Source organism: Lepus europaeus, chromosome 10 (assembly GCF_033115175.1).
Source record: "Lepus europaeus isolate LE1 chromosome 10, mLepTim1.pri, whole genome shotgun sequence".
NCBI lineage: Eukaryota > Metazoa > Chordata > Mammalia > Lagomorpha > Leporidae > Lepus > Lepus europaeus.
The window spans coordinates 66,301,045-66,408,419 of NC_084836.1; the positions used below are offsets into that span (position 1 = coordinate 66,301,045).

The window sequence follows — 107,375 nt, forward strand, 5'->3', positions numbered from 1 at the left end:
CTACTGCACAGGTGTGGGTCTGTCCGTGGCCTGCAGGCCAGGCATTCTGACTGGCACACTGGAGGGCCTCTCTCTTGCCTTCCAGCCCCACTGAACCCCAAGCTGTTTCCTTGGGCTTCCTTGGGTCTCGGGCTCAGCCACTCCCCGAGAGCAGGAGGTGTTGGAGATGGAGGGGGAGAACAGGGTCGCTAGGCCTCAGCCCTGCGCTCCAGGAGACTTGGTGACAACCTCTTCATCCAGAGGGAGAGGCTGCCCGAGGCACTCTGAGTCAGGCCCTGAGCCGGAACTCCTGGGTCCTGGTCCTGGCTCTTGGGCCACAGCTGCCGTGGCCTCTGCTCCAGCTTAGTGGTGGCCTTTTCCACCTTCCAGGGCCTGAAGGCGGCAGCCAGGCTCTCCCGGGCCTGCCCCCCTGCCAAGAGAAGGGTCCCCCCCTCTCCTTACCCAGCTCTGGACAATGCAGCCTCCCCACTGGACTTGGTCCTTGTGCCAGCCCCCACCCCCACCCCCTAGCTAGATGTAAAGCCTGAGTGAGAGGGGTGGGGCCCACCGGGTAGTGGGAGACAAACGGAGAAGTGAGAGGTTGGCAACAGACAGGAAGCCACAGGCAGTAAACATTTCCTGTCCCCAGGATAACGGAGGCTGGCACCTCCCCTCCCCGCCCCTCCCCACCCCCTGTAACTTCAGGAACTTCTCTCCCCTGCCTGCTCCCCTGTCTCCCCCAGCCTCATCTTGTGGCCCTCACAGACCCCTCCTCATACTCCCACTTCATCGCTCTCAGGTGCTCCCATCCCCAAGCCCCCCCCTCGGTTCACCCGGTCCTACTGAGGGACTGAGGAGATGTCCACGCATCGCAGATCGTGGGTATCGGGGTTCTGAAAACCGAGCCAGGACAGAAGCCCATGGAGATGGGGAAGCCTAGAGCCTGACAGCAAGAGAGAAAGAGGACCCACAAAGCAAAGCCAAGCGAGCGAGCCATCTCCGGGGAGGGTGCGTGGAAAACGGGTTCAGCGGCCCAGGCGGAGACCCTGCCAGGCCCCGGGGCGAGGGCAGGCCGGGGCCCAGGGGAGCCGTCTGTTTGCACTGTCCTCCGGCTCCTCCAGCCTGACTTCCAAGTCTCACATTTTCCTTCTCCACACCCCAGGGCTGGGCAGCCCAGCTGCCGGACGCCAGGGAAGGGCTTTCTTTGGCTGGAGACAGAGGGTACAGGCTGGGTGAGAGGAGAGGACCCTGCTCATCCCATTCGGGGAGGCGGAGAGCTGGGGGTGCCCCTGTCTTTGGTGACAGGCAAAGGTAGGGGAGGAGAGGCAGCCGTGGGAGGGAGGAGGGGAAGGTTGTGTTAGTGACAGCGGCACATGGGGACCGCCTGGCTCCAGACTGTGCCTCTGGCATCTGTGGCATCTTCGGAGTTATAAATACAACCCAGGGGGCATCTCCCCCACCCCCAGGCAGCCCTGGCCCAGAGGCCTTAGGTCCTTCCCCCCCTGATCTGCCGCCCCTTCTCCCGCACAGGGTCAGTGTGCTGGTGGGAGCGCCCAAAGCCAACACCAGCCAGCCGGGAGTGCTGCAGGGTGGTGCTGTCTACTTCTGTCCCTGGGCCGCCAACTCCACGCAGTGCACACCCATCGAATTTGACAGCAAAGGTAGGCGGGGAAAGCACAGGGAGTGCCTGGGGGTGGGGCTGCGGCTGGGGGGCGTGGCCTGGGTGGGGCCTGCCCAGCTCCCCGCCGCCACGTGCTCGCCCCAGGCTCTGGTGCAGTGGCTTCCCCGTGGCGCTTACTCCACGTTCCCAGTCCGGCCCAGCCCAGAGAGGGCGGGCATGATTCAGAAACATGTGGCTCTCATTTCCCCTGAATCACCCGCAACCCAGGGAGGCCAGGGGCCGGAACACAAAGACAGCGAGAGTGGTGCAGACTCGCAGTCCCTTCCGCGGAGCGCCCACCGAGGGCCCCAGGGCGGGGACTGAGCCACTGTCCCCAGGGAGCTCGGGGTCAGCTGGGCGGCGGGAGACAGGCACTATCAGCTAGCACTTGAAGAGCCCTTGCCCGGGCCAGGCGCTGCTGGGAGCACTTTACATCGTGAGCTCTCTTAATCCTCTCAACAACTGTTTTATATGTGAGGAAACAGAGGTTAAGTCACTCGTCCAAGGTCACACAGCTTCTGAACAGTGGGGCATGGATGTGCACTGGAGCCTGCTGGCTCCTGGGACAGAGACCAGGATGAGGGGACAGCAAGAGAAAAGCGTGAGAAGATGGAGTGCAGGAGCCATGGTTTGGGGAGGAGAATGATGGAACTGATTTTTAAAAAGCCTGGGGGCCCCCAAGTTGTGGCATAGCAGGCTAATAAGCCTCTGCTTGCCATGCCAACATCCCAGTTCAAATCCTGGCTGTTCCACTTCCCATCCAGTTCTGTGCTAACACCTGGGAAAAGCAGCGGGAGATGGCCCAAGTGTTGGGGCCCCTGCACCCATGTGGGAAACCCAGATGAAGCGCCTGGCTCAGCCTGGCTCAGCCTGGGCTGTTGCAGTCATCTGGGGAGTGAACCAGTGGATGGAACATCTCTCTCTCTCTCTCTAACTCTTTCAAAATAAATAAATCTTAAAAAAAAAAAAAAAGCCTGAAAAATGGATAAGAATCAGAGGAATAAAAAAGGCTGACAGAGAGAGGGGTTGTTCTAGATTGGACGTGGAGGGAGGGGAGAGAGAGACCAAGAAAGAAGCAGGGAGGGGCTGATGTTGCGGTGAGCTGTGAAACCTCCGCTTGCACACCTGCATCCTGTACAGACTGCGTGGATTCGGGTTCCAGCTGTGCTCATCTTTCCAGCTGCACACCTTGGGGCCAGTCGTGAGAGGTCAAGCAGTTGGGTCTCTGCCCCCCTCAGGGGAGACCCGGATTGAGTTCCAGCCTCCTGGCTTCAACCTAGCCCAGCATTTGGAGGGTGAACCAAGAGATGAGAGATCTCTCTTTGCTTGCTCGCTCTCTTTCTTTCTCTCTCTGCCTTTCAGATATGTGGCATAGTGGATAAGGCTTCTGCCTGCAACACTGGCATCCCATATGGGTGCTGCTTCCTGCCCCAGCTGCTCCACTTCCAATCTAGCTCCCTACTAATGGCCGGGAAAAAGCAGCGGAAGATGGCTCAAGTGCTTGGACTTCTGCCACCCATGTGGGAGACCCGGAAGAAGCTCTTGGCTCCTGGCTTTGGTCTGGCCCAGCCCTGGCCATTGCAGCCATGTGGGGAGTGAGCCAGCAGATGGAAGATCTCTCTGTCTCTCCCCCTCTCTGTAACTCTTTCAAATAAATTAAAAAAAAATTTTTTTAAGAAACATAGAGCAAGATATTTTTAGAGAGGCAGGCTGGGACGGAGCCAGCCACAGAACGTGCACCAGTAAGCGTGGGTTCTAATGTGCACTGTGGACCCTGGGTGACAGTGATGAACCCCAACTCATCAGTTGTAACCAATGCATCATGCTAATGTGAGACTTTTTTTTAAAGTTTTATTTATGCATTTGAAAGGCAGAGTTAGAGAGAGAGAGGAGAGACAGAGAGAAAGGTCTTCCATCTGCTGGTTCACTCTCCAAATGGCCACAATGGTCGGTGCTGGGCCAACCTGAAGCCAGAAGTCTCCTCGGAGTCTACCAAGCAGGTGCAGGGACCCAAGCACTTGCGCCATCTTCCACTGCTTTCCCAGGTGCATTAGCAGGGAGCTGGATTAGAGGTGGCGCAGCCAGGACTCAAAACCTGCATCTGTATGGGACGCCGGCACTGCAGATGGCCGCTTAACTCGCTGCACCACAGCGCCAGCCCTCCCAGTTCCCGCCACTGAGGGCATTTGAAAAGTGAACTGGCACGCGGGACCTCCTCTTCACTGTCTCCGGCTCACTGGCTCTTAAATGATTTTCACAAGAAGTGTGGTCAGGGGGTCTTGCTCTTGGGAAACAGCTCTGTTCCCCACCTCCGCCCTCCACGGCACTGCAGGCCTGCTGTCCCAGCTGGAGGAGGAGGCTTAGGGAGAGGGGAGACCTGCCGAAACCCAGGGCGGGGGTGTGTGGGGCGGTGGGGTAGGCAAGGGTTAGCCTGCAGCGCCCAGCAGTGAGGAGTGGGCTGAGGGAGGGCCCACTGCAGCGTGTCCCGGCGTGACTGCCCCCTCTGACTGCCCCCAGGCCCCCGCCTCCTGGAATCGTCCCTGTCCGGTGAGGAGGGAGAGGAGCCTGTGGAGTACAAGTCCCTGCAGTGGTTCGGGGCGACCGTACGGGCCCACGGCTCCTCCATCTTGGTGAGTGGCCTGCTGGTGGGGTGGGGGGAGTGGGGGATGGGATGGGATGGGCAGGGCCTGGAAGGAGGGAGGCGGGGCCTTACCGAACCAAACCTGAAGCCCCTCCCCTGGGCCCTCCCAGGCGTGCGCGCCCCTGTACAGCTGGCGCACGGAAAAGGAGCCCCTCAGCGACCCCGTGGGCACCTGCTACCTCTCGACAGACAACTTCACCCGGATTCTGGAGTACGCACCTTGCCGCTCAGGTAGGGGCGTGTGCAGCCCTGTCTGCCTTCTCGGCGAGCGTGGCCCTGGTGCCCAGGCTGACTCCCCATGGCTCCGGGCACCGCGGGCCTTGATGCTCGCCTGCCCAGCAGCCCCAGGAGGCCCCTTCTGCCCTTGCCTCCCGCTGCTGTCTCCTTGCTGCTGAGCCCCAAGTGCAGAGCCCCTCTCCCCACAGATTTCAGCTGGGCAGCCGGACAGGGATACTGCCAGGGGGGCTTCAGCGCCGAGTTCACCAAGGTGAGGGGCTGGCCTGGGAGGGAAGGGGCTGTGGGTGGGGGTTGGACCCAGTGGGATCAGGGCCACATGCTGGACTCACCTGTTTTGCTGCCCACAGACCGGCCGTGTGGTCCTAGGGGGACCGGGGAGCTATTTCTGGCAAGGTAAGAGTTCTGCCCCCGGCACCATGGCCTCCTAGGAGAGCAAGAGGCCTTCCTCTATCTGCCTCCTGTCCCCCTCCTGATTCTCCTCTCCCTCTCCCCAGCCACTGCCCACGCCAGGCTGCCCTAACTGCTGCCCGGTCAGCCCCGGGACCCCCTTCCACCTCCCCCTCCACCCATGCCCTCCTCATGCCTCTCCCCAGGCCAGATCCTGTCTGCCACTCAGGAACAGATTGCAAAATCCTACTACCCCGAGTACCTCATCAACCTGGTGCAGGGGCAGCTGCAAACGCGCCAGGCCAGCTCCACCTACGACGACAGCTACCTGGGTGAGCCAGCAGGGTGTGCGTGTGTGCGTGCCAGGGGAGCGCCCGGGGGCTGTGGGCCTGCCGGCGCCCCACCTTCCCTTCTGCCACTCAGGCCTGCCAGCCCCTCTGCTGTCATTGTCAGCTGCAGGTTGACTATGAAAGCCCAGCAAGGCTGGAAAAGGGTGTGGGCCTGGGCCAGGGCCGAAATGCTAACATTCACCCGCCCTGTCCCCCAGGATACTCCGTGGCCGTGGGTGAATTCAGCAGGGACGACACAGAAGGTAAGTGTGCCCCCAGGCTGGGCCGAGGGAGGGGGCGGGTGGATATCCAGGCCCAGGGGCCCCCAGGTACTGAGACGGTCACCTGTCTCTCTCCTCTCCGCAGACTTCATCGCTGGTGTGCCCAAAGGGAATCTCACCTACGGCTACGTGAGTCCCAGCCACTCTCCCCCAACTGGTCCCAAAGAACCACCCCCAGTGGCTTGCGAGCGCTCAGCCTGGGGAGTCAGACCCGGGTTCGAGTTCTGGCACCGACTCTGAGTGACACGTGTTGTTCTCTGTTGGTGCCCTGCTTCCTGTGTGGCCTCTCTGAGCCTCATGCTTCTCTGTAGAATGGGATAATAATAGTTCTGAGCTCACGTGGCTCCTGTGGCGACGCGATGAGATCATGCCAGCGAAAACACTCACGAGGGGCTCAGCAGTGCACAGCTGGGGGCTGCTATTATTAGGCCCTGACAGGTGCTTTGAAAAGAATACAGATAAGAGTGCCCTGGGAGCTGGTCACATTCGCACCGCGTGCAAAGCCCAGGCAAGAGATAAGCAGAGGAGCAGGACCTCACACCCTGTGTCATAAGGTGCTTCCTTATGACACAGTCTTCTGGGTGGGAGACAAGACGCACGCAGTTCTCACCAAAGGGGGGCCCCCAGTGCACCCGGCACTGCCGTCCGTGACTTCCGATTTTCACAGTGAGCCCGCTGGGTCAATAGCACCATGCTTCTTTCACACATGAGAAAGCCCAGAGTGTAAGAGACCAAGCAGGTTATTTAACTTAGTAACTGGCTGGGCAAAGGTTTTTGTTTTATTTTGTTTTTTAAGATTTATTTATTTGGAAGGCAGAGAAAGAAAAAGAGACACAAAAAAGAGAGATCTTCCATCGGCGGGTTCACTCCCTAAATGGTAGCAAACTTTGGGGCTGGGCCAGGCTGAAGCCAGGAGCCAGGAGCTTCTTCCAGGTCTCCCATGTGGATGCAGGGGCCCAAGCCATTGGGCCATGCTCCACTGCTTTCCCAGGCACATTAGCAGGGAGCAGGATGGGAAGTGGAGCAGCTGGGACTTGAACCAGTGCTCATAAGGGGATGCTGGTGTCACAGGCGGCGGGTGGATGCACCACGCCACAACACTGGCCCCATGGGTAAAGATTTAAAACCAGGGCCGGCGCCGCGGCTCACTAGGCTAATCCTCCGCCTTGCGGCGCCGGCACACCGGGTTCTAGTCCCGGTCGGGGCACCGATCCTGTCCCGGTTGCCCCTCTTCCAGGCCAGCTCTCTGCTGTGGCCAGGGAGTGCAGTGGAGGATGGCCCAAGTCCTTGGGCCCTGCACCCCATGGGAGACCAGGATAAGCACCTGGCTCCTGCCATCGGATCAGCGCGGTGCGCCGGCCGCAGCGCGCTACCGCGGCGGCCATTGGAGGGTGAACCAACGGCAAAGGAAGACCTTTCTCTCTGTCTCTCTCTCTCTCTCACTGTCCACTCTGCCTGTCAAAAAAAAAAAAAAAAAAGATTTAAAACCAGGTCTGCTTTGTTCCAAAGCCAGTACTCTTTCTGCGCTGTGATGGGCTTGAGGACAATAAGTGAGATTAGCAGTGTCAACAAAAGAAAATCTTTCTCAAGACCGGTCAGAGAAACTTCAATGCGGGCTCAGCAGAGAGGAGGGCAGGGAGCCCCGAGGCAGCTTCCTGGAAGGGGTGGAAAAGAAAGAGCAAGGTCTCGGGTGATGCTACGGCATAGCGGGTGAAGCCGCCGCCTGCAACCCCCACCAGCATCCCATGTGGGCGCTGGTTCAAGTCCTGGCTGCTCCACTTCTGATCCAGCTCCCTGCTAATGCACCTGGGAAAGCAGTAGAAGATGGCCCAAGTCCTTGAGCCCTTGCACCAGCGTGGGAGATCCGGAGGAAGCTCTTGGCTTCAGATCGGTGCAGCTCCGGCTGTTGTGTGGCCATTTGGGAAGTGAACCAGCAGATGGGAGACCTCTCTTTTCTGCCTTTCAAATAAAATAAATACATTTGAAAAAAAAACAAACAAGAAACAAACCACCTAAAAAAAAAAAAAAGGAAAAAAGGGACAAACAAGGTCTCTGGCCAGAGGAGCAGACTCCTGGCAGGAGGTGAGAGGAAGGAAAGATTGAATAAAACAGGTCAGGGCCAGCCCAGCTGGAGCCTTGGAGGACCGGCCCGGAAGGTGAGCTCCGGGCCATGGTTGCCATGGGTTCCAGGCAGGTGAGGGGGGGCATTGCTCCTCTGTCCCCTGAGGGCAGTGAGCCTGGCTGCAGGGGCTGGGAAAGGCAGCAAGGCACTCCAGGAGGTCTGCCGGCCACACAGGTCCCCACAGGAAGGAGACATGGGGCTGGGCTGGGGGCTGGCGGCCAAGGGAGACGCGGGTGGTGAGTCTTTGGGCGCCGTTGTTGGGGTTGTGCTGCGCAGGGAGCTCCCCCTGATTGTGTGCAGAAATCTGAGAACTTGGAGCTTCCACTCTCAGGGGTGGAGCTGGGTGAGAAAGAGATAAACATATAAATGCTGTCCATAGCCCGCAGGGGAGCGGGAGCAGAGCAGGGAGGCAGCCCAGGGTGGAGCCAGCAGCCTGGAGAACAGGGGCCCAGCTCGGGGTGGGGGGGAGGAATTAGGGACCTGCCTCTGGGATCCTGCCCATGTTCGTCCTCCAACCAGTCCAAGACCAATGAGCCTGTTTCCTCGTCCCCCAGGTCACCATCCTGAATGGCTCGGATATCCGGTCCCTCTACAACTTTTCAGGGGAACAGGTGAGGACCCCCACACACACACCGCCATCGCAGCTGGGCCATCGGACAGCTGGCCTCAGCCCTGACGTAGTGATGTCCTCCCAGCCCTCCCCCCAGCCCCTACTGACACCTCCCCTCCCCCAGTTCTGACCTGGTGCTGCCGCTCTGTCCCCCTCCCCAGATGGCCTCCTACTTTGGCTACGCAGTGGCTGCCACAGACCTCAACGGAGACGGGTGAGTGGCCAGAGGCGGGCATGTCACGTGCCCTCACCACACCCAGAAGGAAGAAGGGTGATGGGACGAGGTGCAAAGGTGCAAGGAAATGCTTTCTCCCGGGCTTATTTTTAAAGATTGATTCATTTGAGAGGCAGAATTACGTAAGGAGAGAGAGAGAGAGAGAGAGAGATCCTTCATCTGATGTTTCACTCCCTAAATGGCCTCATTGGCCAGGGTTGGGCCAGGTTGAAGCCAAGAGCGAGGAGCTTCTTCTGGGTCCCCCACGTGGGTGCAGAGGCCCAAGCATTTGGGCCATCTTCTGCTGCTTTCCCAGGCCATAGCAGAGAGTTGGATGGGAAATGGAACAGCCGGGACTCGAACCGATGCCCATATGGGATGCTGGTGTCGTAGGCGGTGGTTTCACCTGCTGTGCCACAGCGCGGGCCCTCTCCTAGGCTTTGCTTTGCAGTCTCATCCTCTTATCCTCAGAGACAAGGAGAGCTGAGGACCAAGGACCAGAGACCTCGGCTCTCTTGACTTGGGTGGCGGGAGCCTGGTATCCAGGACTAGGATTGGGGCAACAGGATGCCTGGGTCTGCCCCACCCCTAGGCTGGATGACCTGCTGGTGGGGGCACCCCTGCTCATGGAGCGGACAGCCGACGGGCGGCCCCAGGAGGTGGGCAGGGTCTACGTGTACCTGCAGCAGCGAGCAGGCATGGACACCGCGCCCACCCTGACCCTCACTGGCCGTGATGAGTTTGGCCGGTTCGGCAGCTCCTTGACCCCCCTGGGGGACCTGGACCAGGATGGCTACAATGGTGAGCACCATGGGCTCGGGGGCCTGTGCCAGAAGGGGTTGGGTAAGCTACACAGGCACTGGCTCTGGAGGCTTGGAGATTAATCAGAGTATGGGGACTGACAGAGGGTCTTGGGGTCTGGTGGGAGAGATTGGGAGCCCTGAACTCCTGGCCTGCTGACTGCATGTGCTGTGTGTGTCTTGCAGATGTGGCCATTGGGGCTCCCTTTGGAGGGGAGACCCGGCAGGGGGTCGTTTTTGTGTTCCCTGGGGGCCCAGGGGGCCTGGGCTCTAAGCCTTCCCAGGTTCTGCGGCCCCTGTGGCCAGCTGCCCACAGCCTGGACTTCTTTGGCTCTGCCCTCCGAGGAGGCCGAGACCTGGATGGCAACGGATACCCTGGTGAGTTGCGCCTGATATCCTTTCCACCTTAGAATTCTCCTGCTCCCCAACCCTGACCCAGCTTGTGTGCCTTTCCTACCGCCCTGGGTGTGGTTCTAGGATCATGCCACCAGAGGGCGCTGTCTCCTGACTCCAGCTTTGCTGAGCGATGAAGTTGCAATGGAGTCAGGAAGAAGGGCTGTTGATTTGGGGTCTCTTGGCTTCCTGCAGATCTGATCGTGGGGTCCTTCGGTGTGGACAAGGCTGTGGTATACAGGTATGAACTCCAAGGGGCACCTGAGACTTTCCTCCACGGAGCCAAGGTTGGGAAGGTGGAAGCAGAGGTCAGCTGGGGCCTGGGGCCTGTTCACCCCATGTGTGCTGTCACCTGGCAGGGGCCGCCCCATCGTGTCTGCCAGCGCCTCCCTCACCATCTTCCCCGCCATGTTCAACCCCGAGGAGCGCAGCTGCAGCTTGGAGGGGAACCCAGTGGCCTGGTGGGTGCAGGGGCCTGCACTGGGGCTGCCCTGGGGAGTGGACGGGGCAGGGGAGTCTGCTGGGAGGCAGCAGAGGGCGGGGGCTCTGCTGCAGCTGGAGTCACCAGATGTCAACTTGGTGTTTCCCCAGCATCAACCTGAGCTTCTGCCTCAATGCTTCTGGAAAGCACGTCCCCGACACCATCGGTAAGGGAGACGGCCTGCACGTCGGGGGCACTGGGAGGGAGGGACGGGCTGGGGACCTCACGGCGCCCGTGCACATCCCGCGGCTGCAGGCTTCACAGTGGAGCTCCAGCTGGACTGGCAGAAGCAGAAGGGCGGTGTCCGGCGAGCGCTGTTCCTGGCTTCCAGACAGCCCACTCTGACGCAGACCCTGCGCATCCGTAACGGGGCTCGGGAGGAATGCCGAGAGATGAAGATCTACCTCAGGGTACGGCCCGGCAGGCTGCGCAGTGGCCCCTGGGACTGAGGGCCTCTCCCGAAAGGAGAGAGAGGCAGAGGGCTTCGATCTGCTGGTTCACTCCCCCAACGGCTGCGGCAGCCAGTGCTGGGCCAGGCCAGAGCCAGGAGCCTGGAGCTCCATCCTGGTCTCCCATGAGGGTGCAGGGGCCCTAGCACCTGGGCCACCTTCTGCTGCTTTCCCAGGTGCATTAGCAGGGAGCTGGATCGGAAGCAAAGCAGTGAGGACTCGAACCGGCGCTCTGATATGGGGTGCAGGTGCCGAGGCGGTGGCTTAACCCAGTGCACCCCAGCGTCGGCTCCTGGGAGATTCCTTGAAGGGCTTGGGACTCCAGGGGACAGAGGAAGGAGCCCCTTTTTGGGCATGGTCAGGATTGCTTCCTGGCGGGCAAGGGGGGACATGAGAGAGACAGTGCAGCAGGGCTGCTGGCGCCCCAGGCCCTCTGACCCCGGCTACTTTCTCCACTGACCTCAGAACGAGTCGGAATTCCGAGACAAGCTCTCCCCCATCCACATCGCACTCAACTTCTCCTTGGACCCTCAAGCCCCCGTGGACAGCCATGGCCTCCAGCCGGTCCTGCATTACCAGAGCAAGAGCTGGATGGAGGACAAGGTGGGGTTGGTGGCCGGCAGGCGGCAGGCAGGGCCCCGGGGAGGGGGCACCGTCAGGACAGCCCCCGTCTCAACACCACCCTGCTCCCCAGGCTCAGATCCTGCTGGACTGTGGAGAGGACAACATCTGTGTGCCCGACCTGCAGCTGGAGGTGTTTGGGTAGGTGGGGTCCTGCCCCGGGGGTGCCACGGGGACCAGACCATGTTCCTCGGGGAGCATTCAGTGGCCGGTCTACAGAAGCAGCTGCCTGTAGACCTGTGGGAGCGGCCTCCGTTCCTAGCACGGGGGTCCTTCCTGGGTGGCCCTCGGCCCCGGGACTGGGGACTGAGTCCCTGGTGCCCCCCCCCCCCCCGCCCCGTGTGCCCCTGCAGCGAGCAGAACCACGTCTACCTGGGTGACAAGAACGCCCTCAACCTGACTTTCCACGCCCAGAACGTGGGCGAGGGCGGCGCCTATGAGGCTGAGCTTTGGGTCACCGCCCCTCCGGAAGCCGAGTACTCGGGGCTCGTCCGACACCCAGGGGTGAGCGCGGACGCCGGAGGGGGAGGCGCTGGGAAGGTGGCCCCTCCAGAGGGCGCGCTGTGCCTGACCTGCCCCTCGCCCCCGCGCCACCCCCAGAATTTCTCCAGCCTAAGCTGTGACTACTTTGCCGTGAACCAAAGCCGCATGCTGGTGTGCGATCTAGGCAACCCCATGAAGGCGGGCGCCAGTGTAAGTCCCCGGGGGCCGGGCGGGCGGGGCGGGCTCCCCAGGCAGTGACCAGCCATCGGAGCGCCACCGCTGGCTGGGCCCGGGAGGAGGCAGACCCTCAGTCCTCGCTCCATCCTGCAGCTCTGGGGGGGCCTGCGGTTCACAGTCCCCCATCTTCGGGACACGAAGAAAACCATCCAGTTTGACTTCCAGATCCTCAGGTAGGCGGGGTGTGTGAGTGGGGGAGGGGCTTGGCGGGGGCGGGGCCTGGGGCCGGTGGATCGCTCAGTCCGCCCCTCCCCCACAGCAAGAACCTCAACAACTCCCAGAGCGACGTGGTCTCCTTCCGGCTGTCCGTGGAGGCTCAGGCCCAGGTCTCCCTCAACGGGTCGGTGCCCGGGCAGAGCGGGGTGGGGGTGGACTTCTAGGGCAGGGTGCATGGGGTCGCTGGCACCCTCATCTAAACCACGCCCTCCATAGTGTCTCCAAGCCCGAGGCGGTGCTGTTCCCAATAAGCGACTGGCACCCTCGAGATCAGCCCCAAGAGGAGGGGGACGTGGGCCCAGCTGTGCACCACGTGTATGAGGTGAGCGGGGGCGGGGCCGGCCTGAGTGACAGCTATAGGAGCCAGTGGCAGATGGGAGGGGGGAGTGATGGCCAGGGTGGCTGAGTGACCCGGAGAGGATGTCACTGGGCAGCAGGCACTGTGGGACCAGGGTGACCAGGCCCCTGCCTTCCTTCTCATGCCCAGTGTGCTCTCCCCCACCCCGCCCTACCCCGCAGCTCATCAACCTGGGCCCCAGCTCCATCAGCCGGGGCGTGCTGGAGCTCAGCTGTCCCCAGGCTCTGGAGGGCCAGCCGCTCCTCTACGTGACCCGGGTGACAGGACTCAGCAACTGCACCAGCAACTACTCCCCCAACCTACATGGCCTGCAGGTGAGGGGCCTGGACCCCGGGGTGGGGGTGGGAGGCGGCCGATGCACCTGTAGCAAGAGCTGAGCCCGGGAGGGGTAGCCACAGACACCTCAGAGCCTCTGTTCTGCATGCCATATCCCTGATTCCCCCAGCCAAGCCCTGTGCCCCCTCCCCCAGGAAGTCCTCCTCACACTTGCCCGCTTTATTGTCTGTTTACTCATTAACAACATGTAGTGAAAGGCATGCCTGTCCCGGCGCTGCTGGGCTCTGGGAAAAGCAGCAAACAAAACCCACCAAGTCTGCATGATAGAGAAAAAGTCAAAGAGAAAGGCGAGCAGGTTGAAAACTGATGAAAGCCCAGGGTAGGGGTGGGGGTGAGGGTGGGGGTAGGGTGGGGTCTCTGATAGAGGTGAGGACTGAACAGACAAGGAGACAGCCACCTGTGGCAACTCTGCTCTCCAAGCACTGGGAACAGCAGTGCCAAGGCCCTGAGGCAGGAACAAGGCCCCCATTATTTATTTGCCCATCTCCTCCTGGTAAACTCCGAGAGCCAAGTCCAATCTGTTCCCCTGTGCCAGCGCTGGGGGCCTCGTACCCAGGAGGGGAAGCGCGGGGAGGCAGAGGGCAGCAGAGGCGCAGGCTGACCGGGGCGGCCACTCAGGGCCTCTTTGCTCTTCCAGCTGGATCCCGAGGGCCCCCCACACCATCTGCAAAGGCGCGAAGCCCCCGGCCGGAGCCAGGCCTCCCCGGGGCCTCAGGTGCTGGTAAGTGGTCCTGGGAAGATGGCCCCAGCGCGGGGTGCCCATGCGGAGGCCGGACGCAGGCTCAGACCACCTCCTCCTCCCTCCCAGAAATGCCCGGAGGCCGAGTGCTTCAGGCTACGCTGTGAGCTGGGCGCCCTGCACCGGCAGGAGAGCCGGAGTGTGCAGCTGCATTTCCGAGTCTGGGCCAAGACCTTCCTGCAGGTGAGGGAACCGCACCTCAGCGCTGGCCCTGACCTCTCGACCCGCCGGGATGGGCCCTCCCCAAGCCCCCACAGTCCTCTCCACTTCTCCTTAGGGGGAAGGGATGCCTCAAACACCCGGGCTTTCTCCCTCGCCAGCGTCTAGGCCAGGCTGTGGGTCATTGGCGCCGCCTAGTGGCTATACTGGGAGCTACAGCTTCCTTTTCCCAGCCCGGGAAGAGGCCTGGAGTGAAGCCAGCTTACTAAAGAATGATTTAAAAAAAAAAAAAAAAAAAAAGCTGTGCAGGTGAATCCTTAGCGGGCAGGCAAGGACAGGTAGGGATCGGAAAGGCCAGCCACTTAATCAGGCACACACTGTGGGCCAGCCATTGTCCTGGCTGTTAACCTGCAGTCCTGATTCAGAACCATGTTTTTTGGTTGAACATGTGGTCCTCTAATTATACACAGTTTAGTTGTGATTACTCAACCTCACATTTATTACACCTCACCTAAGGAACCTCAGGAGACACTCAGAATTAGTAGAATTAGCGTGGTCCCAGTCTGAGCCAGATGGGGGCGCCTGTGCCCCCCCCCCCCCCCCCCGGCTGGCAGCCCCCTGACCCCCCTGTCCCCACCTGCAGAAGCAGCAGCAGCCGTTCAGCCTGCAGTGCGAGGCTGTGTACGAGGCACTGAGGATGCCCTACCGGATCCTGCCTCAGCATCTGCCCCAGCGGGAGCTCCAGGTGGGTCCAGGGCGGAGCGGCGGGTGGGGGGGGGGAGGGTGGGGCTAGGGCCTGGTTTGACGTGGCCACCACTGTTGGTGGAGTCTCTGCTTTGTGCCAGGGCTGTGGTGCAAGCAAGCTCGGCAGTCTTCTCCCGAGCCCGCGGGCCAGCGGGTGATGGCGGCAGTGTGCCAAGGGCCAGGCTGTTGATGGAAGCACATCACAAGAACTCCTGCACCTAGTCCTGCAGGATCCAGGAAGGCTTCCTGGAAGAAGTGATGTCCAAGCTGAGGCCTGAGGAGCTTACTAGGATAACCATTCAGTTACAGAGAATGTTCTGGGGCCGTGAAGGCCCAGAAGTGAGAGATGAGATACACATCTTGGAGACTCACGTTTTTTTAAAAGCCAAAAGATTTATTTATTTATTTGAGAGGCAGACAGGGAGACAGAGAATCTTCCAAATGCTGGTTCACTCCCCAAATGTCTGCAGTGGTTGCAGTGGCTGGGGCTGGGCCAGGCCAGAGCCAGGAGCCAGGAGCTTCTTCTGGGTCTCCCACGTGGGTGCAGGGGCCCAAGCACTTGGGCCATCTTCCACTGCTTTCCCAGGCCACAGCAGGGAGCTGGATTGGAAGTGGAGCAGCCAGGACTCAAACCGGTCTCAGAGGAGATGTCGGCACCGCAGGTGGAGGATTAACCCACTGCACTACAACGCCAGCCCCGAGAATTTATATTTTTGTAAAGAATTTTATTTTATTTATTTCAAAGGCAGAGTGAAAGAGACAGCAATCAATCTTCCATCTGCTGGCTCACTCCCCAAGTGGCCACAATGGTCAGAGCTGGGCCAGACTGAAGTCAGTCCGGGTCTCCCATGTGGGAGGCAGGGCTCCAGGCACTTGGGCTGTCTTCCACTGCTTTCCCAGGTGCATTAGCAGGGAGCTGGACTGAAGCTGAGCAGCTGGGACTCAGATCCGTGTCCCTGATACAGGATGCTGGCATCACAAGCCGCACCTTAACCTCCGGTGCCACAGTGCCGGCCACAGGAACTCGCATTTTTGAGTTCAGATTGCCGTTGTGGCGGCTTGTAAACGCAGTGCGGGAGGTGGGTCTGGCTCTGGTGGCGAGTGGAGGCCAAACGCAGAGAAGGAAGGACTTGGGGGTTCTCAGTGATCTCGCCCAATCTGCCCCCATAGGTGGCCACCGCCGTGCAGTGGACCAAGGCCGAAGGCAGCCAGGGCGTCCCACTGTGGATCATCATCCTGGCCATCCTCTTCGGGCTCCTCCTGCTCGGCCTGCTCATCTACATCCTCTACAAGGTCAGCCCACCGTGTTCCGAGTTCTGCCCTTGACCCAGCACAGTCCTAAGATCAGCTCTCCAGCCAGCTCCCCCAACTGCCTGCACCTCTCATGCTCACCCTCCGTTATGCAGCCCCCACCTTCGAACGGGTCCTCTGGCGTCCACTGGCCTCTTCTTGCAAACTCAACAGCACCCTCTATGGCAGATGCAGGCCTTTGCGCTGTCCGCCCCTCCCCACTTCCATGCATCATTCCCTAGGGGTGGGCTCGCAGTGCTGCTCAAGGTGGGGTCAGACTTGGCACCTGAGCACGAACCGGCCTCCCCTCCCCGGCTTCCCTGGGGAATTCAGCAGGATGGGGAGGCGGGAGGCACCGGAGTCCTCCTTGTTCCCTCTTGGCACGGGAGCTGGGCAGAGACCATGCCCAGGGTCTCTGAGCGCTCCCCCTTCTCCTTCCTCAGCTGGGGTTCTTCAAACGCTCCCTCCCGTACGGCACCGCCATGGAAAAAGCTCAGCTCAAGCCTCCAGCCACCTCCGATGCCTGAGTCCTCCCGACCCCAGACTCCGATCCCGAAGACCCAGCCCCCCGCCTGCTGTCTGCTGACAAGGAGGGGTCTGGGCACTTCCTGAAGGTGCTGAGGGCCAGGGAGAAGCCCCTCTCCCACGCCCAGAGACATACTTGAAGGGCCAGAGCCGGGGCAGGGGGAGAAGCTGGGCCCCCACGCCCTGCACTGTGAAGGACCCGCGTTGACACATGCCCCCTTCATGGACGGGGGACCTCAGACCCAGGGACCCACGCCCCGGCCTCCCTGCAGCCTTGCGTTCTGGAGGGAGAATCTGCAAGCAACTCGGAAACACAGCGGGACCATCTGGTCCGGTTCTCCAGGCCGGACTGGTCACCGGGACTTCCTGTCTGGCTCCAACCTGCAAAGAGCCATCTGGGGCCTTGCCAGAGATCCAGGACCCTGGAGGCTGGGGGATGAGACCCCGCAGTCCCCGCCCCGGAGGTCGACAGGGAACACTAACGATGGGCGGCGCCCCAGGACCAGCTCAGGACCCAACCCAGACAAGGATCACTGCTGGCCTCGAACCCAGCTACAGGGGCACGCAGCACTCAAGTGGGCCCAGATTCAGCCCGGGGCTTGGGGTTGATCTGGATCCCAGACTCGGTCATTGATAACCTACAGCAGGCGGATCTGGGACCGCATTGCAGCCTGCTGCAGAGCTGGGCGTCAGGGCCCAGTCCAGCCCGGACTTGAGGGAAGTAAGGGCCTGCCCAGGACTCTGAAAAGGCCATGATGGCAACCGTTCGGGCACCTCAGCCTGGCCAGCCGCAGGCCCTCCCGGTCCCCCCAAGCCCGGAGAGCTGCGGGCCTGCAGGGTGTGGGCTCTGCCCGCCAGCTGCACTGACTGCCCTTCCTCGCCCTGCCCAACCTTCCCTTCCCCCCGACTCCCACACCCACCCGGGACTTATTTAAACTCTGTTGCAAGTGCAATAAACCCGCCCCAGTGCCCCCACTGACCAAAGCCAGAATCCACAGCCTCCTTGCAAACTGCCCCGCATCCAATGGCTTGCTGGGAAGAGGTGCCTGTGTCTCTCCTGCCTTCTTAGCACTGGGAGCCGGGAGGAACCCCACAAACCATGAGCCTTGTCTCTGGGCTCCCTTCTCTCAGGTGAAGAGATGATGGCCAGGGCTGGCGCTGTGGCGCAGTGAGTTAAAGCTGTGGCCTGCAATGCCTGCGTCCTGTATGGGCGCCAGTTCCAGTCTTGGCTCTTCCACTTCTTTTTTTTTTTTAATACAAATTATTATTATTTTAAAGATGTATTTATTTATTTGAAAGTCAGAGTTACACAGAAGGAGAGGCAGAGAGAGAAGTCTTCCTTCTGATGGTTCACTCCCCAGTTGGACGCAGCAGCCGGAGCTGTGCCGATCTGAAGCCAGGAGCCAGGAGCTTCTTCCAGGTCTCTTATGCAGATGCAAGGGCTCAAGGATTTGGGCCATCTTCTGTTGCTTTCCCAGGCCATAGCAGAGAGCTGGATCGGAAGTGGAGCAGCCAGGACTTGAACCAGTGCCCATACGGAATGTCGGCACTGCAGGCGGCAGTTTTACCTGCTCTGCCACAGCACAGGCCCCCAGCTCTTCCACTTCCAATCCAGCTCCCTGCTAATGTGCCTGGGAAAGCAGTGGAAGGTGGCCCAAGTACTTGGGCCCCTGCACCCATGTGGGAGACCCAGATGAAGCTCCTGGTTCCTGGCTTCAGCCTGGCCCAGACCTGGCTGTTGCAGGCATTTGGGAAGTGAACCAGAGGGTGGAAGACTTCTCTCTGCCTCTCCTTCTCTCTAACTCTGCCTTTCAAATAAATATTTAAAAAGAAGAGGAAGACAAAGAAAGAAAGAGCTGATGACCGGGAGAAAGGCAGGCTTGACTCCTGCCTCACTCTGTCCCTACCAGCACCGGTCCCCAGCACTTCCAAGGGCAGAGGGAAGGGCTCCCTTCTCTTGGGGTTTGGGAGGTCCAAGTTGAGGGTGGGGGAGATGGCCCAGAAGATTCTCCTGACTTTCCCTAAATCAGAGCAATGAGATGAAAAAAGACATTAGAACTCGATCAAAGGAGGCCAATTTAGGTCTTTGTGGTGGTGGTTTTTAAAAATGCTTGCTTCTCCCTCTCTCTCTCTCTCTCTCTCTCTCTCTCTCTCTCTCTGCCTCTCCTTCTCTCTGTGTGTAACTGACTTTCAAATAAATAAATTATATTAAAAAACAAAGGGCCAGCGCTGTGGCGTAGTGGGTTAAGTCACCGCCTGCTGTGCCGGCATCCCATATGGATGCTGGTTCAAGTTCTGGCTGCTCCACTTCTGATCCAGCTCTCTGCTATGGCCTGAGAAGGCAGTAGAAGATGGCCGAACTCCTTGGGCCCCTACATCTGCGTGGGAGACTCAGAGGAAGCTCCTGGCTCCTGGCTTCAAATCAGCACAGCTCTGGCTGTTGTGGCAAATTGGAGAGTGAACCATCAGATGGAAGACCTCTCTCTCTCTGCCTCTCCTCTTTGTGTGTAACTCTGACTTTCAAATAAAATAAATTATATATATATATAAAGTTTGCTGATCCTCTGTCTGCTGGTTCACTCCCCAAAGGCCCTCAACAGCCAAAGCCAGGAGCCTGGAATTGCATCTGGCTCCCCCACATGGTTGGCAGGGGCCCAAGCACTCAGGCCATTGTCTTTTGCCTCCCAGGAGGTTAGCTCAGAAGCAGAGGTGCCAGTACTCAAGCCAACACTCCAGATGGCACACAGGCATCCCAAGCAGCAGCTTAACCCACTTTGCTTGGTGGTATTTTGATAGCTATTATGTGTGGGATGGGAGCATGTTAAATAGTTGATATAGCCAGTGGTTCACTCCCCAAATGCCTGCAACACCAGGGCCAGGCCAGACTGAAGCCTCAATCTGGGTCTCCCACATGGGTGGCAGGAGCCCAAGTACCTAAGCCATCACCTGCTGCCGCCCAAGGTGCACGTTAGAGTGGAGCTGGGACTGGAACCCAGGCACTCCGATGGCAGGGGGGGAGGGGCAGCTTAACTGCTGCACCAGATGCCTGCCCGGAAGTAAGTACTGTGAAATCCTTGTACACAAGGACACACTGACACCCAGAGAGGTTATATAACTTGCCCAAGAGCACACAGCGAGTGACATCATGTCTGTGAAAGCCCATCTTCTGAACCGGGAGACTCCGGGGTTCGGGTCTTTGAAAAGCAATCATGCAAAACGAGCCTGTCCTCCAAGGTCCTTTTGTCTCCTGGGAGCCAGTGCCGCAAGGGGGAGGAGAGGAAAGGGGTTGTGGGAGACGGGTACCCAGGGCAGGCTAGACCAGAACTCAGCCACGAGAGGGCAGCATAGCCACAAATTCCTGGGAATTTGGGGCAGGGAAGGTCTGAGGTCCTCCTCTCCATCACCCCGGCTCTTCATTGACTGGGACTCTGGCCTCGCAGCGACTGCATCGCTTCAAAATAGCTCTCCTGGGAGACCACACTTGGACAACGCTCCAGTCTGTAATTTCTTGACATTCCATATCTCTGGACTGTCTTTCCAGAATCCATAAACGAAGAGAGGGAGGGACCTGCCAAGGCCAAGAATCACCCAGGGTCTCCAAGGGTGGCGGCTGGGGCCTAAGAAGTCCCCAGAAATCAAGACGAGTCCCCCGACCGGGGTAGGGGGTGGTGGTAACTGCCCAGGGCCAGGAGCCAGCTCTGCAACTTCTCCCACCCACCCACCCACTGTTGCAGGGAGGAAATGAGAAGGGGCCCGTGAGCCTGGGTGTGTCTCTGCGCTAGACCTGCAATTCTGAGAGTGACAAGGTCTCTCCCATGAGTGCACAACACAAGGAAGGAATTCCTTGAGTTCAGAAACTGCAGGTGTAACCGAGTACCAGCCTCCGCCTGAGCTGCGATTCTCAGACGCTTCTCTGAGTGCCCTCTTGCAGATCACCCAAGCCTCCGGGGCAAGAGTGCTTCCCCCCTGGAGACTGGACTGACCCAGAGGAACATGGCGGGGAGGAGTGGGGGAGGCCTGAGCCCCATCCATGGCTGCCTTGATGGAGACAGGGCAAGGAGGAGGGAGGAGGAAGTGAACGCAGCAGCTGGGGGGTGCAGGGAGGGGGAGGGGGCTTTGGAGAGGCAGCTGGCAGGCGGGAAGCTGATCTGGGGGTCTCAAGTTTCTTGACATCAATTAGAGCAGCCGGTCTAGGCTCATTAGTAGCCCGGGGTGCAGGGCTCATCAATAATGAATTTGCCTCTCCCCCCACCCCCAGCTGCCTGCAAGGTCACCCCGCCCTGCAGCCAGCTGCCTCCCCTTCCAAAGGAAAGTAGCCCCTCTTCTGAGACGTCTGTCCTGTCCGTGCCACACAGCGCCTGGAGCAGTGTGGGAGGGCGGGCAAGGGGGCTCCATCACTAGCAGCCATGCCTGATACTGAACCGTTTTTTATTTAGTCTTGGCATGCACCCTGGAGGAAGAGGTCGGGGAGAGCAAAGACGAGCAGGGTCTAAAGAGCAAGAGGCTTTACGATGCTGGGACTGAACAGGAGGCCACATCCACAGCTAGAGGGCCCCCTGTGCAGGATGCAGAGACCCCGGCCCCCACCCCAAGGCCAGACTTGAGAGCAAGGCCGGATGTCTGAGCACTCTGGGCCCCAGGATCGGGACCAGACCAGGGCCTTAGCTCCCCCGGCATTGCCCTTGAGCTGGAGTGAGACAGATGTTTTGTTCAAACCAGACAGTGGGTTTGGGCAAGAGACTGGGGGGAGTGCCAGGCCCTTTCCCCTCCCTACACTGCCCCCCAAGACTCCAGGCTTCCTCTCTGCCTCCACCTCCCGGAACCCCAAGCGTCTGGCTCCCAGTCACACCTCCTTTTCTGTCTGGCTGGAGCTGGCCTGACGCTGGCTGCTTGGCATTGTGGGAGAGCTGCCCGCGGTCCTCCCTCCCGGGCAGGTACAAACAGGTCCAGGCTACAGCAGCTGCACCTTCCCCAGGTGCCACCGCAGACTCCCAGACTCCAGCCTGTGCCAGGCCCCCAGCTGCCCACGTCCAGCACACTGGCCCCTAGAATCCATCTCAGAGTCCTATGGCTCCCTGTGCTCCCCCGTTCTCCCCCTGCCCGCCCCACCCCCTCCCCGGCACCCCCCACCAGTCCTCTGCAGCTGCAGCTCACCTCGGTGGAGGAACCGGAACATTAGGGAAGGTAGGGACGCCTCTCGGATTTAAGCCTTGGAAGGAAGCTCCCCCTCTCACCCCCAGAGCCCCTCTCCACTCCACCCCTGGCCGGGTCATCTCTGTCCGATTGGCTCTCAGGTCTGGATCTCCCACTTGCCCTTAGGGTCCTTGTCGGAGCTTCTCTTCCCACTTCCACCGTCCCTGGACTGCAATCTCCTCACTCAGACCCTCTCTAAAGAATTAGCCAGAGGCCAACCTGGGACCCATTTCCAACCCAGCGTTTCACCCCAGACCCAGGACCTGGCACACCCCTGAGACCCAGCCCTTGGGACACCCAGCTCCAAAGACAAACTAGGACCGGAACAGCCCCTTCCCTGCCCAGTCTCTCACTCTGGAAGGGACCCACGTGTCCCCTCCAACCGGGGCTCCTTCCCTCCCCGGAGTCCTTAGACAACCCCCGCCCAGACGAGCTTGGAACCGGTTCCCGCCCTCACATGCAGCCCTTCCCTGGAACCCAGGCATCAGCTGCCAGCTGCCTCCATCGCCTCCCTCGGTCTCGTGGACGTCCAGTGCCCCCAGCGCCGGCCGCGGGGACGCCGCCAGCCCCGAAGGTGAGGGGCAGCCGGCGGCTGGGCGGGACGACGCGGGAGGGGGCCCGGACGCCCCCTCGCGGAGCCCCGGGTGCCGGGTGCCCTCCTCCCGGCTTCACCTGCTGCGGGCCCCGCCCCCGCTCCGCCTCGGCCGGCCTCTGCTCCTCCCCGACTCCGCCCCCCGTACCCCCAGCCCGGCCAGAGCGGCCCCCGGGACAGAGCGACGCGGAACCCCGGGCGCCCGGGTCCCCAGCATGATCCTCGGTGAGTGGGCGCTGCGGCTCCAGGCTCCAGGCTCCCGGGCCCCTCGCAATGGGTCACCCCCGCCCCCCAGCCTCCCGGCACCGCGGTGACTGCGGCCGCCCGTCAGCGACCGGCTCCCCCTCCCCCTCCATCTGGGGCCACCTCGGGGGTCCCCTCGTCTCCTCTTCTCCGAGCTGCCGCCTCTCCCGGCAACCCAGGGAGCGGCAGAGGGGGGGAGGCAGAGCCGAGCGAGACCCCCGCCCCATAATGAGGGTATTGCGTATTCATGAGGCTCATGAATATTATAAGACCGTCTACGAGCGGTTGGGGGAGGGGGCTGCTCCCGGCCTGGTGGAGTTGGGGGAGGTTTCGAGCTGTCCCCCAGCTCCAGTCCCCAGCCTTCGCTCAGCCTCAGACACTCCGACATCCTTCTGGGCCCAGAATGAGAGGGGAAGGAGGAAGTGGGGGGCGGGGAAGAGGGGAGGGGGTGAGCTTGAGGTGAGTGTGGCGGAAGGTGGGGACCTGCGGGCTGGAGGTAAGGGGCCGGGAACGGCGCAGGCGGGTGGGAAGGTGTCCACCCTGGCGCCCCTGCGGCTCAGAGCCTGTCTCCGCAGCCATCCTGCCCCAACACGCCGGGACCTGCCCCTCGCCCAAGTCTGGCTGCCTGGGCCCTTCCTTCTTCCCCTGCGTCCCTGCCCTGGGCTGGGGGCACCAGGAGAGGGAGGGGCGCCCAGAGAGGCAGGCTGGGGGGAGGGGAACTCCCACTGGGCTCTGACAGCCGCCAGCCACAGCCACCCCATCCTCATGACCTACATCGGGAAGGGAGCCCCGGGGATGGGGGAGGAGAGGGCCTAGCGGAGCCCTGGCCTCGGAAGCAGTCCTGGCTCCAGGTCCCTGCCCTGCTCTGCCTCACAACAGGCCAGGGCCATGCTTGACCTCTGCCCTCAGCCCTGGCTGGGCCGGTTCCTGGGCCCTGTTTATGGGGGGGAGCCCCCCTAGCAGGCCCAGACACCTGTGGTCTCCCTGCCCCCCACCGGGGACACCTGGCTCCCTGCTGATGTCCTGAGGGCTTGACTGGCCCCTGCCACCTCTCTCTCTCCAGAGACCTTGTCTCACTTGTTTTTCTCCTGTCCCCTGTCGCCTTCCTGCCCTTCTTCCATCTCTTGTTCGTCCTCCCGAGTGTCCTCAGTCTCTCGCCTCTTGGATCTCGCCCCCTCCACCCAGCACTGCAGCCTATCTACTTAGTGAATGAATGGACAGAGGCATGAATGACCGGTCACCTGTCTCCCTCCCAAGGACTCTCCATCAGGGCAGGAGACCCCCGCCCTAGGCTGGCCCCCTCCAACACCTGGCAGACTCAGGGCCCTGGAACACAGCCCCACCTTCCTCAGTCCCCTGCGATGCTGTCTCCCAAGCTCCACCCTGGGCCTGGGCCCCAGAGGCAGCATCACACGTGCCCGCGAGGGGCCGGGGTGAGCCAGGTTCGGCCTCAGCGGCTAGGCTGGAAAATGCATCCTTACAGGGGAGGAGGCCTGGCTCCAAAGACTCTGAAATTGGCCCTCAGCCCCCAGTGGGAACCCCACCCCCTCCCCCTGGAGGACATTGCCATTAACTCCCTCCTCGTGCCAAGCCAACAGTGGGGTGGGAAGTCGGGGTGGGGGGCACACCTGAGCCCTGTTTGAGGGAAGAGGGAGAGGGGCAGCTGTGGGGGAAGGCGTTCAGGGCAGGTGCAGTTTTTCTGTCCTCAGGGCTCGGGGTCCCTGGCTCCAGGAGCAGGGAGGCCCAGGAGCAGCTCTGAAACCCCTCTGCCCAGCAGGTGAGGCCTACCTGTGAACTCAGGCCCCAGAGGCCGGGCCTGCTTCAAGGTGGCGGCTGCTCTGGGCTGCACTCCGGGCTTTTCTGTGCTGTCCTTTCTCAGAGCCCCCCCGCGCGGAGAGGGTGGGGGCCATCCAAGGAGTCCCTTTCGGTCAGGTTGGGAAAGATTTCCCAGAGGTCTCTCTGCTCGTCCCCTCCCTTTGTGCCCTGCACCCCCCCCCTGCCCACATCCCCCGGGGCTATTAGGGATGATGTTTTGAGTAGTTCATAATCATCCCCTTGTCTCTTTCATCTCCGACTTCAAAGCCTGCAGCCCTCAGCCTGCCTCCTGCCTGGTTGGAGGAGTCGAGGCAGAAGGGGACAGAAACAGACAGGGGACGGGGCAAGATCAGACCCCAAGGGTTCAAGGCCTTCCCTCGGCTGCCCACACACTTCTGGGGAGGGAGGAGAAGTCAGAAAGCCCGAAGGGAAGAAAGCTGGATTCCAGATCAGATCGCAGAGCCGAGCACCAAACCCGAGCTTTTCACCACCTTGGGCCCTAGGTCCTGATCCAACCTCCTCCTGGCCCAGTCTGCAGACCAACGCCAGCCCCAGAGCCCTACCCCAACACTTCACCTGCTTCCTGTCTCTCCCTGAGCCAACTCCCAGCAGACACTCCCGCCAGGCCCCACCTGAGACGGCCAAGGGGCTGGGGCTCCACACCCCACCCAAATGTCTGGGGAGAAAGAAAGAGCAGCCCCCAGTGGGCTGAAGGGAGGGCGCCACGTGCAGCGTGGTGGTGGCTTCATGCTTGATGCTGGCGGGGACACCGGAGCAGGCTCCCCAGGCCCAGGGCCAAGCGGGGCGTGGAAATGGACACATGGACATCCACCCGAGGGTCTGTGGGCTCAGTCCCTCTGCAGGGTGCTGGGAGCTGCCTTGAACAGAGCACGTAGCAATTCCCGGTGGAGCTGGGTGCGGCCCTGCCTGCTGGAGGTAATTACTCTAATAAGCTTCCCCGTGGAGTGGCCTGCCCCGGCCAGGCCCCAGCTCCTCCCTGCCCTGCCTGACTTGGGTGCTACACGCGCGCGCGCACACACACACACACACACTCCAATCTGCTGTCTGTCTCTTCCTCCAACCTGAGCTGAAGCCCTCACCTTCAGCCAGATGTCAAAAGCCCTGGTATTTGCTACTTGGCTTCCTGCTTCCCCAACGCTTCCTGTATCCCCGTCTTTTTTCCCTCCCTCCCTCCCTCGCTTCCTCAAGCTACCCAGAAAAGTGCAGTGCTGCAGAGCCCTGTCTCTGGAGCCAGACAAACAGGTTCAGGTCCCTCACTATGCTGTATGACCTTGACCGGGGAACTCCCCCTCTCTGACCCGGCGTCCTCACCAGGACAGTGCGGGCCCATACATTCAGCAAACCTTTCCTGTGCTCTCTCCCTGTGGCCGGCCCGGCTCTCTGCGTGGATCTGTTCAGTCCCCCCATCAACTCCACGACGCCTGTTCTCATCGGCAGATGAGAATGAGAGAGCCAGAGAAACTTGCTGATCACCCAGCCAGTGGGCGCTGGGCCCATCCCCTGGGAGCCGGTGCCTATAAAATGCCTGACACATATAGTGCGCTCTCAGAAGGTGGCCAGTCTTGTTATTCCCCGGAGAAGAGGGGAGGCGCCTGAGGCCTGGCCATGTGAAGCCAGGCCCCTCTCAGATCTCAGCCAACGGTGAACGCGTGTCCGGTGGCCTTGTTTCCTGCCCTCATCCACCCCTCCACTTCCACTACCCCTCACACCTGCCAGGGCTCGCACCCATGAGTTGCTGGCCATAGGGCGCACAGTGGCTCCCACCTGGGGGAAAATGAAGACGCCCGGCCCAGGAAGTGCCTGGAACTGGCTCCCACCCCCTTCCCTTGAGCCTGTGCTCAGATCTCTGCTTCAGAGTTAAATCAGAGCCCTCTGGGAGTGGTGCAGCGGAGAAAGAATTTGCTACACTAAGTGACAGCTCCTGCTACGGAGATGCTGTGTGACAGCCGCCAGGTTGTTTCACATCTCTGAGACTCCGTTTCCTCTCTGTCGACTTGGAAAAAAAAAGATCTGAGCTACTTCCTAAAATCATGGCGACCTCATGGCTCGAGGTACCCCCGAGATGAAAGGTAGTCTATGCAGTCATACGCGACATTCGCTGCCTGGCACAGAGTGGCACCTCCATACATTTTGTATGGCTTTTTCCTGCAGCCGGTGCTCCCCCTGTAACATGGGCTTGGGGGATGGCCACCTTGAGAGGCTATGGCCAGGGAAAGGGTCAAGGAAGCCAGCTGCAGTCTCTGGACAAGGGCAAGCGCCAGCCCAAACCCAGCTGCTGGGGGTGGGTGCTGGGTGCTGGGGCCTCTGGGAGCACTCAGGTTTCTCGCACCATTCCTGATGCTGCCTGGGGCTCGTTAAGGCTGTCCTGGCTGCGTGTGCCAGGCGGCCAGGGGAGGCGGGGCTCGGAGGGGACAGACCAGGAAGAGGAAATGGCCATGTGCCCGGCACTCTGCCTGGCCCCCTTTCCCCTCTCCCCTCTCCTCTCTCCCCCACTCCCTCTGTCCTCTGTCTTTGGCCTTTCCGTGCTGGTCCCTAGCTCCATGTCCAGCTTGCCAGCAGGGCCTCTCGGCTTTTTGCCTCTCGTCTCACCGCTGTTCTGCGCCTTTGCCCTCTCGGAGCCTTTATCTCCTCCTCCAGCCGCCTGTCCCTGTCCCTGCCTCTGCGTCTCCACACTCTCTTGCTCACCTCTGTGCGTGCGTGAGTGTGTGCATATGCCTCCTTTCCCCCACCCTGTCCCAGCCCTGAAGGTCACATGGGAGGGAATGGACACAGGCACATGGACCCCCAGCTGCTCCAAAGCCAAAGCCAAGCATCCCACCCTCCCCTTCAGCTCTGGAAATTCTGAAGCTCATGCCCCACCCCCATCCCCCGCAGCCTTGACCCCTGTCGGCCTCGGGCATCCTGGCCTGTCCAGTCTTGGCACTGGGTGGCACACACAGACCCCTCCAGACCTCCCTGGACCAGCTCCCTGCCCCCAGCTGTGCCTGGGCCCTCCCCGCCCCCTCCCTCTCTCCTCAGATTCCCCTAATCCCTGATCCCCCGCCCTCCCCTCTGCCCCACTTTTCCAGGACTCTGATTGGCTGATTCTACTGACTGGACTGGGGGGGAGGGGGCTGGCAAGGGAGGGGGCAGAGGGCAGAACCGAGGGAAGGGGACTCTGTCAGGCCCAGGCCCCTGGGGGGCCAGGGCCAGGCCACTGCCTGGGGGCAGCAGGCTTCGGAAACTGAAGGTAGGAAAAGGGGCAGCTCTCTGGAGGGGACAGGAAAGGACCCTGGGCACCCTCGGCCCTGGAGAGGTCAAAGGAGGTCGGGGCCAGGCACGCAGACTCCTGGGCTCGCCTTTGTTCCTGGGAACCCCAGTTGCTGGCCAGGGGTTGCTGGAGCCGCCCAGGGCAGCCAGCGCTCCCCACTGCTGGACAGCAGGCCGTCAGAAGCCCAGGGGGACCTGGTGCCTTTTTGGGCTGCCCTTTGGAGGCTGGTGGAGTTCCTCCCAGGACTCTGGCGGGGGAGGAGAAATAGGTTTCAGAGAGCAGGGTGGCCCGACTCTCATTTCCCCTTGGGGTCAGACCCAGGCATTCCCCTCCCAGAGGCTGAGCGGTGGTTCCTCCTGCAGAGAGCCCCTGGCTGAGCCCTGCCTGTGAGATCAGGGGTGTGGGGAGACTGAGGAAGCTAGGGAGAAGGGGGTCTGGGGACGCGCAGGTGGGCAACCCTCGGAGCCAATGCCACCCACTCTCTGAGGTCAAGAAGCATGGCTGGGACAAAATCCGAACTGCAGGGCGCCAGCAGGACTCAGCAGCCCCCTTTGGAGTCCAGGCCTCGGTGTCCTGCTGCGGGCAGTGGCATGGAGCACCCTCCGGACTCCGTTATTCCCCAGGGGAAAGCCAACCGGAAGTGCGGAGCGGCCAGGGGCTCAGGCCTGGACTTGCTGGCCCGGCAGGCAGCCTGCAGTGGTCTAGACCCTTCCTGGGTGTATAAAGCGCCTAAAGGCCTTGGGGGAGGGAGGTTGGAGAAGGGGGAAGTGAAAGCCAGCCAGAAGGAAGGCCTGGGCTGCAGGGCACTGAGCTACATACGCTGCTGCTGAGACAGTGGGGGACGCGGACGTGTATGTGCCCGCACGGGGGGCCCCTCTTCTGAGTGTGGGGATCCCGGCTGGGGAGTGGGACCACTACTTCCGGGGCGCGCGCGGGGGGGGGTGTTCCCTAGCTTCAGTCTCCCCGCTGCTCACAGAATGTCTTCTCTGCCTTCCAGGCAGCCTGAGCCGGGCAGGGCCCCTCCCTCTGCTGCGGCAGCCTCCCATCATGCAGCCCCCGCTGGACCTCAAGCAGATTCTGCCCTTCCCGCTGGAGCCCGCCCCTACCCTGGGCCTGTTCAGCAACTACAGCACCGTGAGTAGCAGGTGGCTCGCCCCGGGGGGACTCCTCCTTCTCCACCCCCCCACCCCCCCACCCCCGTGCACCCACTCCTGCTGCTGCATCCAATTCCTGGCGTCCTCTTAGTCTTCCTCACTTCTGGGTAATTTCTGGTCATGTTTGCTACCTGGTGCGCGGTGACAGCAGCTATGTTGGTGCTGAGCGTTCCTTAGGAGGTACTTGTGCTGGCTGCCCTGCGCCACCCAGCAAACCGCCATGCACCACCCGGGGCTGGCGTCGGCAGGGAGGTGGGAGAGGTATAGGTGCAGAACCCTGAGCCAGACGAGCGCAGGCAGATCAGCCTGACTGTAGATCCCACGTCCCTGAGGCCCGCTGTGGCTGAGGAGGACCCGAGGGCTAGGGCAGACACGGCATGGCGTAGACTGAACAATTGAACATGGCGTGACAGAGGGAGCCACTGCCCACTCTGGAGCAGGAGAGTGGCCTGGTGGGGACGGGCACGGGGAGGGCTGAGCGGAGTGGCAGAGGAGGCCGGAGGAGGGTGGCTGCCTACGGGACACTGCGGGGGAAGCCAGACTGGGCCATGGCCGTGTGCGTATGACAGGAGGGGAAGGGAGGATGGAGGCCGTGTCTCCAAGGAAATATTGACAGGCCCTAGTGACCAGCTGGTGTGTGGGGGTGGGGCAGGAGGGAGGGGATGGGGCAAGGGTGAGGCCTCTGAGACTGGGAGGAAGAAGTCACCGTTGACAGAGGTGGGGCAGGCTGATCTGGCCGGAGGTGCTGAACACTTTAGCACATGTGACTTGGTGTACCAGTAGGCCAAGGGTCTGCAAGTGGCCAGCAGCCTGATGGACTGAGAGGCCTGGACAGTGGGCGCGAGCTACAGGTCTGGGGGAAAGCGGCTCTTTATTCAAACAACCCAGCCACAGACACAGACACAGGCTGAGGCTCCCGCATGGTGGGCAGTGGGCGTTTCTCTGCGTCAGATCCGCCCAATGAGACCCACACGATTATCCCTGTTCAGCCAATGAGAGGCAGAACCACGGCTCCCAGGGGCTCAGTCGTTTATGGAAAGGGACTTAGCACGTGCCTGAGGTGTGATGCGACCCCACGGCACCTGACCCCAGAGAGCAGACTGCTGCTCCCTGCAAACCGCCCGAGCCCACATTTGCATCGCCCTCAGAAGTTTACAAGGTGTTTTTCATATCTCACCTCTTATAGCAACTCTACAGGGCGGCTGTTGCTATTATGTTCATTTTACAGGTGAGAAAACTGAGTACTTCCTAATAAACAAGGCACTGTGCTAGATAAGGAGCCATGAGTAGCAGGGACAGGTGTACAGCAAAACCGAGGCCGGAACGAACACACTGTGGAAGAGACACAAAGATTCAAGTTAACCGAAAGACATTGCTTTTGAGCATCAACTATGTACTAGGCACTGTGCCTTGCTGTCAGGGACACGGGGCCCAGTTCCTGCCCTTAGAGAGCTCACGGTCTAGTAGGAAAGACAGCAAGTCAACAGTCACCCTATCTCGTGAGAAAAGCTGTGTCACTACACAAGCCAGGGAGCCTGAGGGGTGTCGAGGAAGATGGTGCCTGGGAGACCGACCAGAGTAGAGCAGGGAGAAGAGAAGAGAGGGAGCGACATTAGGCATTAAATAGTAGAGGCGGGTGTTGTGGTGTAGTGGGTTAAGTCTCCTTTTGGGACGCCTGCACCCCATACCGGAGTGCCTGGGATTCAATCTCACCTCTGCTTCCAGTCCAGCTTGCTGCGGATGCGCCTGGGAGGTGGCAGAGGATGGCCCAAGTCCTTGGCTTCCTGCCACCCATGTGGGAAACCCAGATGGAGCTCCTGGCTCTGGACTGGACTCCCCCCCACCCCGGCTGTTGTGGGCATTTGCTGAAATGAATCAGAGAATAGAAGATTCTCTCTCTCTCTCTCTCTCTCTCTCTCTCTCTCTCTCTCTCCTCCCCCTCCACTCCACACCCCTCATCACTTTGCCTTTCAAGTAAATAAATAAATATTTTCATCCGCTGGTTCACTGCCCAGATGGCCGCAATGGCCAGAGCTGCACCAATCCGAAGCCAGGAGCCAGGAGCTTCCTCCAGGTCTCCCACATGGGTGCAGGGGCCCAAGGACTTGGGTCATCTGCTGCTTTCCCAGGCCATAGCAGGGAGCTGGATCGGAAGTGGAGCAGCCGGGACTAGAACCTGTGCTGCAGGCGGAGGCTTAGCCCACTACGCCATAGTGCCGGCCCAATAAATAAATCTTATAAAAAGGAAAATTTTATTTATTTGGTGAGACCAGCATAGTGGCACAGCAGGTTAAGCCACCACTTGCAATGCTAGCATCCATATCAGAGTACCAGGTCAAGTCCCAGCTGCTCCATTTCTTTTTCTTTTCTTTTTTTTTTTTTAAGGTTGACTTATTTATTTGAAAGGCAGAGTTACAGAGAGAGGGAAAGGCAGAGAATGAGAGATGTTCCATCTGCGGGTTCACTCCCCAGATGGCTGCAATGGCCAGGACTGGGCCAGGCCGAAGCCAGGAGCCAGAAGCTTCCTCTGGGTCTGCCACGTGGGTGGCAGGAAGCCAAGGACTTGGATCATCTTCCACTGTTTTTCCAGGCACACTGGCAGGGTGCTCCACTTTTGCTGATCCAGCTCCCTGCTAATACACCTAGCAAGGCAGCAGAAAAAGGCCCAAGGATGTGGGTCCCTGCCACCCACATAGGAGACCCACATGGAGTTCCAGGCTCCTGGCTTCCCTCTGGCCCAGCCCTGACTCTGTGGCCATGTGGGGAGTGAGCCAGCAAGGGAGGCTATCTCTCTATCTCTCTTCCTCCCTCTCCCTCTCTCACTCTCCTTATCAATCTGCCTTTCAAATCAATAAACAAATCATTTAAAATTTTTTGTTTATTTGAGAGACACACGGAGAGAGAGAGCTTCCATCCACTAATTCACTCCCCAAATGCCCACAAAGACCAGGGCTGGGCGGGGCCCAAAGCCACCTGGGAGAACTCACTCTAGGCCTCCCACGTTGGGGGGCAGGGACCAGTGCCTTGGGTCTTAATCACTGCCTCCCAGGGTTTGCATTAACAGGAAGCTGGGGTCAGGAGCAAGAGCTTTGCATCAAACTCAGATACTCCAATGTGGGAGGTGAGCGTCTTGGGCTAAATGCCCACTCCTGGCATTAGGGAACATTCCAGACTGACCTGACGCGAATGGCATGGATAAGGCCTAGAAAGGGGTATCTGAGAAAGTGCAATTGATGGCGTGCCTGGAACATGAACCCCAGGGAGCACCTCCCCCCTCAATCCACCCACATATGGGACTTGGAAGTCCCCTCAGGTGTCAGCAATCCCACCACTGCCTGCTGCATCTTATAGATGAGGAAATGCAGGTCCAGGGGTTAAGGGACCTGTCCGAGGTCACAAAGCTCCTTAGCTGCTGCGTGCGAACAGCCCAGGGCTGCTGATGCTGGAGGGGCCCATGGCTGGCCCAGCTCGTGGAGAGGGGACCAGCAGGCAGTGGGACAGCCCCAGCTTGGGCTTCTGATGGTGCCAAGTGCTGGCTGTGTCATTACTATGAACCTCGATGTTACCGGATGCGCAATGGGATCGCGACAGAACCCACTCACAAGGCTGAGGGAGTCAGTGATGCAATCCTCACATCCCGCGCCGTTGTGAGGCTCTTGGTTAAGGAAAGAGCGGGGAGGGGGGAGGAAAGTGAGCTGGTGGAGACCTCAGCCTTGGAAAGGAGGGAACAGGAGACGGCTGGGGCAGAGGAAAGGCAGGAGCCGCTGGGGGTGGGGGAGGGAGGCCCGGCTCCGGTGGAGTTGGAGAGTGTGCCGCTGTGTGGAGAGTGTCAGATTCTGCAGGGGAGTGAGGACTGCAGGAAAGCCGGCCTTCGGAAGAGCTGTGCAGCAGTTAAGTACGCGGCTTTGGAGCCAGGCTGCCCAGGTTTAAAATCAAATCCTTCGCTCACCAGCTCATGACCTTGGGCAAATGATTTAACCCCTCTAAGCCTCAGTTCCCTCGTCTATGAAATGACGATAATAATAGCACTTACTTGAGATAGTGGTTTGATGATTAAATTAGATAATCCGTGCCAAGGGCTCAGTACGGAAGCTGGCGCGTCCCAAGGGCTCCTTCGACGCTAGGCGGCGGTGGCCACGGCGGTGGTCACCCGCGCGGGGTGTGCGAGTGCCTCCAGCTGGCTCTCCTGCCCCGGCAGCCCCTACCCCCACGACCCTGCGCCCCATTTCCAGTTCCCCCCGTCCTCCTCTCACTCCACGACTCCCCTCTGCCCTCCGATGCCCTTCACTGTCCCCCAAATCCAGCCTTTTTCTAGATTCAGTCCCTGGGATGAGACGCGGCGGCGTGGGGGAGGCTCGGAGCTGAGACGGAGAGGAGAGTGAGGGGCTTGACCCGCGGGTCGCTCACCCCCGCCCCCGGTGCTGCCCCTGCGCGACCGCCAGGGGGCAGCAAGTGCGCTAGGCCGCGGCTCTTAGGGACCTCGGTTCTCCGGCAGGTGGCGGGCGAGGGGAGGAGCTGGGGAGGGGGTTAGGGACGAAATCTCCAGGCTGAGGTCGCCTCAGTGCAAGCGACCCCAGTTCCACCTTTCGGAGAGGCCGCTGAGAAAGCACTGCCTGGCACTTGGGTACGCGGGCTCGGTTTTCCCATCCCCAGCGGTGGAGGTGACTCGTAAGAAGCAGCCGCATAGGGACGGTGCAGAGGGAGCTGGGGAGGGGTCTCCTGGGGGTTCTCAACGGCGGAGCGAGGGTCAGGGCGGAAGGGATGAAATAAAGGAGAAAGATCCGTGCTGGACGAGCCGGGTCGTCCGTACGATTGCTGGGGACGCCGGACACAGGAAGGACCCCCAGTGGGGGCGGCCGAGGTCTTCTGATCCATGCCCCTGCCGCCGAGCCAAGCGGGCCCTGGCCAGAACAAGGGCTTTTTGGACACAGACATCCCCTCCCCTCCTCTTTTCCTCTTTTCGCCCTGGCCCCCCTGCCAGCCTCTAGAGCTCCCTGTCCCCGCCCCCGTCCGCGGCCCCGCCTCCGGGGCGGGCTCCGGACCCGGCCGGCGCCGCCTCCCCTTCTCCGGGCCGGCCGGGCCGCACAGCCCCGAGCCGCCCGGGCAACGAGCGCCGCGTCCCCCGCCCGCCCGGCCCAGCCAGGCTCGGCCCCCCGCCCGGGCCCGCCACCCCGGGGCCATGGAGCCGCGGCCCGCAGGGTCCCGCAGGGTAAGCCACCCAGCCCCTCCCCTGCCCCCGGCTCCCGCGGCTGCCGCAGCGCGCCCCCCCCCAACCCCATCGCCTCCCGCCCCTGCGGGGCCGCTACCTCTCTGTCCCTTCGCCTGGTCCTCGGGCTGCCCGGCCCATCCCCCACGCCGCGCGGCCCTAACCAGGCTCCTGGCCCCAGCTGGCGCCCCCAGCCTGCTGCCACCATGCCGGGTACCCTGGCCTCTGTCTCCCAGGTCCTTCAGACTTCCTGTCAGGTCGTACACCTCGCCTCACATTCCCACGCCGCTCAGACCCCTCTGGTGCAGCCCAGGCCCCTTCCCAGCAGCTTGCACCTGCTCCTCACCCACCCTTGCGCCCCGGTCCTTGCTGTCCATCGGGTCTCCCCATCCTTGAGACCCTACTTCCTTTCACTGTGGCCTGTATTTGGGGGGTGGGGGTGGGGACGGGGTGGTCACACAGGGGCAGCCGTGTCCATCAGATAAAAGGCAGTGGGAGGAAACACAATCGTAGCCCCCCTCCCCCCTCCCTGATCTGGTTTCCCCCTTCCCTCCCCCCTTGCCTTTCCTGAGTGGTTTTGCCCCGGCTCCAGGGAGCAGCTCCCCTTCATTTCTGCTGTCAGAGGGCAGGTGGGAGGGCACCGTGTGGAGGCTTTCCCTGCAGGGTCTAGGCCGACATCCCAGGGAAAGGGGCTCTGGGAGATGCTGCCCCCAGGGAGCCCTCATCTAGGTCACCAGGGCCTCCTGACCTTGGCCTGGAGCAACACTTCAGTGGCTCACATTCCACCTGCGTAGGGATAGGGCCCAGGAGCCTTCTCCTCCACCCTGGACCCTCCTCCACCCCTGGAGAAGGTAGGCAGGACTCACCTGCCCCCCCCCACTGTGACTGGCCCCTTCTGCACCCCCACCCCCACCCCGGTAGTGTTTATGGCCTGCAACCTGGGCAAGGGGTTGTGTGAGCGGTAGCACCCAGGTGGGGCTGGGACCGTTCTCAGGGGGGTGGATGTTGGGGTGGTCAGTCCGCAAATCATCCTCAGGGCCCAGGTCCTCAGCCCCTCTGGGGAGCAGGCTGGAGGGGGGGTGAGTGGGGTACAGAGAGAACCAGGGGACTCTGCCGGCCCCTCTTCCATTCCACTCCTCTCTTCCTGCTCTTTCATCCAACTTGGGCTTCCTGGCTCCGATAGAGTTTCTGTTTGGGTTGAATTCCTATTCCCCTACCCAGCGTGGGATTGAATTCAGGGATTATTACAACCTGGGGGTGCAGGGAGCAGAGTTGGGGGTCTCAGGGATGGTTGAGGCTTGGAGGCTTGGAGCCTCCCCTCTCTGATTAAAGCCTGTCTCCAACTTGGTCTGTCTTTCCTTCTGCCAGACACATCATACGTTCACACATAAACACGCAGCAGAAGATTACACAGCCTGACCGCTGGGGGTGTCGGCAAAGCCCCCGGTGTAGAAATGTTGATGCCTCAATGATGTACACACAATGACACTCATTCACACTCCGCCCAGGCACAGGCTGCCTAGCACACATAGACACACCCATCCTTCTCCTGCCTGGCTGGGGCTTCCAGGAAGCTGGCGGGAAGTGCAGAGGGAGCCACGGATTGGCCAAGAGACCGACCCTGGTCCACCAGACCCCAGTCGCGGCTCCCACATCCACCACCTCCAAACTGGGGCAGGGTGGGTGTGGACACGGCACCCGTTTTGCCACATGAGCCCCAGCCAGCCAGTGAGACTGCTGGGGAGAGCCATGGGACGTGGATGTGTCTGGGCTTCCCCTGCTTCGTGGTCCACCTCCCACCACAGTCTCCCTGGGAACCCTGGAGCCCCAGGCCCAGCGACGGCTTTTTACTTGGATCTGTCCATCTGGAAGACAAGATACCAGCCCTAATGTGGTCCATTCTGCCATCACCCGACCCTCCCCAGCCCCAGCTGCAGTCCTGGCCGCCCAGGGCCCAGCAGGGAGGAGGGCTGTCCAGGGAGACTGTTTTCTCTGGGCCCCTGGCTTTATCCACTGATAGCAGGAGGCTCAGAGAAACTGCCATCCCCTCCCCTCCTCATGTGAACTCTTGGCAGGAGACTGCAGAGACATCTGCTGACCCAGGGTGGAGGCAGAGGCCGTTCCTAATCCCGCCCAGCCCCACAGCCCTGCCCCAGAGTCCTGTTGATCTGGGAGAGAGTGCATAAGATCTCTCAGGGTGCCTGGGGCCTCCCCACCCCACTTATCACCCATATTTCACCAGGACCACGCACTGTCGCCCTCTAGAGGCTGCTGCCTTAACATGGCCCAGGGAGTTCGCATATTAGGGCGACCGGGGATGGGGTGGGGAGCCCAGTGGGAAGCTGGGAATATTTGTCTCCTGGGACCAGAGGATAGGGTCTTACCTCAAAATGGGGAGGAGATGGGGGGCTTCAGAGGCTTTAGCTGAAGGCCCTAGGGGCCAGGGCGCTCTGGGACTTCATGGCACTGGGCCTCTGGTGGATCAACCTGGCTGTAGGAGCCAGGTCAAAGTGACAAAGTTGCATCACCTTGGTGTGATGCACGAGGCAGGAGTCCAGGTTCAAGTTCTAAAGCTGCTGTTAACTCGCGGTGTGGCCCTGGGCAAGCCACTTCCGCTCTGTACAATGGGGGCACTGGGCTAGTTGGCTGGGGTTCCTTGCAGGGCTGCCAAGATGAGGCGGGGAGAGAATGAGGGGACCGAGACTGAGAGCCCTCTGGATACTGAGGCACGAGAGGAGGTTCTGGGGACCTCAGCTCAAGCCGGCTGCTGCCCGTGTGGGGCACACGAGCCTGAGCTGGGGTGTTCCCAGCTCAGCGCAGCTTGCCTCCACAGATGGACCCTGTGCAGAAGGCTGTGCTGTCGCACACATTCGGGGGACCCTTGCTCAAGACCAAGCGGCCTGTCATCTCCTGTAACGTCTGTCAAATCCGCTTCAACTCTCAGGTAGGAGCCCAGCTGCTAGTCCTCCTCCTGGGGCCGAGATGGGGACTGAGGGTGTAGGGGGGGCAGGGGAGCAGGGAATGGGGAACGTGTAGGAGGAGGGCACCAGAGGGGAGAGCGCTGCTGTGGCTTCTGACACAAAGCAGCTGAGTCTTGGAAAGCCTGCCCCTCCGACTTGGGCACTGGGGCATCCCTGGCTCAGAGCTTGTTGGAACCCGGGAGAGCGTGGCCTCCGGCCCACTGGTCCTTGGGTATAGGACCGGGTTAGGTTGTTGGCTCCCGCCAGTGCCTGTGTCCTCTTTGCCTCTGCTCAGCTCCCCTGCTCTGGCCCACCCACTTCCCTGTAGCCCCAGGGCCGCCTCCTCTCGCTCCAAGGTCTCTGTTCTGCCCACTGCGGATCACACGCAGGATCTGACCCCCGTGGGGAGAAGCCACGTGGAGCCCAGGTGTCCAGCCTCCCAGAATTCCTCCCCTGAGGCTCCACTGGGACTTCTCCGTGGGTCTAGAGGGGACTTTGTGGGGTGCAGGCTCTGAGCGCTTATGGAGAAAAGCAGCAGAATCTCATTCTGCTGAGCAGGGGAAAAGTGAAGGCGTGTTCCAGTTCTCTACCCAGCACACACAGAGGACACACACCCCGCGGCTGCCCTGGCCCCGGGCTGCCCGTCTCTCCTTCCCGTGTGGGTGACCTTGTGACTCTAGGGTGCACATTCTTGGCAGGGGGGACACATGGGAGTGGAGCGGGGGCGGAGAGGTGCAGCCAGCATTTGGCTGCCCCCTAAGCCCAGACCCCAGGCATCCTCTCTGCCAACCCTGTCTCCACTCCCTGGGGGGAGGGGCGAGGCCAGGAGCACCGCGAGCCAATAGCGGACACCTCTCCCCTCTTCTGCCCTCCCCTTCCCTCCTCCATTGAGTGGCTCTGTTTTGACAGCTGTCTCTGCTGCTGTCTCTGTCTCCAGAGCTGGGCTCCGGGCCAGGGTCCTCCAGGGAAAATGAGACCCAGCAGGGGAGTAGTCAGGGTAGGGCCCGGGCGCCAGAGCTCCTGGGATCGCAGCCTGGGGGTGGAGGCGGCACGGGCTGGATCCTGGGCTGGGGGACTCAGAGGGCGCCGGCTGGCTGGGTTGCAAGGCCTCTCCCTGTGGAGGATTCTAGTACAGGTTGGGAGGTCCCTGTCTCCGCCTTGGGGCTGGGTGAGGGGCCTCAGTGTGGGCTGGGTAGGGCTCCACTGTGAGCCCCGGGAGTGCCCAGGGCTTTACATCTCTCTGGTGTGAGAGCCTGCTGAGCGCACCCCAGGACCTGAGCCCCGTGGGGAGGTAATGCAGAGGAAGGGTTGTCCCAGACACCATTCGTCCCTCCCTCCCCATGAAGAGCCAGGCTGAGGCGCACTACAAGGGCAATCGCCACGCCCGACGAGTCAAAGGCATCGAGGCCGCCAAGACCCGAGGCAGGGAGCCTGGCGTCCGGGAGCCTGCAGACCCAGCTCCCCCAGGCAGCAGCCCTCCAAATGCGGACAACACGGCACCCCGTCCAGGTACGTCTGAATCCCACCCCCACTCTTCCACTGATCTCTGTCTTCTCCAATCTCTCCCCCACCCCCAGAAGGCTCCTCTGCCTCCATCTCTCTCTTCCTCGGTCCCCACCCCCACCCAAGGTGAGTCCCAGAGCCAAGCCCAATGATGCACAGTTTCCATACTGTCACCCTGTCCCAACTCCTCTCAACAGAGTCCCCACTGTTTGTCCTCCAGTGACTCAGAGAGGGGCTAGGCTGGCACCCTCCCCAGGAAGAAAGCAGCTCCCAGATCCAGAGCCTGGCCCCCCTCACGCCTGGAGAGAGAGGGAACTTGGAGGCGTGAGGGCCTGCCCTGCTGGGGCTCCCCTCGGGGCCACTCGAGCCACTCCTGGGAGGATCCTGGGTAGACCTTCTGACCCCTCTGGGGCGTGGTGGAGTGAGACATGAAGATCTTTGCGGTCTCTGCCAGGTTCACAAAAAAGCAGCTCCAAGATTCTTTATCCCTCGTGGCCAAGGGCCTCCGCCGAACTTCCAGCCAAAAAACTGGGGAAGAGAGAATATCTGGGAGGAAGTGATGAGCCACCCCTGGCCTGGGATTAGCACATCAGATGTCAGCCAGGGCCAACTTCACAGAGACCTACCTCCCTATTTTGCCCCGAATCCTCCCCTGGCCTTCCTGCCCCACCCCAAGAACAGTGAGAAGCAAGCATGTGCTTGCTTGGAAGCCAGGCTCTCTCTCTCCCTCCCTCCCTCTCTCTCTTACACACAGACACACACACACACACACATGCCTGGGGCTGCACAGACAGAGTGAGCAGGTGCATGGGTGAGGAGCCAAGTTCTGGTCGTGCCCCGGCTGCTTCCTGGCCCGACCACCTAGGGTTGGTTGATCCATGCCCCTCTGTAGTGGGGAGCATGTCGATGGCCCTGGTGAGGGCTGGCTTTCCCCCTGTCGCACTGTTCTAAGTCCTTTACACCAATGACCTCATCCAGTGCCTGCAGCCTCTGTTCTCAGGACACAGGGCAGGCTAACTCTGCCTCCCCTGCTTCTATAATCCACGAAATCCCGTCCAGACTGGGTTGTGATGGAGGGCGGCAGAAATAAGAGCAGTGATGAGAGAGAGTTGCACGGACACCTGCAGTCCCCCCCAGCTCCCTGCCCCCACGGCCTCCCTGTGACCTGGACACTGGATCGGCTGCTGGAGCGAGAATGGCAGCGCTAGAGTTTCCCCGTTCAGAGGCCGTCGCCAGCGCTGAGGCCTGGGGCCCGTGCATCTTTAATCAAGCCATGAATTATAGAGCAGCCTGCATCCCTGGTCTCCACTCCTGCTGTTTCTGTTTCCCTTGCGCAGGTCTGCCTGTCCCTCCTAACCTTTCCTCCTGCGGCCTCTGCCCCTTCCCAGGGCTGCTTGGGAAGGGGCTGTCCTGGCGGGAAGTCCAGGCTGGCTGGCAGACCACCATGGGGTGAATCCGTGTTGCTGGCTCTCCTCCCCGGCTGGAATGGCTGCCAGTTACACCTAAGGTGGGGCTAGACCCCTTGGCCATTCCCAGCTTATGAATAATGAGCCAGGCATTGCAGTCTCACACCCAGCCCGCAGCAGCTGGACACATCTGGCTGCGGCCCAAGGCATGAGACCATGCATGTGGTCACAGGGCGGGGACTCCTGGGCCCTTGCACTCCGGGAAATTGGGGTGAGTTTCCTCCACGTGAAGAATCTAAGCCAGGAGGTATCTGGGGTGACCCCATGTTTCTCCTCCCAACAACAGTTTCCATGGAGAATGGACTGGGTCCAGCCCCGGGATCCCCAGAGAAACAGCCTGGCTCCCCATCCCCTCCCAGCGTTCCAGAGACCGGTCGGGGTGTAGCCAAGGGTGAGGGGGGGACTCCGGCCCCAGCTTCCGTGCCCGGGGGTAGCAAGGAAGAGGAGGAGAAAGCCAAGCGGCTGCTCTACTGTGCTCTGTGCAAGGTGGCTGTGAACTCCCTGTCCCAGCTTGAAGCGCATAACAAAGGTATGGAGACCTCAGCCCCAGCCACACCCGCCTGTCCTCAGCCCACCTCCCCAGATTCCTGGCCCCTCTAAGACCCACCAGCCTTTCTCCTTCCCCATCCCAGGGCTCCCCACTTCCTCAGCTCCCCCTCCGCCTTACTTACTCACCTGTGACTATCCCCTGACCCACCTTGTGTCTGGAGGGGTCCCAGGGGCTTGGGGAAAAGCCCCTCTCCCAGTAGGGTAACTGGGAATGGGGGTAGACTCCGCAAACCCCAGCAGGCCTGCAGTTTTTCCTCCACTCCTTACCTCCTGCCCTCTGTGGCCGCAGGTACTAAGCACAAGACCATTCTGGAGGCCCGGAGCGGGCTGGGCCCTATCAAGGCTTACCCGCGCCTGGGGCCTCCCACCCCCGGGGAGCCTGAGGCTCCTGCCCAGGACCGAACCTTCCACTGTGAGATCTGCAATGTCAAGGTCAACTCGGAGGTCCAACTGAAACAGGTGGGCTGGGGAGCTGCACCCATTAAGAACCAGGAGCTTGAGGCCTTCTTCATCGGGGCGGCCAACGGAGGGGACGGGGCGGGGTGCTACGGGCCGCGGCCGTCCCCTCGCGCGGCTGCCCCTTTCCCGAGGGGTTCACAGCCCCCCTACCCACTTGCACCCCGCAGCACATCTCCAGCCGGCGGCACCGAGACGGCGTGGCCGGGAAGCCCAACCCACTACTGAGCCGTCACAAGAAGCCTCGGGGCGCCGGAGAGCTGGCGGTGAGGCCTAGGGGCTGGGCAGTCCATCCTCGGGAGGGCCCGGGGCGCTGCCGGCCCTGGGATGACTTCACACTCTCTCTCTCCCCGCCTCAGGGCACGCTGACTTTCTCCAAGGAGCTGCCCAAGTCCCTGGCCGGCGGCCTGCTCCCCAGCCCCCTGGCGGTGGCTGCGGTAATGGCAGCGGCCGCGGGCTCCCCGCTGTCCCTGCGCCCGGCTCCGGCCGCACCTCTTCTGCAGGGACCGCCGATCACCCACCCGCTGCTCCACCCGGCCCCGGGACCCATCCGAACTGCGCACGGACCCATCCTCTTCTCCCCCTACTGACCTCAACCCCGAGCCCCTCCCACTCAGCCGGGACCCAGGCCTCCGGGCTCCCAGCCCGCCCCTCCTCCCGGCGCTCCCTGAATGATCTCTCCTTCCCCCCCCACCCCGAGGTACGGGGTTCCAGGAAAGGGGAGGGGTAGCGGGGGAGGGGGGCTTCAGAAGGGGGGGAACACCCCAGATCTCAGGGAACCCCGCCCCCTGCCCTTCCCTCTCCCCTATAAAAGGGGGGGCCGTCTCACCCCCGAGCCCCCTTGGAGACACCCCCTCTCCCAAAAGCCATGTCCATCCAGCCCTTCCCCCCCAAACCTAGCACAAAACGGGGTTCACAAGCCATGGTCGGGGTCCAGGGGGCAGAAGTGGATTTTCTTGGCAATAAGCGGACTCTGGGACTCCGGCCCCCTACCCCAAACTGAAGCGCTTCCGTGAACACCCCCGTCCTCCGCAGGGGGAGGGGAGCAGGCGGGATCCTAGGTCCCTCATAAGCACTTTGGTTTTACCGCCTGCAACCTCACTGTGCCCGCCCCGCACCACGCCCTAGCCCCAGGTCCAGCCGGGCCCAACGCAGGGGGCAGCCCCTTGGGGGCATCTCTGGCACTTGGGTGGGACCAAGGAGATGCCCCCATGGACCCTTCCCGCGCCTCTCCCTCCCCAGTCTGGGTTCCATTCTTTTCACCAGCACCCATCGCCCAAGGGGTACCGAGGGGGGCCAGGGGTGTCCAGTCCGAGCCCACCCCCACGCCTCGCCTTCCGCAAAACTGTGAGCAAAAAGCAATAGAAGCCTCGCCCCCGCCCCGCCCCGCGCCGCAGGATTCGCCGAGTCTGTAGCCGCCCCGTCCCGGCCCTAGACCTCGTGGCTGGCCCCGCCCCCAGACCCCTCCACTGCACAATTCGGACCGGGGCGTGACACGCACCCTGCTCCGTGGTTTCCGTACCGTCAGCCCTTCCGGCCGCCCACCCGGGAGCGGGGCGGGCCGCACTGGCCTTCCCCTCCCCATCAACTCTTTCTGCTTGACGATGTAGCAACCCCGGCCCCCAACAATAAAGTCCGGATTCGTTCTGCCCTTCGCCCCCTCCCCCAGACTCAGACTCTGTGCCCGCGGTGTTGGGAGCAGGTGGGTCGGTAGATATATCCGGGGCCAGGAACAGAAAGCGGATGGGGAGAATGGGGGTCTGCAAGATGCGAGCCTTGTGCAAAGCGAGCAGAGGCTCCCCCGCCTCTCAGCTGGGGGAAACCTGACCCCGGCGGCGAGAGCGTTTCCAGTCCAAGTCTGGGAGAGCGGCTGCGGCAGTTGAGGATTCGCCGCAACTCCGCCAGGCGGCGCCAAGGACACGGAAAATGAGTGTCTAGGGCTAAGGCGATTCTAGGGAGCGGGATCTGGAACCAGACCCAGACAAAGGCAAGAATCCAAGCTGCTGTGCCGGTGGTGGGATGCTCAGGTCCAGCACGACTCAGATAGGGGCAGTAGTGAGGGCTAGAACCTGGGGATGTGACCTCTAGGCTCAGCTGTATAGAGAGGACCAGTCCATGTCCTGTGTGAAACTCAGTGTCTCCATCTGCAAAATGAGCCCTTTTTAAAAAATTTATTTACTTAAAAGGCAGAGTTTTGTTTTTAAAGATTTATTTATTTATTTGAAAGGCAGAGTTATGCAGAGAGAGAGAGGGGTCTTGCGTCCTCTGGTTCACTCTCCAGATGGCTGCAACATCCAGAGCTGGACTGATGTGGAGCCAGGAGCTTCTTCCAGGTCTCCCACGCGGGTGCGGGGGCCCAAGGACTTGGGCCATCTTCTGCTTTCTCAGGCCATAGCAGAGAGCTGGATCGGAAGTGGAGTAGTCCACATAGGGACTCGAACCCGTGCCTATGCGGGATGCCAGCACCGCAGGTGGAGGATTAACCTGCTATGCCACAGCACCAGCCCAAAAGGCAGAGTTTTCAGAGAGGAAGATCTATCTCCTGAAGCCAGGAGTGGGGAACGCCATCCAGGTCTCCCACGTGGGTGCAAGGGCCCAAGGACTTGGGCCATTTTCTTTTTATTTATTTATTTTTGACAGGCAGAGTGGACAGTGAGAGAGACAGAGAGAAAGGTCTTCCTTTGCCATTGGTTCACCCTCCAATGGCCGCCGCGGCCGGCGCACCACACTGATCTGAAGGCAGAAGCCAGGTGCTTCTCCTGGTCTCCCATGGGGTGCAGGGCCCAAGCACTTGGGCCATCCTCCACTGCCTTCCTGTGCCATAGCAGAGAGCTGGCCTGGAAGAGGGGCAACTGGGACAGAATCTGGCACCCCAACTGGGACTAGAACCCGGTGTGCTGGCGCCGCTAGGCAGAGGATTAGCCTGTTGAGCCACGGCGCCGGCTGGCCATTCTCCATTGCTTTCCTAGTCCATAGCAGAGAGCTGGATGGAAAGTGGAATAGCCTGGACTCAAACCAGCACTCAGATTTGGGATGCCGGCATTGCAAGCCCACTGCACCATAATGCTAGTTTGGGTCTTTTGGAGATCCACGGAGGCATCATATAGCCAAGAGCCAAGAATTGGCGCTGGGGTGCAGTGAGTCTCTTGTGGAGCTGGCATCCCATATGGGAGTTCTGGTTCCAGTCCCTGCTGCTCCACTTCCCATCCAGCTCCCTGCTAATGCACCTGGGTAGGCAGCAGAAGATGGCCCAAGTGCTTGAACCCCTGCCATTCACATGGGAGACCAGAACTAAGCTCTTGGCTCCTGGCTTAGGTCTGGTGGGAGGGACCTAGCTGTTGGGGTGGTTCGGGGAGTAAACCAGTAGATTTCTCTTTCTCTCTACCTTTCAAATTAATAAATCTTTTTTAATTTTTTAAAAAAGATTTATTTATTTGAGGCAGAGTTACAGACAGACAGAGAGATCTTTCATCTACTGGTTCACTTCCCAAATGGCTGCAATGGCTGGAACTGGGCTAATCTGAAGCCAAAAGCTAGGAGCTTCTTCCTGGTCTCCCACATGGGCGCAGGGGCCCAAGGACTTGGGCCATCTTCTACTGCTTTCCCAGGTGCATTAGCAGGGAGCTGGATCAGAAGAGGAGCTGCCAGGACACAAACCGGTGCTCATATGGGATGCCGGCACCACAAGCGGAGGCTTAGCCTACCACGCCACAGTGCCAGCCCCAAAATTAAAAAAAAATCTTTGAGGAAAAAAAAAAAAAAGGAACTAAGGCTGTGCTATTTACAGAGATGCTAGAATACTCGTACCTTCTCGTCTGGGTCCCCAAATGTCTATGGAACAGGGACACACCCTGCCTCTCACATGGAGTGTGGGGGAAGGAGTCTGCCTCTTCCTTACCCCCCAGAATTCAGTTCAGGCACACACTCCCAGGAGCAGAGGGTGGCTCTGTGGCCCTCCGGCCCTCCTGGACAGCAAGAGAGCGAAACAGAGCAGCCGAGACCCAGGCCCAGCATCTCTGTGGTCCTCCTGACTCAGGTCTTCTTTTTCACTTCCCTCTGTCTACCCACTTCCCAGTCTGTAGATGGAAGGAGGGAAGGTGACATGACGACAGTTAAAGGGGAGGGAGGGGACAAGAGAGGCCTCTGGGTTCATCAGCTGTGAAGGTGGTCGGTGGGGTGGTTTGCTGTGGCTTAGAAATAGAAGCTAATGAGGTTTCAGGGTGTTTTTGTTTATTTTTTCAGGTCAACTTGGCTCAGAAAAAAAAAAAAAAGAAAATGGAGACACGGGAGGCTGAGGGCAGGATTGGCTCTGCAGAAGAGTGGGTAGAGAGAAACAGGGGTCACAGAAAAACATGGGGCAGAAGATGGGGAGAGACCGGAGTACACTGACTCTGGGGACGCTGGGGTGCTAGCACCCACCAGATGCCTCAAACCTGCTGGCTTAAAACCTAGCTCATGGTGTTCTGCATGCCTGCTCCCCGCTCATGTTCCTGGTCTTATGGACTACCAGAGCGCCAGCCATCCAGAAGATGGAGCGCCAGCCATGGTCCTCTCTGTTCCTAACCCTTCATCTACGGGGTCCCAAAGGAATCTCATTTGAGCCCTGAAGAATCGATGGCTCCTGATCTGTGTTCTCCATTCCCACCACCACTGTCCTAACCAGGATTACCCACACGGTTTGTAGGGACCAGAGTAAAATGGAGAAGCCGGGCCCTTGTTCAGAAAAAGTGTTAAAAATTTGGAGCCTGCGTTGTGGGGCAGCGGGTTAAACCACCACTTGGGTTGCCCATATCTCATGTCCTGCCTCTGAACCAGCTTCCTGCTGGTGCACCTGGGAGGCAGCAAATGATAGCCCAAGGCCTTGGGTCCCTACCACCCATGGCAGAAACCTGGATGGAGTTCCTGGTTTGTGGCTTCCACCTGGCGCAGCCCTGGCTGTTGCAGGCGTTTGGGGAGTGAGCCAGTGGATGAAAGATCTGTGTGTGTCTCTGTCACTCTGCCTTTCTTTCTTTTTTAAAAATATTTATTATTTATTTATTTATTTATTTGAAAGGCAGAGTGACAGAGAGGGAAAGAGAGAGAGAAAGAGAAATCTTCCATACGCTGGTTCACTCCCCAAATAGCCACAACAGCTAGAGCTGTGCCAATTTGAAGCCAGGATCCAGGAGTTTCTTCTGAGTCTCCCACATGGGTGCAGGGGCCCAAGGACTTCGGCCATCTTCTACTGCTTTCCCAGGCCATAGCAGAGAGCTTGGATCGGAAGTGGAACAGCCAGGATTCAAACCGGTGCCCATATGGGATGCTGGCACTGGAAGCAGTGGCTTTACCCACTATGCCACAGCTCTGGCCCCAAATCCTTCTTTTTAAATAAGAGTTTGGGGCTCAGCATTATGGGATAGTGAGTGAAGCTGCTGTTCGCAATGCCAGCATCCCGTATTAGAACACTGGTTGGAGTCCCAGTCACTCTGCTCCCAGTCCAGCTCCCTGCTAATCCGCCTGAGAAAGCAGATGATGGCCCAAGTCCTTGGGCCCCTGTCACCCACATAAGAGGCCCAGATGGAGTTCCTGGCTCCTGATTTTGACCTGGCCCAGCCCCAGCCATCGCAGCCATATGAGTAATGAAACACAGATGGAAGATCCTCTCTCTGTCTCTCCCTCTTTCTTTTGTTGCTCTGCCTTTCAAATAAATAAAAAACAAAAATCTTAAAAAGAAGGAAGCATTTCAAGACAGTGACTGAAGATCATGCAACCAAGCACCACTCCTAATAAGTGTGGGGCCCTGTGTGATTCACATCCAGCGTGGTCCTAACACAAGCCCTTTCTGTCTCTGGTCTGCACTGCTGGCTCTTTCCTGGTCTCTCTCACTTCCAGGCTGTCGCTCACAGCTGTCTCCCTGCAGACCTGTTTTTAATACCTCCAGCATAAACCCCAGCCCCTTAGCGCCCTGCTCTTGCCAGTCTCCTCCGCGCTCCCTCCCTCATGCCCTCATCGGCCTCTACCTGAACCCGCACGCCTCTGCGCATGCTCTTTCCTCTGTCCTGGATAACTTCCTACTGATCTTCCCCCAAAACTCCTGTTCATGGTTCCTCCCTTTCCTCCTTGGCAGCTCACTCCTTCCTCTAAGCCCATGCCATGCTTTATAACAAGCCTCAGCAAACTTTTTCTGAAAGGGACTGATAGGAAATATTTTTTTAAATTTATTTTTTATTTATTTTTATTTTTATTTTTGACAGGCAGAGTGGACAGTGAGAGAGAGAGACAGAGAGAAAGGTCTTCCTTTGCCGTTGGTTCACCCTCCAATGGCCGTCGCGGCTGGTGTGCTGCGGCCGGCGCACCGCGCCGATCCGATAGCAGGAGCCAGGTGCTTCTCCTGGTCTCCCATGGGGTGCAGGACCCAAGTACTTGGGCCATCCTCCACTGTACTCCCTGGCCACAGCAGAGAGCTGGCCTGGAAGAGGGGCAACCGGGACAGAATCCGGTGCCCCAACCGGGACTAGAACCCGGTGTGCCGGCGCCGCTAGGCGGAGGATTAGCCTATTGAGCCGCAGCGCCGGCCTGATAGGAAATATTTTCAATCATGCTGTCCAAGAGACAAAGATTTGAGGTAGGTACAACATAATAACCATTTAAAATGGAACCATTTGGGGGCAGGTGTTGCGGCACAGCGGGTTAAGCTGCCACTTGGGATTCCTGGATCCCACACCAGAGTGACAGTCGGAGCCCAAAAAACAATACACAGCAGGGGCTGGCATTGTGGCACAGTGGTATTCCATATGAGCACTGGTTTGAATCCCAGCTGCTCCACTTCCGATGCAGCTCCCTGCTAGTGCAGCTGAGAAAGCTGCAGAAGACGGTCCAAGTGCTTGGATAAGGTTCCAGGCTCCTGGCTTCAGCCTGGCCCAGCCCCAGCCATTGCAACCATTTGGAAAGTGAGCCAGAGGATGGAAGATTTCTCTCTCTCTCTTTCTCTGTCTCTCCCTCTCTCTGTCTCACTCTGCCTTTCAAATAAATAAAAGGGGCCAGTGCCATGGTGCAGTAGGTTAATCCTCCACCTGGGCCGCCAGCATTCCATATAGGAGCTGGTCCTAGTCCTGGCTGCTCCTCTTCCAATCCAGCTCTCTGCTATGGCCTGGGAAAGCAGTAAAAGATGGCCCAGTCCTTGGGCCCCTGCATCCATGTAGGAGAGCTGGAAGAAGCTCCTGGCTCCTGGCTTTGGATGGGCGCAGCTCTGTCTGTTGCGGCCATTTGGGGAGTGAACCAGCAGACAGAAGACCTTTCTCTGTCTCTCCCTCTCACTGTCTGTAACTCTACCTCTCAAATAAATAAATAAAATATTTTAAAAACAAATAAATAAAATAAAATCTTCTTAAAGCTTACCAATTAAACATTTGTATATTTACCAATTAAACATTTGGGTTTTTTTTTTTAAGATTTATTTATTTGAAAGTCAAAGTTACACAGAGAGAGGAGAGGCAGAGAGAGTGAGAGAGAGGTCTTCCATCCAATGGTTCACTCCCCAATTGGCCGCAACGGCCAGAGCTGTGCCAATCTGAAACCAGGAGCCAGGAGCTTCTTCAGGGTCTCCCACATGAGTGCAGGTCCCCAAAGACTTAGGCCATCTTGTACTGCTTTCCCAGGCCATAGCAGAGAGCTGGATCAAAAGTGGAGCAGCTGGGTTGTGAACCAGCACCCATATTGGACGCCAGCGCTTCAGGCCAGGGCGTTAACCTGCTGCCCCACAGCGCCGGACCCCCAATTAAACATTTGTATACTTACATATCTGTCCCCCCTGCCAGACAGAACACAAAACCATGTATCAGAGCTTCTTGGGTCTCCAGTGTCTAGTTCAGAGTCAGGTGTATAGCAGGTGTTCAATATAGAGGTGTTGAGTGGATGAATGAATGAATGAGTGAATGAATGAATGGACGATTAAACAGGACTGAGCCCCTATGCAGATCGAAGCCCGGATCCTGGATGCCTCACGTCCCACCTTTCCTCATCTGACTCCTTGTCTCAGATGTGCTAGGGCAGTGCCCCACCTCCAGAGCAGACCCGAGCCTTCTGGGGTGCCCAGAGCTGCTCCCGGAACCTGGTCTGATCGTTCGGCTGGCCAGGTGCTGCCTCGGTGCCCCAGCAGTTCTCAGCAATGACCTTGTAGGTGTTCCTGTCACATCAAGAGGGGAAGAGAGCAAGCCTAGCCTGAGGAGGAGAAAGGAAGGAGACGGCTCTGGAGCAAGCTGCGGGGAATTTCACCAGAGAAGCGAAATGAGAAGCACCGGAGGGCAGAAAGGAAGTGGCCAGCGTTGAGTAACTGCGGACTTTCTTAGTCTGTCAGCCTAGTATAACCGGGAACACGAGAACAGCGTGCCTCGCGCCCGGACGCTGACTGCCCACCAGAAAGGATTGCTCTTGGCCTCTTCCTCTGCAGGGAGAACCGAAGCCGGGTAGACTCCAGTGAGTACTGAGGATGGGGGAAGGCGAGACTTTTCCTTTCTCAAACAGAAAAACCCGTGTGTGTGTGTGTGTAGCAGAGAGGAACAGAGGGAACTACAGTAGCATCCTGAATAGAGGGAGGGGTCTCCTGGGGCTGGCATTGTGGCGCAGCAGGGCAAGCTGCCATTGGCGATGCCGGCATTCCCTATGGGAGCACTGGTTTGAGTCCCAGCTGCTCTGCTTCTGATACAGCTACTGTTAATGTGCCTGGGAAAGCAGTGGAAGATGGCCCAGGTGCTTGGGTCCCTGCAGGCACATAGGAGACCAGGATGGAGTTGCTGCTTCCTGGCTTTGGCGTGAGCCAGCCATGGCCATTGCAGACATTTGGGGGAGTGAGCCAGTACATGGAAGATCTCTCTTTCTTTCCCTGTCTCTATGTTACTCTGCCTTTCAAATAAGTAAACTAAATCTTAAAAAAACAGTTGGGGTTGGCACTGTGGCATAGTGGGTTAAGCTGCCGTCTGCAGTGCCAGCATCTCATGTGAGTGTCGGTTCAAGTCCTGGCTGCTCCACTTCCCATCCAGCTCCCTGCTAATGGCTTGAGAAAGCAGCAGAGAATATCCCAAGTGCATCCCTGTATCATCATAGGAGACCAGGAAGAGGCTCCAGCTGTGGTTGTTGTGACCATTTGGGGAATGAACCAGCAGAGGGAAGATCTCTCCCCTCCCCTTCACTCCCCTCCCCTGCCCTCCCCTCCCTTCCTCTCCCCCCCCCTCTCATAAATAAACAAATCTTTAAAAAAAAAAAGAAAGAAAGAAAAGAAAAGAAAACACACACGAAAAAAGGTTAGAGGGACACCGGGTTTACTGACAGCAACTGGATGGACATCGAAGAGGCCTAGGGTTGGGGGGGCAGGTAGAGATTTAGAGAGATTTCAATGAGAATTTGGGGAAAGCTTTGAGAAGGGGAAAGGACTGGGAGCATCAGGAGAGAGCTGGGGACGAACGGGGACAACTCTGGTGGCAGTGACTAATAGCAAGCTCCAGGAGTGCTTCAGGTGTCCCGGGGCCCAGAGCTGCCCAAGGGGTCCGAGTGCAAGGTCAGCTTCTGATCCCCCTTTCTCGTGCAGCCGCTGCTTCTCCAGCCTCCGTCATGTGGAACACCTCGGACGCCAATTTCTCCTGCTACCACAAGTCTGTGCTAGGCTATCGCTATGTCGCCGTCAGCTGGGGCGTGATGGTGACTGTGACGGGAACCGTGGGCAACGTGCTCACCCTGCTGGCCCTGGCCATCCAGCCCAAGCTCCGAACCCGCTTCAACCTGCTTATTGCCAACCTCACACTGGCCGATCTGCTCTACTGCACCCTCCTCCAGCCCTTCTCGGTGGACACCTACCTGCACCTGCACTGGCGCACCGGCGCCACCTTCTGCAGGGTCTTTGGGCTCCTCCTTTTTACGTCCAATTCTGTCTCCATCCTCACCCTCTGCCTCATCGCCCTGGGACGCTACCTCCTCATTGCTCACCCCAAGCTCTTCCCCCACATTTTCAGTGCCAAGGGGGTGGTGCTGGCACTGGTGGGCACCTGGGTCGTGGGTGTGGCCAGCTTCGCCCCACTCTGGCCTGTCTACGTCTTGGTGCCCGTGGTCTGCACCTGCAGCTTTGACCGCATCCGAGGCCGGCCCTATTCCACCATCCTCATGGGCATCTACTTTGTGCTTGGACTCAGCAGTGTCGGTGTCTTCTACTGCCTCATCCACCGACAGGTGAGGCGGGCAGCACAGGCACTGGACCAGTACAAGCTGCAACAGGCAAGCGTCCACTCCAAGCACGTAGCCGGCACAGATGAGGTCGTGCCTGGTCGCTTCCAGGAGCTGGACAGCGGGCTGGCGTCAGGAGGGCCCAGTGAAGGGATTTCGTTAGAGCCAGTCAGCGCAGCCACCACCCAGGAAGGGGACTTATCGGAAGCAGGGGATCCGAGCTACGGCAAGGTAGCTAAGCCGATGGCAGAGAAAAGCCACCCAGAAGCGCCTGCCAAGGCCCGGCCACCTACAGGAGGAGCACGAAGAACTCAGGACTCCCCATCGGAGTTTGGGAAGGTAACCCGGATGTGTTTCGCGGTGTTCATCTGCTTTGCCCTGAGCTACATCCCTTTCTTGCTGCTCAACATCTTCGACGCCAAGGTCCGGGCTCCCCGGGTTGCCCACATGCTGGCCGCCAATCTCACATGGCTCAACGGTTGCATCAACCCTGTGCTCTATGCGGCCATGAACCGACAGTTCCGCCAAGCATACGGCTCCCTCTTGAGACGAGGGCCCCAGAGTTTCCAGAGGCTCCGTTAGCGCCATGTCCGCCCCCCGAGCCAGGGTGCCCAGCTGATGTGAGGACAGGTGAAAGGGACACCTGTGGACAGTCTCACGGCAACCTCTCCACCCCTAAGCCAACTCCCCCTTGAGCTGTGTTTCAGCCCTCAGCTGCCCGACAGCATTATGAAGTATTAATAAATGAACTCTATGCTTGCAGCGCTCAGGTGTGGTCTCTGGTTGGTTTGGAGTGAGAACCAAATAGCTGAGGATTTGGAAGGACCTGTGTCAGGGCAGGGGCAGGAAGCAACCAGTCTGGCCCTTTGCCGAGGGGAATCCAGGTGATAAATATGTGAGGTGGCTCAAAAGAATTAGCCTGGGGCGGGCTTTTGATGCAAAAGTTAAGAGCCTGAGGCCAGCGCTGTGGCGTAGTGGGTAAAGCTGCTGCCTACAGTGTCAGCATCCTATGTGGGTGCCAGTTCATGTCCCAGCTGCTCCACTTCCGATCCAGCTCTCTGCTATGGCCTGGGAAAGCAGTAGAAGATGGCCCAAGTCCTTAAGCCCCTGCACCCACATTGGAGACTCAGAAGAAACTCCTGGCTCCTGGCTTCGGATCAGCACAGCTCCGGCCATTGTGGCCAATTGGGGAGTGAACCATTGCATGGAAGACCTCTCTCTCTCTCTCTCTCTCTCTGCCTCTCCTTCTCTCTCTGTGTAACTCTTTCAAATAAATAAATATTTTTTTTTAAAAGATCCTACTGCAGGGCTGACGCTGTGACATAGCAGATAAACTGCTGCCTGTGGTGCCAGCATCTATGGGCACAGGTTCGAGACTCAGCTGTTCCTCTTCTGATCCAGCTCTCTGCTATGGCCTGGGAAAGCAGTGAAAGATGGCCCAAGTGCTTGCTCCCCGTCCCCTGCCCTGTAACTCTGCATCTCAAATAAATAAATAAAAATCTTTAATTAAAAAAATCCCACTTGGGACACCTGCATCCCATATTTGAATCCCTGGGTTCAAATCCCAGCTCCTCTTCCTGCTAACGCACACCCTGGGAGGCAGCAGATGATGGTTCAATGACGGGGCCTCCGCCACCCGTATGGGAGATCCATAGTGAATTCCTGCCTCCTGGCTTCAGCTTGGCCAAGGCCTGGCTGTTGTGGGCATTTGAGGACTGAATTAGTGGATGGAAGATCTCTCTGCCTTCGAAATAAAATGAAAAATATGTCTTTTTAGAAACAGTTTTAGCGGCTGGCACTGTGGCTCACTTGGCTAATCCTCCGTCTGCGGTGCCAGCATCCCATATGGGCACCAGGTTCTAGTCCCGGTTGCTTCTCTTCCAGGCCAGCTCTCTGCTGTGGCCCGGGAGTGCAGTGGAGGATGGCCCAAGTGCTTGGGCCCTGCACCCACATGGAGACCAGGAGGAAGTACCTGGCTCCTGGCTTCGGATTGGCGCAGCGCTGGCCGTGGTGGCCATTTGGGGAGTGAACCAACGGAAGGAAGACCTATCTCTCTGTCTCTGTCTCTCTCTCTCTCACTCACTTTCTATAACTCTACCTGTCAAATTAAAAAAAAAAAAAAAAAAACAGTTTTAGCCTGCCTTTTTTTTTTTTTAAGTTGAACTTCCCAGAAACTGTGGAAATGGAGTGGAGCCCAGCTGAGGGTTCCAGGAGTGCTAGCAGAGTCTCTCTCCTGAGGCTAACTCAGCTGGGTGGAGGAGCAGACAGAACAGAGACCTCCACTGAGACGGCTCAGGGGCCAGGCTTGGGGGAGACCACACCATTCGGTTCCTCCAACACATCGCTGGATGCACAGCCGTGGAGCACCTGTGGCCACCAGGTGACGCTGGTTGTCTGTGTTTCCATTCGGCTTCCTGTCTGAGGACAGAAGGTGCTGGCAGGGCCGGGAGTTCAGAGACCCCGAGCAGGGAGCGGACACCCAGGGAACCACACCCTCCCTTTTCCTCCAGAGCTTAGGAAGAAAGTAGGATGGGGTGGGGCGCAGGCGGGAGCAGGGTGGGGGGTGCTGGGGCTGGAATTTGAGTCACACTGATGTGACCCTTGCTGTCCCCTTCAAGGCCCCAAGTCCATGGTCTGGGAGAACAAAGTGAAATCTGGAGAGACCCAAACACGGGCAGAAATCACTCGTTTGGGAAGGGCGGACGGATATCGTCACATGCAACGCGTTTCCAGGCCCAGGGAATGCCCATGGGCCGGCGTGTTCGCCCTCCACAAAACCCCAGCAGTCTACACGGGCTCAAGCTGGGGCTCCCAAGGCAGCACCCCAGGAGCACTGCAGGGCACGGCCAGTTAGCTCTGTGGACCCCGGGCGGGTCCCTGCATTGCATCTACACAAACGGCAGGCACGGTGCACTCCTACCACACAAAAGCTCAGTGCCAGGCTACGTGCTACCTCTGAGATACAATGAGAACATTATAGCACAAACAGGGTCACCCGCCCGAGGTGGGCCAGCTGGGAAGGTCTGTGGACAGTCTAACCTCAGGCACTGCCAGCCCACAAGTGTGTAACCACTACAGAACAGCTGCCTTGTTAAATTTAGGATCAAGTGATGGGAAGGTCCCTGAAAGTCCTTTCTACTCTGGCTTTCTAAGATTCTGAAAGGGGGTGGTAGAGAGGATCCCGTTTCACATTCCTTGAGGGCACTTCAAAAGCTTCCTCAAGTAGAGAGGTGTAGCAATAGGGATTGAGGTCAGACTGCAGGGAGGACTTTCCCAGTTACCAGTCACCGGAAAAAAAAAAAAATAACGCAGGCCACTGGAAAAGTTGACTCAGAGGACACAAGAGGAAACAGTGCGGTCTGAGATGTCCGCGAGAAAGTAACCCCTCCCTCCGCACCCTCCACGGCGGCCCCACACTGTCTGGGCGATCGAGGGGGAAGGGGCAGGAGGAGAGTGGGTGCGCCCAGGGGCCCCGCGCCGGGTGACAGTCAGGGCCTGTCTCTTTGTCAGTCTCCCGCCCGAGCCTAGCGCTGCCTCGGTGACGCTATCTCCCCCGGCTTCTCTTTGTCCCTCTCCATCTGTCCGTCTCTCCTGCAGGCTGTCTTCAGCGCTCGCACCTCCGCGTCGCCTCTCCCCGACTAAGCGCCTCCTCTCGCTCGCCCTCCCCCACCCCCTCGCCCCTCGCCCCCGCCCCAGGCCCCCGCCCCGCCGCTCTCGCTCTCGCGCTCGCGCTCGCGCTCTCTCTCTCTCTCTCTCTCTCTCTGGCTGTCTCTTACAGGCAGATTTATGGTCAGCCCAGGGCCTTTCATTGGCCAAGCGCTGACAGGACTTGATTTAACGCTGCCTCTCATTGGCTGATCTTGACAGGCCGATTTACGAGTCACTCTCCCATTGGCCAGGCCGCCGTGGCTCTGATTTATGGCTCGGGGTGGGGGGGCTGCGGGGAGCGGGCGCCGCTGGGGAGCGAGGAGGCCCCTCCCCTTTCCCTCTCCCGCGCTTTGGCTCCTCCCGCCCTCCCTCTACCTGTCCCGCGAGCCCCCTCCTCCCTTCCCTTTCATCCGCTGGGAGGGGGCACTGGGGTCCCGTGGTGGTGGTGGTGGTGGTGGTGGTGGGAACCGAGGCGGAGGAGAGGGTTTGAGGGGTGCGGGGAGGGCAGAGGAGGCTGGAGGGCGAAGGGGGCCCCTGGGTGACAGAAAAAAAAAAGGCAGGCTGAGGAGAGGCGCGAGGGAGCGAGGGCTGAGGAGAGAAGGGGGCCCGTCTGAGGGCCGGGAGAGGAGGCTGAGGAGACCCGGCGCCCGGGCCGGAGCGGGCTTCGCGCGCCTCGCCGCCCGCCGCCCCGCCGGACTGGGAGAGGAGACGTGGCTGTCCAGACAATGGCTGTTCAAGGGGCAGAGACAAGAGGGAGAGAGGATGGTGGCGCACTGGGGTGTGTGGGGGGAGCCTGACGCCCCCCCCCCAGGGGACGGCGAGGACAGCGGCTCCCGCTCCCCCTCGCCTCGGGGACCCCTCGGCCCACGCGTGCGCACGCGGCGAGCGCCTCCCCCAGGACGCAGGCTGCAGCGCGCTCCACGGCCCGGAGACCCCACTCCTCCCCTCGCTCACCTCCCCGTGAAATTTATGAGTTCAGAGTTGGCCTTCAGGAATTAGGAATATTTATGCTTGTTTGAGGGTGAGGTTTGGGAGGTGATAAATAAGGGAGCACTGGGGGGGGGTATGTGTGCAGCTAGGGGGGGCTCTTGTTTTTAACAGGGCCATTTTCCCAAAGCCCCCCACCCTCAGCCGGGGCAGGGAGCGCCGCGGGAGGCGAGGAAGGGGTTTCGGGTATCAGGAAGGGGGTGGACGGCCCCGGGAGGGCCCCTGGCAGGACCGCAGAGCTCTGCCGCAGAGCGGGGTGCAGGCGGCGAGGGAAGGAACTTTCCAGGCCTCCTGGCGTGAGTGCAGCCCCTGGAGTGTGGGGGCGGGTGCTGGAGGAGCAACCCGTCCCCCACCCACCCCCACCCCAAGCTCAGTGGCTGAGGATTTGGGAAGAGGAGCCAGGAAACTCAGAGGCAGGTTTCTCTGGCCTGTCACCTCCCTCGCCGCGGCAGCCGGCCCCGGCCGCCCGCCGGGAGAGGAAGATGTGAAATCCCTGCACACACTCTCCCCCCACCACCCCCCCCCCAGAGGCCACAGTCTGGATTCCTGGGAAAGGAGGCCAGGAATGTGGGGCTCAGGGCATCTCCTAGGAGTCTCAGCCGCCAACCTGTCCACCCCCACTGCTCACTGAGAATTAAAAACAGCCAGGAGTTCCTGACACCCGCTTGCCCTGGGCCTCCAGGAAATGAGGGAGAAAGAATCTGCCAGGGATCCGCATGCCTGCTCCAGGAGCCGGGCGTCTGCGACCCCCTAGCCCCAGGAGAGGGCTTGCTCTGGGCTTGGGGACGCGGTGGGCCAAGATGAGGGTCTAAGAACAGAGAGCACTGGGGAAGAGGCCCCGGAAGCCATGGCGTCCCTCCACCATGGCCTTGGCCAGGACGGCCACTGTGCACATGCGTGCACACACACCATGCTGCTGCCGCCTGGACTGGGAGGAGGGAGGCAGAGAAGGGTCTAGACTGGCCCTTTAAGAGCCACTTAGGGTCAGAAAGCCTGGGCTACAGAGAGGGGAAGGAGCTGATGTCAGAAGACGGATGGGTAGCAAGATGGGGATTGATGCTAATGGGGGAGTTAAAGCTAAGTACCCAGACACTCAGAGGGCAGAACTGCAGATCTGTCTTCCTTATGCTCACCCCCTCCCCAAACCAAGGCTGTAAATCTGCCTCCTCAATTGGGGGAAGGGGAGTGAGGGGGAAAAAAAGAGATGCTCTCTTCTGCCTTTTCCTGTTTCTCCCTTACCCCTGGAGGCCACTACCCGCGGCCCTCCGTTCTTTTGTCCTCTCCCAACCTTCCCGCCGCAGCTAGGGCCCCCTCCCACTAAAATGTCCAACTTTGCCATCAGAGGTTGGGGGGGGGGGTGTTTCAGCTTGCAGGGGAGTTCGAGCAGAGCCCACACGAGATCCTGGGTGGGAATGGGTTGGTGGGATTGTGGTGAGAAACCAGTCGATTGCCTCAGTTTCCCTTCCTTCTACTCTCTTCTCCCTTGCAGGTTACTCTAGCCTGCTTCTCCCAGGACAGTAGGGTGGGAGCCGAAAGCAGGATGTTGGGTGTCAGGGGCTGGAGGGGCTGCGAGAGCTTCCCAGTCGGGTCTATGGGGGCCTGTGACACGCCGAGGTTCTGGAGGGGCTGGGGGTGGGCCTCCCCGGGCAGCTGGGGAGGCCGCAGGAGCTGTCCACGGAAAGATCTACAGCCCGGTTTCTGGGAATCTCGTGGGTCACACGGTTCCCTCTCCGGCACACACTCTGCTGAGCGGAGACGATTTCAGGCCAGCAGTCTGTTTACTGTAAGGGCAGGGTCCAGCGGCTCCTGTCCCCGGGAGGAGCGGGCTGGGTGTCGCAGGGAGGAAAGGCCTCCTCAGAAGAGCTCAAGTAGGAACCCTTGGCAGTTCCGTTCCTGTCTTCATGTTCAGGTGAGACGGGTCTCCTGTCTTTAGGACCCGGAACCACTCTGATTCCTGGCAGCCGGGCCTGTCCCCTGTTAGAGGGGAGGCTCTCCGGATCCCATCTGCTGCAATGTTCCCCCGAATTCCTTCCTAGTCCCTGAAACAATCAGTATCCCTAAGAATGTGACCCTAAGATGCCTCTTCCCTCCTCTCCTCTCGGGTTTTCCTAAAGTCACCTCGGTGTCACCATCACCCTCGTGGGGATTTTCTAGGTCCTCAGAGACAAGGCTGGAGTGGGAGAAGTTGGGGGTTGTGAGCAGGAGCCCCTGGAAGCCAGCCTTTCAGCCTCCCAGCCTTGGGCCTAGGTTCCTTCCCACCCCAGAGGGGGTCAGCCATTGCCCTCAGCCCCAGGGTCTCTGGCTACTTCTCTATACCGGTGATAAATTCTGTCTTTGTCTCCCCTCTGACCCCCAGCCCCAGGCAGGCTGCGGGTCAGAGGCTGGGGGAGGGGTCTTCGTGGAGGAGGGGCAGATACAAGGAGAGCAAGGGAGGGGAAGATGGACAGGAGCAGCTGGTGGGCAGGCCCCGGGGTGGGCAGTGAGGGGACTGGGCCTCTTGAGTCTACAGATCCTGGACATTCCAGCAGGCCTGCATTCCAAGCGAGAGAGCCAAGATTCCTACAGAATGGCCCTGGAGGATGGGGTGGGGGTCGGTGTGGGATGCCTGCTGGCAAGGAGCTATGGAGAGAAAATTGTGAGAAGCACTCCTTCCCCACACTTACGTGTGCCATGCATGTGTACCCCCCCACACACACACAAACAGACACACGCACAGATTTATGGCCTGTTACTATCAGCATGAGGTAGCCCAGGAGAGCCAGCCTGCCCCTGGCCTGGCCCCTCCCCAGTGACTTGTCTCCATCTCTTTCTTTTTTGGGGCTCCCAGCCTCACTACCTTGGGTCAGTCTCTCTCATTCTCCCAGGTTGTTATTCTCGCTAACTCTCAGCCTCTGCCTCTTTGTCTCTCAGTGGTTTTTCCTCACCGTGTTTCTCTTTCCAGCTCCTTGTCCCCTCCTCTACTTCCCTGGACTCTTCATCTGTCCTGTCTTCGCCACACTCCCCCACTCCACCCCCGCCAGCTACCCGCTACTTCATTCCCACCCTGGAACCCTGTTCTGGCGCGGGGGTGGACCTGTGGGAATTAGGGTGCAAGGAGAGAAGGAGTGGAGAGAGAAGAGGCTGTGAACAAGGCCTTGCTTGGGTGGGAGGCGTGAGAATCACTTGGGGTTTGATATCGTGTGTGAGGGGAAGCCAGGGGGTGTCCAGGGAGAAGGGGTGCAGGAGGGAGGAGAGTAAGGACTTCGGGTGCCCTCTAGGCGCGTGTCAAGATGCTGTCCAAAGGGCAGCAGCTGAGGGTGTAAGAAAAACGGTGCAGAACAGAGGAGGCAGAATACGAACTTGCAGCCAGACCAACTTTATTCAAAGAAAATAAACGAGCACAGGTCGACCAACTGCCCGTGTACAAACAGACTGACCACGTGGCAGAGGGCCCAGACCCCAGGGGCTGGGCTTTTTTATATCTTAGGTGGGCTAGGGGTGGGGTGGGGGCAGTAGGCAGAGGTGAGCTTCTCCATACAGGTTTTTCAAGTTTGGCCCGCTGCCACCAGCTTCCAAACCTGAGGAAGAATGCAGGGGATGGGGTGGGAGATCGAACTGGGATTCAGGGACAAGGGATAAATTCCGATTTTATCTCTCTTTTGGGCAATGAGCTAGAATGGCTGAGGTTTATGTCCTTGTTCCATCAAAGGGACATCTACCAGGTCATCTGAGATACAGATCCAGGGACAAGGTCTGGAGACCCAGCCCAGCAAAGATGTGATGGGGACCAAGGCAGTCACAATTCCAGACTCTTTCTCCTGCCTGGGAAGTTCTCAGAGCCATCTTCCTCCTCTGCAGATGATCTCGGAGTGCTGTTCCCTCCCATTAACCTCCTCCTGTCACCTCCCTTCCTCCCGCAGTGAGAATGACATCAGCTCTGGCTGCCACTGTCCTCAGCCCTGCTCTCCCATGGGTGAAGCAGAGGCCAGGCACCCTCGTCCCACCCATTCCTTCTCCAGTGCAGGGTCTGGGCTCACACAGCCCAGCACCCCCGAGGAGTGGGGGTGACTGCAGGACGTGGTGGGAACAGAGGGGGCATGGGCACCAGGGGGAGGGAGAGGAGCCAGAGGAAGAGGCTGCAGCAGTAAATCACCCTGCGGGGGAGGGGGGGCTCCCTCTGCCTGAGCTCAGTGGGGTGGGGAAAGGATAGACATTTGGGCTGGCGGGGAGAGTGGGGAATCGCCACATCTGGCAGGCAGGTGTCTGGCACTGTTCAGGCTGTAGTCACTTTCCCAGCCAAAGCAGAGGGAGGGGGGGAAGGGGAGGAGGGGCCTCCCAGGGTCCCCTGGGAAAGAGGGAAAGGCTCACAAACAGACAGGCAGAGGCCCAGGATCAGAAAGAGACCGAGGGAGGGAGACCATCAGGCCCTGCTCCCCAGTCTCTGCTCCAGTCAGCGCTAGAGGTGGCTTTACCCACAGTCGCAAAAGAAAATTGTTGGCCAGAAGACAGGGTAGGTCAGGGGCACCAAAGTTTCATTCCTGGTGAGAAAGCAGAAGGCAGGGGAAGGTCAAACCAAGGAAGCTAGGGAACCAGAAGCTCTGTGAGTTCCACATTTGAGAACAAGACAGAAGGCCACCATCCACATCATCACAGGCCACCACCCTCTAACTCGGAACTAAGCCTGCCCTGCACCCCGGGGTCGGTGCTGGGCGATGGTGGTGAGGCTGGACGCTGCTCTCACCAGCTCAGACAAACAAAGGTGATACCTAGCCTACATCCAACCCTCCCTGCACCCCAACTTTCAACGCAGGAGCCCAGGCAGGCGTGATGCACCCAGCCGTCTTTCCTATCTGCTGAGGGATTCTGGGCACACGGTACTGAGCTCAGTCTCCAGGTTTTCATAGACAAGACTGGAGGACTCCAGGTCTCACGCTTTTCTATCAGAGGCACTCATTCAGCCTACTGCTTCATCCTGCAATTGCAGGCCCATTTTACAAGCAAGCAGAGGTGACTGCGAAGGAGACCCTTCAAACTGCAGTGGAGAGGAGGGCTCCCCACACTCCCCCCTCCTTAAAATCCTGCAGAGGAAGGGGGAAAGAAAACCAAAGCATTCTCCTGTCGCCGCGGCAACCATAAAACCCCAGCTAAATCCATCTTGTGAGCTCACCGCCCCATTAAGATGCAGGGCCAGGCTCAGCGCCAGCCCAGCCACATTCATTTGTGCGAATAAAGGTGGGGGAGGGGGAGGGGGCAGGCTCTGCAGGGATGGGGAAATGGCGAGAAGAGGTTATTTACACCACCGTCCTGACCTTCTGCGGCAGCGCTGGCTCCGATAAATAACCCGCTGAGCGCCGCTTCAGAGCAGGAGTGGGAGGCGCAGGAAGGGAGCCCCCACGCAGGTGCGCGGCTCCGGGTTACTAATGGCTGAGGCGGGAGCAGGCAGCTGGCTTTGGGGGTGGTGGGGGAAAGAACTCGGTTCCCTGAGACTCCTACTGAGAAAATACCAGCCCCACCCTACCCCTGGCGCCAATTTCCAGGCGAGGGGATGGGGAGATGCCAAGGAGGCAAACAGCCCCGTAAATTAGGAATGGGGGGGACTGCTGGGGAGTCTCTGAGGCAGGAGGGAAGAAATATTATAAGATGGGGATGGGGGGGGGGGGAAGGCTGGAGGAATAGGAGTCCCTGCCAAAAAGAGAGCAAGAGGAACAGAAACATCACACAAAGGCAGTTTGGAAAAACAAATGGGTTTTATTCCTCTCTGCACAGAGCAGGACACGAAGGTGGCTGCCTTCTGACTCCACACCCCTCTTCCACAGAGATGCCTGGCTGTCTGCACCACTCCCATGCTGGAGAACTGGCAGTTGGTGGGGCAGGATGCCTACATCTCAGGAAGGTTTCTAAGACATTTTTGTGGGGAAGAAGTTTTGGGTCATGGGGAAGGGTTAGACCCAAGTGTGGAAGTTCCATCCTTGTCTCCCTGGGGAAATCCAATCCCAAAGGCAAGGCCCCTCCCTTGGAGGAGGAGGGCGGGGAAGAACCCAGACCTACTGCTCAGATCCCAAGTGGAGGCAGAGAGGGGAGGGCCAAGCAGCAGGTGCAGACCCCAGGTCAAGCGGTCCAGGCTTTTGGGGAGCTCGGACTGAGAGCCTAGAGGCCCAAGTCCTATGTTTCACTCCTTCCAGTTCTGCACAATTCTTCTTCCCAAGGCTAGAATGGAGTTGGAGTTCCAGTGACTGGCTTTGCTCCAGCACACAGAGGGACAAAGCTGGCGAAGACACCACAGTCAGTAACGGGGGAACATTCAAGGTGGCCCCAGAGGAGGACGCTGCCATGGGCAACACTACAGGCCACAGCAGCGTTGAGGCCATATACAGGATCAGGGTGGGGAATGAATTTTATAAGCCCTCTCCACTAGAATTTCAATTACAATTTCTTCTGTTCTGTGCCCTCTGAATGACTCGTCCAAGGCAGAGGGTAGTGCAGTAAGCAGAGAGGAGAAAACACTGGGGCCAACCAGTGGGGTTCAGTGGCGTTTGGAGCCCCCGGACCTGCATGCACTGTAGAGGAAGGAATGCTCCTTCTCGACCCCTGCTGGACGCCTGGGCTGTGGGGTGAGGGCTGGGTAAAGGCAAAGGGAGGCAAACACTTCAGCACACGCCTTCTCCCACTTGGACCTGCAGAGTATGTACAGCAAAGGGCACTGGGTTGAGAGAGCACGTGATGGCAGGAGAGCAGGGAGCATCCTCTCCAGAAAGGAGGTGGGGGCGTCCTGGCCCTGCTTCCGGATCTGCAGGGGGGCTCTGCTCCCAGAACCGGGAAAGGGGTGAGAAGGAACAGGAAGTGTGCAGGGAGGATGGGGGAGGGGAGACAACCACAACAAGATGGAGATTTAAGGATCCCTGTGATCCCCGAGATGACCCTGAGCACATCAGGTGGGGGACCGGCTGAGGAGTCCCGGCAGACAGGCCGAGTGTCTGAGGGCGGAGGAGCCAGGAACGCTGGTTTTTCACCGGAGGAGTGACCACTTGATCTGCTCTTTGGCTGACTGTAGCACCTGCAGAGACAAGGGCAGCGTTGAGGGGGGTTGGGATCTCCTTCCCCCCCACTTGCCTTCCCTGTCCTTAGAAGAAGGGGGAACAGAAAATCCCCAAGGGTAGAGGAATGGAAAGAAGCTCTCTAAGGCCCTAGAGGGTTGTCAGTTTGGGAAATTCCAACAAATTTCAAATCCACTGCGGGGATGAAGACAGAAGAGGTATATACCTGGGAGGAAAGAAAACTGGGGGTTACTGGACACACACTAAAAAGGGGGAGTCTCACAACCAGAGGGATTCTTGGCGAGACCCTTCCCCCACCCCCATCAGGTAGACAATCTATCTGCAGTCAAGGTAGCAGGACAGATCTGCAAAACCTGCACATTCTGGAATACGCAGTTCCAGCTTAGGCCTCATTTGCATAATAAGAGAGAGAGTGTGTGCGCACACACAGACCATCTGCTTAAGGCAAGCCTCTGCTGGAGAATAAATCACAGAAAGGCATCGGGCAGGGAGGGTGTGAAGGGTGCAGAGCACGGCTGACAGCTACCACTCACAGGAAACTGGGAGAGGACTTGGGGGTGGGGTAGGAAGCATGGGCTGCAGGGTCTCAGTTCTCTGGAATGAGAGGAAGCCAAGGACGCTCTGTCTTCCATCTCTAGTCTCCTTCAGACTTGGGGGTGGGGTGGAGGACTGTTCTAGCCTCTGCAGGGACCCAGTCTGTCCGGAGAGGGAGTAGGGAGAGAGTCATACCTGAGACACGGTCTGCTCCGTCAGGGGGACATCTTCGCCCTGTGGCACAGAGAGACGCATTTAGTGTGGCAGGACGCTGGGGGACGACCTGACCGGAGGCTTCCAGTGGACATGGAAGAGTGCTCCTTTCCACTGAAGCGAAGGGCTAATGCCCTGAACTTCCAGGGCCTCCTGGGGATGACTGCAGCCATGGTTTTACTTGGCCAGGAGGGACCATGAACACGGAAGGGTCATTCCATCCATCCTCTGTTTCAAGGCAGGAAGACTTCTTAAAAAGATTTATTCCATTCCGAGTAATCAGCAGGTTATGTGATCCTCAACTCCCGCAACTTGGGGGTGGGGAACCTGATTCCCTAGTCCAAGAAGACCTTCCCTGAATATCAATATCGCCAGGGAAAGGATGAGGGGGAGCCAGGGGCAGTTTAATGGATCCCGCAAGGCCTGATGGGTAACGACAGCATGTTAATTTGAAGAAATAAACTGCTGCAGCAGCAGCCTGAGCAGGGGAAGGGGGAAGGGGTGGGGGCCCCTCTCTCTTGCCATATAGAGACATATGTTAGAGGAGAAGATTAAACTATGCAAATGGAGCCCACGGCAGTTAAGGGAGAAGATTTCCCATTACCCGGCACTGTCGGCTCTCACTGTGTGGAGGTCAGAGCCAGGACAGCCTGCGAATGGGGAGATCTCTGCTCAGACCTCTCTCTACCTACATCTTGCTGCGGGGCTCCCTCTGCACCCACCCTTATCTCCACCGAAGGATTCAAAGCCTCCTGTGGTCAACTCAGAGGCCCCTTTCTGATACCTCTAGCGCCAAAGGGGAATGAGGTTCTGGCAGGTAAGGATGCTCCTGATACAGAGGGATCATCCTTAGTTACGTAAGTCTTTAAAAGACAAGACAAGACACTCCTCCGCCTCCAGTGACTGGATCCAGCCCCACAGAGGGAAGAAGCCAAACTTAATTCCTTCACAGTTTCAGAACCTAGACTATCACAGTTTCTTTTACTCCCTCGTTCATTCAGTAAGTGTGTATTAACCATCCACTTTGTGCAAAGACTGTGGGAACTGCTGGGCATCAGGAGAGAAATCGGTTCCTCCTGCTTCTCCTCTTTGGCACAGAAGGAAAGGGAAGAAGAAGGTTGTAGGATTCTACAGGGCAGCCCTGGACACGTTCAGCAGCTGAAGGGCGTCTGTGAGGAGCTGGGGCGGCCCAGGGAAACAATTCCTGCTTACCCGTAATGCCACCCGGTGTGCCACCTGCTGGGGATCACTCTCCAGGATCACTCTACAAAGACAAAGAAAGCTCATGGTTTGCTCCGTCTTGATGGATCAACTTCGGGTGGGGACAGGACCTGTGGCCACTCAGCTCACTTACCCTAGCACTCAGGACGTGACCCACCCCTTCACCCCAGAGTCAGGTGGGTCAGAACACTCACCCTCCATCTACAATTTCATCCACAGCCAAGAAGAGTCCCTCCATGTTCTCCAGCAGAGCTCGCTTCTCCACGTTCTTCCTGTGTCCCCGAGAGAAGAGAAAAACAAGCCTGTGTGTGAAAGGAATCCTAGGACACTGTTTCAATTCGAGATTCTAAACTAGACAAGTAAAAATATCTGCTCAAGCTACCCGGACACAGTAAATAAAGTAAAGAACTCCAGGCCGGCGCCATGGCTTAACAGGCTAATCTTCCGCCCTGCGGCGCCAGCACACCGGGTTCTAGTTCTGCTTGGGGCGCCGGATTCTATCCCGGTTGCCCCTCTTCCAGGCCAGCTCTCTGCTGTGGCCCGGGAGTGCAGTGGAGGATGGCCCAAGTGCTTGGGCCCTGCACCCCATGGGAGACCAGGAGAAGCTCCTGGCTCCTGCCTTCGGATCAGCGAGCTGCGCTGGCCGCAGCAGCCATTGGAGGGTGAACCAACGGCAAAAAGGAAGACCTTTCTCTCTGTCTCTCTCTCTCTCACTGTCCACTCTGCCTGTAAAAAAAAAAAAAAAAAAAAAGTAAAGAACTCCAAACCCCTTCCTACTCTGATTTGCTGAGGATCAGGAAGGCCAGGAAAGAGATTCTAATAACACAGTTTCTGAGTATTCAGGGTTGATTATCCAGAGCTATCATCTCTTTCCTGCTTGCCACAACGCTTCTCATGATGTTGCTCATAAACACTGACATTAGTGGGTGGAGAAAAGGAGTAAACAGAGCTAAAACTCAATCTGGAGGTGGCAGGAGGTGGGAGGGCTTGCGCTCAGTCTGACAAACCTCCTAAGCCTCTCTGTGCCCCTCCCTGTACCGCACCAGTTCTGCTCAGGCCCTGAAAAGACGCCCAAAGCGGGGGGCTGGGGACTGCCAGGGTACACATCCAACAGCCTTGGGTCCGGTGGTTAGTGCGCGTGACCTGTCACGTCGTCGGGTTGACTCTTTCACTACACTACCCTACATGGAGTCTATGCATTCACCTGGCTCCGAAATAAATCAGCCCCTTCCTGAGGAAACCTGAGCCATTTGCCCCGCTGATTTTGCTGGCTGAGGGCGCCTGCTGTTCTGCTCTGGATGGTTGTCTGGACTTGGTTCACTTGGGAGCTGACGGGCAATGAAATGCAGAGCCTTGGATGTTTCCAGGAAAAGATCTTATATCTCTTGCATTGCCCCTCCATGCGGAGAGGAGAGGGCAGCAGAGGGGGGAAGGGAGGAGCGGGTAAGTAGCACATTCTTCCTGTTGTCTGGAAGGGAAAACTCAGGACGACGAGACAGACACTGGCAGTATGGCTTCCACTCCCGGTACCGATGTTTCATTGGGGTACCTCCTTAGGCTTGCCCTTCCCTACTGAGTTCGAGAATGAAACTCAGGAAAAAAAAAAAAAAATAAAGAAGAAGAAAAAAAGAAACTCAGGAAAACACCTCAAGGCGCTGAGAACTCAGGCAGAGCCAACTGGGAATTACAAGGGCGGACACAGCAGTGAAGATGCTGTTCCCCCTCCCCCCATCTCCTTCCTTAATGGGAAATCACAGCATGGGAAGGACACGCTCCATCCAGTCTTCCCCATCGGTGTGGACCGCCCTGACACAGTGAGCCGAAATCAAGCCCCTGGAGCCGCTCCTGATCCCCTAGAAATCCCTGGGCCTCAAAAACAGTTACCCTCTCTCTCAACCCGCACCAACCATGCCCTGCTCACCTCAGCATCTGGCTCAGTGAATCGAAGAGGCAGTTCAGGACAGCCATGAGCATCAGCTATTGGGAGACAGACAGACAGAAGGCTAAGAACCCTGGAAGCTGCTACATAAAAACAAAACCCTCCAATTCAAGAAGCATCCAAAGACACAGGCTCTCCCAAGGGCCCAAAACCTTAAGTTGGACGTGAGAGCAAAGCAGGAAGAGGATCTGTGGTTTCTCACGGACAAACTCTGCCACATGGTCCCACACTGCAAGGCCTCTTTCAGCCAGAAGTTTCCTGTAATAGCCTCTACACGTCTTCAGCAACTGTATTGGTGTGACCTGATGTCTGAGGTAGAGGAGTCATTAACCACGCCATAACACAGGTCAAACAAAGGCTGCAGTTAGTGGAAAGAGAATGGGCTTTTGAGTCAGACAGACTTAAAAACAAACAAACAAAAAAAAACACGTAACTTCAATCCACAGAAGCTACAAGTTTTAAACAACAAAGTACCTTACAAAGCACTTATGGCAATAAGAAGTCGGAGCCAGCGCTGTGGCGTAGCAGGTAAAGTGGCGCCGGCATCCCATATGGGCGCCGGTTCGAGTCTTGGCTGCTCCACTTCCCATCCAGCTCTCTCTATGGCCTGGGCAAGCAGTAAAATATGGCCCAAATGTTTGGGCCCCTGCACCCACATGGGAGACCCAGAAGAAGCTCTTGGCTCCTGGCTTCGGATTGGTGCAGCTCCAGCCATTGCAGCCAATTGGGGCGTGAACCAGTGGATGGAATAGCACTCACTCTGCCTCTCCTCTCTCTGTGTAACTCTGACTTTCAAATAAATAAATAAATCTTTAAAAAAAAAAGAAGTCAGCAAGAGCTGGTCCTCTCAAATTTTCGCTTTTGCCTCAAATTACCTGGGGGCTTAGTTTTGCTCGTCTACTCTCCTGCAAGTCCACAGTATCTGAGGCAAATAGCTCCTCCTGCAACCAGGAAGCAGTGAGGACTACACCCGTGGTCTTCTCAGGCACCCCACTCAGATTGGATGGCTTCAACATGACTCAGGGCGTCAGCAAACTGGCCCAAACTCAGTGAGGTATGAACCCTTTACACAGCACCAGTATCCCCCAACTCTCCTCCCTCCCCTCGACCACACCCTAGAAACCCAGTTTAAAAACACTACCCAGGGAAGGGTATTCAACAGTACATGGTGTCTTCTACTTCCAGGAAAACTTCCTTTCTGGGTAGAAGCACTTGCTGGGTTATTATGAGGCTGGCAGGGAGTCTCTGCCGACTGTATCGGCCCAGCCTGAAGCCAGAGACCTGGCTCTCCTAAGCTCCAAACCAGCGGCCATGTCTTGCCTGTGGCTTAGGAAGTACAATGAGTGATACCAGAGAGGGGTGGGGATTCTCACCTCGTTCTCATAGGAGCTGCCAATCACGTAGAAATAGAGGTCGATACTGCTTTTGTACACCACCGTCAGGCCTTCTAAGAGGGCAATCTCACCTGGAGGGAGAAAGGTGGCCTGAGAGAAGGAGCCGTAGGCCAGGCAAGGCAGGTTAGCGTGACCTCCAAAAGCTGAAGCGGATCTGCTCTTTTTGAGGGGGTAGCAGAAGAGAAGTACAGAGGTGGAGGAGTCTAAATGTGTCTTCTCCTGTACCCACACCCCCCTCCGCCCACTACACTTGTATATGAGACAGGATACTAGTCGATCCTTCGGAGGTGAAAATGCAGAGCGGTCACCTTTACAGACTTCCATTTACCTGCCCTAATGGATGCGGTACAATAAGCAGAGCTGCAGTTAAATTTGTCAAGTGAGGCTCATAAATCCAGGGACTAGACAGGTAGCTAACAGCCAACCTTCCAGCACGGTATTCCCGCGTGAGGTACACTCACCTCCCCATTACATTTCTGAAGAGTTTATTATATGAGGGGAGGAGGAAAAAAAAGAGAGAAAGGAGGCAGAGCCATTTTATCCTTTCTCTGCAGTCCTACCGCCACCCCTTCCCACACGGCTCCCCCCAACACAGGGAGCAGTGAGTGGATGACCTACTGTCAGTCCGATGGGTCTTGTTGAAAATGTTCTTCTCAAAGGCCTTTTGCTCCTTGGCACTGGGGTAGGTGTCGTCATAGTACTGCTCAGAGAGAAGGGACACAGGCTGGGGTCACCAGAGCAGGGAGCCAGAATGATCAGTGACTGTGTTCCGCCCTGGGATCTTGGCTTTCTTTCCTTCAAGGCACAGGGCAAGGGAGATACACTGACATGGAGAAGAAAGACTGCAGGAGCAGGGAGTGGGCAGTGAGTAATCAAACCTAAAACATGGAAAGGAGTTGCTATAAGCAACCTCACTTCACACTGTGAAGGCTGTCTGAGAGCGGAGGCCTGCCAGCCCTGGGAGGAGGCTCTGCTCCTGCCTGCACTCTACAAGAGCTCTCCCAAGACCACTCACATCAAGCCCTTCCTAGGAGCTTGGCCATGTCGGGGAGCAGTGCCAGAACACTGCCTTCAGACCCTTGCCCACCGTATGAAGCCGAGGAATGGGCAAAGGCTGTAAAAACCTCCTCAAAGAAAGGCGACTCGACCCTCTGAGCTTTCTTTCCTGCAAATGGAAAGGAGCCAGAGGCAATGGAGCACATCACTGAGCCGACTCCCAGGCTCTCCCTGGCAAGGGGGCGGAGATGCAGGCTGCTAAATCGCTGTGCTCTTCAGGGGCTAATCCGTCGCAGTCAGCTGAAGACCTATGACAGGTCTGGCATTTAGTAACTGGATAACTGTTTCAAAAGGTGTCCTGCATAGTTACATCCAATTACAGGGAGGAACAGCTGGTGAATTCTAAACTAATCTCTACCTGCTGATTGATTTATGCTACACTCGCCCAGAGTTAATACACTGGGGACCGAAGAAATTTCGACAGGAGGGGGAGGACACGGAGGGAGAGGAGAGGGGTGTCCTTCCTCCTCTCTTTCAACAGATCCAAAGTTGGAAACAGGCCGGGGCAGTCAGGAGGTAACGCGCTTGGCGATGACTGCAGACATACACAGGGCTGGAATTGCTGGAATTGCAGAAGTCCCTGGAAAAACCCAAGCGAAAAGGTAGAAGGGAAGGGGCCAGGGGTGATGGACACGGGTTGGCTGCTTCTAACAGTCAGCTGCGGCTTTGTTCAGGAACCCAGGCTCCACAACTGTTCCTGCCCTGATGCTGTGACAAAGGAGGTCACAGTCTGTAAGTCTTTGCTTTGTTCCCAAACTAATTGGAAAGAGAATCTCACCTTGGCAAAAAGTCGATCTCCATCATTGTCCAGAATCAGGATGGCTTTGACAGTATACAGGGAGGGTTCCTGAAGAGATAGGAACACACCTTCAGTCCCGACAGCCCCACCGCCACTGGCAACCCATACCCCCCCCCCCAGTCCCTCTGGGGTTACAAGGGACACCTGACTGCCTCTGTATGCCCCCCTGCCCCAGCATGGCTACATTTCCACTTTTCCCACGGAGAATGACTACTGGTGAGTGAACTGAATTGAAGGAGGGGCATTTCAACACAGGCCTCCTCAGCAGCTCAGAGCAGCAGTTTCTGACTCACAGAGGGCTTCATCAAGGTGGGTCCTGCTGTTATTGCCCAATGTTATAGTACAGTTATTTTCCAAATTACTCTCCTTCCCTGGTCTCCCATGCACAGGTGGCTATGGAATGTGACCAGATTAATTAATAGGCACTGCACGAGACCATTTGGAAATAGAGTTGAATGCCCTGGTACACTTGAAAGTTTCTGCAGTCCCAATGCAGTGGCAATGCAGAGGCATAAAACAAGCCTTCCCTAACCCACCCACGCACGGAGTACAGAGAAATGAGCATTTGTGTGTGCTCGCACACACAGGCACACTGGCTCGGAGTGCACCCCAGTGAGACAGCCGTTTTCCAAAAACTCCCGTGACAGCCGATTCCTCCACGAACAACTGCCACTAAATTTACTAGGACAAAACCAACCTAAACCAGGGGTAGTTCAGAAGTAGTGAGAGAAGAAGATCTGAAAGACACTCTGGGGCCTGGAGACAGTGAGCAGGAAAACATTTTCTTTCACCAACAAGAACCAAATCTAAGATGCTGGCTCCCTCAGGGGAACCACAGCCTCAGCCTTCCTGGTCACAGGCAAAAACTCCTGTCTCCCACTGCAAGCTTCTCACTCCACAGATGCTGGGCTGCCTGCTGCTCTCCCTCCAGCCCTGGACCGAGGGCACGACCTAGTTCAGGGGCGGGAGGCAGTGCTTCGAGGGTGGAAGGGCTTGCAGCCTGCGTTCCTTCACTTTCCTTACCGCTGAAATACATCCCTGTGCCATGAGACTAGGCTATTGCTTTGCTCCCTCTCCCCTGGCTTGCCTTAGGGAACCCGGAGCCCACACGAGGGCCAGACGTGTTCTCTGAGCGTGTGTTTAACAAAGACCCAAGACTGAGGAGGGAAAAAAAAATCACTGCCAAGGATCCAGAAACTACAAGCTCTACACGTGTAAACTGTTCATGAAGCCACAAAAAGCTTATGGTTCCATGGAAAAACCTGGCTTCAGGAGGGGGAGGGGGAACTCCACATCTGAGCAAAGGAAACCTGTTCTTCTGACGACAACAAGGCGATGGCAAATGTTAAGATTTCCCCACTTGAATTCTAGAGGACAGCCATTTTTGTGTTTTGTATATTGATTTACCCTAGGCGTCCAGGACAATGCCTAACATGGACTAAATGTTCAGTACTTGTTAAATAATTAAGAGAATAAAGGAAGTTTGAGAATAAAGTAAAAAATTTTTATGCAGTAAGCATCTAGGGGACCTCTTATAAAATTAGACTCCCACATAAGTAGATTTTCTGGTGTGCCATTTTGGGGGATATTACATTTTGGGGGATATTTATCTCTCCTCTGATAAATACTTTGAAATGCCCATCCTGTATACTTTTTTAAGATTTATTTATCTGAAAGGCAGAGTGATAGACAGAGATCAGTCTTCCATCTGCTGGTTCATTCCCCAAATGCCTGGCTAGGCCAAGCTAAAGCCAGGAGCCAGGAACTCAAATCGGGTCTCTAATGTGGCTAGCAGAAACCCAAGTACTTGGGCCATCATCTGCTGCCTCCCCCATGCGTTGGTAGGAAGCTGGATTTGGAAGCAGTCAGGACTGGAACCAGGCACTCAGATCGGGATGTGGGCATCCCAAGCAGTGGCTTACCCTACTGTGCCACAAGGCCGTACAGCAGGCTCAGTTCTACAGCAGCCTGGATTCTCAATTTACCAAAAAGGAACAGCAATAATTTTTTTAATTAATGGAAAAAAAATCAAAATGGAAGGAAATTTCGAAGAAATAAGTGGGGTCGATGTTGTGACACAGTGGGTTAAGTGGAAGTCTGTGATGCCAGGATCCCATGTTGTAGTACAGGATTGAGTCCTGGCTGCTCTGCTTCTGATCCAGCTCCCTGCTAATGTGCCTGGCAGAGCAGTGGATGACAGCCCAACTGGCTGGGCCCCTGTCATCCATGTGGGAGACGCAGATGGAACTCCTGGCTTCAGCCTGGCCCTGATCTAGCTGTTGCAGCCGTTTGGAGAATGAACTGGGTATGGAGGATGTTGCTTTGCCTTCCAAATTAATAAGTAAATCTTTAAATAATAATAAAAAGAATAACTTTTCCTAGAGCTTTTTCCCTGGAAATCTTTGGCTTTGTCACTCTACCCACATTCAAAGCAACCTTAGAAAGCTGTCTGTTGGCTTAAACTGGGCCACTAAGCTGGCACAGGCAACTGGTTCTTGCAGCCACAGAGTCTGGCATCCCTAGAAGGAACAGGAACCCAAAGAAAAGCAAAGCCCCAGTGGCCCTTAGCCAGCTGGGAGAGTGAGACATCCTTTGTGGCCAACAGGCCCTGAGTACCCAAGCAGCCATGCTGGCAGAAAGAGACACATCCCTGCTTCCCTGCTGCTGCTCCTCCTCCTGCTGCTTTCCTTCAGTTTCCCAGAAGACGCCATGTAAGAAGCCCCCAAAACAGAAACGCTGCATCTTCCTGAGAAAGATAAAAGGCAGGCTAAGGAAGGTGAGGCGGAAGACTGGATTTGACTGAAAGAGGAGAGGCCGCATTACCAAAAACGCCGGGCACTGCCAACTTGCAAAGGAAGGACCACGCCAAGCAAAGCTGCGAAGTTAAGCGAGGGCTTAAACACTGCTTTCCTTCTCCATCCTGCTACAGCCACGGCCAACAGCGTCTCCTTGACTGCTCCTGCCACCTCCTGACTGCAGCTGGTTCCACTGCGGCCTGGGGCCCCGCCTCTCTAGAGTGCTGAAGGCCGGGACTTCCCCTCGAGCCACAAAACCAGCCAGTTTAAAGGTCCCAGAAGCCATTACTGGTCATGTAATTTCATTTTAAGTTTTTGCAAAGGGCAACTTTATAAATAACTCCAGTTACTGGGAAAAAAAAAAATAGTAGGTTTCCTGGACATTAGACCAGGCGTGACCCTGTTACATATTAAATGCTGGTTGTTGAGAAAGACCCTAGAAGCTTCGGTCCACGTTAAAGTCTATTCTTCCCTCCCAAAATGGGTAGCTGCTAGAAAGCTTTCGAGACAAAGTTCTGTGATGCACTGACTTTCAGAGAGCCACAGCCTGAGTGTATAACAGAACTTCACCTCAAATGCTAATGGTGCCTAGAAATGATGTATAGGCAGGCTGCTTCGTGGGAGGCTGGGTGGCTTGGATAGATTCTCATGTCTGTTTTTATTGTCAAGAAAAGTAGAACATGCTCCTCAGGACAGCTGAAACATCATCAAACAAGCAAGCAGGCGGCTGCAAGGGAGCCTTTGATCTCAACCAGGGGCTTCTGAAGCCTGGTGAAAAACATCAACAGCGTGTAGAACCCCTCCCCCCTCACACACAGAAACACAGGGGAAGAGTCACTCCTAGTGCTGCCCCCTGTGGGCCTTCTGGGTGGCCTGCAGCTTCCTCGGGATTCTCATTAGCAGAAGTATTCAAAAGGCAGCTCTGGGTAAAAGCTCTCGGTTATGTCTTGAAAGTCAAACTAGTAGAGATGGGCTCTGAAAGAAACAGTGAATTCAGTCTGTTCACAAAGTACGCAGAACACTCTGGGGTGAAATTTTGCCACGCCACCAGAAACCTTGGGGGATAATGTTTGAAGCAGGTAGACAGGATATTTGGGAGCTATGATTAATTATTTGATTCTTTCAGTGGGAACAAAACCAAGAAGCCTTTATGGAATTAGAGAATACGATCTACAGAGCTGAAAGAACACAAGAGCGAGATTCCTGGAAAGTTCTTCATTCCCTACTTAAAAAGAAATCCTGAGGGCCATCCCAGTGAGGGTACCCCGGCTTGTGAATGGGTCGCAGAAGCTGCATCAAGATGCTCTTCTCTCAATCCTATTTATAAAGTAAAACCAAGACAGTAAAAACTAGAAGGAGGAATTCCTAGACTCCACATGGCTAAGCAGGTGTTTTTTACTCCCTGACTCTGTGCCAACATTTTAAAAATTAGAGGCTCCTGTGGAGTTAAGAGCTCTAATTTGCCAGCCATAAACCCATGAACTTCATGATGGAGAAGGAAAAAAAAAAAGTAGTAACTAAAGGCTTTAACAAGAAAGAACAGTTTCCACCAGCCAGATTAGAGTCAAGCACAGCTCAGAGAAGACTAGGAGCCACCGGTAGTACACATTCCCCAGCAGACATTAGAGCAGATATCGATTATGAGGAGGAAATAGCATGTGTCTCAGGAAGAACCGATGGCAGGAGACACCCAGAAAGACAATCTTCCTTTCCAGCACAGACACAAAACCCAGAGAGCACAGCGGCCAAGAGCTCGGACATTACAGAAGATGTCTCTGAACTCCGGCATTAGCCATTAACTCATGCTCTCCCTTTCTCCAAGATTCAGCCTCCTCATCAGAGAAATGAGAGGCTTGACCTAGATCAGTGAAGGTTAATACCTTTTTTGAGTTACAGCAGACCCCGCTGATAAGCTGATGAGATCTATGGACCTTGTTCCCTGCAAAATACACATTCTCAAATTTTTATGATTTTATGAGTTCAAAGAGTCTGGTTTAGAATTAAATGAGTTTCTCTCCTGAAGATAAAAAGATGGTATGGAGAGAGGATGTAAGGAGGGGAAAATGGGTGATGCTTTTGTAAATCACCCCCTTTCTCTGCCATGCACCTAGGAATGGCTTCAATACGTGTGCGGGCTTCATAAATTAATAAATACAACTGAGAAAACCAACACAGCCAGCAGGGGGAGTACAGGTCAGCACCACACCCCTCTGGCTTTCAATGGCTGGATTTGGTGACGAAAATGGGCAGGACAAAGATCACCAAGCCCCACGCTCTCAGGAAGGCAACTTCTCAGCCCTTTCATTAGAACTCAGAAAGCCTGTCTGCTACAGACAGTCCCGACATCACCAACCATCAAGGAAGTGAGAGTCAGAAACGAAGGGCACAGCAGCATTAGGGGGCGATGGACGGGACAAGCAGAAACCAGACCTGGGAGCAGCACCAGAACTTCCTGGCCAGGCCACTCGGGGAGCCCAGAGCCCTCATTTATCACTCAGCAAGGGAAGAAAATCAAATGGGGAGAGGTTTGTTTCTGGTCACGATGTGCATCATGATTCAGTCCACTGCCTGCCCACATCTGCTCCTAAAAACGAAGTCTCCGAAAGTCTGAACTGGCAGCATCTGGGTCCAGCGTTCAGTCTGTCTATGCTCCCAAATCACCTGAAGCGGACAGCTCTCCTTCACTCTGGTGTCAGTCCCTGGGAAACACTAGACGCTAGAAAAGGACCTGGACAAGCGGCTGGCCGCTCTATCCAGACCCACTGGCTACAGATGGGGATGTCTGCACTGACAATGAGAGAATGAAAAAGCCAGATTAAGGAGGTGGGCTTTGCAAGCAGCATCAAAGCCTTGTTATACAAAAGGGGAACTTGCAAAGAGATGGGGCCGTCAAACACAAGAAGAGGTGACATAGGCTGTGGAATCCAAGGCAGGCGGGATCCCTAGAGGGATGTGAGAGAAAACCTACTCTGCCCTGAAATGGACAGCAGAACGCGGAAGGGCCCCAGCCAGCAGGGCTTCCAGTAACGCTGTGCCTGGGCTCCGCCTCCCAGGACACTCCTGTCCACTGCCTGTGGCACCGCCTTCCCACTTCCCAGTTAGTCCATCCGCCACAAGTTGGGAGGCAGACACTGACTAAGCCGGCTCCCATGTGTTTGTGCCTTCTCTGGTTCCCCTTTCCAGCACTGGCGTTCTTGCCGATATCCCAACTCCGACCAAGTCACTTCGGTCAAGGAACGGTAGCAAGCACGGAGATAAAAAGCACCCTAAACCTGCCACTAGGCGCCCTCGGATATCTGGATAATTGCACCCACCCTCAGCCACCAGGGAGGACCGAGCTTCTCAAGGGCCTGGTTATCTTCAAGTGGAGGCCCCCTCCTCCTCTTCTGACCACGTGACAGCTCCCCCAGACTTGCGAGATAATTTATACCTTGCCAGGGACCAACTCTTTCCCACTACTGTGAAGGAGAGGGGAAAAATATATATATAAATACGTCGGAAATCTATAACGAGGTCTTCTTGGAGGGCAAGACATGGGGAGAGTTAGAAGCAGCGTCAATTGCTCTTTGGGGGTTTTAGTTCAAGCCAAGGTCTGCTTCTAGCAATCAACCATTAAAACAAGCTGGCCAGAGTAACAGCACAGTTTATTCTGATCATTTAATTTGAAGTGTCAATAAATTAAACTTCAATCAATTAAACTAGGTGTGCAATAACCCAGATGGACACCCCGACACCAACATAATCACAATAAAAATTTTTATGGCTGCCAGGGACCTCACCGGGGGCAGTGCTGGCACTGCGCGCGCCCTAGCTGAGAAATATATCTCCACAGTGCAGGAAGGAGGAGATTGCTTCTCCTAACGAAATGGAGGGGCCAGGCACCAGCAAGGACGCAGCTGGGAGAGGGGCACAGGGGACTGCCAGGAAGGAGATGGGAGTGCTTCGGGGGCTTAATGTAATTGATACCTTTGCCCAGAGCAGGGGGAGGGCGGCATTTAGGCCAAGTACCTCTACTGTTAGTGCCAAAGGAATTTAACAAAAGCCCCATTAAGATGATTCAGGAAGCAAAGGCCACAGAGCGTTATCAACCTTTAGGAGTCACTGATGTATTCTGCTCCGCTTCCTCCTCCCTGTATATGAATACCCTATGCACTTTGGGTGGCCTGATTTTTGAATGAGGCTTAGATTTTGGGGGTTTGTCATTGTTTTAGGATAAAATATTAAGGGGAAAGAAAAGATAGAAGTTTAAGTCTGGTCTGTAAAGCACTGGAAAAGTACTCAGAAGGCAAATCCAGAGAGGATTCAAAAAAATGAAATTTACAAACAAAGACTTAAGGATCCAAACTGCTAGAGTAATTCAGCTTTGAGGGGGAAAGGAGGAAGGGATAATTCATGAGCTTTAAGATTCCACAGTTTGGGGCCAGCGCTGTGGCACAGCAGGTAAGGCCACTGCCTACAGCATGGGCATTCCATATGGGCCCTGGTTCATGTCCAGGCTGCTCCATTTCCAATCCAGCTCCCAGCTGGGAGCTGTGCCTGGGATAGCAGTAGAAGATGGCCCAAGTGCTTGGGTCCCTGCACCCACATGGGAGACTTGGAAGAAGCTCCCGGCTACTGGCTTCAGCCTGGCACAGCCCTGGCTGCTGCAGCCATTTGGAGAATGAACCAGTGGATGGAAGACCTCTCTCTCTGTCTCTCCCTCCCTTCCTTTCTAACTGTACCTTTCAAATAAATCTTTAATTTTAAAAAATGCAAAAAAACTATTCCAGATTATTACTGGGAATAGTGACCTGCAGACATCCCTCCACACTCACAACTCAGAAAGGGAACCCAGCTGACATGCCAGCAGAGAGGAAGCGGAGAACAAAGCTGCAGGTCTGACAGCTTTACTATTAAGCATTGGGAACTGAAGGAGATGAAAGGGTCTCTTCCCTTAGAGATTTTTATAAAAAGATGAGAATGGGGGCTGATGACATGGCATAGTAGGCTAAGCCTCTGCCTGTGGAGTCAGCATCCCATATGGGCACTGGTTCGAGTCCTGGCTGCTCCATTTCTGATCCAGGTCTCTGCTATGCTTGGGAAAGCAGTAGAAGATGGCCCAAGTCCTTGGGCCGCTGCACCCACGTGGGAGACCTGGAAGAAACTCTTGGCTCTTGGTTTCAGATCAGCGCAGCTCGCCATTATGGCCATCTGAGGAGTGAACCAGTGGATGGAAGACCTCTCTCTCTCTCTCTCTCTCTACCTCTCTGTAACTCTGCCTTTCAAATAAATAAATAAATAAAAAGATGAGAATGATTAGACAAGTCTGCATGAAAACTAGGTAGAGATGGATTACTCAATTCAGGACAGAAATGGGGGTGAGGCAGGATATGTTTAAGATACCACTTGGGGCCGGCGCCGCAGCTTACTAGGCTAATCCTCCGCCTTGCGGCGCCGGCACATCGGGTTCTAGTCCCGGTCGGGGCGCCAGATTCTGTCCCGGTTGTCCCTCTTCCAGGCCAGCTCTCTGCTGTGGCCAGGGAGTGCAGTGGAGGATGGCCCAAGTGCTTGGGCCCTGCACCCCATGGGAGACCAGGAGAAGAACCTGGCTCCTGGCTTTGGATCAGTACGGTATGCCGGCCGCAGCGCACCGGCCACGGCTGCCATTGGAGGGTGAACCAACAGCAAAGGAAGACCTTTCTCTCTGTCTCTCTCTCTCTCACTGTCCACTCTGCCTATCAAAAAAAAAAAAAAAAAAAAAAAAAAAGGTACCACTTGGGATACCTGTGTCCCCTATCAAGGTGCCTGGGTTTAAGTCCCAGCTCCACTTTCAACTCCAGCTTCCTGCTAATGTGCACCCTCAGCGGCACCAGAGGATGGCGAGTACTTGGGTTCCTGCCGCCCACATGGGAGACTTGGGTGGAGTTCTGGGCTCCTGAGTTCAGACTGGCCCAGCCCTTCTGCTAGTGAACCAGCAAATGGCAGCTATCGCTCTCTATCAGTTTGTCTCTCTCCCAAGTAAACATATGCATTTTTTAAAATGTGATCCTTTGTAAAGTGCTACGTGAAGAGACCCTGTTGCTATTTCGAAGTTCCCATGTTGAAGGGCGGCTCACCTGGAACCCCTCTAGTTTACTCTTTCCTCCTCGACATCCTCCATCTGTACGCCTCGGAGAGGTGGGGACAGAAGAACACACCTTGATCAGACTTTCCCAGAGGTCTAGTCAGACCCAGGAATAGAAACGTGAAGGAAACCCCAGGAGTCTGTCTACCTAAGGAGCAGCTAGTTAAATACTGTATGGGTACAGTGAACTCCAGCTCACCAGAGACTCAAGCACTCCTCACAATCTTCATAACGGGGACCCAAAGATCAGAAAGAGCTGCCTAGCAGACACTGAAGGAAATGAGATGCAATGAGGAAAGCTGATTCTAGAATCAAATGGAACTGAATTTTATGAACCAACAGGTGAGGGTCATGAGAAGAAAGAAATTTGGGGAATATCACCTGATTCTCAACTAAGGTTCCTCACCTGAACCACTGAATACAGAAAATTTTTAAAAAATGTATTTATGTGAAAGAGCTAAGAGAGAGGGAGAGACAGGGATTTCTTTCATTTGCTGGTTCACTCCCTAAATGGCTGCAATGGCCAGGACTAGGCCAAGCTGAAGCTAAGAAACAGGAGCTTCTTCCGGGTCTCCCACGTCACTGCAGGGGCCCAAGCACTTGGACCGTCTTCTGCTGCTTTCCTAGGCCATAGATTGGAAGTAGAGCAGCCGGGACAGGAACTGGTGCTCATATGGGATGCTGGCATTTCAGGTGGCGGCTGAACCTGCTATACCACAATGCCAGCCCCTGAAACAATTTTCTTTTTTTAAGATTTATTTGAAAGGCAGAGCTACAGAGAGAGAGAGGAGAGTGACAAAAATAGAGATCTTCTATCGCTGGTTCACTCCCCAAATGGCCAGAATGGACAGGGCTGGGCCAGGACAAAGTCAGGAGCTCAGAATTTCTTCCAGGTCTCCCACATGGGTGCCAGGGGCCCAAGAAATTAAGCCATCCTCTGCTGCTTTCCCAGGCACATTATCAGGGAGCTGGATCAGAAGTGGAGCAGCCAGATCTCAAGCCAAAGCCCATATGGGATGTGGGTGTTGCAGGCAGTGCCTATGCCACAGTGCTGGTCCTCCCTAAAACTATTTAAATGACTATTTTCTCACTTCTTCCAAGGATGGCACAAAACTAACTCTACTGTAAATACAGAAAGTTGGTTAATTATACAGAATGAGTACCTTAGAGTATTAGTGTTTAGTTCTCTCACAGAACTCCAGTTAAAAAGGCTAGGATGGTGGAAAGGGTTTATAAAGTCTTAATTGGGGGCCCAAAATAAATTGAAATTGTAGAGAGAAGAAAAAGGTTAACGTTGGAAAGAGCTCACATAGATGAAGGAAAACTAGCTTAATACCCGAGGGACTTTGGAAACCAGCACGAGTACTGGTACCAGTTGGTACTTTGTCCCCTACAAAAGCTTTCTGTAACTGATGGCTAATATTGAAGAGGTGGGAAAACCATGATGACAGCATCCACTTTAACCCCAGAAAGACCTGGTCTGGGAGGATGAGAAAATAAAAATCTAGTCCTGGTTTTGACACTGTACTTTCTCAAACAAGCTCTTTGCCTTATACCTCAGTTTTCCCTAACTGTTACATTGGTTCCTCATGATTAAAAATTCAGTACTTTTTTTAAAGATTTATTTATTTGAAAGGCAGAGTGACAGAAAGAGAGAGAGAGATATATCGTCCATCTGCCTGTTCATTCCCCAAATGGTTGCAACGGCCAGTGTTGGACCAGACAGAAGCCAGGAGCCAGGAACTTCATTCGGGTCTCCCATGTGGGCACAGGGGCCCAAGGACTTGGGTCATCTTTTGCTTCTTTCCCAGGTGCATAAGCAGAGAGCTGGACTGGAAGCAGTGCAGCTGGGACTTGAACCTGCACTCCAATATGGGATGATGTCATCCTGGGCAGCACCTTAACCTGCTGGACCACAATACTGGCCCCAGTATGGTTTATAAAGTCAAGTCTAGGGGCTGGTGCTGTGGTACAGCGGGTAAAGCCACCACCTGCAGTGCCTGCATCCCATATGGACACCAGTTTGAGTTCCAGCTGTAGCCTGGGAAAGCCGTGGAAGATGGCCCAAATCCTTGGACCCCTGCACTTACATGGGAGACCTGCAGGAAGTTCCTGGCTCCTGGCTTCGGATCAGTGCAGCTCCAACTGATGCGGCCATCTAGGGAGTGAACCAGCAGATGGAAGACTTCTATCTCTTTCCCTCTCTCTGTCTGTAACTCTATCTCTCAAATAAATAAACCTGTTTTTTTTTTTTTTCCTAAAAAAAAAGTTAAGTCTATGGGTACCTGACCAAATTAGCAGGAATCTGTGAATGCAGCAACTTAGGCACAGATTAAAGTGGAGGAATAAGGAAAAAGCAGGCTGAAATGAACTTCACTGAGGAAGCAGAGACAGAGAGACTTTCACATGTAGCTCCCCCAACTCATCACTACCCACAGACATGCTGTTAAACAGGATCCCTAAATATCATCCCCTTCACCCCTTTACCTCTAAGCAGAATCCCTTCTAAACATATGTAAGGAGCAGTCTAAAAGCTTCCAAAGAAACCAATTTCAGCCGGCGCTGTGGCTCACTAGGCTAATCCTCTGCCTGCGGCGCCGGCACCCCAGGTTCTAGTCCCGGTTGGGGCACCAGATTCTGTCCTGGTTGCTCCTCTCCCAGTCCAGCTCTCTGCTGTGGCCTGGGAGTACAGTGGAGGATGGCCCAAGTGGTTGGGCTCTGCACCAGCATGGGAGACCATGAAGAAGCACCAGGCTCCTGGCTTTGAATCGGCGCAATGCGCCGGCCGCAGCATGCCAGCCGTAGCGGCCACTTATGGGGTGAACCAATGGAAAAAGGAAGACCTTTCTCTCTCTCACTGTCTAAGTCTGCCTGTCAAAAAAAAGAAGAGGGAGGGAGGGAGGAAGAAACCAGTTTCCTAGAATCTAACCTAGGCTGCTGCCTGGTTAAGAAAACTCATTTACCACCTGGTACAGAAAATACTCAAAACTCAGATCATAAGCTTCTGACCTAGACTCGACCAACCCATACCAAGAGAATGAATTCTATCTGGGACATTTTGAAAAAAGAGAATTTAGACCTGTTACTCTTTTCCCTGGTGAGGACCTGGACATGTATGTGTTCATCAGCTCTGAAGGAAAAGAGAAAGCTTCTTTGGAAAGAGATGTGGAGTGTGACTTCATGCAAGAAGCAGGCCGGCAGCTAAACTCCTACATCTGTACACACACACAGCTTCCAGCTTAAGAGACGGGGCACTAATGAAACAGATGCTCTGGTCCAGCTCTAAAGAAAAGGTCATAGACATTCAGTCTGAACACACAAAAAGGATCATATGGGGAGCCAGCGCTGTGGCACAGCAGGTTAAAGCCCTGGCCTGAAGCGCCGGCATCCCATGTGGGTGCTGGTTCTAGTCCTGGCTGCTCCTTTTCCGATCCAGCTCTCTGCTGTGGCCTAGGAGAGCAGTAGAAGATGGACCAGGTCCTTGGGCCCCTGCACCCGCGTGGGAGACCAGGAAGAAGCTCGTGGCTCCTGGCATCGGATCAGCGCAGCACCAGCCGTTTCGGCCACCTGGGGAGTGAACCATCAGATGGAAGATTTCTCTCTCTCTGTCTCTACCTCTCTCTGTAACTCTGTCAAATAAATAAAATAAATCTTTTTTTTTTTTAAAGGATCATATGGACAAGCACGCTAATATAACTCCTTTAGCCAAATTTTCATATAACCAGAGAGGTAGAAATAAGCCACCTTAGATCCCACGATAAGAACTTCTAAAGTCTAAACGGGGAGGGGGGGAGGGAGAACAGAATAAAGAGTGTGAAGTAATAGTCCATAGTGCACGCTAGCGCTATCAGGAATTCCAGAACTTCGATGGAATACTGATTCTTTATCCTGACAGACCTATATCATAGCGGCTATCAGGCGACGAAAGTAAAGAGAAAACGGCTTTCTTAAAGAAATCCAACAGGGAATTATCAACGGGAAGTCAAACTCTAAAATCCACCACGAGCGATCTGTGACAGCAAAACACTTGTACTAGAGCTTGGGGCGAGTTTGGAGGTTTGGGGAAATTCAGATCGGGCCGTCATCCACAATGCCAGGAATCAGAGTACCCCAAAACAGCATGCCTGCGGTCCGATGCATCCTAGTGAAGTCGTGCGCTCCCTTCAACTTTCCACAGACTCGGAGCCCTCACCCCGCAGGGCTTCCTACTCGAACCCGAGGCGTTAGCTCCTGCACTAGGCCACACACGTATCTCAGGGGCCAGCAGAACCTTCGGCCCCCGAGGACTACCCGGAACTCCCCTGTCTCCCCCTCCCGGTTTGGCCGGAACCCTGACTCCCGACCCCTGTGCACACTGCATCAGCTCCGCAGCCCCTCCGGATCCTACCAAAATCAGCGCCTCCATCTTGCCCCGCAGCTGGTGCCGACGTGGAGTCGCACAAGCGACGCCGCCGCTGATTGGCCATAGGTCTTACTGAAACCCCACCTACGGTGACGGTCATTGGTTAAGAATAAGCCGGCCTTTGAGATATTGACCAATGAATGTCTTAGCTTGCTTAGCGGAAGGAAGGTGTCCATCCAAAAGGCGCAGGTATTTGATTGTCAGCTTGACTACTCAATAAAATGCCAAAACCTCACGACAGAGTGGGGCGGGGAGGACCCGCGGGGCGGGATTGTTTCCATGGGGAACGGAGGAAGCGATTGCTGATTTTCAATTGGTGGGGCTGGGGACACGTGATACTGTGACCGGACTAGTCCGCACTCCCTTTAGAGGGCGCTGTGCCCCCTTGGCCTTTAACAGCGGCCTCTGCCTGCCGGAATCCCACCGCAATTCTGTCCCCAGCGCCGCCACCTCTAGCCTCAGGCTCCTTCGGTTTTCTTTAGCAACCACGCTGAGAGTTGCCCAAAGGCCACCAGGAACTGATTGCCACAGCAACAGTCTCCCCCAGGGTTTTTTTGTTTTGTTTTGCTTTGTTTTTAAGATTTATTTATTTACTTGAGAGGTTGAGTTACAGAGAGGGAGAGACAGAGAGAGAGAGGTCTTCCATCTGCTGGTTCACTCCCCAAATGGCTGCAGTGGCCAGAGCTGGGTGGATCCAAAGCCAGGAGCCAGGAGTCAGGAGCTTCTGCGTCTCCCACGCGGGTGCAGGGGTCCAAACACTTGGGCCATCTTCCGCTGCCATAGCAGAGAGCTGGATCGGAAGAGAAGCAGCCGGGATTAGCACCACAGGTGGATGCCTAACCTCCTATGTAGACCATACTGGCTCCCCTCCCCTAGGTGTTGTGTCTCCTGCTGGGCCCAAGCATGGCTGAGAAGCCAGAAAGTCTCTAAAAGCAGATTTTCTTTGGCTCAACCTGAAGCCGGATGTTGGAGCATTGGAGAGCAGAGAGGAGAGAGTAGGGGGGCAGAGGGGTAGAAGGATCAGAATGAGGGAGCACAGGGAGTAGGGTGTGCGGTTTTCCCGTAGGGACAAGCATTGCAAAATGAGAAAAGAGAAGTTTGCCGAACGCAGGGATTTCACAATAGGGAAGGGTTTTAATGAAGTCTGGCTCTCCCTTCCCTCTGTTCCCTGGTTCACAACCTCTCCCAGGTCGAGAACATCTATTACTTTAAAAATCACCCCCACCTCTGACATCTGCGACTTCCCAGCTCCCCAAGAAGAGAGTCTAAACTTCCCCTCGCTGGGGGGTTCTAATAGTTTCAGAGTAGAGTCAGAAAAAAAAAAAAAAAAAAAGAATAAAACGATCCAGAATGAACTACAGAGCTAATATTACCATGAAAGAAAGTAAAATGATTTTCTGGTGAAGTCCCAAGAGACGGCCTCATCTGTGGCAGAGATGGGGCCTGTGTCTTATGCCTGATGGGGAGTCGTCTGTACGTTTCGCACTGTGCTCAGCATCATATGTGGTGGGGCGACCTTGGCCTGGCAGTTTAACGATGCTAACAGCATCAGTCCCTTGTGGTGTGCCAGGCGCAGTGCTAAATCTGTGACTATATTACTATGTTCTTAAAACCTTTCTGAAGTACATGGCTATGCGACCATTTTCCTTAGAGGTAAGAAAAGTGTTGCTTGGGTCCATTAGCTGATCTGGCGGTCATACAATTATTATTCATGGGCAGTCACAGACAATGTGGTTCTAAAGTCATGTTCTTGGGACTGTCATCGTGGTGCAGCAGGTTAGGCTGCCACCTGTGACTCCAGCATCCCATGCCAGAGTGCTGGTTCGAGGCTTCGAGTCTCAGCTGTCCTGCTTCCGACACAGCATTCCTGCTAATGCAGCATTCTGGGAAAGCAGCAGACGATAACTCAAGTTTCTTAGGCCCCTGGCACGCATACGGGAGACCCAGATGGAATTCCAGGCTCCTGGTTTTCGCCTGGCCCACACCTGGCTATTGTGGCCATTTGAGGAGTGAACTAAAGAACAGAAGATCTCGGGCCAGCGCTGTGGCACAGAGGGTTAAAGCCCTATTTGAAAGAATAGAGGCCGGGGCCGTGGCTCACTTGGCTAATCCTCCGCCTGCAGCACCAGCATCCCGGTTCTAGTCCCGGTTGGGGTGCCGGTTCTGTTCCGGTTCTCCTCTTTCAATCCAGCTCTCTGCTGTGGCCTAGGAAGGCAGTGGAGGATGGCCCAATTGCTTGGACCCTGCACCCGTATGGGAGACCAGGAGGAAGCATCTGGCTCCTGGCTTTGGATCGGCGCAGCGCACGGGCCATAGCAGCCATTTGGGGGATGAACCAACGGAAGTAGGACCTTTCTCTCTGTCTCTCTGTCTCTCACTGTCTGACTCTGCCTGTCAAAAAAAAAGAAAAAAAAAAAAGAATAGAGACTGTTACTTAAAAAAAAAATAGAAGATCTCTCTCTCTGTCACTCTGTTTCTTTTCTTTTTCTTTTTTTTTTTTTTTTAAGATTTATTTTATTTATTTGAAAGACAGAGTGACAGAGAGAGGTAGAGACAGAGAGAGGTCTTCCATCCGCTGATTCACTCCCCAGATGGCCACCACGACCGGAGCTGCGTCCATCCGAAGCCAGGAGCCAGGAGCTTCTTCCAGGTTTCCCACGTGGGTGCAGGAGCCCAAGGACTTGGGCCATCTTCTACTGCTTTCCCAGGCCATAGAGGAGCTGGATCGGAAGTGGAGCAGCCAGGACTTGAACCAGCGCCCATATGGGATGCCGGCACTTCAGGCGGTAGCTTTACCCGCTACGCCACAGTGCTGGCCCCTTACTTTATTTTTTTAAATATTTATTTGAAACAGAGCGACATTCGGGCTGGTTCTGTGGCGCAGTGGGTTAATGCCCTGGCCTGAAGCGCCGGCAACCCATATCGGTGCTGGTTCTAGTCCTAGCTGCTCCACTTCCAATCCAGCTCTGCTGTGGCCTGGGAAAGCAGTGGAAGATGGCTCAAGTCCTTGGGCCCCTGCACTCCTGTGGGAGACCTTGAAGAAGCTCCTGGCTCCTGGCTTCTGATCAGCCCATCTCCAGCCACTGCTGCCATTTGGAGAGTGAACCAGTGGATGGAAGACTTCCTCTCTCTCTGCCTCTGCCTTCTCTGTAACTCTGCCTTCCAAATAAATAAGTACATCTTAAAAAATAAAAATAAAATCAAGTCGCTCCCACCGACAATTCACTCCCCTGTTTTGTGGTGTGGTACAGCCTCTCTTGTGTCCCAGGCATACCTAAAGGACCTTACCTGGGTTCTGCAGGGACCCTGAGGTGGGAAACCCTGTGATGTGGTGGTTGCTTCAGGAGCCTGGTTGGCTCCTCCTCCTTTAATTGGGAGTACTGACTGATTTTCACACCCATTGTTCCAGAACATGATTCATAGCTGTCCTGCCTACTGGATAATTATGCTGTAAGAGAAAGACTGCTGGCTGGATTGGAGAGTTTAAATATTTTTGTTTGTATTATGTTTTATTTATTTGAAAAGCAGAGTCAGAAAGAGAGAGAGAGATCTTCTATCTGCTGGTTTACTCCCCAAATGGCCACAATGGCCAGGACTGGGCCAGGCCAAAGCAAGGAACCAGGAACCTCATCCAGGTCTCACACATGGGTGCAGGGACCTAAGCACTTGGTCTATCCTCTGCTGCTTTCTCAGGCACATTAGCCTACTAAGTAGCTGGATTGGAAATGGAGTAGCTGAGACTCGACCCGGGCCCTATATGGGGTGCCAGCGTGACAAGTGATGGCTCAACCTGCTATGCCACAGTGCTGGCCCCCTTAAAACTTTTTTTTTTAAAAAAAAGCAAAACCAAAGTCTTCTCCCTTGCAGAGCCTTCCCTGATGTCCTGCGGTGGAACCGGACACCTCCTCCTTGCAGGCATCATAGACTGATCATAGCCGTAGTGCACACAGTATAACAGGTCAGTCTAACTCGTGAGGCTCACACCCCACCCCAAGCGTGCACTTCATCCCATTATTTTATGTCCTTAGCACCCAGTATTCAGTGTTTACTGAGTGAGGTGAATGTTTGCGAAAATGTCAGCCGCAAAGACGAATGTGTACTGCAAAGGGTGACGCAGGATTAAATGCTAACTCAGGGACAAAGATACTAAGAAGGGAACAATCCCTGGGGATCAGTGTGGGGGGAGCAATGGAAAGGGGGTGTTAAGCCTGGACTTGATTCATTCATGCTTTGATGGCATCATAGACAGGGTTTGGTGTGAATGTACACACAGAGGCTGTAATATGCAAGAATATGTAAGAATTTAAAAGAAATTAGTTATGGCAAAATGTAAGATAAAGTTTACTATTTTAAACAATTTCTAAGTGTACAGTAGCATAATTACATTCACTTTTTAATTTTTTTAATTTATTTGACAGGTAGAGTTATAGACAGTGTGAGAGAGAGACAGAGAGAAAGGTCTTCCTTTCTTGGGGTCACCCCCCAAATGGCTGCTACTGCTGGCGCACTGCACCGATCCGAAGCCAGGAGCCAGGTGCTTCCTCCTGGTCTCCCATGTGGGTGCAGGGTCCAAGCACTTGGGCCATCCTTCACTGCCCTCCTGGGCCACAGCAGAGAGCTGGACTGGAAGAGGAGCAACTGGCACTAGAACCCGGTGCCCATATGGGATGCCGGCGCCGCAGGCAGAGGATTAGCCTAGTGAGCCACGGCGCCAGGCCCACTTTTTTTTTTTTTTTTTTTTTAGATGTATTTATTTATTTGACAGAGTTACAAAGAGAAGGGGATGAGACAGACAGAGAGATCTTCCATCTGCTGGTTCACTCCCCAAATCTTTGCAACAGCTGAAGCTGGGCCAAGCCGAAGCCAGGAGCCGGGAGCTCCATCCTGGTCTCCCATGTGGTGGCAGGGACCCAAGTATCTGAGCCATCTGCCACTGCTTTTCCCAAGTTCTTTGGCAGGGAGCTGGATCAGAAGTGGAGCAACCAGGACTAGAGTCAGTGCTCCTATGCGATGCCGGCGTCACAGGCAGCAGTTTTAGTAGTTATGCCACAACATCAGCCGACCATATTCATATTAAAAAAAATATATTTATTTATTTGAAAGGCAGAGTTACAGAGAGAGAGAGAAGGAGAGTGAGGAAGAGAGATCTCTGTCTGCTGGTTCACTCCCCATATGGCCACCACACATCTGGCTAGGCCAGGTGGAAGCCAGGAGCTATGTCTCCTCCCTGGGTGACAGGGGCCCAAGCCCTTGGGCCATTCTTCTGCTGCCTTCCCAGGCACATTAGAAGGTGGCTAGATGGGAAGTGGAACAGCTAGGACTCAAGCCAATGCTCTTATGGGAACTCCATCTGGGTCTCCCATGTGGGTGGTAGGGGTCCAAAGACGTGGGCCGTCTTCCACCACTTTTCCAGGTGCATTGATGGAGAGCTGCATGAGAAGTGGAACAGCCGGGACTCAAACCATTGCTTTGATATGGGATGCCAGAGTAGCAGATGGCAGCTTCACCTGCTTTGTCACGATGCCCATCCTCCCTATATCTTTTTAAAGTTTATTTTCATTTTATTTGAAATGCAGAAAGAAAAAATAGATGAAGAGAGACCTTCTATCCACTCCCCAAATGCCCACAAAGGCCAGGGCTGGGCCAGCCTGAAGCCAGGAGCCTGGAACCCAAATTGGGACTCCTATGTGGGTGGCAGGGACCCAATACTTGAGCTATCACCTGCTGTCTTCCAGGGTGTGCACTAGCAGGTAACTAGACAGGAAGCAGAATGGCCGGGACTGAAGCCACACACTGATATAGGATACTGGCATCCCAAGCAGGAGACTTAACTGGGGCGCTGAATTTTTACCACTCCCCCCACCTCTCATTGTCTTTTGTTTGTTTGTTTCTTCCCACAATGTTTTTGATTTCCAGTTTTCCACTTACTCTCATACATCCAAGCTGTGAAATAATATGTGAGTAGGAAAATGGAATGTTAGCTCTGTATATGTTAAAACCCATTATGTTCCCTAGTCTTGTATATAAGACACCTATAAGGCCGGCGCCGTGGCTCAACAAGCTAATCCTCCGCCTAGCGGCGCCAGCACACCTGGTTCTAGTCCCGGTCGGGGCGCCAGATTCTGTCCCGGTTGCCCCTCTTCCAGGCCAACTCTCTGCCATGGCCCAGGAGTGCAGTGGAGGATGGTCCAAGTGCTTGGGCCCTGCACCCCCATGGGAGATGAGGAGAAGCACCTGGCTCCTGCCTTCGGAACAGCGCGGTGCGCTGGCCTCAGCGCGCCAGCCGCGGCAGCCATTGGAGGGTGAACCAATGGCAAAAGGAAGACCTTTCTCTCTGTCTCTCTCTCTCTCTCTCTCTCTCTCTCACTGTCCACTCTGCCTGTCAAAAAGTAAAAAAAAAAAAAAAAAAAGACACCTATAAAGACTTAAGTTTCAGGCCCAGGGCTGTGGCGTCATGCCTCCAGTGCCGGCATCACATACGGGTGCCAGTTGAAGTCTTGGTTGCTCCACTCTGATCCAGCTCTCTGCTATGGCCTGGGAAAGCAGCAGAAGATGGCCAAGTCCTTGGGCCCCTGCACCTTTGTGGGAGACCAGAAGAAACTACTGGCTCCTGGCCTCGGATCAGCCCAGCTCTGGCCATCGCAACCATTTAGGGGAGTGAACCAGAGGAATCAAAACTTCTCTCTTTCTCTCTGCCTCTGTCTCTGTAATTCTGCCTTTCAAATAAGTAATCTTTTAAAAAAAATACTTAAGTTGAGCAATAAATAATATCACTATGACAATTCTAAAATAAATGTTATATCATTGAAATGTTTGCAGAATTGGCAAGCTGGGACTTAATGGGTTAACCTGGAGAAGTAGCAATGGTAGAGTAATGTATAGGGTACTGTTAGGCACGAAGTCAGAAATTAGCCTGTGTGTGTGTCCTGCCTCAGAAGCACAAGGTGGAAGCAGCCCTACAGAGTCCTGCCCACACCCTGATAACTGTACAGGTGGTCCCAGGCTTCCCCCCGGGGAAGGCACCCTAGGGGAATCCTCTCTGCCCAGGGGCCAAGTGTGCTCCCCAGTCTGATAACACTGGGTAATACAACCTGGGAAGGAATTTTACCTGTTTCACACCCAGCAAACCCTTTGTCCAGGAGAAGATGAGGGATGAGAGATGGGGGAAGGAAGAACTGGACCCCATTCCCTTCTAAGCCGCAGTCTGAACACAAACAGCATGCTCAGTGCTCAGCCTCTGCTCTTTCCTGAGCTGCTGCCTGGCCTGTCAGGTGTCTTCCCTCCATCAAACCGGGTAGCCCGGCTTTCCCAGCCTGAATGAGCAGGCACTCTCTCTCTGTCTGGAGAGATGCACATCCGTTCTCACAGATGCCCCACCCCATTAAACCTTGCACCTTCCTGCCGCTCCTCTCTGTCTCACAGCATCCACACTGAGGAGTGAGGGACAGGAAGCTCAGTAGGATGGCCAAGGGGATATCTGATAAAAGACCTCAAGAAGTCAGGGAATGAGCTGCATGGATATGTGGCTGAAGAGCAGTCCAGGCAGAAAGAACGTAGGAAAAAGCGTTCAAGAGGAGTATTTTTTTTTTAAATTATGTTATTTATTTGAAAGGCAGTTACAGAGAGCCGGGGGGGGGGGGACACAGAGAGAGAGAGAAGTCTTCCATCTGCTGGTTCACTCCCCAAATGGCCGTTGCAGCTGGAGATGGAGCCTGGACCATCTATCTGAAGCCAGGAGCCTGGACCTTCTTCTGGGTCTCCCACATGGGTGCAGGGAACCAAGCACTTGGGCCATCCTCCGCTGCCTTCCCAGATGCATTAGCAAGGAGCTGGATCAGAAGTGGAGCACCTGTGACTCGAACTGGCACCCATGTGGGATGCTAGTGCATCCTCCGTCTATTGGCTTACTCCCCAAAATGGTCACCATAGCCAGGGCTGGGCCAGGCCAAAGCCAGGAGCCAGAAACTACATCCAGGACTCCCATGTAGGTGGCGGGGACCCAGTTCCTTGGGCCATCTTCCATTGCTTTCCCAGGCACACCAGCAGGGAACTGGATGGGAAGCAGTGTAGCCAGGCCCTGATCCAGAACTCCATTATGGAATGCTAGCATCCCAGCAAGAGGCTTAACCTGATGCACCACAACACTGGCCCCAGAAATAGCATTTAATTTTTAAAAAATTGTTATTTATTAAGTTTTTTTTTTAATTTTTTTATTTTTGACAGGCAGAGTGGACAGTGAGAGAGAGACAGAGAGAAAGGTCTTCCTTTTGCCGTTGGTTCACCCTCCAATGGCCGCCGCGGTAGCGCGCTGTGGCCAGCGCACCACGCTGATCCGATGGCAGGAGCCAGGTGCTTATCCTGGTCTCCCATGGGGTGCAGGGCCCAAGCACTTGGGCCATCCTCCACTGCACTCCCTGGCCACAGCAGAGAGCTGGCCTGGAAGAGGGGCAACCGGGACAGGATCGGTGCCCCGACCGGGACTAGAACCCGGTGTGCCGACAGATGGGCAGAGAGAGGCCAAGCCTGTATCTGCTGGAACTCCATCTGGGCTTCCCACATGGGTGTCAGGAACCAAAACTCTTAAGCCATTATCTGCTACCTTCCCAGATGCAATAGTAGGGAACTAGATAAGAAGCAGGGTAGCTGGGGGCAGGTGCTGTGGTGTAGCTGGTAAAGCTGCTGCCTGCAGTTCCGGCATCCCATATGAATGCCGGTTCAAGTCCTGGTTGCTCCATTTCTGATCCAGCTCTCTGCTATGGCCTGGGAAAGCAATAGAAGATGGCCAAACTCCTTGGGTCCCGCACCCACGTGGGAGATCCAGAAGATGCTCCTAGCTCCTGGCTCCTGGCTTCATACTGGTGCAGCTCCAAGTGTTGTGGTCATTTGGGGAGTGAACCAGCGGATGAAAGACCTCTGCCTCTGTCTCTCTGTAACTCTGCCTTTCAAATAAATAAATGAATCTTTAAAAAAGGAGAAGCAGGGTAGCTGTGATTCCAACCAACACTCCAATAAGGGCTGCAGGCCTGCTGGACCACAATGCTTGTTCCTTGTTTTGTTTTAATATATATACAATCGTCCTAGTGGGTATGAAGTGGTGTCTCATTGTGGTTTTGATTTGCATTTTCCTAATGACTAATGATTTTAACATCTTTTTGTGTTCTTGTTGCTTATTTGCATATCTCTTGGGAGCATTGTCTGTTCATGTCTCTTATCTATTTTTAGGTTGGGTTGTTTGTTGATTTGTTGTTGAGTTGTAAAGTTCTTTATATATTCTAGCTACCAGACTCTTGTCAAATATATGCATTGTGGTTCTCTTCTGTGTGCTGTGTGGAAGCAATTTTATGATTATCGATTCTGACAGCTTTGTGTGCAGAAAGGACTAGAAGAGAGATGGGAAGCAAAAGGCCCACTAGGAAGCCATTGCACTTCCTCACGTGACAGTGAACACCAAGCAGCAGCAGTTAAAAAGTGTCCCCCGAAGAGTGTGCACCACGAGTGAAAGTAGGAAAAGCCAATGTGTGATGGATGAGATCTGTCATTTGTAGAAGTTTGCTGATGGCCTGGGTTCAGTTCAGGAAAGTGTAATTCTATCAACATACCCAAGGTTCTAGAAACCCAATCACTTAAAGTAAAACGGCTGCAACCCTAACACAATAAACTTTAGGCCAATCAATTTTAATAAAATGGCTGAAAGGAATATGAACAGAATCAATTATATGAACTTGGCTAGAACTGAAATCCAATCAATTGAATTGCACCTTGTCTTCCTAGAAGGAAGGAAAGGGAGGCAGTATGCAAAGAATTCCCCTGACCCCGCCCCCCCATCATCAGTATTTCTCCAGCAGCATTTAGAAGATGTTCCCTGTGTGGCCAACACAAAGGAATATCTTTATTTATTTATTTAAAGATTTATTTATTTGAAAGACAGAGTTACAGAGAGAGGTAGAGACAGAGAGAGCCTTTCATCCGCTGGTTCACTCCCCAATTGGCCACAATGGCAGGAGCTGCGCCAATCCGGAGCCAGGAGCCAGCAGTTTCTTCCAGGTCTCCCACGTGAGTGCAGTGGCCCAAGAACTTGAGCCATCTTCTACTGCTTTCCCAGGCCATAGCAGAGAGCTGGATCGGAATTGGAGCAGTCGGCACTAGAACCGGCACTCCTATGGGATGCAGCACTTCAGGCCAGGGTTTTAACCTCCTGCGCCACAGCGCTGGCCCAGGAATATATTTTTTTTTTTTTTAAGATTTTTATTTATTTGAAAGGGAGGCTTGCAGACAGAGATAGAGAGAGAGAGAGAGAGATCTTCCGCTGATTCACTCTCCAAATGGCTGCAACAGCCAGGCCTGGGTTAGGCCAAAGCCAGGGGCCAGGAGCTTCATCAGAGTCTCCCATGTGGGTGCAAGGGCCCAAGGACTTGCACCATCTTCTGCTACTTTCCAAGGCACATTAGCAGGGAGCTCTATGGGAAGTGCAGCAGCCGGGACTTGAGCTGGTTCCTATATAGGATGCTGGCATTGCAGGCAGCAACTCAACCCGCTATGCCACAACACCAGCCCCATAAATGAGTATATATTAAAAACTCAATTGTTTGTTTATTTTTATTTGAAAGAGAGAGATAAAAATCTTCCACCCACTGGCTTACTACCCAAATGCCTGCAACAGGTGGAGCTGGGCCCAGGCTAAAACCAGAAGCCTGGAACTCGCTATGGAGCACATCAACAGGAGGCTGCTGGAGTCAGGAGTGAAGCTGCAGCTTGACCCAGGCTCTCTGACATGGAATGCTGGCATCCCACGGAGCATCGTAATCACCGCACCAAACATCAGCCCCACAAAGGAATCATCTTTTATCTTTATAAGGCAGACAGGCAAAGTTCTACAGTCATGAAAATTATCCAGCTAATTCCACTTGTTTACTAAGCAACCTTCTGATTATTACATTTGAGTTCCAAAGTAGTCAATTATTTTGATCAGCCAATAGAATTGTCTAGACCACTGTTAAGTTTTTATGAAAACATGTAAATCAACTGTGTAGCTGGGGGCCGGCGCTGTGGCGCAGCGGGTTAATGCCCTGGCCTGAAGCGCTGGCATCCTATATGGGCACCAGTTTGAGATCTGGCCACTCCACTTCCGATCCCGCTCTCTGCTATGGCCTGGGAAAGCAGTAGAAGATGGCCCAAGTCACCCATATGGGATGACGGCGCTTTAGGCCAAGGCTTTAACCTGCTGCACCACAGCGCCGGCCCCACCTTATGCCCTTTTAAGTTTGGTCAGCATTCATGAGTTCTCCCAAGATGAATTAATTGCCCGAAATTGAACTTCTGAGCATTCAAACCAAGGGTCAAATTTTCTTAGAGGAAAAAAAAAAATCAACAATATCATTTGCCTTCAAAAAGTTCATGGAAATGCATGCTGTGAAAAAACTATGCAAAGGGCTGATATTGTGAGCAGGATGTTAAGTCCCTGCCTGTAATGCCTGCATCCCACATGAGTGCTGGTTTGAGTCCTGGCTGCTCCACTTCTGATCCAGCTCCCTGCTAATGCTCCTGGGAAAGCAGCAGAAGATGGCCCAGATGCTTGGCCCCCTACCACTCATGTGGGAAACTCTAATGAAGTGTCTGGCTCCTGGCTTCAACCTGGCCCAGCATTGACCATTGTGACAGTTTGGGGTGTGAACCAGCAGATGCAAGATCTCTCTCTCTCCCTTCCTCCCTCTCTTTCCATGGAATTCTCTGCCTTTCAAATAAATAAACATTTTATTTAAGGAAAAAAATTCGCTTAGATTTCAAAAAAATTTTTGCGCCAAAATAAACTTTTTGTTTGTTTGTTTTAAAAATTTATTCACTGAATTGAAAGACTGAGTTGGGGGCCACCATTGTAGTGTAGTGGGTGGAGCTGCTGCCTGCAGGGCGGGCATCCCGTATGGGCACTGGTTTGAATCCTGGCTGCTCCAGGATTTTTTTTTTTTTTTTACGGCAGAGTGGACAGTGAGAGAGAGAGAGAGACAGAGAGAAAGGTCTTCCTTTTGCCATTGGTTCACCCTCCAGTGGCCACAGTCGGCTGGTGCATCGTGCTGATCCAAAGCCAGGAGCCAGGTGCTTCTCCTGGTCTCCCATGTAGGTGCAGGGCCCAAGAACTTGGGCCATCCTCCACTGCACTCCTGAGCCACAGCAGAGAGCTGGCCTGGAAGAGGGGCAACCGGGACAGAATCCGGCGCCCCGACCAGGACTAGAACCCGGTGTGCTAGCACCACAGGCAGAGGATTAGCCTATTGAGCCGTGGCGCCGACCTGCTCCACTTCTGATCCAGTTCCCTGCTAATGGCATGGGAAAGCAGTGGAAGATGACCCCTGTCACCAATGTGGAATCTCCTCGCTCCCGACTTTGGCCTGACCCAGCCCTGGCTGATGTGGCCATTTGGGAGTGAACCAGCAAATAGAAGATGGCTCTATCTCTGTTTCTCCGTGTGTGTATGTGTGGATGCCTCCCTGTAACTCTGCTTTACAAATAAATAAATAGTTTAAGAAAAAAGAAAAAAGAAAAAGTGGAGCACCCAGGACACGAGCCACCAGCTCACATATGGGATGCTGGCATTGCAGTAGGTGTCTTAATGTTTTATGCCGGGGCTGGTGCTGTGGTGAAGTAGGCGGGGCTGCTGCATGCAGTGCTAGCATCCCACTGGGCGCCAGTTCGAGTCCCAGCTGCGTGACAGCAGTGGAAGATGGTGCAAGTCCTTGGGCTCCTGTGTCCATGTGGGACACAGATGGAAGACCTCTCTCTCTGTTTTGTGTTTTATGCCACAACGCCAGTGCCCTAAAATTGTCTTTTAATTCCATTTTCCATGAACCTCTTAAAATGCCTTCATATTTCTCCTTTGTCACTCTAACACAACCAAGGTGTGGAAAGAGCCTTATTTCATATACTCAGACACAATGAGATGAATTTTTTTTATTTTTAAAGATTTATTTATTTATTTGAAAGTCAGAGTTACAGAGAGAGAGAGGGAGAGACAAAGAGAGATCTTCCATCTACTGGCTTACTCCCCAAATGGCTGCAATGGCTGGAGCTGGGCAGATCGGCAGCCAAGAGCTAGAAGCTTCATCCAGGTCTCCCACATGGGTGCAGGGACCCAAGCACTTGGGCCATCCTCTGCTGCTTTCCCAGGTGCATTAGAAGGGAGCTGGATCGGAAACAGAGCAGCCGGGACTGGAACCTGCATTCTGACATGGGGTGCCAGCTTTGCAGGCAGTGGCTTAACCCACTGTACCATAAAGCCCACCCTGAGAGTGTTTTGTTTTGTTTTGTTTTGTTTTGTGTTTTTTCATTCCGGAGCAGATCCCAAGAACCAGAAAAGCAGTTCAAATGGACTTGGCCCTCACAGTTCCCCTAGATCAGGTCGTAGACGCTGCAACTCCCTGCCCAGTGCTCGCTCGGCCTTCTGCTGTAGCATTGGTTACTTCCACTCCAACCACTGCAGAAGGGCAACAGGCACAGATCATGGTCATCACAGACAGCAGAGTGTGGGCAGCCACAGCTGCCGACCTGGAGATGTGGGCACAAACCCTCTACAGGGTGACTGGTGAGGATACCCCAACTCTTTAGTTCTTGGGGGCAAGGTGCAATCCTTGGCAGTGAAGCAGGTGCTAGGGAGACAGTAGAAGGGTAGCATCATCATTATTATTATTATTATTATTACTACTACTACTACTATTATTATCATAGGAACTCAATTACTTGAGCCCTCATCACAGCCTCTGGGGGTCTGCATTAGCAGGAAGCTGGGGTCAGGAGCCAGAGTGGGAACTGAACACAGCTATTCTAATACGACACACTGGTATCCTCACCAGACCTTCGCTAGGCGAAACACCTGCCCCGGGAGCATCTTTCTGATGAAACAACTTTAGTTTTGAGATATAGAAGGTGTCTCCCTAACACACAACTATGATTTAAAAAAAAAAAAAAAAAAAAAGGAGAGGGAGGGAATTTAAGGAATTTCACCTAAAGGAATGGGGTGGGAGTATTACTCAATGGTTCTTTATTTTAATTAATTAGTTTGAAAGGCAGATCAACAGAGAGAGAATCAACAGACAGGGAGAGACAGAGACAGACAGACATCTTGCATCTACTGATTCACTCCCCAGATGCCTGCAACAGCCAGGACTGGGCCAGGCTGAAGCCAGGAGCCAGGCACTTCATCTGAGTCTCCCATATAGATGGCAGGGACCCAGCTACTGGAGCTGTTACCTTCTGCCTCCCAGGGTGCACACTGGCAGGAAGGTGGATTGGAAACGGAGCAGGGACCTGTTCTCAGAAACTCCGATATAGGATGTGAGCACTTGCTGTGCCACAACACCCGTCCCCTGAGTGAATTCTTTATTTTGTTTTCCTTTCTAAAAAATGTTTATTTAGGGGCTGGCACTGTGGCATAGAAGGTTAAGCCTCCGCCTACAGTGCCGGCATCCCATATGAGCACTGGTTCTAGTCCCAGGTGCTCTGGTTCCCATTTAGCTCCCCGCTAACATGCCTGGTGAAACTGCAGAACATGGCCCAAACCCTTGGGCCCCTGGGAGACCTAGAAGAAGCTCCTGGCTCCTGGCTTCAGCAATTGTGGCCATTTGGGAAGTGAACCAGCAGATGGAAGATATCTATCTCTCTCTTCTCTCTTTCTTTTCCCTTCTCTCTCCATATCTCTGCCTTTCAAATAAACATAAGTCTTAAAAAAAAATGTTTAAAGGCAGCATACAGAGAGAGGGAAAGATAGGGAGAGAAAAAGATCTTCCATTGGTGTTTCAGTCCCCAAATGGCTGAAATAGCCAGTTTTGGGCCAGGCCCAAGCCAGGAGCCAGAAGCCGGGAGTGCCATCTGGGTCTCCCATATGGATGGCAGGAACCACACACTTGGGCCATCACATACTGCCTTCCCAGCTTCCAGGAAGCTGGATGGAAACAGAGCATCCAGGACTTGAGCAGGCACTATGATAGGGTGCAAGCATCCCAAGCAGCCACTTCACTGGCTGTGCCACGAACGCCTGTCCCCTGAGTGACTGCTATCTTGAGATCTTTTGAATTAACTTATCACCCTTCACCAAGACTGCATCACATATGGTTAGCTGCATGGGGAGCAACATTGTTGTGGGCAGAACTCAAAGCTGCCCGGGCTCTCAGAGGAATCCAGTTTTCTCATCCCTTCCCAGGGCAGAGAGGGCCTCCGTTGGGCCCAGGGTAGTTTCTTTGTTTTTTTTGTTTGTTTGTTTGTTTTTGTTTTTGTTTTTTGTTTTTTACAGGCAGATTGGACAGTGAGAGAGAGAGACAGAGAGAAAGATCTTCCTTTTGCCATTGGTTCACCCTCCAGTGGCCGCTGCGGCCAGCGCATCTTGCTGATCCGAAGGCAGGAGCCAGGTGCTTCTCCTGGTCTCCCATGGGGTGCAGGGCCCAAGCACTTGGGCCATCCTCCACTGCACTTCCTGGCCACAGCAGAGAGCTGGCCTGGAAGAGGGGCAACCGGGACAGAATCCGGCGCCCCGACCAAGACTAGAACGGGGTGCCGGCACCGCAGGCAGAGGATTAGCCTAGTGAGCTACGGCAGCGCCGGCCCCAGGGTAAGTTTCTTTGTTTTTGCTTATTCCTCCCCCCCATCCTCTTCCCCTTCCTCTTCCTCATCCTTCCCTCCCCCCCCTTCTCCTCCTTCTTCTCCTTCCTCTTCCTCTTCTTCTCCCTCTTCCTTTTCTTCTATTAACATTCATTTATTGGGACCAATGCTGTGGTATAATAGGTTAAGCTTCTGCCTGCGGTGCCAGCATCCCATATGGGCGGCAATTTGAGTCCCAGTTGCTCTACTTTGAATCCTGCTGATGACCTGGGACAGCAGTAGAAGATGGTCCAAGTCCTTGGGCCCCTGCATCCATGTGGGAGACACGGAGGAAGCTCCTGGCTCCTGACTCCTGATCGGCCCAGCTTCCACCACTGTGGCCATTTGGGGAGTGAACCAACGGAGGGAAGACCTCTCTCTGTGCCTCTCCCCCTCCCTGTCTGTAACTCTATCTGTCAAATATATAAATACATCTTAAGATTTACATATATATCATATATATATATTAAGATTTGTGTCTTAAGATGTATTTATTTATTTGAGAGGCAGAGAGTTACACACAGAGAGGAAGAGATGGAGAAAGAGAGATCTTCCAACTGCTGGTTCACTCTCCAGATGGCTGCAACTGAGGCAGGCCAAAGTCAAGAACCTGGAACTCCATCAAGGTCTCCCACGTGGGTACAGGGGCCAAGGACTTGGGCCATTCTCTGCTGTTTTTCCCAGGCCTTAGCAGGGAGCTGGATCAGAAGTGGAGCAGCTGGCGCTTATATGGGATGTCAGCACTGCAGGTGGCGGCTTAACCCACTGCACCACTACGCCAACCCTTATCTGAGAACCTGGACAGGAATGCAGACTCCTACCGTGCAGGTGTCCCTGAGCCTCCGTCACCATGACCCACGCCGCCGGCCCAGGAACCTTCCTCTACACCCAAACCTCCCTTTACAACCTCGGGGCTCTTCTGCGCTGATGAGAGGTTTGTAGACTTTACTCCCCACAGTAGTGCCTTTGCCTAGGTCTTCCTTCTGCCTGGAATGTTCTCTCTTGTTTTTTCCTCCTAGGAAATTCATCCTTCAGGACTTGTTGAAAGAGGTCGGTGTTCCTGTTCTTTGTTCTCAGAGAAGGTGGTTTGCACAGTAAGTGAATTCAGCAGCTAGAACGCACTACGTAAATATTTGTGAAATGAGCAACCGCATATTATAGTCAGAACTAGACACCTTGGGGTATGTATAAAAAAGACAAGACATAAACTATAATCCCTCTCAATAAAAAATGTATTAGTTAACAATTTAATCCAACGAAAGCTCTTTGATACTTATTTAATAATAATTACTAGGTGCACCCTAGATGCATCATTCAGCAGGGCAGCTGGTTGACTAGCTGGTTGAGAGGCTTGTGTCCCACATCAGAATACGGGGCTCAGTCCCTGGTTCTGGCACTTAATGCAGCTTCCTGCTGATGCAGACCCAGGGGGCTGCAGTGATGCTCGGGTAGTTGGGTTCCTGCCACCCATGTGGGAGACCCAGGTGGAGTTCCTGGCTCCCCCACTTCAGCCTCCTGGCTGTTGTGGGCATTTGAGGTCTGAATCAGAGGATGGAAGTTCTTTGTCTGTCTACTCCTCACAATAAATACACATTTAAAAAAATGTATTCATTGTGGCCTGCATTGTGGCATAATGGGTTAAGCTGCCACCAGCAATGCCAACATCCCACATAGGTGCCAGTTTGAGCCCTGCCTGCTCCGTTTCAGATCCAGCTCCCTGCTAATGTGCCTTGGAAAGCAGCAAAAGATGGCCCAAGTGCTTGGCCCCTGCACCCACGTGGGAGACCTGAATGGATTTCCAGGTTCCTGGCTTTTTGTCTGGCTCAGCCCAGGCCACTGCAGTCATTTGGAGAGTGAACCAGCAAATGGAAGATCTCTGTCTGTCTTTCCCTGTCTCCTTCTCTCTCTCTGTAATTCTGCCTTTCAAATAAATACACCCTTTAAAAAAAAATCTTGTTTTTTTTTTAAATAGTAAGCATTTCTTTCTTTTTTTTTTTTTGAAGATGTATTTATTTATTGAAAGTCAGAGTTATACAGAGACAAGAGAGGCAGAGAAAGAGGTCTTCCATCTGATGGTTTACTTCCCAATTGGCCTCAACAGCTGGAGCTGCGCTGATCTGAAGCCAGGAGCCAGGAGCTTCTTCCAGGTTTCCCACGTGGGTGCAGGGGCCCAAGGACGTGGGCCATCTTCTGCTTTCCCAGGCCACAGCAGAGAACTGGATCGGAAGTGGAGCAGCCAGGACTTGAACTAGTGCCCATATGGGATGCTGGTACTGCAGGCAGTGGCTTTACCCACTACGCCACAGTGCCAACCCCCAAAATCTTGGTTTCAAAAAAAATTGATTTAAGGCTAATGCTGTGGCAGAGCAGATAAAGCTACCACCTGCAATGCCGGTGTCCCATATGGGTGTGTGTGGGTTGCAGTCCCAGCTGCTCCACTTTTTTTTTTTTTTTTTTTTTTTTTTTTTTTTGGGACAGGCAGAGTGGACAGTGAGAGAAAGAGACAGAGAGAAAGGTCTTCCTTTTTGCTGTTGGTTCACCCTCCAATGGCCGCTGCGGCCGGCGCACTGCAGCCAGTGCATTGCGCTGATCCGAAGCTGGGAGCCAGGTGCTTCTCCTCGTCTCCCATGGGGTGCAGGGCCCAAGCACTTGGGCCATCCTCCACTGCCCTCCCGGGCCATAGCAGAGATCTGGCCTGGAAGAGGGGCAACCGGGACAGAATCCAGCACCCCGACCGGGACTAGAACCCGGTGTGCTGGTGCCGCAAGGTGGAGGATTAGCCAATTGAGCCGTGGCGCCGGCCTGCTCCACTTCTGATCCAGCTCTCTGCTAATGGCTTGGGGAAAAGCAGTGGAAGATGGCTCAAATACATGGGCCCCTGCACCCATGTGGATGACCTGGGTGAAGCTCCTGGCTGTGAGTTTCAGCCTGGCCCAGCCCTGGTCATTGCGGCTATTTGAGGAGTGAACCAACAGATAGGAGATCTCTCTCTCTCTCTCTCTCTCTCTCTCTCTCTCTCTCTTTATATATATATAGAGATCTTGCAGCTTCTGGTTCACTTGCCAGATGGCCACAACAGCTGGGGCTGGGCCAGGCCAAAGCAAAGAACCAGGAGTTTCATCCGGGTCTCCCACATGGGTGCAGGGGTTCAAGCACTTGGGCCATCTTCTGCTGCTTTCCCAGGTGCATTAGCAGAGAGTTGAACTGGAAGAGGAGCAGTTGGGAATAAAACCAGCACCCATGTGGGATGCCGGTGCCACAGGCAGTGGCTTAACCCATTAGGCCACAACGCCGGCCCTAAACAAAAAGTTTTCTTTATTTTAAAGAGAGATTTACAGAAAAAGGAGGAAGGGAGAGAGAGAGAGAGAGAGAGAGAGAGATTTTCCATCTGCTAGTTCACTCCTCAAATAGCCAGGAGCCTGGAATTCTATCCAAGCCCTGGAGCCATAATCCACTGCTTTCCCAGGTGCATTAGCAGGCAGCTGGATCAGAAGTGGAAGTGGAGTAGCCGGGACTCAAACCGATGCCCATATGAGATGCTAGCCTCGCAGGTGGCAGCTTAACCTACTGTGCCATAATGCCAGCCCCAGGATTCAATTTTTCTTTTTTTTTCTGATACTTTTTTTTCAATGGTAGTATAATATTAATACAAAGAGAACAGATTTTATGTAGTTCCAATATCAATTTTTTTAAAGATTTATTTTATTTATTTGAAAGCCAGAGTGACAGAGAGAAAAGGAAAGACAGAGAAAGAAGGAGCTTCCATCTGCTGATTCACTTCCCAGCCGGCAGGGAACTGGATCAGCAGTGTAAATGTGGGATTTGAATGGGCGCTCTGATACAGGGTGCCAGTATTGTAGGTGGCAGCTTAACCCACTGCACCACAACATGGCTCCCCTCATCCTTTTTTTTTTTTTAAAGATTTATTTATTTATTTGAAAGGCAGAGTTACAGAGAGGAAGAGGTGGAGAGAGAGAGGTCTTCCATCCGCTGGTTCACTTCCCAGATGGCTAATCCAAAGCCAGGAGCCAGGGACTTCTTCTGGGTCTCCCATGCGGGTGCAGGGGCCCAAGAACTTGGGCCATCTTCTACTGCCTTCCCAGGCCACAGCAGAGAGCTGGATCGGAAGTGGAATAGCCAGGGGACAGGAACCAGCACTCATATGGGATGCAGGCACGGCAGGCGGCAGCTTTACCCACTATACCACAGTGCCGGCTCCCCCCCTCACCCATTTTTAACTCATTTGCTTCTCACAATGACAAGTAAGGCAGTATTATTAGTATCCCTAAATTACAGATGGGTAGAATTGGGTTCAGAGAGATTAAATAATTTTCCTGTCATCTTAAAGTAATGTCAGAGCCAAGGTTAGAGCATAGGCATTTCTGAAACTGAAATCCACTCTCTCTCTCTCTCTCTCTCTTTTTTTTTTTTTTTTTTGACAGGCAGAGTTAGACAGTGAGAGAGAGAGACAGAGAGAAAGGTCTTCCTTTCCCATTGGTTCACCCCTGAAATGTTCACTATGGCCGGCGCGTTGTGCCGATCTGAAGCCAGGAGCCAGGTGCTTCCTCCTGGTCTCCCATGTGGGTGCAAGGCCCAAGCACTTGGGCCATCCTCCACTGCTTTCCCGGGCCACAGCAGAAAGCTGGACTGGAAGAGGAGCAACCGGGATAGAATCCTGCGCCCCAACTGGGACTAGAACCCGGGGAGCCGGCACGGCACTGCAGGCAGAGGATTAGCCAAGTGGGCCGCGGTGCCAGCCTCTCTCTTCTTTAAAGATTTATTTACTTATAGAGAGGCAGAGGCAGAGAGAGAGAGAGAGGTCTTCCATCCTCTGGTTCATTCCCCAGACGGCTGCAACGGCCAGAGCTGTGCTGATCCGAAGCCAGGAGCCAGGAGTTTCTTCCAGGTCTCCCATGCAGGTGCAGTGGCCCAAGGATTTGGGCCATCTTCTACTGCTTTCTTAGGCCATAGCAAAGAGCAGGATCGGAAGTGGAGCAGCCAGGACTCAAATCGGTGCCCATATGGGAAGCCGATACTGCAGGTGGTGGCTTTACCTGCTATGCCACAGCGCTGACCCCTAAATGAGATTTCTAATTCTCTAATACATACAATATTTGCCAAAGCAGTTAGAGAAAAGGAAGAGTATGTAGTCAGAGAAAGTGTTGTAGATCTGGAACTTGAACTGAACTAGACCTTGGAGAGCAGGTGACAAGAAAGGAACCAACAAGAACACACTTTGTGTAATAAGCACTGTATACACATTGCCTCACAGGGCCTGCAGCCAGAGCTCTGCTCCAAGCCTGCCCTGTCTTTAAGATTTATTTTTATTCACTTGGAAGGTAGAGTTACAGGCAGAGAGAGAGAGAGAGAGAGAGAGAGAACGTTTCCATCTGCTGGTTCACTCCTCAAATGGCTATAACAGCCCGGGCTGGGCCAAGCCAAAGCCAGGAGCCAGGAGCTTCATCTGGGTCTTCCATGTGGGTGGTAGGGGCCCAAGCCCTTGGGTCATCTTCCGCTGCTTTCCCAGGCCATTATCAGGGAGCTGGACCAGAAGGGAAGCAACCAGCACTTGAAGCGGCGCTCATATGGGATGCTGGCCTCAGTGCCGGCCTCGTGCTCTTCCCTTTTACCGAGACAACACTGAGGCCTGATGAGGTTAATCGGTTTGCCCAAGTCCACACTGCTGTGTGCTGAGCTGAGTCTGAAGCTCAGATCTTTGTTACTGTCTACACCACCTCGGATAGGCAGAAAGGGCCAGGGCGTGCATTCCAGGTGGAGGGGAGGAGCGAGGGGAGCGAGGGAGGCTGCCAGGGGCAGGTGCCTGTGGAAGGGCCAGGTGCCTGTGGAAGGGCCAGGCAGCCAGCCTTCATCCTATAAGAGCAGAGGCCAGAACTTCCTAGGCAGCTCTGCCCACTGTAGATTGAAACAGTCGGGGCCGGGGGTTCTGGGGTTCCTGGAAGGTGACTGACGCCTGTAAGACCGGCACAGTGCCCATTCAGTGTCTAGAAGAAGCCCCGGCCATCGATGCTGGGATGGGAGTGCCATGGCCAGAGCACTGGTTCCTGGAAGTTTAGCTCCGCCCCTCCTCAGCACACTGCTGTGTCCTAGTCTTGGCCCCCTCCTAGAATCAGGCCGCCCACCAGCTCAGCTCCAATCAGTCTGTCTTCCAGATAAGGCGCTCTAAGTTCCTCAATCCCTGGGGTGCTCTGGCCTCCAGGCATCTCAGCATTCATCTCCCCATAATGACTGATTCATTTCCTTTACTTTCTTTTGATTTTTTAAAGATTTATTTATTTATTTGAAAGGCAGAGTTACAGAGAGAGAGAGGGAGACAGAGATCTTCCCATCCACTGGTTCACTCCCTAAATAGCTGCAAAGGCTGGGGCTGGGCTAGGCTCAAGCCAGGAGCCAGGAGCTTTTTCAGGGTCTCCTACATGGCTGAAGGGGCCCAAGCTCTTGTACCATTTTCTGCTGCTTTCCCAGGTGCACTAGCAGGGAGCTGCATTGGAAGTGGAGCAACCAGGACTTGAATCAGCGCCCATGTGGGATGCTGGCGCTGCAGGCTGCGTTGTAACTCACTGTGCCACAGCTCTGGCCCCAGATTTATTTTCGATGATTCCCTTTCTCCTTCCCAACAGCTCCACTAAGTTGCTGTTATCATCATTATCTCTAGTTTTCAGGCGAAGAAATAAAGCTCAGAAAGATTGGGCTGCCCAAGGCCACGTAGTAAATGCCAGGACCCACACTCAGGTCTTTAGGTCCAAGGTCTGGTTCTCAGGCTTCTCTTTGTAAATTTTTTTAAAAATATATTTTATTTATTTATTTGAGAGATAGAGTGTTACAGACAAAGAGAGGCAGAGACAGAGAGAAAGATCTTTCATCCGCTGGTTCTCTCCTCAAATGGCAGCAATGACTGGAGCTGGACCGATCCGAAGCCAGGAGCCAGGAGCTTCTTCCATGCAGGTGCAGGGGCCCAAGGACTTGGGCCATCTTCCACTGCTTTCCCAGGCACAGCTCCCAGCTGGGAGCTGGATTGTCCCATTTCGAGCTTCTGATCCAGCTTCCTGCTAATGGGCACCCTGGGAGGCAGGTGATGGCTCGAGTCCTTGGGTCCCTCCCACCCACATAGGAGACACAGATGGAGTTCCTGGCTCCCAGCTTCACCCTGGCTCAGCCCTGGCTGTTGCAGGTCTTTGGGGGAATGAACCAGCAGATGGAAGATTTCTGTTTTTCTGTCAGTCTGCCTTTCAAAATAAATAATAAATAAAAGCCAAAAAAAAAAAAAACACCAAAAAACAACAAAAAAATCCTATTCTTGGGGTAGGCTGTTGGCCTAGTGGTTCAGACGCCCTTGTCCCACATCCAAGTGCATCTGTAATTCATGTCCCAGCTCCAGCCCCTGACTCCCATTTCCTGCTAATTCAGACCCTGAGATGCAACAGTGATGGCTCCAGTAATAAGGTTCCTGCCACCCATGGGGGGCACCTGGACTGAGTTCCTGGCTTCCAGCTTCACTGTACCCCACCCCACTGGGTCTTTGGAGAGTGAACTAGCTGATGGGAGCCAAGTCTGTTTTTCTTTCTCTCTCTTAAGTAAATAAATAACAAAAGGAACATTAGGGGCCAGCATCATGGCATAGTGGTTAAGGCACTGCCTGTGACAGCGGCTCCCATGAGCACCGGTTCAAGTCCTGGCTGCTCCACTTCCAATTCAGCTCCCTGATAATGGGCCTGGGAGAGCAGATGATGGCCCAGATGCTTGAGACCCTGCCACCCTTGTGAGAGACCTGGATGAAGCTTCTGGCTCCTGGCTTCGGTGTGGCCCAGGCCCAGCCATTGTGGCTGTTCGGGGAGTGAACCAGTGGATGAAAGATCTCTGTCTCGTTGTAACTCTGCCTTTCAAATAAATAAATAAATAAACAAACCTTAAAAGAAAAAAAAAAAAAACAGAACATGAAAAAAAATCATATCCTTACTCAAACTGAAACACAAAGAAAAATGAACGGATGGCTCAGGAGATGTGTGTCCACACCTGGGCCTCGGTTCATACCACTCTGCTTTAGTAAGAGGGGCCTCCCTGTTCCCTGGTCCCAGAGGGCCACCCCCCTCCCCCAGCCATTGGGGCAACTGCCCGGCTCTGGCTCTGCGGCCTAGGATAACGCCCAGCCCTCCCCTTGCCCCTCTGTGGCTGCCTCCCCTTTCCGTCTGTTGAGAGAGGAAGCCAGCGGGAGGCGGGTGCAACCCTGCAGGGCACTGATAAAGGGCCGGCCCTGCCCCCGCCCTCTGGGGCCGCTGCGGTCAGACCAACAGGCTGGCAGGGCAAGGCAGCCAGCTCCCTGTGGGACTCACGGCCCTCCCCCCTGGTTCCACCTCTGCCCACCCCGCCCTTCTGGGGAAGCTGGTTGCATAACTCCCTGAGGGGTTTGGCAACATTGCCTGTGGCTTGACCTGATGCTGGTGGTGCTGTGCCCATGCATTGTGTGGGTGAGCAGGGATGGGTTCGCCAGGGGAGACACAGCAAGCCAACCTTGAAAGGAGTGAATGACCCGGCTAGGTGGAGAATAATGAAACAGTGAAAGCTACCTGGCCATGATTCGCTCTGCATCCTCTCTCTGCGACCCCTGCTGTGTGTAGGAAAATCTCAGGTGTGGAGTCTGCCTGTCCGGGCTGGCACTCACCTACCTACCTGCAAACTGTGAATCAAAGAAGGGTGCTCACAGGGACTTCAGGGGTCTGGGGG

At 55.7% G+C, this 107,375-nt stretch overlaps 4 protein-coding genes across 5 annotated transcripts in view; 3 read left to right on the forward strand and 1 right to left on the reverse strand.

Moving 5' to 3' along the window:
- The window catches only part of ITGA5 (integrin subunit alpha 5), a 21,812-nt gene extending 4,546 nt beyond the window's left edge, over window positions 1-17,266 (forward strand). The window contains exons 2-30 of the mRNA XM_062203536.1: window positions 1,510-1,640; window positions 4,157-4,269; window positions 4,391-4,511; window positions 4,706-4,767; window positions 4,865-4,910; window positions 5,111-5,236; window positions 5,452-5,496; window positions 5,600-5,643; window positions 8,191-8,247; window positions 8,408-8,460; window positions 9,053-9,261; window positions 9,447-9,638; window positions 9,849-9,894; window positions 10,013-10,114; window positions 10,245-10,300; window positions 10,390-10,544; window positions 11,049-11,186; window positions 11,278-11,345; window positions 11,558-11,708; window positions 11,805-11,897; window positions 12,018-12,097; window positions 12,184-12,264; window positions 12,357-12,462; window positions 12,660-12,812; window positions 13,472-13,555; window positions 13,643-13,750; window positions 14,370-14,477; window positions 15,647-15,769; window positions 16,210-17,266. Coding sequence (XP_062059520.1) covers window positions 1,510-1,640; window positions 4,157-4,269; window positions 4,391-4,511; window positions 4,706-4,767; window positions 4,865-4,910; window positions 5,111-5,236; window positions 5,452-5,496; window positions 5,600-5,643; window positions 8,191-8,247; window positions 8,408-8,460; window positions 9,053-9,261; window positions 9,447-9,638; window positions 9,849-9,894; window positions 10,013-10,114; window positions 10,245-10,300; window positions 10,390-10,544; window positions 11,049-11,186; window positions 11,278-11,345; window positions 11,558-11,708; window positions 11,805-11,897; window positions 12,018-12,097; window positions 12,184-12,264; window positions 12,357-12,462; window positions 12,660-12,812; window positions 13,472-13,555; window positions 13,643-13,750; window positions 14,370-14,477; window positions 15,647-15,769; window positions 16,210-16,293 — 2,935 coding nt within the window. The 3' untranslated portion in view covers window positions 16,294-17,266. The remainder of the gene's footprint in view (window positions 1-1,509; window positions 1,641-4,156; window positions 4,270-4,390; window positions 4,512-4,705; window positions 4,768-4,864; window positions 4,911-5,110; window positions 5,237-5,451; window positions 5,497-5,599; window positions 5,644-8,190; window positions 8,248-8,407; window positions 8,461-9,052; window positions 9,262-9,446; window positions 9,639-9,848; window positions 9,895-10,012; window positions 10,115-10,244; window positions 10,301-10,389; window positions 10,545-11,048; window positions 11,187-11,277; window positions 11,346-11,557; window positions 11,709-11,804; window positions 11,898-12,017; window positions 12,098-12,183; window positions 12,265-12,356; window positions 12,463-12,659; window positions 12,813-13,471; window positions 13,556-13,642; window positions 13,751-14,369; window positions 14,478-15,646; window positions 15,770-16,209) is intronic.
- An 11,139-nt stretch (window positions 17,267-28,405) lies between these two features.
- ZNF385A (zinc finger protein 385A) lies at window positions 28,406-42,356 on the forward strand. Of its 2 annotated transcripts, none has more exons than XM_062203537.1 (7): window positions 28,406-28,539; window positions 36,599-36,709; window positions 38,072-38,234; window positions 39,981-40,223; window positions 40,533-40,702; window positions 40,870-40,965; window positions 41,059-42,356. In XM_062203537.1, the coding sequence occupies exons 1-7, from the start codon at window positions 28,453-28,455 to the stop codon at window positions 41,287-41,289; spliced, it is 1,101 nt and encodes a 366-aa protein (XP_062059521.1). In that variant the 5' UTR covers window positions 28,406-28,452; the 3' UTR covers window positions 41,290-42,356. The 2 variants fall into 2 exon arrangements, with proteins under 2 accessions (XP_062059521.1, XP_062059522.1); XM_062203538.1 differs by lacking the exon at window positions 28,406-28,539 and adding an exon at window positions 33,699-33,768.
- Window positions 42,357-49,057: 6,701 nt separating this feature from the next.
- GPR84 (G protein-coupled receptor 84) lies at window positions 49,058-51,518 on the forward strand. Its single transcript, XM_062202155.1, has 2 exons — window positions 49,058-49,153; window positions 50,262-51,518. Exon 2 carries the CDS (start codon window positions 50,285-50,287, stop codon window positions 51,470-51,472), a length of 1,188 nt encoding a protein of 395 aa, XP_062058139.1. The 5' UTR covers window positions 49,058-49,153; window positions 50,262-50,284; the 3' UTR covers window positions 51,473-51,518.
- Window positions 51,519-61,228: 9,710 nt separating this feature from the next.
- Window positions 61,229-83,076, reverse strand: COPZ1 (COPI coat complex subunit zeta 1). Its single transcript, XM_062203539.1, has 9 exons — window positions 83,001-83,076; window positions 69,695-69,763; window positions 68,479-68,560; window positions 67,840-67,931; window positions 66,449-66,504; window positions 64,722-64,799; window positions 64,519-64,570; window positions 63,289-63,327; window positions 61,229-62,558 (listed from the first exon to the last, which is right to left on the reverse strand). The coding sequence occupies exons 1-9, from the start codon at window positions 83,016-83,018 to the stop codon at window positions 62,511-62,513; spliced, it is 534 nt and encodes a 177-aa protein (XP_062059523.1). The 5' UTR covers window positions 83,019-83,076; the 3' UTR covers window positions 61,229-62,510.
- Between the last annotated feature and the right edge of the window lie 24,299 nt (window positions 83,077-107,375).

Bases quoted from the DNA above. Each gene is read 5' to 3' on its own strand.
- ZNF385A (XM_062203537.1), top strand. From the start codon at position 28,453: ATGCAGCCCCCGCTGGACCTCAAGCAGATTCTGCCCTTCCCGCTGGAG. The intron at 28,540-36,598 runs GTGAGTAGCAGG...TTGCCTCCACAG, and splicing joins TGTTCAGCAACTACAGCACC to ATGGACCCTGTGCAGAAGGC. The intron at 40,966-41,058 runs GTGAGGCCTAGG...TCCCCGCCTCAG, and splicing joins GGGGCGCCGGAGAGCTGGCG to GGCACGCTGACTTTCTCCAA.
- COPZ1 (XM_062203539.1), bottom strand. The intron at 68,561-69,694 runs GTGAGATTCTCT...CTCTCTGAGCAG, and splicing joins GAGATCGACTTTTTGCCAAG to TACTATGACGACACCTACCC. The intron at 67,932-68,478 runs GTAGGTCATCCA...TTCTCCCTCCAG, and splicing joins CAAGACCCATCGGACTGACA to GTGAGATTGCCCTCTTAGAA.
- GPR84 (XM_062202155.1), top strand. From the start codon at position 50,285: ATGTGGAACACCTCGGACGCCAATTTCTCCTGCTACCACAAGTCTGTG.